This window comes from Corvus cornix, chromosome 4A (genome assembly GCF_000738735.6).
Source record: "Corvus cornix cornix isolate S_Up_H32 chromosome 4A, ASM73873v5, whole genome shotgun sequence".
Lineage (NCBI taxonomy): Eukaryota > Metazoa > Chordata > Aves > Passeriformes > Corvidae > Corvus > Corvus cornix.
In genome coordinates, this window is record NC_047058.1 from 4,292,367 (window position 1) to 4,433,157 (window position 140,791).

Sequence of the window (140,791 nt, forward strand, 5' to 3'; positions counted from 1 at the left end):
CCGTGCCCCTGCCTCCGCAGGCAGATTCCTTCCTGGGGCAGCTGGTGGAGGTGATGCCAGGTGGTTGGGGATGGTTCTGGGAGAGGGTGGCATGAGGAACCTGGAGGTTTCCAAGCAGCTGCCCAGCTGGGAAACCAGCATGGGTTGTGGCAACCTGGGGAATGTGGAGGCTTGTGCAGCCTGCTCATCCCCACAGGCAGCAAAAGCACTGCAGCCATCAGAGGGTGTGGGTCTTCCCTGGTTAAGTAGCACTTATGTAGACAACTCACTCTAATTTGGAGAGACATTCTGTAGGTACAGGCATGTGCTGCGGGAGGTGCCAGGCACACTTGGGACATTGTTGTCCTGGCAAAGGCACTGGGTGCACCTTGGTCACCTCTCTGGACATCCTGAGCAGGGACAGAAGCATTGCTGGCTGGCTTTGGTTTCTTGCAACAGCTGTGGCTGGGTGGGTTTCACACATCCCCCCGCTGTGTTTGAACCTCCCCTCTCAGTGGGGTAAAGGTCTCAGGGGATTTGTCAGAAACACTTGGTGTCCCCAAGGCTGGTTGGTGTCCCTTGGGGGACATGTGGGGAGCTCTGCTGCACCGTGTTCCCGGTGTTTTAACCACATTGTCAGTGCAGCCGTGAACAGGGAGGAAGAGAACTGCCCTTAAAATATGCTCACATCCCCATGGGAGCTGCGGGGTTGTGACAGGGGTCTGGCAGCCCTGGGAACACCACATCTGGCACCTGTCTCTGCTCCCTCCCCTGTCTGTATGTTCTGGCCATGGCAGCGTGCACTCCCTTGGTGACACTGAGAGGGCTTTGCCTGGTGACACCTGCAGGATGTCAGAGCTCCTCAGCAGCAGCTGCCTCCCTGGGATGAAGTCTGGAACCTGGGTTTGGCATGAGCCCCAAGGTCATGGGCAGAAGAAGTCTGCCCAGGGGTGCACGGGGATTTTGGTGTAAGCCGCCAGCCCTGCAGCAGGCAGCGTCGTGCTCAGGGCAGCTGCAGTGTCAAGGAATTCCTTCTTCCCTCCTGCCATTCAGGTATTGCCCATTTGTTGGTGACACGGCTGTGGACAGCTGGTGGCACTTGGGGTCCTCCACAGGAGTGGACTCCCTCTGACTTTGGCTGCTTGGCTCCTCAGGGAGCTCCTTGTGCCAGCTTCTCCCTGTACCTGTGCTGCGCACAAGTCCAGAGGGGCTGGTGGCACCCTGAGCTGTCAGTAACAACTACTGAACACGTCAGAGCATGCTGGAACAGAGGGTCAGGACATGCTGAACAGCCACCAGCACCATCAGGGAACAAATTAGGCACGTCTGCACGTTCCCAGTGAGGCGAGCGCTGGCGGTGCCCGTACCTGAGTTATGGATGCTCCTGACGAGGCAGCCACGCAATTAGATCACTTCTCAGACCCATTAAGCATCAGACTGAGACTAAATGACTTTCCATTTTCTTTGCAATCGCTCATACAAGACGTTTATTGTTTGCCTCTTGCTGCTCAGCACGGCGGTGACGTGCTCGAGCGCGGCCTCCGCCAGCCCCGTGGGAGCACGCAGGGTGCGGGGGTCACCCACGGGCGGTGCCACGGCCGGCAGGTGGACAGGCTCACCGGACATCACACAGGCAGTGCCCGCTGCGGGCCATGGCAGCAGGCACCGGCGTGGTGGCCGTGCAGCAGGCGGGCACGGCGGGGCCTACACCCTGCCCAGCATGCGCGCGATCCACCAGTTGCAGGGCATGATGATGCGGCAGATGACCCTCCCGCCCTGGTAGCAGTAGGGGTAGGGGTAGTAGCCCAGCAGGGGCTCGCAGACCCGCCGGCAGTAGCGGTTGGCGCGGCGGCACTGGGCACAGCAGTAGCCTCGCTCATCCCACAGAGGGTGGAACTCCAGCCCGTTCTCCGACTGCCAGGGAGAGACAGAGCCAGTGCAGTGAGGGGCTCGTGTGGCTGAGGCACCCCGTGAGCATGGACAGGACAGCCTGGGAGGGCAGCCTGGGCAGCTCAGAGGAGGAGCAGAGCTCCCTAGGAACGTGGAGACACCCCAAGGGCATGCACAGGCCATCCCAAGGAGCACAGCGAGGACACCCTGGGACCATGGCCAAGATAGCCCAGGACTGTGGCCAAGGCACTCCAGCCCATGGCCAGGGCACCCCAGGGTGTGATTCCCTCACTCACGTAGTCATTGACGGGCAGGTCCTCCTCAGTGAGCTGCCGTGCCCGACGCTTGGGCCCCGCCTGCATGTCCTTCTCCAGCTCGTGTTCGCTCCCCCCGTCCAACCAGCTCTGGCTGTCCGTGAGCAGCTCAGGGTCTTCTTCCTCTGCCCCTTCAAGGTTGGCCAGCTCAGGAGCTACAGGAAGAGTCCAAATGTTGCTGTCAATAACCACGGAGCAGGGGAACAAACGCAGCAGCAAGAATTAACGTCTCTATGAGAATTTGGTGCCAAGATGCACAAAAAGCCCAGCAGCAAACCAGTGCTCCATTGCCTCCTGCTCTCACCTGGCCTGGGAGCAGGGCTGTAGGAGATAATGGCCCGTCCCATCCCCAGGCCCATGGGTGCTGTTGGTATCCCCTGCATGGGGCTGTGGGTGTGTGGAAGCACATCGTCATGGTGGGCTCTGCTGCTGGGGGGTGGATTTGTAGAGCCTCATCAAAGCAACACGAATTGGCATGAGCCCCAAGGCCATGATTTGGGGCAGATTATGCCCAGCTACAGCTCTCTTAGCTTAGGAAAGACCCAGAGCAGCAATAATTTCCTTTGCTTGGGGAGATGCCAGACAGCCTTGGGACACTGCTGTCCTGGCCAAGGCTTTGGATGCACCTTGTGACCCAGCTGGACCCACCAACCCAGGACGCTGCTGCAGATAGGGTCTAACAGCAGGGACAAGGAAGCAGAAAAGGGACACAGCAGTCAAGGGCACCAGTCTCCCTCTGCATCAGGATCTCGGATGCCCACCTGCCCTCTGGACCACCGGCGAGCGGGCCGGTACCTATGGGCGATGCCATGCGCCTCTGTGGCTGCGGAGCAGAGGGAATTTTCTCAGCAGGGATTTTTAACCCGGCTCATTTGGCTGGAAGTGGGTTAGAGAGAGCAGGTAATTACACCGGCACATCTCAGAGGCCACAACCTCTGCGAGGGCTGTGTAGTGAGCAGCTGGAGGTGGCAACCCCGCTGTGTGATTTAGATGCAGATGTCTGCTCACACTCTGATGTTCATGTGGTGACGAGAATTTAGGCGTCCCAGTTTCCAGCAGTGCTGCTTTCTTTGCAGGTACAAAGGATTATTTTTTTTCCCGCCTTGTTATGAGGAGGGTGGCCACTTTGCAAAGGGCAGGGCGGTGGGGAGACGGCAGAGACGAGTGCTTTGCAGAGAGGAACTTCAGCCCCTGCTATTACATTGGCCATGATCTCCTGTGGTCATGGGCAACACTGTGTTCATGTCTGAGATGTACAACGAGGCTGTGAAAGGGGGTTCCCCCCATGTCACAGAGGGGGACATGGCAGAGCGCCCACAGGTGTGTGACAGGGCTGTTCCCAGTGAGAGGGCTCATGAGCCCCTTGCGGGGGAGATGGCTCCTGGTACCTGCTATTGGTGTGGGGTGGATCCAGAAGATGGTCACATTTTTGCAGATGTCAAAAATTTTGGAGCTCTTCAGGAATTCCTTGTTCTGAATAGGCTTTTCCCCTGGCACCCAGACCACAGATTGCTCAAAGTAGGTGGTGGTGATTTCTTCACCCTGGAAGAAGAGCAAGACTTCACCTTGGTGTGGTGAGACATGCTCTCCCCACCACTGGCTGCTTCTCCTCCCCTTGGCTTACCCCGAGGCACCTCTCCCCTCCCAGAGAGCAGCTGGACTTCACCTGCCTTGGCTCACGGTGCCCACAGGATGCACACAAATTACCCCAACAGTCCTCACATGGGGAGACCCATCATGAGCCTTGGCTTTCCTGTCCACCTTCAGTCTACACCACCCTGCTCTCTCCTCTCTTAGTTCATCATCCAAGACCCTTTTCCTGTGCAGTCCCCACTATCTGGAAGAGCCTTCTGGAGCCCCCCAGTGTCATTTAAAACACAAGATTAAAACATCTCTGCTCTGCTTTGCTCCTAGGACTTAACTCCTCTCTCCTTCTGCTACTGATTTTTTGATCGAACACTTTAATTTACTCCTCACAGAAATTCTTTGCATGGCTGTATTCTGTAATTTATACCACATGTCTCTGCCGTTGCAGTAGTCCATGGTGTGTTTTGGCAGGCACTTAGGGAGGGAGATATATAAAGATTATTGGATGGGCCTGCACTGAGCTCTCTGCCAAGGCAATGTTGTCTATGTTGGTGGTGGTGGCCCATAGAGCAAGCTGGCAGAAAGCATTTTTCTCTCCAGAAGGTGTCTGGAGATATATATCTCTTTTATAGTTTTTTCTTGCGGCTTTGGGAAATCATAGGAAGGAGCCAACACAACCTGACCCAGTCTGGGTCATTTTTGGAGTCTCTGGTGGAAGCTGGGGGGTTGGGGAGGTGCTGCCTTCAGGACCTGGCAGCGTGCAGGCTCTGAGAAGACATGACTAGAGCTTAAATCTACATTTATCTCACTGGGTTTTACATTTCAGCTCTCTACCTGGGGCAATGTTCTGCTAAAGCCTGGGAAGTCATATCCCTTTTACGATGGTAGCTGAAAAGATCTATTAGCTTCTTAGGGCATAATCAAAGGATCGGTGTCTGGGAATTTGGGTCATGATTCAGGGAAATGTTTCTGCCCACGCTTCATTTCAAACACGTGTCCTGCTGGCATTTTATCTGCAGCAGCTTCCCTAGGGGGGATTCAATCTGCTAACACCCGTCGTCCTGGAAATGGGGAGGCAGGAAGGCTGTGCCACCACCAGGGCCTCGGGGATGGGGACAGGGACAAAGGACAACTGCTGTCAAGGGACTGAGCCGTCACTCCAGGTCACGCTGTCAGAGAGGGATTAAATCATGGAGTCCACACTTTTTTCATTGCAGCATGCAAGGTGTGAGGCTCCTTGCAGCAGGATGCAGTGGGCAGTTAAGTGGATGCAGGAAGCAATCAGGCACATCAGTGGGACGAAGGTCCATGCAGGACAGGGAAGTGGCCCCAGCCCTTCCTACCTCTCAGGTCTGCACGCCAAGAGTTTTCTCAAATTGCATTTCTTAAAAGTGGCTGCTCATTTAAATCCCTTATTTCTGCCTCATTCTGTTTGAAAACATGAGGCTCAAATCTTGGAGAAAAGAATTTGATTGACTTTTTAGTGACTGCTAATCCTGAGCTGCCTTACGACCTTTTGACTACAACAGGATTATTGTTCTTGATCTCCGGTATTGTGTTGAGAGGTTTTTGTCGGTCGCTGTCTAATCCTGTCTCTTTTCACTTGTTTTTATAAGCAATCCTCTGAAATAAGATCATTTTATGAAGCGATCACAACTCATTATTTCTTTATTGCAGCGTCTCTGGGAAGGCTGGAGCAGATGGGAGGGCGGCAGGAATGGCAGCTCCTATGCCAGGGAGAGGAGAGGATTTCGCAGGGCAGAGGGGAGCCCTGTTTTATTCACCTACCTCAAGCTCGGGGATCTTGGCCTCTGTTGTCTCAGGTAGGACTTTAGTCTGAGTTTTGATGAAGCATTTTTGAAGTCCCACAAAGAAGATGCCGGTTATTCCCTACAGGATCAAAGCAAACACCCCAAAAGCAGTCAGGGCAAAGAGCTGGATGAATAACCCATTGTAGGGAGGGTACAGCTGGAGGAGGAGGGTTTAGTCATATTTTCCCTGTTGATGTTTTTGTGCCAGTTCCATTCAGCCGTGGTGCTAAGATGTACTAACAGGTTCTCATAAGGGATATTGCATTTTATGGTTTGGGAGAACTGGGCTTTTTACAAATATTTTAAGGCAGGTAGTCATAAAATTCTACTCTGCTCCTCTTCTCCTTATAACTATCATGAGCTCTCATTATCATAAATAAAAATATGCAGAATAGCATCTGACCGTTATGGTTATATGAACATTCAGCCCCCGTTCCTGCTAGGCTATTAGCTCAAAATTTTGCCATATGTCACTGCACAGGGTATTTCCCTACAAATTTTAATTAGGTTTCAGAGAGAGCCTTCTACAGCGTCATGAGGTTTTAATGCTCTCCAGACAGACAAATGCACTGGGCTCAGATAGACAGATGATGATTGCGTTCCTTTGCAAGGGTAAATCCAATAACTAGGTCTCACTTCTAAGATGTATTTCATTGGAACTGAACCACGCCACCATTAAATACAGGTGGAAGCTTATGTAGGTAACGCATCTCCTTTCCTTTGAGAGTATCCCCGGGGAGTCTGGGTCTTGCTCTCCCTCATGCAGGGGCAAATAGTCCTGGTACTTGCTCCAGCAGCTTCACAGTGTCCTAAAGGATCCCATCAGTCCTGCTGCAAGACTGCAGGGTCTCAGGGACAAGCTGCCACACTCACGTTTTTGAAGTCATGGATCTCCAGGATTTCCTCACTGCCGTTCCCGCTGCTGAAGGTCTCTGTCCTGGCCAGCGGGTCAATCTCCATCACAATCTTCTTCTTCTCACCATTGCTGAAGAATGTGTGTTCCATGTCATAAACCTGGGAGGCCAAAGTCACACAGGGGTCAGCTCAGCACCCCTCTGGTGTCACACCCTGTCCAATGGGTGGACAGGCAGGTGCTGGGTGTGTGACCATCACTGCTGGGGACCCTGCCGTGGCTCTGGCTGCTTCCTCACAGCCCAGCTCTGAGCTGGAGCAATCACCTGGATAGCACAAGGAGAGGCAGCTCCCAGGCAGGTGCCAGGGTTGGGTGAAAGAGCAGGCTGCAGCCAGGTTGAGGGGTAGTGTGTGTCAAGCCTGGGATGTGTGTCAAGCCTGGGAGAAGATGCTGCTCCCACGCTTGCATCAGGAGCTTTGCCACAGCTCGGCCTTTGCTGGTGCTTTCTGTGGCATGAGCCTGGTTACATCCCAGGCTGGACTGAGTTCCCGAATCCACAGGTACTTCATTTTCCCTTCTCCCTGGCTTGCTTGCTCCACACCGCATCCATCCCTGGCTTGTTTGCTCCATCACTGTGTCCCCGGCTCACTTGCTCCATCGTGTCCTCCCCAGCTGACTTGCTCCATCTCTGCGCCTTCTGTGTTTCCTGGAAAGGCAGCGGTAAGAACCTCTCTCTGCCTGGAGGAGATCAAGGATTGCCTGCGGATCAAAGACCTCCTCGAGGGCTGCTGAAGAGCTTCGGGGCGTAGCAGCTGGCTTCCCGGCGGCGCTCATCCCCTCGGGAAGCGGCGCCGGGAGGAGCAGCGCTCTCCTGCTCGCAGGTGCTCGCTGCACTCCGCCAGCCCGGCAGCCCTCAGTCTCTGCGGATGCCTGACCCTTACAGGATGAGGAGTGGCAGATGCTATTTGAAGCTCAAAAGCGATCCTGCTGGCGCGGCGAGAGCTGCCGGGCCCCGGGGAGACTCGTTTCCCAAATCAAACGGTGCTGTGTGGAAGCAAAGGGCTTGTGCAAAACCCCTCAAGTCCACGGGCAGGGAGGAGAGATGGAGGCCTGGGGATGCGAGAGCCCTGTTCATCCCGCAGTACGGCCATGGAACCACGGCAGGAGCATGCTGGCCCCACTTGTGTGGGGCAGGAGCTCTGCCTTTAGTGCCAACCCAAACCACCTTTCACAGTCCCCTGGTTCCTGCACATCCCTCCCCTTGGGCGGTTCAAAGCCTCTTAGCAGTGTTCCCAGCATCGGTATTCCCTGTTTTGCATCCACCAGGGTGCAGAACTAGCTGTGCAGATGGGAACTGATGGGGGCCTTCACCCCTGCTTAAAGGTTAGAGGAATGATGTGAGCCTTGGCAGCCACGAGCATCTCCTGCTGGTCTGCAGGAAGATTTTGTAAAGATATATAGCTCTCAATGGATTTTATGATGTGGTAAAAACAGTCTGAAGCCTGAAATGGGTGGATGGCCGCTGGTTTTGACTGACAAAATGCACACAGTGCCATAAACCATTTCAAGGAGGGCAGGATCCCTGGTGGCACCTTACCTTCAAGTGCCTCTCCATTTACAAAGAATTACTTTGGCCAGCACAGCGGCCAGCTAACCCACTTGGGCTTTGCCAGCCCTGTGCTGTTCAGAGAGCTATGAGATGTTTTATAGGGCTAAAAATGACACTTGCTGGTGAATGGTTGAAATATGTCCCTCTGCAAGGCTGTGATGAACCCCTCGTTAGCTGAATCATCAGCTGTGCTGGCTGGCACAGAGGCTGCTGTGCAGAGGGCAGAGCCGTGTCCAAGGCCACCCCTCAGAGGAACAACTCTTCTTTCAAGTTTTTTTCCACTCTCCTGTTACATCAAGGAAGCTTGAAGGGTTTCATATTCTTTAAAGAGATTAATTCCCCTTGGCTGATATTTCTGAGCTTTATGAATTTCCAGCCCCACCCCCCATCCTGCTTTGTCCTGAGGACTCCCAGGCCAGCTGGAGAAGCCCTACAGCCACAGGGACAGGGCAGTGCTGGGCTCTGGGAGTGTCCGTGTGCAGCTCCACTGCAGGAGCAGCTCTGCTTTTTGGGACCTCACGCCCTACTTGCCTGCCCGTCAGGTGTTGGGGAGGGCTGGGTGGACTCCATGCTCCACCAGTGCCACCAGCGAGGACCCCAAGGGCCGGAGTTCTGGATGTCCTTTCCGAGGCTGTGGCATTGTCTCTGCACTGCCTGCTTGGAGAAAACTGCCCCTCCAGGGGTTAACAGCCTCTTCCCCTCATGGCTGGCATGACTCCTGTTTTTCTAGGAACAGTAGAGACTTTATAATCATCTTGGCAGGATTCTGGAGGAACATATGGCTTTTATTGTTTTTTCTTTTATTTTGGGGGGTATTTATTTCTATTTGCTGATAAGAAGATAAAGTTTCCAGCAAGCAGGGTGCTTCCTCTACCCGGCAGGAGGGCATCCTGGCCAGGCTGGAGCAGCTCCAGGGTAGGGCAGGGAGGAGATTGGAGATGCCAGCGTGGGAAAGAGACTGCCTTGGCTGTGCACAGGAATTTTGGAGATGTTCTTAAGAGCCAGCAAAACCCACTGGTGATGGGATGCAAAGCGGGGCCTCCTGGATGAACATGGACGTTCAAAGTAACGGAGGATGACTGGCACCAGGCAGGCTTCAAGGTTAAATTATTTACTTGGGGTGTGGGATAAAAAAGGGTTTTGGCAGAATTGTCAGGATGCTGGGCAGCAGCGGGCAGAGATGGCTGGAGATGCCCAGTCCTGCAAGTCCCTGATGTGCTCGGCACTTACAGCAGCGTCCATCTGCAGCTGGGAATAAACGAGCCCAATCCAGTTAGCAGGAGCTCCTCCAGAAGCTAATCCATCTCACCATGCCTCACATTGCAGACACATTAAAGTAAGAAATATAATCCATGACAATCAATCACCACTGCGTCCTGGCTTTCTCTCCTCTTTATGCGGTGGCATAATGACTTTTCCACCGGTTTCTGGCAAGATAATTGAAATGAAATGGAAAATATTTTCTTACTTGTCATAAAATTTGTTGCCGGTGAAATAAGAGTAACTTTAACTCTTCGTGGCATAGCTCCCATCCCCTGTTAATTGTTAACTGGGGAAAGAATGCGGTGACAGGGAAAAAACCCAGCCTGTATAAAGTAAAAGCTAGTTATGAATAATACAAAGATTTTTAAAAGTCCCATGAATACTTGTGGTCTGAGAAAATGCATTTTGTGAAGTTGCCTGGGTTTTGGGGAGTTGTTATAAGTTTCAGCAAGTCAAGGGGAGAAGGACAGCTCTGTCTGGGGAAGGAATGCTCTGAAATGCTGTATCAAAGAGTTTTTACTTACTTTTCTGGGTGCTGGGTTCCAGAGGTATTTGACACCAAAAAATATCAGAATAAGAGAAAGGAGCAGCGCGCTGAAGAGCAGTCCACAGAGCTGGTACCTGGGGCAGATCTTCTTCCGCGGCTTGGCTGCTTCTGCCTATTTAATGACAAACCAGTGATAGCCGGGATGTGCTGAGGGCTCCAGGAGGGAGGAGGACACGCACGTATCAGACATTTCTGGCGCCGTAGGGACGCAGGGTGGCAAGGCAAGCCATGAACTTACGTCCAGAAAGCGGCAGTCCTGCGGGCTCTGCCGAGCCGTCTCTCCCATGGTCTCCTCCGTGTGCGAGGACGCCAGCCCGCTCCGAGGTGGAGTTAGAGAGGCTCTGGCTGCACACGCGGTGGGGAGGCTGGGCCACGGCCACCCCCGCGGAGGGGCAGCCAGCTCTCCCCGCAGCCCGCGGGGCCCGGCGCTCCCGCAGCGCTGCTGGCCGCAGCGCTCCGGCCATCCCCACGCCGCTGGACACGCGGAGCCCCACGGCGCGGTGGCTGCGAGACGCGTCCGGGGCCCCGCTTCTCGTGTCATCCCCGCTTCTGCCCTGCACTTCTGCCCATGTGCCAATGGCTGGAGGGGCCCAGACTGCCGGTCCCCTTGGAGCTTGGGGACAGGGACACTGCTGCGCTGTTCATGCGTGTGTGGGAACAGCCCAGGAGCTGCCAGTGGGGTCCCTGCACGGCGGGGGGACACGGGCATGGCAGGGGGACAGGGGCATGGCAGGGGGACAGGGGCACGGCAGGGGGATATGGGCATGGCAGGGGGATATGGGCATGGCAGAGGGACAGGGGCATGGCAGGGGGATATGGGCATGGCAGGGGGACAGGGGCACGGCAGGGGGATATGGGCATGGCAGGGGGACACGGGCATGGCAGGGGGATACGGGCATGGCAGGGGGATATGGGCATGGCAGGGGGACAGGGGCACGGCAGAGAGACAGGGGCACGGCAGAGGGACACGGGCACGGCAGGGGGACACGGGCATGGCGGGGGGCGCGTGTGTGTACGTGTGCGTGTACGTGTGTGTGTAACGTGTGTGTAACGTGTGTGTAACGTGTGTGTGTAACGTGTGTGTAACGTGTGTGTAACGTGTGTGTGTAACATGTGTAACGTGTGTGTGTAACGTGTGTGTAACGTGTGTGTGTAACGTGTGTGTAACGTGTGTGCAGACATGTGAGCAGGGTGTGCGTGGGTGTGCACGCACTTGCAGTGTGCCCATGTGTGCAGGGCGTGTGTGAGGCCTGAGCGCTCCCCCTGGAGAGCACAGCCTTACCCCAAAGTTGGCCTAGCCAGGAATTTCCTGACTAATTTTTTTTTTCTTTTTCTATGTTCAAAAATTTCCATTTGTTGAAATCGTAGCATTTCTTTGTGGAAATGAACCCATCTTAAGGAAGGCTTTCAGGAATCAGGCGTGAGGTTTCTAGTCTGAACAGGATGAGGCTCCCTGGTGTAGAAGAGCTGGCATGGACTCTTTTTCCAAGCTGTTTACTCTAATAAAAACCCAAAGTGCATCATGCACTAATTAAAATTGCACTGAAAAACAGAAAATCCGCATCGAGTTTTGCTCAGGATGAGAAATGGAGAAAGAAATTGCTTTTAGCAGGTCTGGCACTGGCTTTGTGAGCATCGGGATGTTGCTGCCTGCAACCTGGGATAAATCCTGGAGGGACAGAAGTGGAGACTTGGGGGGAGCAGCGTGCCCATGTGTGTGCCCTGGTGTGTATCTGCTCCCTGAAAAGGGGTTTGGGCTCCCTGGCCCTGGAGCAGCAGGAGCTGCTCACCCCACAGCCCCTCAGCAGTGCTGGGGGTGTAAAACACACTGAGGGGGTTTAATATTTGAGATAGTAATAACAGAAGGAAATCATACTGATGAGGTTATTTGGAGGAGAAAAAACCCCTTTTTAATGGAAAGCAATCGCAGGCAGCCTTTGAAAACATCTGAGAGGTTTTGGAAATCTAAATGCAGCTGATCTGTGCAGACACCAGGTTTGACTGTCTCCACTTCCCAACAGAAAGTTCCATCTCAGAAGCTTTTGTTATTCACTGGAAACTCAAGTATTTGAAAACATTTTCTTTTCTTGTCAAAATTAGAGTTTCAGAGGAAAACTTTGGAGCAGCTCTACTGAAAGATGGTTCTGATTACAGGAAAGAATTACAGCAGTGCTGCTAAGCAGACATAATTGATCAGCAGATCTTCACCATATCCCCCACTCAAGGCACAGGAAACACTGCAAATACCACTCATAAACCAAATTAGGCATTATTATTTTATTACTGTTGTAAGGTAAATGTCAAGCTTTTTAATGGCAATCACTGTATCCCCATCAGGAGCCGGGTGTCTGAATTAGCTGCAAGAGGTGAGAACCTCCCAGGGCTGGGAGTTAATAAAACTCAATAAATATCACAGGTCCCTTCCAGCACTGGCAGTGCTGCAGATGGAGAGGCTGGGGTGGGTGGTGGGGCTGTGGGGGATCCTGTGGCTGGGCTGGAACCCTTGACCTGCTGGTCCTGCAAAAACTGGGCTGGGGGGCAGCGGGAGTGAGCACCGGCACCACATGCACAGCCGTGGGCACACAGCCTCACGGCCAGCTCAGCCCAGAGTGTCCTGGCCCATGCAGGGCAGGGAGGAGGATGAGAGCCCTCCACACTGCTGCTCTCCACAGAGAGTGTTATGTATGAATACCCAGCCTTGGATGGGGGGTTTGACAGCAGCAAAACCCCTGTGCAACCCCAGGTGTCGTCCCCTCAGCACCTGTGGCTGTGTTACAGCCACTGCTTCCTGACAAGGAGACAGATAGTTGGGATGCAGAGAAGGACAGAATCTGCAGGTTGACACTCATCAAAAGTGTTGGATTTTTTTCCCCCATTCCCCAATGCTCTGGCTCAGATTTCAGGGTTTCAGAGGGGAAAAAAAAAAAAAAGAAAAGGAAAGGTATTTTTTATGAAAAGACAACAAGTCTGGGGGGGAAACCCCTTAGTGTCCTTAAGATGACAACCAGGTTCTCCGTATAAAAAGCGGTGCCAATGGAAATCTCCCATCAGTGCCAATGGAGAGGGAACAATCACTAATTTTCCATGAAGCTAATGAGAGCGAGGGTATATGAGAGGGGAGAATTTAATCTGATATGAACTGAGGAAGAGAAGCAATACTGATGTTAATGTGTGACTAATTGATACCCAGAAGAACATTTGAAATGATTAAAAGGCATTTGATTTTTTATACAGGATAGTAAGAGGCTCATTGCCTATGACTGGTGCATCCTTTCAGTTTTCTACTCCTTTTTCCAATTTGCCCAGAAAAATCTATCATATCTGCAGCGTAGCTTGACTGCTGCATAAAACTTCTGTGCTTGGAAATGTTATACCAAGAAATTCCTCCTGGACAGCACAAAGGATTGTACATGGTGTGAACGGGGGTGAGCAGCCTGAAATAAGATAGGTCCCCAAACCACTAAAAAGCAGCTCCCCAAAGCAGTGGAGCTTGGGCAGCAACCTTCAGCTGAAACCCCCACGTGATTAATATCGTGCTCTTCGTTATAATGAAAAACCCATTAAGGTCAGTGGCAGCATCTCTGAGCAGCACTAAATTGGAACGATGGAGACAGTAAAGTTAAAAATGAGCCATAATATTAATGTGGATAGTGAATTAATTGGGCAATTCCATAGGTAGTAAGTAAATCATACCATTTGCTGTGGGATGTGGTGCCATTCAGCTCTCACGGCTGGCAGTGGTGTCAGTGGTGACACCTGCTCCTGGCGGGAGCCAGAGGAGCAACACGGAGCCTCAGCACCTGGGGGACCCCACTGTGCCCACCTCCACTGTGGCCCTTCTCCTTGCCTGCCACTGGGAGATCTCTTGGTAGGGAAAATGCCTCTTGCTTTGCTCTTTTCGGTGCTTCAGCCCCGAACATGTCCAGAATGCTGACTGACAGCATGGCTGAGGCACTGCCTCCCTGCTATGAGGTGCTTTTCCCTCATCCTCAGCTGTGGTGTCTGTATCCCTTTGCAGTTGCGCCCACAAAATTTTACCAGACTGCTGGTAGGCTTATGGAATGGCTGTTCCCCTCGTTTGGGTGGCTCTCTCAGGAAAGGCTTCCTTACCCCCAGGAGATGTGCAGGAGCACCAGACAGGCCTTGGCTCTCTCCTGCTGCTTTTGTGCTTTGTGCTGGGGCGCACTGTGGGGGACAAGGGCAGGGATTTGTACTATGGAGAAGCATTTGCACCATATGGCTCGGGCTGACGGCTCCCTCTCCACTTCCAGCATCATGGACAGCAAACAGAGAAAGGGAAAAATCACGTATAAAAGAAAGTTGCTCATTAGCCAGTGCCTGATTACCCAGAACTGTCTTTGCTTCAAACCATCCAATTTTCAGTAACATTTGCCAGATGAGAGGACATGTACCTCCTCTTATCAACCAGCCACATACGGCCTCAGCCGAAGGTTTCAGTAAGGGAGGTATCAGTAATTGGCCTATTCATCATTCATTGTTTATCTTAAGTTCACATCGTCGTAGGGAACTCCAGAGACATCCTTGATTCAAGTTAAGGAACTTAATCATTATGATAAAACTGCTCAGGGAGCTGGAGTTCATGCTGGAGAAGCACGTGGCCATGTGGCACTCCAGCAGCTGCTACTCACAGCAAATTACTCAAAACTGACAAAGCTTTGGGAGAGAACAGAAAAAGATAAATTCGTGGTGGCCGTTCTGACGGAGGCGCTCAGAAAGTTATTACAGCAGACACGCGCTTCCCTTGCTCACAGCCCGTGAAAAATCCCGCTCCTCCGAGCTCCGGGGACAGCTGCCTCATCGCTGCTCTTGCAACTCCCTCGTCAACAGAAGTTATTAACAGCGCCGGAGAATTTTATCCAAATGCCAGTTTCATCTTGATAAATAACAATTCCATGTCTCTGTTCTACCAGATGACTACACAGTTTTATTTCAAACACTTAACTTCTTCCGAAATGCTTCCCCATGCACGAGGCTTAGCTCAGCTATGGAATGTGTGCTGAGCAGTTTTTATTTTCACCAGGCTTTGAATACCTGTAACGCAAAGACCAAACCCATAATCCTGCACTATCATAAGTCACTTTTCCCAATAAAGAGCTGCTTCCTACTGGGAGAGCTAAAATGTAATTGAAAGCTATGTGTGTGTTGGTGCCACACCGAAATGCCTTTTATTAAAAATAGTTTGAGGGCTGTTAAGGAACAGTCTGCAGCTCCTCTGGGATGTGCAAGAAGGGAATGCAAGAAGGGGATAACCTGGGGGCCATGGGTTGGTGTCTCCCCCTGCCCTGCAGTGATCTCCCCCCTGTCGCCCATCACCCAAAACCACCACAGGGTTATTGGGTTCCCTGCTCACGGCAGCAGACGGATGCTCGGAGTGATGCCAACGCTCTGCTGGCAGCAGTTAATTGCCAGCCTGCTTCATTAGGAGCAGGCAATTTTGTGATGACTGTGTCTGAGGGAAGGAGGTTGCTCGGAGAGGTGCAGGTGTGGTGCTGCAGGTGTGGGGGTGCAGTGCAGGATGCAGGGATGCTCTGGGTACCAGCAACAAACTCATCAGCACGTGGAGAGGCACCCGGGTCCCCTCTGAGGACCTGCCGGGTCAGTATCTAACCTCAGCTGAGAACTTGGCTGTGGGAAACCTATAGGGAGAAGAAAAAATTTGGTAAAAGGGACTTCATTGCACCGGGATTGTGTGAAGAGAATAACCAGCATTTTATCACTGCTTAGCAAACCTAAAGTATTTAATATTAACATATTGAACACTTCCTACTGAATCAGTGCAGTACCACAGTGTCTCCTCCTTCTTCTACTGTCACCTGATACATGCATTAATGTTGTTTACTTCCACAGCAAGTAAAGAAAGAGTTGAGATTACTCCTACGTGCTATTAATCAAGAAAGGATCCATTAAACTGAAGAATTTCAACACAGTTAATTTTTCCTTGATTGTCATTAACTCTCCCATTGATGGCCTTTACCATTAATTGCCCAGTGACAATGCAAACAACATTTTCCCTCATCCCTTGAGACCACATGCAGCTGCAGCCCAGTGATGGGAGCATGAATTCTCAGGTCTCCTGGGTGCACTGAGGTTCCTGGGGAGATTCTGAGGCTCAGGAGATGAGGGTTTGCCTGGTTCTTTCCCTGTGTTGTCTCCATGCAGCCTCACCTGTTTCCCTGTGCCTCCAGCTCTGCTGCTGCCTCCTTCCCAGCTCTCATATGTACAGTCAAGCTGTTCACAGCCCCGGGGCCCTTTTGGAAAAAAGCAGCTATTTTAAAAATCAATAAAATAAATAAAACGAACCAAAGTCAGCAGAATTGCCCACGTCTGCCTCAAATACAAAAAAGTGGTGGAAAGCTCTGTAACCCCATGAGTTTTGGGGCTCATCAGCTGATGCTGGCTCCCCTCTGGATGTTCCCTGGCAGCTGGGGGTGCCCAGACTGGGGGCACTCCTGCCAGCCACACTTCTTCTTTGGGCATCAGGTGTTCCTCATGAGCAAAGGTGGTTGGGGCCAAGGCTGCTCAGCTGCCTGGGAGGGTATATAGGGGATGGGGTGGCTGCAGGGGTGTTTGGGCTGTGCCCTTGGCTGGCAGAGTGGGGCTGCAGGGCTCCCAGCAGCCAGGTGTGCTGAGAGCTGAGTATCAGCAAGGGGAAATACAGACTGAAAAGGGAGGAAAGAGAGGTGGGAGCTGTGAGGGCAGCGAGGTGTGCACTGACCAGCCCTGCTGCTGTCGGGCAGAGGCACCTGCAGCTGGCTGGGCTGTGTGCCCATGGGGCAGGGATGGGAGGGGATGGCCTGTTCCTCCTCCTCCTGCTGCTCTGCTTTCCCTCTTCCTCAGCCGTGTGTGATGGCAGATGGGCTGCCAAGGGGGTGCAGAGGGGGCATGATGAGCACACTGGTGCCAGGGCACATGCTGCCAGGGCGGGCTGGCTGCTGGGGCCATGGGCACGGTGCTGCTGCTGGGCTCTCCCTGCCCAGCTTTGGGGGTACCCACCTCCAGAGGCTGCTGCAGGGGTGGTGTCAGGCCAGAGGGCTCCCAGTGCTCCTGGCTGTGGGACAGGGAGATGCTGAGGGTTGTTCCAGGAGCTGGTGTCCCGCAGTGACTGGGGGTGTTGTTGGAACCTGGGTGACTCAGCTATTGCCCGCTGAGGGGGTGCCAGAGTCCCAGGGCACTGGCCCTGGGTGAGGGTCTCCTAGCACCCCTGCTGGAGTCTGCAGGAGGGCTGGCTTGCACCCCTGTGGTTCTGGGCCCCATTCTGTGCCCCATGAGCTCCTTCCCCTGCAGCTGGGCTGGCTGCAGCTCTGCCCTTTCCTTGGCACAGTGAGTCTTTGCCTTTGGGGTCACACTCTCGCCCACTTCTGCCGTGTGTGGTGTGTCTGCCCTCGACTTCCACCCCGTGCACCCCCGAGGGGCTGCTCTGGGGGGTCAGCTTGCTGTCACAGCCCGGCTGTGCCTCACAAAGCCCACTGAGACAGCCCCTGTGCCTCTGGAGCAGTCTGGGAAGGCAGAGAGCATCTGCAGTGCCCTCTCTCAGATAACACCTCCCTCTCGCCTCGCTCGTTTTCTCCTGGACATTAAGGCTTGAAGCTCTATCTCACCCTCTTTCTCTCCTACTGCCCTGCTCTCCCCTTGCTATACCTGGCAGGTTCTTTTTTTTCCCTCCTTCCCTGCCAAAGTGCTTCCCTTCTGTTGGATTTTTCCCTCTGCTGTTGCTTTGTTCCCACTCTCCCTCCCGGTTCCTGCTTCCTCCTCCTTGCTCTTTCCCTCTCTGTGCCCCCTGCTGTGATCTTCTCTTCCCATTGCACCTCCAGCATCTTCCCTGCTCCCTGGTTCTGCAACCCCCGGCACTGGGGTCTGCACCCTGGGTCTGTCCCTGGTGATGTCTTGGCTGGGATGTGGAAATTCCCAGGAGAATCTGCTTTACTTTGCTGTCACCTACAGTGATTGGTTTCTACCTTTTTACAATTTTTTTCTGTCCTGTGAGAAACTGCTTGCTAAAGAAAGCACATTTTTCTTGCTTACCGGGAGTTCCTGTTTGTCATTTTTATAAATCAGTGTTTATTGGCCTAATTATTGTAAATGCAGAGCCCAATAAAGGTGACTGTGATTGCAATATCTGATAATGAATTTTATAACAAACCTGCTGAGCCTGAAAGCTGCCAGCAGGAAAGACATTATGTCAGGTTAATGACAGAGAGGAGAAATCCTCCTCGCTAAGCTTTTTTCCAAAGCATGAAGGATCTCTGCTGGAGGGTGCTGAGGGTCCTGCTGGGCTGGAGCTTCTCAGGCTGGTGGGGTCTGATGCTCCAATGCTTCATCCCAAAGCTTTTGGGGCTCCTTAGCTGCTCCCCTGCTGGGGGGATGCTTTAGGCATGCAGGATGGAGGGCTGTGAGGAGGCTCAGACCCTGCTCTGGGTGTGCAGGTTTCAGACACCCAGAGGTGCTTGTGCCTCTGCTCTCACTCCCCCCATCTGATTTAATCCCACCATGCAAATGCTGCACACGAGGCACAGGGAAAGCAGCTTAAATAGCACCTAAAGCTAGCTCAACTCCAACTCTGTAAATAGATTAATTCAAAAAAAATCAATTTTGCCCTGCAGGGGTGGGTCACCCACAGAGATGTTGGTGCCTGCTCTAACCTCATGCCCTTATGGGTGCCCTCGGGGGGTCAGAATCCCCTCCCTGTCAAGTGTGGGAAGCAGCTCCCCTGCCTTTACCCAGCTGTGTGAGGGGCTGCCCCTCTGTCACCCAGCCTCTCCTGCCCGTGGTATCTGCAGGGGCAGTGTAGGTGAGGAGCTGCTTTTCTGGCAAATGTGCTGCTGCTCCTGCAAGGCCCTGGTGTGGGGGATTTGTGGGCTCCCTCTGGGATGTCTAGCCAGGCTGGTGTGATGGCACTGCAAGTGCTCCAGACCCACCTCAGCTCGAGCGAGGGCCTGGGGCTGTGCTGCTGTGTGGTGCCTGCCCTGGCTCCAAACACCGCCTGCCATGGGGGCCCCAGGCTCGTGCTTTGTCTCGTGATGGTCCCAGGCAGAGTCAGTGACAGCTGCCCATGAGTCTGCTCCCAGAGCATGGCTCTTTCCCCCAGTCTGGCCCTGGATCTGCAGTTCCAAGCTGCAGGTGTTGGGCTCTGGGCTTTCAGTCCATGCATGGCAGCCGTTGGCTCTGCCCAGCCCAGGTCTGCACAGCTCTGCCTGATCCCAGAGCTGGCTGTGGCCTGCTGCAGGAACAGGGGTGGCTTTCCAGACCTATATTAAACCCAGAGTGTGATCAGAAAGGCTTCATGAAACCTGGGCTTGGAGCATTTGATTTAGTTCACTTGCCCACAGCAGGAATTGAGTGCAAAAGGGAAAGAATAAAGACTAGAAGAGAACATGTTTTCTCTTAAATAATGCAGAGGAATGTGGTGGAGGAGGATGTACAAATGTGATTTAGTCCTTTACCCCTGTGTTATTTGCTGCCCGTCACCAGTGCACCCCAGCTGTGCCTCGGGGGGCCAAGGGAATTGTTTGCCCTCTGCAATGTGTGATGCCCACACGGAGCCTCCTCTCCCAAACCGTGAGCAAGGGGCTGGAGCTGCTTTTTTTTGTATCTTTAAAATTTGGTTGGCAGCCGCTGTGTTTGATGCAACTCAATACGAGAGCAAATTGGATTAACTGAAACATATTTACTGGGATAAGCAGGAGAAGAAAAACCTGCACAGGGCTTGTTTGCAGAAACTGGTGTCTGCAGATGTGGCTGAACCCTCCAGGGACTCCCAGCGCATGACAGAGCAGGACCCCGGTGTGGAAAAGGAAAATGGGGGCAGAAGGGGGTCAAGAGGGCCACAAGCTAGGTGGCCCATCAGAGTCTGCCTGGCAGCAGTGTGACCCAGTGATTTATTGGTGTCACCTGCCACACTTACAGAAATGCTTGTCTTTAGCAGGTAACCCTTTCAATAGTGCAGTCAGTAAGAGGAGGACAGGGATACCTTAGGAGGTGTTTGCTTGGATAGTTAAAAACCAAGCACTGGACTCATCACACTGAACAAATCAAGCTGGGTTCAGCTCTCCTGGTCAGAGTTACTGTGGTCTCTGCACCTGGAAATGACCCTCCCTTGAGCAGGAGGGTACAAGGCAGAGGAAAGATGCAGACAGAAGTCCTTGCTGCTGGAGGGAAAAGTTTGGGGCAGAAGACTGGTGCCTCTAGTTTCCCTGCTTGGTGCTCAGCTTGCTGCCAGGAGCATTGCCAGGGCAATATCCTGCCCTGCTCCCCGCTCAGCCCACAGAGAATGATTATTTCATTAATCTCATGTCATCTCCTCCTTGGTTGATCCAGCTTCAATATTGCAGAAATAACTTCCCACTGCTCCCTGAGGAGAAGCAGACTTCAGAGGCCAGCAGAGCTCTTCCCTCGCCTCCCTCCTTGCAGTGGGCTGTGGGCCCCAGAGCTGCCAGACGGTTTGAAAGTCTTTGATTCCTTCTAACTCCTACAGTCAGGGATGCATAAAAAGCAGCTGACGCAAAAAAACCCCCAACCAGTTATTGTAATCATCAAACCCTTCAAAATCCCAGGGGAGCTTAGCAAGCTCTAGATGAAGCCACATCCCTATCCCAGGCACCAAAATGTCACCTGTGCCAGCAGATGCCGTCAGGCAGTGGTGCTGTGGGTCATTCCCCACTCTCTTTGTGTACCTGGCTGCCTTCTGCCCAGCCTCCCCTCCCAGGCCTCACGCTGCCCCTCTGTGTGCCATCGCTCTGCTGTGGTCCCTCTGGCTCGGCTGCGAGCACTCCTGGGCTGCTGCTTGGCAGAGCTGCAGATAAATGAGGAGCCAGGTGAATCCTTTCTCCAACTCTTAAAGTACGGTTTTAATGCATAATATATGTCTGGGTGTAAATCTCTGTTCCTATTTAAATGCGGGGAAGAGCGCACTGCTGAATTTGAAGTACTTTATCACAGAAAACAATGACAGTGCTGACTGAGTGACACGTCTAATGAACGTGGCGAGGGGAGCAGGGCTGGCATTGCCACCCCCTCGTGCCAGGGCAGCCTCTGTCATCTGCACGGGGTGAGTTTTTCCCAAGCATAGTAGTGACAAATTATATGATCAATATGGAGGCTGATTGTGGTCTAATCTTGCTTAGCCCCAGTAAGCCTGGGATTGATCCAGATCTAATCTTGCTTATCCTGGACAAACCCAGGAGCAGATCCAGATCCTAAGGTAATGCATCCTATGCAAATCCAGAATGGCTCTATTGATTTGCTGGCGTGGTCGCTCTGTTTTGGCCTCGCTGCAGAGAGGTTTATCGGCATTATCTGCCCCTTGATGTGTAATGCAATCAGAGCAGTTGATGAATCTTGATGAATCTTGATTAACTGTTGGCAGTGAGTGTCAGCAGCTCTGGCTGCAGCACTGTGGTGCCTGCTCCAGCTGAGAGGCCCCAGCACTTCCTATGTAACTGCAGTACAATAGAGGGGGGAGGTTAAGTGCTGGCTGGGAACCAAGGCACCCTCTATTCCTGTTTCACCTGAGCTGACGGAGATTTTCTTTGCCGTGAGAGGTGGCCATGGAGCCATGCATGCCTGCAAGAGATGCAGTCTGTGTCAGTGAGGTTCCTGCTCCCACCTAGAGTGCTCCTTGGCCTCATCTTTGACCCCGGAGGTTTCTACCTGTGCCTTTAGTGGGCAGAAGGGTTGTGACATCTGATTGTCCCCTCACTTTGCTGCATTGCCCTGCAAAGACTGGTACCTGCAGCCCATGCAGTGAGCTCCAGCACATAGAGGGCTGCTGCTCCTGTGATCCAAGGTGCTTCTGTTGCAAGGCCTTCCTGCAACTCTAATAACTTCAGGAAGGAAAAAAAAAAAAGAAAGTGATTACCTTCTGGGGTGGAATTTCTCCAGGCTTTACTCAGCCCACTGGGGAATTTGTCAGGAACATGGACTGCGGTTTTGTTTAGCGATTCTTGAGTTATACCAGCACAGGGAAAATGGCATGTCTTGCAGCTTGATGTTTTTGTGATGTCTTTCTTTGCTCTCAGGTTTGAAAGAAAAATACCAGACCCAAAAAAATCTCTCTTCAAAACGTAAAACTTGCCCTTAGCTTAATTCAGTGGAGACTTGAGCAGCTGTTCCTGCATCTCAGAGAAAAAAGGCCTTGTGCTATTAACATGTCTAAAGAAATTGGATGTAGAAATATGAAGGTCCCTCGTCTTTTAAGAGCTGCACTCCCTGCCTCCGGCTCCTGGCTTCTGCCTGAGCGGAGTGGCACTGTGGGATGCAAATAGGTTCCAGGAGCTGACCCTGCCGGGCTCAAAGGGGCAAAGTTGTACCCCAGCGCTTTGAGGAGAGGTGCCAGGAGGTGATGAGGGGCTCTGTTCCATCCTACAGCTTTTGCAGCCCCATGCCAGGTGTATTGTCAGAGGCTGTGGGACTGAATCCTTGGTGCAAAAGCTGAACTACAGCTGTGTCTGCAGCCTGGACCCATATTTTTCAGAGTGCTTTGATCTGAAAAGTGCTTTAGCAGTGTAAATATAACCTAGAAGGTTCTCAAATGCCCCAGAAATGTTCTCCAAGAAAATATGTTGCCTTTACCCTTCCTTTCCCTTGAACAGGAAATAATTCCAAATTCATCCAAATGTGCTTTTCTAATCAAAGGGGCCACTTTGTACTTCTGAATCCAAGGGGAGGGGATCAGAACACGAATAAAACAAAACTCCTTCTCAGTGCTGTGTTTGTGAGATTGATCTCCCGTGGCTAAATCCATCTGTGTTTCTCCTTTGACGGGAGCAGGAGGATCTTCCCACTGCAGCTGGGCACTTCACTTCAGAGGCTGAGCTGGTGCACAGGGAGGAGGAAGAAGTGCTGGAGTAGCCCAGGTTTCTATGGCACTGTGTGCAGCAGCCGCTCTCCTTATCTTTCTAACTTGATCGGGAGAAATTGCTTTTGTCAATTTTAATTTCAGCTGAGCTGAGCAGGATAAACAGAGGGAGGTGCAGGAGAAGCAGATGGTTTGTCACAGAGCACAGAGCAGTCAGGAAGACTGTGCAGCTTTTTATAGCCTATAATGGCCTTTCCTTACATCTAGCTATCCATCACCATGTAATTCCCAAAATAAACTGGGATTGTGCAACGTACGTGAAGTAACCCGAATATCACAGCAGGTCTGGAATATTCAGCCTGCAGAAGTTTTGGCAATGGCTGGGAGCATTCACACAAAACCCTTTTTCTGGTCGGTGTCGGCTCCTTGTTTGGAAACTCCCTGTGGTGGTTCTCGTCCCCCAGCTGGGGCAGGGTAGCTCTGCTAAGTCTGGTGGGACCTTCTGCAGTTTGGGAGGCGTGGCAGTGGCACCAATAGTTCTTGGTTTAACAGGATTAACAAGGGGTTTGTGTCTTACCCCCCAGTTCTCTCTTCTGATCACACCAGCCAGGGGCACCTCAGACCTCCTGGCCCAGGTCAGGGATGGCTGAAGCAGCAGGGGAAGGAGACATCTCATGGCCCTGCTCTGCCTTTCCTTACCTGTGTGGTAGCCTCACATTCGTGGAGCTTTGTTATCCATGCAGGAATTGTTGTGAGGGTGGAGAATGTGCGCTTGACCTTCTCTCTGGGCTTGGGTGCTCCCACCACAGGGAACATTTTGGTCATGGGGTGTGTCCCCTCTTGCCCTGTGGCACAGGCAAGACTGGCAGGAGGCTGCCTGTGGCCAAGCTGCTCCAAGGGTGCTGCCATGACACCGTGCCCAAATCAGCTGGGGAGCCGTGATCTTTCCCAGAGCTGGTGCTGTTGGATTGTGACGCAGATTGGTGGATATTTGTTTCAATAAGAACCATGCTGGTGTTTGCAAACCCTTTTAAATTGCTCTCAGCAAGCGCTGCTGCGTCTGGAGCAAAGTCTGCTTGCAGCAAAGCCTGCGGAAGAGGAGGTCTGGGGGGCGGTGGTAGGAGCCTGAATCCTTGCCAGGTTTCCATCCCGCAGAGCGTGTCGGGGCTGGAGCAGGGACGTGCTGTGGCTGCTGCCTGCCTTGGAACAACGGGCAGGCTGTCCCCACTCCAGAACATCCCCATTAAAGCATCCCTGTGCAATTTCAAATAATGAGCAAATATGAAGAAAATCAAAGTACGTTTGAACTTCATTAACGAACAGAAAGAGGGCTAAATGTTTCCAATAAACCGTTTGCTGCAAATTTGCTGAATACCTAAACCAGCTCTGTCCGTTCCAGCTCAGGTTCTGCGGTGCCCAAAGCCATGAAAATCTCAGTGCTGGAATGACAGGAGCAGCCAGAGCCTGCTGGGCAGAGCTGCTGGGGGTGGCTGTGATTTCTGGAGATCGGGGTCTTAGTCAAAATCCCAGGGAGACTGTTCCACTTCCAGGTCCGGGCAGGAGCATCCCCTCGGGGAGGGCAGCAGGGGACAGCCGCCTGTGCTGCTGGCCTCGGCAGCAGCCAGGAAAGGGAAGATACCGTCCAGGGCTTGGGAGAAAACAGAGTTTAAAGGAGGCTCCCTGAGGGGTGGGGAACCAGCTCGTGTTAAAGAGGATGGTCCCCACGGCATTTGCATGCACTGCAAAAGACCTAATTAGCATTTATTTGGTTTAATTTGTCGTTTACAGGAGGCCGTGCGGGGCTGTTGCCGGCTGTGTGCGGTCCAGCCGAGCGCCCGGCTGTGCGGGCAGAGCTGGGACACCCAGCCCGGAGCAGCAGCCGGCTTTGTTTGCAAAGGCAGGCGGAATTTCAGCGAGCTCTGTTTTCGTGCTTCTGGAATCATTCTGCTGGAAATCCGATCTTGGTCTCTGGCTGCTCAGGCCTTCAGCGATGGGCAGACGGATGGGGAAGGACAGCTGAGTCCCGCAGCCGCACGCTCCGAGCTTGGCAGCGGCCGAGGGGTGCCCGGCGCGGGCTGCGCGGGTCTGCAGCTGCCGGCTGCCTCCGCTGGGACCCTCAGCTGCCACCCACTGCCATCCCTGGCTCCACAGCGCCGACAGCTGATTAGCTCGCTAATTAAAGTAAATAATGCTGGCAGGGTCGCGGTATGCATTAGATCCCTACCGTGAAGGGCGTGTTTCACGTAGTGTATCACGTAACTGGCGCAGGGTCTCGGCTGTAATTGCTGCTTTTCCTTTTGAACGCGGTGCCTGCCTTAACTTTAATGGGTATTGGCTCCCTGGCTGCAGGAGAGCTCGGTGCCCTGAGCGACAGTCACGGCTCAGCTGCAGGAGGGCCCTGGATGGTGTGTGGAGAACCAGGGAATCACAGAAAGGCTTGGGTTGGAAACCAAAGGCCATAGGCAGGGACACCTTCCACTGGGCGATTTTGCCCACTGCCACTTCCAACCAGGTCTTGGACCTTTCCAGGGATGGGGCAGCCACAGCTTCTCTGGGCAACCTGTGCCAGGGCCTCCCCACCCTCTGAGTAAAGAAATTCTTCCTTACATCTAATCTAAATCTTTCCTCTCCGTTTAAAACCATTTTCTCTTTTCTCAGCACTATCTATGCCCAGGGAAGAGAAGTGTCAGGCGGATGTGCAGGGAGAGCTGTGGGCCATGGCTTTCTCTGGGATCCTGCAGTGTTCCCCACTGGTCCCAAGCCTGGGTCTGTGATCCCAGCTCTGCCCAGAGCATGGGTGTCTGTTCCCAGGCTGCTGCCTGCCTCTGCTCCTTCACCAGAGCTGGGGTGATGGCAGTGATGTCTCCTTGCTCCTCCTGGCTGGCTGGCTCCAAGTGGCACTCCTGGGTGTGTCACATACAGGAGCAGGTCTCGCTTTAAAGGCAGCTCCTCCATCAGGGGGGGTGCTGTCCCTCCCCAAGTGCCACCCTCGCTTTCAGGGGTGACTCATGTCTGCAGAAATACAAAATTTCCCCAAATGCCCTCAAACAGGAGATAAGTCTCTTGGTCTTGCTTACATTACCTGTAAACGAGATGAACCCAGGGAACAGATGCACCTTTTACTGTTAATAGATTAAAATTACAGATGATCACGAAATAACAGTGTACTGAATACTTAGCTGATGTAAATTACTTTTTCCTCTATTTCCTTCCATTAACCACCAACCATTTACCCCAGGCAGAGCTCTGTCCCAGGGAAGCACCCGAGCTAGATGTGGAGCAGCAGGCTGGGTAAGTGCTGGGTAAGATAGCACTGCTGATGGACTGAGATGAGATGAAGGGTGAAAATCAGAGGGATTGGGAGATGGAAGATGCTACCTGTCATATTATCTCTATTTCTTAAAAAGAAGCCCAGAAAGCTGTTTCTGTCTGATTTGTAGTCTTCTGTTCAGGGTATTGCTTGCTCTAGGACAGAATTTGGCCTGCAGAGCAGTGAGGAAAGTTTGCAGCATTGGCAACAACACTGTGTGATCCAGGAGCGAGCCCTTAAACAAGATTATTACTCATTTTACCAGGCACAGCTATCCATTATGGTTAATAAAACACTGCATAAGTGATTCTCAGCCTGATCCATACAATATATCTTGTGGCCCAGCTGGGCTCACTTTTATCCTGAGCCTCATGATCAGGATATGTTGGCATCAGCAGACACTGAGAGATTGGTACCTGATGGCATGGACAGCCAAGATCTGCCTCTTCCTTTCCAAAGGGATGAGTGATATGAGATGCTGAATGAGTACTGCTGCCACTTCTCTGAAGGACAGGGTCCATGTTGGCTGTGGTGGCACGTTTGCCCAGGGTTCTGGGGAGAAGGAAGGTCCTCCCCAGGCTGGGCATGCTGTACTCCTGCTCCAGGGCAGGTGGGTGGCCTCTCAAGGGACCGTGCTTTGTGCTTTTGCCCTGCTGGAGCTGCAGCTGCTGTTTTGGCTGCCCAGATGGGGACGTCTCATCATCCCAGAGCAAATGATTTCTGCAGGCTGGGGAAGGGGAAGAAGACCAGCCTGGGCTGCAGAAGAAAGGCTTGGTCATGGCACTCCTGTTGGGAATGAGGCCCAGGAACTTGTTGTGGAGGAGGACCTGATGCAGGGATGGTGACAAGGCTGCCTCCACCTGTCTGTGCTGCTCAGCAGCCTGTGCTGCAGGAGGACAGAGCCAGCAACCCTGCCTGCACACTCCCCTTTGCATCCAGCATTCCACCTGCTCTGCCAGGTGTTGGGAACAGCTCGAGGAGTGCCGGGGCAGCAGCAGGAGCTGGTCCCTGCCAGGATGCTGTTATCCCACAAATAAGGAGCAAGCCCTTGCTCTGCAGCGTGCTGGTGGCTGGCTGGGGGGCTCTGCTCCAGGCCATCCATCTGGCATCTTTTTGAGACACTGTACTCATTTTTTCCACCATGCCAAAACAAATCCTTGCAGACTATTAATCACTGGCTTGGAACAGCATCCACCCAGGTTCAGTTGTGATAAGATATGCCAGCCCTTGTCTGACATCATGTAGCCATTTCAAGAGGACATAATTACAGCAATTGTTAGGCATTTTTCTAGCTTTTTCTGCCTTCTCTCACAGGTAATGTTATGTGACGAATCACTTTCCCTGACATCCCCAGCTCAGCTCAAACACCACTGCTCGCCCGGCTGTGCTGTGGTGCAGGAACATCAGGCTCACTGCAGACAGTGCAGGTGGGGAGCCATACCGTGTGAATCTCAGTTTGATGGGTGAAAATGACCCACGTGGCAATGCTGGGGGAGAGCTGGGGCTTTGATGGGTGCATTCTGCAGCTTCCCTGCGTCTGCAGTTGCAGAAGTGGCAGGGGATGCTGGGGAGGAGGGAAGTGCCAACTGTTGGGTGTGGGATATGGGCAGGCAGCGTTGAAATGCCAAAGCACGGGATGCTGTGAAGTCACAACCAGCGAGGAACCAGAGCCAGATTCCCTGCTGTGGGCACCTTGGTGGGATGGAGCTGGAGCCTGGTCTCAGCACCGCGGCTGCTTCTCAGCTGGTGTTGGATCTCCATCGCCAGCTCCGGAGCCAGGACAAATTGCACCAGCTGAGGAATGCTGCCACAGTCCCCCAGCTGACGTTCATTGCTGCAGCAGGAGGCTGTATATCCCAGAAATGTATCCTGCCTGTTGGCGCGCTGGGCGGGAAGCTTGTGGCTCAGGGGTAAAGGCAAATGAATGTTTGGGAGCTGTCAACATTCTGCCAGTGCCAGGGATCCAGTTTGTGCTGGAAGATGGAAGAATTGCAGCGTCTCCGACCCCTTGCATGGGGTCAGCAGCAGACTAAGTAGCATGCAGGAAAAAAGGGGGAGAAAAGTAGAAAGAGAAGTGCAGAACATGTGATTTAGCTCTGTTCATGACTGTTTTGAAGGATGGGATGGGTGTTGCTGGAGTGCAGAGCTGGCTGGGATCTCTGTGTTACCTGTGGAGCTGTTCAGACTCAGACACTGCACTGCTCTGTTTCACTAAATCACTGTCTTTCCCCAGGTGTCTTTATTCCCCGACCTTCACAATCTGTTTGTCCATGCGGGGACCTGGAGACTGAATTAAGACGTGCTATCTGTAAGCAGGCTAGAAAGTGCAGAGATCGTCCCATCACCTGGGATAACCTTCCCCAGCAGGCAGGTCTCCTGCAGAGAGAGGTTTGGTTGCCTCTTAATTCATCCGTGGCATCGCTGCCTTGTAAAGCCTGGGGCCGTCTGTTCCTTCCCTGCGAGGGGACAGCACGCAGGGTCTGCACCGCAGGCAGGCGGCCAACGCCGTGTGGAGGGCAGGTCCAGCAGGAACTGCCCCAGAGCTGCTCCCCGCGCTCCCTGCTCGTGTGCCAATGTCACACGTTCCAGTCTCCTTGTGCTCCATTTTCTACCCTCCCTCTTCTCTCCCCCTCGCTTTTAATCTTTGCTTAACTTGTTGTGCAGGCAATTGCAGGGCGTTTAGCGCATGGTGATGTGTGTTTGGGGCCTGAGCTGGAAATACGGCTCATTATCTGGAGTGGGTAATATTAAGCACTTTTCTCTGTTGGCCATTTGATCACAAGGTTATCCTGTTTGATGGTTTTATACCCTGGAATTGATTGCATGGGAAATATTTAGCCAGCATGGCTGGAATGTGTGTCTCCCCACAGGCTGCCAGGTGCAGGTGAGCTACTGCACTGCAGGGAGCCACTCAGGGGGTGATCAGCAGCCCTCTTCAGACCTTCAGGTCATCTTTTCTTACAAGATATGGGATTAAATCAAGCAAGCCGTACAGTGTTTTGGTGTGATCCTGCAGCAGCCAGCGGGACACAGCCCAGTGAGGTGGGGAAAAAGGCTGTATCACTTACTGCAGCCCCCTGAATTGTGCAGCATATTTTGCTTCATGTCTCAGATCCAGGGAGACCTTAGAGTACCTTCCAGTACCTAAAGGGGCTAAAGGAGAGCTGGAGAGGGGTTTGGACAAGGGCATGGAATGACAGAGCGAGGGGAAATGGCTTCACACTGACAGAGGGTAGATTTGGATTAGAAATTAGAAAGAAATTCCTCCCTGTGAGGGAGGTGAGGCCCTGGCACAGGCTGCCCAGAGAAGCCATGGATGCCCCATTCCCATGAGTGTTGAAGGACAGGTTGGTCAGGGCTTGGAGCAACCTGGGAGAGTGGAAGGTGTCCCTGGCCGTGGGCGGGGTTTGGAACTAGATGATCCTAAGGTCCCTTCCAACCCACACCATTCTGGGATACTGGCTGCCCTTGCCTTGCTCTTGCCCCGTGCCAGCTGCTGAGAGGCAGCCGCTTCCCAGCTCCTCGCTGTGCCCTGTGCTGCTTTTGTTCACACAGGATGTGCCTGCCTGGCTCCTCAGGTACCTTCAGAAAGCACCATCTGATTATTCCTCCCCTTTCCCCACGTTGTGCTGCCAGGCAGGCTGTGTAAATTGGGAGTGGGTCCAGCGGGCTTCTTCTGGACCGACACCAGTGTTTGGAGCAGAGAATTAGCCCTGCACCTGTCACTTTTTTGATATAGGCTTTAAATCTGATTATGACTGCCTGTCTGGCTCTGCATTATGTGCTTCATGATTATTCAGCATTATGTAACCTTTGATAAAAGATGCTGCATCGGTAAAAGTGAATTAAACTGTTGAGTGATAGGAGTTTATCGAATTCCTCAGAGTGATGTTGTCCTCTCTTTGGCACTTTAACCTCTTCAGTGGAAGGAGTGTGCCAGACGCTGCCCTTGCTAACAGCCAGGAAACCCTGCTGACTTGGGTGGAATTGCGGGAGTACAAATAAAGTTAGATTTCAGCTTAGAAAGACAGTTTTTTATAGTCTAAAGACTCAATATTTTACAGCAGCGGTCTCTTATCTGCATTATGTGCAAACTGCTAACAGAGTTTCACAGACAGATGTCTGCAAGTCCTGAAGATGCTCAATAAAGTTTGGCTCTCAGAAGGCTGATGGGCAGAGCTGGCCAAGATCTCCTCACTCCAAACCCTCTTGAGAATGGGAACTGAATTCCTGTGAGATGAAAGAAAAAAAAGTGTTTAAATCTAAGCTGAATACTTTATTTTCCAAACACCCCCTGAATATAAAAAATTGTATTTTTCTCCATTTAGGGCTTCCCTTTCTCATCACACAGTAGATGTTTCATGGCTGAATGGTCTAGGGATTTTGCTCTGAGTTTTCCTATTTCTTCATTTCCTTTTTCTATGCTACAGGTTTTTTCTTTTTCTACTTCACTGTGATATTAGAAACATTGCTAGGGGAAGAAAAAGCACAAACTGAAACTGTAACTCCTGACACCAGATGCTTTGAAAAGCTTTCAAGTTGTGCAGAACTGGATAAGCAAAGAAAGGAAAAAATAAACCTACATCATTTGTTTTACCTCACCTAGTAGCTAAAAGGAAAAGGTGCTGGAAAGGGGAAAAACAACACTTCAGAACTGCAAAATTAAAAGAAAGGTTCTGAAAAATTAAAAAGATAAAGTTCCTCTTTGATGTTTAAAACAAATTTCAAATTTTCAAACTGTTTTGTGCATTTTCTCTCCAGTTCTGCAGAGAACTGGGGTGCTGGGCTGTGGTTTGCTCCTCCCTGGCTCTAGCAGATGATGAGTGGTGGCTTGGCTCCCAGCAGCTGGTGCAGGGCCCTGTGGGAGCCTTGGCTCTGGAGGGATGCAGAGCAGGCACTGAACCCCCCAGCCCACCATCCTCTGCAGTCCCACATTCCAGGAGAGGCAGGGACAGGAACAGGAGATGTCTGTGAGCAAGGGCCATTCCCCTGCTTGTCCTTTTCCCTCTTCCCTGCACAAGGAGTGTTTAATAAAACCCCCAGGCTTGCCAGCCCGCTGATACCACAATTTTAAATATACATGTTTCAGATGCTGAGATTTACTTTTTGACAGGGATGAGAGAGACAGCTGTAAATGCTGGGCTGGAGAGGAGTCATCACATTAGTGCTCAAAGAAAGGGCAGCACCACTCGCCTACACTTCAAAGCTTTCCTTATTCTACAGCGTGGGCAGATCGGGATCTCTGCCCCGTGCTGCCCAGACCCAGCAATGAGGTGGGTGTGTGACAGGTCATGGTTCTGCTCCTCAGCCTCCTCCTGTGGCCACCGGACCCCCAGCCTGATGCTGAGGGGCATCAAGCTGGCTCCAAGGGGGATGATGCAGCTCCCCAGCAGCAGCATGAGGTGGTGCTACAAAATGGGCTTGCAGGGAGAGCTCCTGCAGGGGGTTTGGCCAAGGGGACATGGGGACCACCATGTCACCAGCTCCCTCCTAGCCAGGCCACCAGGCAGTGATGCTAAGGGCATCATCAGGTGCATTGCAGCAGGACTGCTGGGCTTTGGATAAGCTGATTGTGTTGCAAGGAGAGGAGTGAAGCTTTTAGATTTCAGAGCCAACGTGTGGCATCTTTATTAATGTGCCTACTTGAGTTCCCTGGGACGCGATGTTTTCTCCTTACCCTGGCCATCCATCTGAACTGATAATAGGACTATTAATCCATTTTGTTGACAGCACGCACAGACCTCCAGTGAGGCAGGAGATGGGGAAGAGGTGGGGCTGCAATCGATGCTTGTTTTGTTCCAAAAGGATCCCGTCACAGCCTCTGACAAACTGAGCATTAGCTGGAGGTGAGAAGATGGAGTGTTAACCAAGGTTACAGGTGATGCGCAGCTGGCCAGCTGTGGCCTGGCTTCTCCTTGGCCAACTGGAGAGCATCCTGCAGAAAAGCATTGAGAGATGAGGTGTTCTACAGAAGCCAAACGTGGAGACCTTGTGCTCCAGGCCACGACACACTGTTCAGGTTCTACACTCAGCAACCTCATACCAGTTACGAACCTGCCTCTAATCCCCCTCCATACCCATACAGAGGTGAAGTTTCTCTGATTTCAGGGCCTTTTCAGCCCTGCCTGGCTATGAGGTGACCGGCACAGCATCCATCATGTCAGTGATTTCATTCACAGCAGCAGAAATACATACAAGCAATAAATAAAAAAATGCAGGTCTTTTATAGGTTGATACATAAAAAATATTTCAGTGGAAAAAGATGTGGGAAATGAGGTGCATCCCTGCCCAGCTCTTGTTCCTCCGCATGGCCCCTGCCAGCGCTGATCCCAGGCGCCTTTATATTCAGGCTGATCCTGTCTGGTTTTAAATATCTCAAGCCACAGAACTTTCTCCCTCCAGGGAACCACGTTGCAACCTCATAATTTTCGCTGTCAGCAGAGGGGATTTTTTCCCCGGTGACATTCAACCTAAATGCTCCATTTCTTCATTTCCTGTCATCCCTTCTGGTGATGCCCCTTGTACTCTATTAAATAATTCCTTCCCTCCCTCTCTATTTACTCCAACCAGATCTGTAAGGCTCTTAGTTTGTCTCCCCATGGACAGCTCTTAACCAAGCAATATATATATTTAAGCCTTTTAATCTTCTTTCAGAAATCAGTCTCTCCGTGCCTTTGATCATTTGTGTGGCTTCCGTCTGAACGGCCGCCAACACGTCTGTGCCGAGGGAGCCCCGAGCTCCGGCTCCAGCCACACCTGAGCCCCCCAGCGCGTCCCTGCGGGACCGCAGGCCAGGGGCTGACCTGTCCCTGCTGCCTCTGTGCACTGCAGTCTCCTGTGTCCCCCTTGCTGACCCCTGGCCCCAGGCTTTTCTCTGGGGCGTTGCTCTGGGTCTTGGCTTGGCTTGGCTCGGCCATCACTGCCTGTCCTGCTGTCGCTCCTACTCGCCTTTGCATCCCAGCTGTGCTCTCTCACATCTGTCCAAGGCAGAGCTCCTTTCACTGCTTCCTGCCCATATTTCTAATCTCACTAGGCCCTTTTTTTTGTGTTAATTTTCTATGCTTGCTGGAGCTCACAGCACCTCCCAGCATAGCATCATCTGCCAAATTCATTAATGTGTAGTTTACTCCCTCTTTCCAGGTCATTAATGAGGGTATTAAATGAGAGCAGCCCTAACCTAGATCCCTGCAGTACCCCATAAACACCTCCCCCTGCTTCTAATTACCCTTTGTTTATGATCCCTCAGCCAGGTTTTCAATCCACATGGCACAGTTCAAGTCATCAGAATTAATTTTTTCATGGAAGACTTCGACAGGGCTTTGCCCCCTCGTGCCATCCCCACCTGCCCCCCGCTCCCATGTCCCACTGCCTCTCCCCCGCGGGTTACAGTGACCTATGCCGCTGCTTTCCAGAGAGGAGAAGGAACACCTGGCAAAGGCTTTTTCCTCTGCCGGCTTTTGTCCCACTGCTCCAGGACACGGCAGCGGAACCAGAGGGGCCCTGCGTCCCTCCGGCGTCCTCCGGGAAGGAGGGGGGACCCCTCGGCTCTCCCTGGGCACAGTGTCCCTCCCCGGACGGGTGGCATCTCACGGGGTGGTGTCCGTGGAGGGATGAAGTCAATGGACGGATGCTGTCCGGGACAGGTGCCGCTGGAGAGGGGGTGTCCCTGGACGGATGCTGTCACGAGGGACGGGATCACGAGGAAGGATGCCGTCCCAGGCACGGTGACCGTGGATGGATGTGGTCCCTGGCGGCAGGCGGTATCCCCGTCACCCTCTGCGGGCCCTCCCAGCCGTGCGGGGCCCGGTGCCGGGCCGTGCCGCCCGAGGAGCCCCGTCCGGGCCGGGCGTGCCGGGGTCCCGGTGCCGCCGTGCGCGGCCGGGCCGCTGCTGAACCCCGCGCGGCCGCGAGATGGCGCCCTTGTGCCTGGGAAGGCGCGGCGGGGCCCGACGGCGCGGCCGGGCCGGGGCCGGGCGGGGCGGGGCAGGGCCGGGCTGTGCCCGCGGGGCGCGGCACCGCCGGGGCGTCGCTTCCCGCTGCCAACCGCCCCAAGGGGGGCCTGTGCCGCGGCAGGTGCGCCGGACCCCCGACCCCTGGCCTCTCCCGACCGGCGGGCTGCCGGGTGGCTTGCCGCGGGCCTCGCCGGCACCGGCCCCACTTTAACCGCGTGTTGGGAGGTTTCCGGGCCGCGACCCGCCGGGGCCGCGCCGTCCCCCCCTCCCGGTGACACCTTCCCTGGGCCCCTGTACAGAGCCCCCGGGACCCTGCGTACGGCGCGCGGAGACAGGAGGTAAGGCACGGCACACAAACCAGGGACGCTTTATTTCACTGTCAGGAGGAGACGGTACCGCGGTGCCTCCTCCAGGGATCCGCAGGGTGCAGCGAGCGCCGCGGGGCTGGAGCCTCCCTGAGGAGCTGGGCGGTCCCGGGCCCCTCGCCGGCTCCCGGGAACGGTGCCCGGCGGGGCGGGGTCCTCCTGCCCCAGAGGGTTCAGTCTCCACTGAACAGACTTGGGGCGCTCCACGGGACCCGGTGGTCCCCGCGCTGCCCGCGAGGATCCGCCGCCGCCGCCCAGTGCGCACCTGCTAAAGAAGCAACCGCCGGTGACCGAGGCCGCGGAGCCAGAACACCGCTCCGTCCGCAGCTCCCGGGCAGCGGCGCGGGGCAGCAGGGGGAGCAGGGACAGCCGGGACACCGAGCTCCCGGCTTGGGCAGCGAGTCCGGTGCCTCCCGTCCCGCTCCGCTCCGCGCGGTTCCGCTCCCGTCCGCGCCGCCCCGCCGGCCCCGCCCCAGCCCCGCCCCCAGCCGGCAGCGCGATCCCATTGGCGGCGGCGCGGCGCGGCGGTCCCGCCCCCGAGCGCCCATTGGCCGCAGCTCGGCGCCGCCCGCCCCCGCGCCGCCCGCCCCCGCGCCGCCCGCCGGCGCTCCGGACTGCGGGCAGTGGCGTGCGGCCGCCGCAGCGAGCGCCGGCGGGAGCGGGCTCGGCTCGGCGCGGCTCGGCGCGGCTCCTCTCGCTTCGGCACCGCTTGGCTCAGCACCCCGCCTCTGCTCCCGCACCCGCTCGCCATGCCCGGCTCTTCCGCGGCGCCGCCGGCACGGAGCGCCTGAGCGGACGGCGTTGGCGTGTACGCGGGGGACCGCGGCTCCGGTGCCCGCACCCGCCCGCCCGCCGCCGGGGCAGCCCGGCGGGCGCTGCCCGCATGAGCGCGGCGGGCCCCTGAGGCGCGCGGCCGGCGGCCGTCGGGGCGCGGCGGGCGGAGGGGGCGGCGCGGCGATGGGGGCTCTCCCGGCGCTGCTGGGGGCCGCCTTGCTGTGGGCCGGCGCCGGGGCCCTCGTCAACCTCAAGTACTCGGTGGAGGAGGAGCAGCGGGCCGGCACGGTGATCGCCAACGTCGCCAAGGACGCCCGGGACGCCGGTTTCGTGCTGGACCCCCGGCAGCCTGCCGCCTTCCGGGTGGTCTCCAACTCGGCCCCCCACTTGGTGGACATCAGCCCCGGGTCCGGGCTGCTGGTGACCAAGCAGAAGATCGACAGGGACCTGCTATGCCGACAGAGCCCCAAGTGTGTCATCTCGCTGGAGGTGATGTCCAGCTCCATGGAGATCTGCGTGATCAAGCTGGAGATCAAGGACCTAAACGACAATGCGCCCAGCTTCCCCACCGACCAAATCGAGTTGGAGATCTCGGAGACGGCCAGCCCTGGCACCCGGGTGCCACTGGAGAGTGCCTATGACCCGGACTCGGGCAGCTTTGGTGTGCAGAGCTATGAGATCACCCCCAATGACCTCTTTGGTCTGGAGACCAAGACACGGGGTGATGGGTCCCGTTTTGCTGAGCTGGTGGTGGAGAAGAGCCTGGACCGTGAGACCCAGTCCCACTACAGCTACGTGATCACAGCGCTGGATGGTGGTGACCCGCCCAACTTTGGCACAGTTGAGCTCAGCATCCGCGTCATCGACTCCAATGACAACAACCCGCTCTTTGAGGAGTCAGCCTACACCGTCAGCGTGCCTGAAAATGCCCCACCGGGGACACCGGTCATCCGCCTCAATGCCTCTGACCCGGACGAGGGCACCAACGGCCAGGTCCTCTACTCTTTCCACAGCTACGTCTCTGAGCGGGCCCGGGAGCTCTTCCAAATCGACCCCCAGAGTGGCCTCATCACGGTGAGCGGTGCCATTGACTATGAGGAGGGTCACGTCTATGAGCTGGACGTGCAGGCCAAGGACTTGGGGCCTAACTCCATCCCTGCCCATTGCAAAGTGACCATTAGTGTCCAGGATGCCAATGACAACCCGCCCATCATCAACCTGCTCTCTGTCAACAGTGAGCTGGTGGAGGTGAGCGAGAACGCCCCGCCGGGGTATGTCATCGCCCTGGTGCGGGTCTCGGATCGCGACTCCGGGGCCAACGGGCGGGTGCAGTGCAAGCTCCTGGGCAATGTGCCTTTTCGACTCCAGGAGTACGAGAGCTTCTCCACCATCCTGGTGGATGGGCGGCTGGACCGGGAGCAGAGGGACCAGTACAACCTCACCATCCAGGCCAGGGACAATGGCATCCCTTCCCTGCAGGCCACCAAGTCCTTCACCGTCAAGATCACCGATGAGAATGACAACCATCCCCACTTCTCCAAACCCTATTACCAAGTCATCGTGCAGGAGAACAACACCCCAGGGGCCTACCTCCTCTCAGTCTCAGCCAGAGACCCTGACCTGGGCCTCAATGGCAGCGTGTCCTACCAGATTGTGCCCTCCCAAGTCAGGGACATGCCTGTTTTCACCTATGTCTCCATCAACCCCAACTCTGGAGATATCTATGCTTTGAGGTCCTTCAATCATGAACAGACCAAGGCCTTTGAGTTCAAGGTCTTGGCAAAAGATGGGGGTAATCCCTCTCTGCAGAGCAATGCCACTGTCAGGGTGATCGTCCTGGATGTCAACGACAACACGCCCGTGATCACGGCCCCGCCGCTGGTCAACGGGACGGCGGAGGTGTACATCCCCAGGAACGCGGGGGTTGGCTACTTGGTGACAGTGGTCAAGGCAGATGACTATGATGAGGGTGAAAATGGCAGACTTTCCTATGAAATGGTGGAAGGAGACAGAGGATTTTTTGAGATCGACCAGGTCAATGGAGAAATAAGGACCACCAGAGCCTTCGGGGAGAACGCCAAAACAGCCTATGAGCTCATCGTGGTGGCTCATGACCATGGGAAAACATCTCTCTCGGCTTCTGCCTTGATTTTGATATACCTGTCTCCAGCCCTGGATGCCCAGGAGTCCATAGGATCTGTTAACCTCTCCTTGATTTTCATTATTGCCCTGGGGTCTATTGCAGCCATTCTTTTTGTCACCATGATCTTTGTGGCAGTCAAGTGCAAAAGGGATAACAAGGAAATCAGGACCTACAACTGCAGGTAAAGAGACCTTTGTTTATGTGCACCTGCGGGTCTGCTTTGATTTTTTGCCATCGCAGTTACTTTTGCATTTGCTGCTGTATACCTGGGGGTGGTGAAGAGGGGTGGGTTTGCCTCAGGAACGACAGTGAGGTTCCTGTCCCTGTAAGGAAATTTCTTGCAAAGCTTTAAGAAATTGTTCTCTGTGAGGAGAGCAGAAATCCCCGCCGAGTAACGAATCGACTTAATAGTGCGGCTTGACAATCTGTTGCAGCATCCCTGATTTTCCGTGCTCCATCACAGGAGAACGGTTTTATGGGGGCATGGCTGGCTCCCGTGGGCAGCCCCCCGTCCCCAGCACAGCTCCCCGGGCTGGCGAGGGGGGAAAGCCCCCCAGCCACCGCAGCATCCCCGCAGCAGACGGTGCGAGCGGCGCGGTGGCATCCCTAAGCCCTCGCTCGCCGTTCAAAGGAGCTATTGTGTGCCCGCTGCGGCTCCTCGCCACGGCCAGCCGTGGGGCCAACTGCATGGAACAGTGGCAAAACCGCCCGGCCGCCCCCGATGCGCAGCTCCAGCAGCAGGCATGGCTGGCTGGGCTGGAGAGATGGGGCGAGGGAGGATTTTTGCAGCGCTGTGTCATTTTACCCTGGCTGGGTGAGTGCTCCAGGGTCCGAAATGCCGGAGGGGAGGTCAGCCCCGCGCCTGGAGCCACTGAAAGGCTGATAGGGGAAATCCAGTCCCCTGAATATGTAACAGCCTGGCGATTATTGTCTCTCTTTTACTATTCTCTGTGTTACACAAGTTAGGAGACAAATGCTAACCACACATGAATATCAATCAGATGCCATAAAAGAGCAGCTGCAATGCCTCATAAATGGTTTAATCCTGTTACTAGTGAAATAGCCATGACTTCTCCATTCCTTCGGCACCGAGTCGTTTCAGAGAGGAGGGATGGAAATTAATTTTGCTCTACCTTGGAAACGCACGCTCGCCCCTGGCAATTCAGCGGCGCGGGGGGATGTGCGGTCTTTAAAGTTTTATTTACGCAGAAATTATGCCGGAGAGTTGGGGCATTGTACCCCGTTTTCACAGCGTAAAGTGCGTATATAAGCCTTTTTGCTCGATGGGGGAAAAATCATCTGCAAATAAAGGTCGGTCTGTGCTGTATTATGGGATGTCTAGCTTCAAGTGAAAGCTCATAGACCAGATTTCTTGCCAGCTCGGCCCATTAAAAGAGGATAGGACCTGAATGGATAAAAATCATGTTGTGGTGGTGCCCCTAACAGCTTCTCACATACGTGTAAGCCCTGGGTTTACTGTGACGGCTTAGGGATTAATGAAGTGCGGTTTAATTAAATAATTGGTCAATAGAGAAAGGACAGCAAAATGAATGCCTGCAGGAAATAATTGGGCTCTCGCATTGCCAAACTTAAACATTTAGGTAAACAAAACAATTAAAGCTTCATCAAGCATTGTTAGACGAGTCAGCAGCATATAGATTGTTGGCACAACAGAAATCCCTGCCTTCCTCTGATTTATTTGCACACTCAGGGGGTGCTCGGGCTGTTACCAGTGTGTGTCTGAGCAGAAGTCAGCTGCAGAGGTGAGGAAGCACCAGGCAGGCTCAGCAGCAGCAGTGACCATGGGGCACCCTCTCCCCATGCCTTTAGGCTTCGCAGTGCCTTGTTTTAGAGATTCTTCACAAGAGCTGCTGGAGAGTCTTCAAAAAATGTGTTAATTTATGAGGCACATATGAGGGCTGTTCGACTTTGTGGCATTTTCATTCTCAGGCAATTAGCTTTCTGGAACAAGAATATTTGTCCAATATTTGCCTTTCCAGATAAACTGTATTATTTATTCATCCCATTATTTCTGTTGCAGCTATTGGATTTTTTTCTTTCTTTTTTTTTTTTTTTTTAAATGCTGTTATCATAACAAGAAGAGGAGCAAAATCCTGACTTCCAAATGTGTTATTTCTGACTGTGCGTAGCATTTGATGTGCTTCCCTAGGAAATACTGAGCTGCCCAGTGCTGTGCATGTACAAATTCATGGCAGGGACTGTTGTGCTCACTGTGGGAAGATGAGCCATAGTCACTCTGAGCTGAGCAGACCCAACTAATGCAAGGTGCAAATAATTTGTCGTTATTTGCTTGGGTGGTGTTTTGCAGTAACTTTTTTCCTCCGGTGTTTTGCAGAAGACAAACAAGGCACTTCATCAGTTGATTCTTTTGGCAGGTGGGAAACGAAGAGGGAAGGAAAGGCAGAGAAAAACAAGCTTGCAGTAAAAAAAAGGTCAAAAAGGATCATTTTTCTTTGCAAAACACACGGTTGTTGTTCTCTGATTTCTAGAAGGTGAAAGCATTTCCCAGTAGAAGGGGATGTGTGTGTCAGGGTGAGGGAGGAATGGAATTCAATTGGAGAAAAGATCAGGTATGATCAAGAGACAGTCAAAACACCAGCAATTTAGATAAAGCATTAATAAACAAACAGCCTTTGGAGTGTGAGAGAATTGAGCTTGCCAGCTAGGACTGCTTCTGGGTCTGCTTTATTTATTGCTTCGGAAAATGAACTGGGAAAAAAATTTGCTATTTGTTTTGAATTTTCATTATGGGGACCAAATTAAATCACTTTAAAAATCCTTATTATGCATGGAAATGAATGCAGGTACCCTTTTCAGTTCATGGATTTTACCATCTCCATTTTTCTCTTCTGCAGGCTGGACTTTACTTCTAGTAACTAAATATCAGCAATTTCATACACTAGATCAAAACAGAAGCATTCTTCTTCCCATTTTTTTTACATATTTGACCTGAAAACATTATACATATGAAAATAAGCTGAAGACCGTGTCGTGCCACCAGACCCAAAACATGATGTAATGTGCATGACTAAGAAGCCTACATGGAGATGGGGGCCAAGCCCTCTGGGTTTCTGCATGGGTATTTAGTGGGGCAGGGTTTAGGATGCTCTCAGCTTCTCATTTTCCCTCTGTCCCCCAGAATCGCAGAGTACTCCTACGGGCATCAAAAGAAATCAAGCAAGAAGAAGAAAATCAGCAAGAATGATATCCGCCTGGTGCCGCGGGACGTGGAGGAGACGGATAAAATGAACGTTGTGAGCTGCTCCTCTCTCACTTCCTCCCTCAACTACTTCGACTACCACCAGCAGACCCTGCCGCTGGGCTGCCGGCGCTCCGAGAGCACCTTCCTCAACGTGGAGAGCCAGAACAACAGGAACGCCGGCTCCAACCACATTTACCACCACACCTTCACGGGGCAGAGCCCCCAGCAGCCCGACCTCATCATCAACGGGATGCCGCTGCCGGAGGTGAGTGCGGGCAGCACTCCGTGCCCCGCAGCGTCGGGGGCGGGTTTGTGCTGGACTGTGTGCCGGTCTGTTGGTGTCGGCACTGCCAAAATGGGGTGCTGAGCAAACAGGCACTGGTGGCTTCTGTGTGCTGGACAGAGCGCACTTCCGTGTGCTGGACGCCCCAGGGGGAGGCAGTGATGGAGGGTGGGCAGGAGGGAGCAGCAGGCACTCACCTGTGGGTTCTGGGGCAGCCCTGACGTGTGGCCATGGGGGAATGTTTCATCCCCAGACACTGCAGAGACCCTCCGAAGTGCCCAGGTGGGGATGGGCCAGGCCAGGCTGCCTCTGCCTGTGTGGGAGGCTGGAGGTGGCGGCTCTGCAGGTGGATTCTGAGTGTGGCGGTGCTCAAGGGAAGAGACACTTGCCTTCATAGAAGTTTTTTTAAAAGGTTGTTGAAAGTGATGTGGGTGGCTGTTTCTCTGGAGGCAGCTGGCTGTGCTGGGGATGCAGACAGCGCAGGATGCTCCATTGTGACCACTTGCACGCCTGGCCCGGTGCTGTGCCTTCACTGGGCAGGACCCTGGCTGGCATGGGAGGGATGTGTGGTACCTGCCAAAGGCAGGGAAAGGGGCCGCTCTCATCCACACCATCCTCATCAGTTTCTTCTAATTCTTCAGCTTTCCTGTACATCACAGGCATCATTTAATGTTGCTTGTTTGTCTCTCTTTGAATTATTGTTTGGTATTAAGCAAAACAATCAAAGGTTTGTCATGTTTCCTGCTTTGAACAGAATAACAAAGCTGAAAAAGCAGCTGAAATATTTATGGCTCACTCTGTTTTGTGTTCGGTGTGCTGGTGTAAATGCAAAATGCTGCTGCTGAAGGCAGTGGAGCTGCTTCAGATTCATCCTGGTGCTGCAGAGAGCCGAGCCTGGCCCTCTGCAGGGCTGCTGGAGAGGGCTGGTGCCGGGGGCCTGGTCCTGCTGTGGTTGTATTGGCAGAATGCTCACTGAACGCTGGTGTTTAACTTCCACTGAGGCAGAACCAGCTCCGAGAGGTCGTGTACCAGTGGTGGCCTCTATGAGTGACCATTGCTCTTGGCATGCTGTGGGCAGTGGTCCCTGAGGAATTCCTGTCTTCCTGGAGCGGTGTCCTTTGGAGAGGATTCTGGAGTGCATCTCTGGCTGGTGCCTTGCTATGGGCACTGGAGCAGTGGAGCATCCTGTCAGCCTGTGATTCACTGCCACCAGTCACAAAATCCATCACATGCTGGCACTATCCAGAAGTGCATGCCGGCAGTGGGAGGTCTCTGGTGCCAGGGAGGATGGAAGGACCATCAGGAACATCATAACTCAGCTGATAAAGTTAACAGGCAGCTGCAGGCAGAAGGCAGTGCTGCCTGTGCTTCTCTTTGATACCACAGCTGGGCTGGGGTCTCACAGAATGTGCCCTCCAGAGATTTCCCTGCCTTGTTCACCCTCTTGTGAGGGAGATGGGATGCTTGTTTATCCCTGTGGCTCCAACTCGCCCCATTTTTCCATCACTTGTGCAGGTGAGATGCACTGTGAAGAGCTGGTGCCTTGCCTGGAGAAAGAAGTTTGTCTCTTGAGTGGGCGGAGTGTCAGTGGAACGTTTTTCCCCAGCAGCCCCGGGAGCTGGCAGGAGGGCAGCAGCAGCTCGCCTGTCCTGCCAGGGGACCGGCTGCTCTTGTGCGAGAGAAACATGTCTGCTCACTCTCTGCAGGTGCTTTTGGACAAAAGGGCAGGGTCAGGGTATGGGGTGAGAAGTCCCAACTGGAAGCTGTTTGGAAGTTTGGTTTAGGGTGGGAATGTCTATGTTTTTTGGCAGAGCCCCAGTGTTACGCTTCCAGGTGTTGCAGGCAAAGCTATCTCACTGGTGGTGTGGGTTCTACTGGCTTCTAAAAATCCCAGTGACCCCTGAGAGTGAGGAGGTTCATTGTTGCTGGAGTGACAGCCCTGTCCTGGCACACAGGGTGACGCAGAACTCCACAGAAGTTGTTTCTGTGGAGGGGCATGGCAGCCCTGTACCCCCTGTAGCCCGTCGCTGCCCGAGCAGGCGCTGTGGTGTGGTGCTGTGGCTGTGCAGGGTGCTATTGGTACACCTCCAGGTGGTGAGGATTTAATAAACACAGTCCCTGCCCAGAGTTTACAGAGCCAAACCATTCCCTGCAGTGCTTCCAGTGGCACTTTGTCTGGGCTGGTTTGAATTGCCTCCAGTGATGAAGCTGCCGTTGTTTCCCCTGGGAGGCTTTATGAGGTGTCAGCATCAGGGAGATATCACTGCTGCTCCACCTAGGAGTGACTTTTCCTGATGGGAAGGCAAAGCATCGGTTGATAACAGATAAAATACGAGGTAAATGTGTCTCTGGCAATGTCACTTGGCATATGATGGTTGTGGCTGGAGGTAAGCGATTGCCTCTGCAGACACACGCTGCCCCAGCAGCGGTGGGTTTGTGATGTAGCTGGTCTTTAACGTGAGCCTCATTTACTTTAACAGTCAGGAGCCTTGAAATAAAAGTCCCCAAGGATGGCTTGTTTGTGGAGCTTCAGGAAATGTTTCTTCTAGTGCGGTGGCAGGTCTCGGGGCTGGGAATAATTGGGTTTGTTGGTGCTTCCCATCTTTCCCTGGTGATCTGGAAGGGATTAAAGAGTGGTGTCTGTGGGGGCTGCAACCCTGCTCTGAGGGTGCAAAAGAAGTTTGAGACCACCCTTAAAAAGCTTTTCCCTTTGGGTGGGGCCGGGCTTGGCTGCCAGCTCTGCTTGTCTCAGGGCATGACTGCCAAGAGAGCATCGGGGAGGCAGTGGGGGATATCCTGGGGTGTTGTGGCCCTGCTGGGATTCAGTGGTCTCATGGATGCCTGGGTACCACTTGGGGATGCCTGCCCACAGCCTCTCAGCATCCTTGTGGCTGTAGGCAGCGATGGCAAAACGCGTTTGTGAGCAGCTCTGGTGATCGTGGCTGACAGCGGGAGGCTTGGCCCCCGTTTGGACTTGTTTTGCAGCAGGGAGAGTGGGACATGTTGGAGCTGTGAGGGCATTGCTGCTCAGAGGCTTTGCTGCTGCCAAGGGCTCCTTTTTATCTTCCTTCTGAGCTGGAGGAGAAGTCAGCTTTGAAACCGAAAGGGCTTGTTGTCAGGTTTTGCATGTATATTGCTGGAAGTTGTACCAGGAGATTAAAAATCAAAATTAATAGGAGCCATTAGGCAGCTTCCTTGATAAAAATGCGTGTTGCATTGGGGTGGTGTGGAAAGTGGTCTGAATGCTGAGCCTTTTAGGATCCAAGGGACATGACTTGCATGTAGAGTAGCCACCCTTGGGTAACACTTACATGCCTGGATTTTGACTTGACAGTTTAAAAAGTAAGCAGTATGCGTGTGATGGCTGTATCTGTGTTTCAGAGGCAGTTTTACATCCCAGATTTGCACTACTTTGGGAAGTGATGTTCGCTTGCTGCTCCAGGATGGGAAACATACCCTGAGGACAGCAGCTCACTCTGCCCCCGGGTCTCCCCTGGGGCCACCCAGTGCTGGCCAGTCCCAGGCAGGACCTGGCATGTGAGAGGCGAGGGGGTGTGACATGGGAGCAGGAGAGCCCTCTTTGAGAGGCTGGATGTCCCGAGGTGGAATTAGCACGGACGTTTTTCAGCGACTCTGTCTGGGGGTCGGGGATGGCTCTGCTGTGGCAGCGTTGGGAAGTGGCAGCAGTGACATTACGCTGTAAGCAGCGTGTGGATCAGGCGTGGTCTTGCTCTGGTGCTGCTTTGGTAGGGCCCACTGGAGAAGCAGTTCAAGGTGGAGCAGCCTCTGATCCAACAGGACCCGAGTCCTCTGCGGACCCACACACCCAACAGCTCCCAGAGCCGTGTCTGGCACCGGGGGGGCCGTGGCGATCCGCCGCCTCCCGAGCTGATGGTCACCATCAGTAAGATGGGGAATTACTGGTTTTAGTGATAATCCTGGTCTAATCCCCCAACCTTGATACACTCCCACATAATCCTCACTCACACTGATTTAGTTTGGGCTCCTCGTGGCTGCAGGGATTATTTGAGGGAGCAACAGTTGCAGGATAAGGCCCTGTTGGTTTCAGATCTGCTTTGTGCTACCTGGAAAGCGTTCTCCTCACTGTGGGAAATGGTTTTCTAAGCACAATAGAGCAATTTTCGTTTCAGGCAGCACCAGCAGCTTTTGCTCTGGCTATCTGGCGGTGTTAACTAAAGCACATTTCTACAACACACAAAGATTTTTGTTTTGTAAGAAATGAAATCAGCGTGGCTGTTTCTCTTTCTCTGTCATTTCTCTACTTGTCAATTCTTTCTTCCCCTCCAGCTTATCCTCCTCTTCTCCGCTAGCCTTAAAAAGCCCCCAAAGTGTCTGTTATAATCACATTTTGTGTGTTACAACCAGAATGAATGTACTCACTTTAATATGCTGGGTTTGAGGAAATCAGTTTCTGTCTGGTATAACAGACAATTTGTTATAAACCACGCCATTTAGAAGTGAAGGGCCTTGCTTTAGTGCAGCGCTGGGGAAACGTCATGATATATAATTGGAAGGGATTTGGCTTGCTTCTGAGTAATGCTGTGTACAGAGCAGGGGAAAAAGGAAAAAAAGGAGATGATTTCCAACCCAGAGAAAGTTTGCAGTGTTGAGACAGGTCAGGCTGATGAAATAAGGCTTATTTTCAGGAGGGATAGTAATTAAAGCATTATCAGAGATGATGTTTGACTAGCGGGAAGGCTGACTTCGCAGCCAGCGTTGCCAGTCTTGTTTTCTCCTTGGGAGGTCACTGTAACTCAGCACTTTTTTGTGCCTGCAACGTGATGCGCACCACGACGGGTAAGCGCAGGTCAGGGCTCAGCTCGCGCCTTGCCGTGCCTGAGCAGCCCTGTCTGGGAGCCAGCCCCAGCCTCCATCCGGCAGGAACCCCCCGAACAGGAGCCATGCTCTCAGCTTTAGACATCCACTGGTTATCCCCTCCCTGGGGCAGCTCCTGGTCCCTGCCTGGGCAGCCAGCATCGCTCTGCATTGCCAGGGACCAGAGTTTATGGGGTGGGGCCCCCAAACCTCCCCGTCTGCTGTCCCTACTCACTCCAAATCCCAGCAGATCGCTCAGCTTAACTACTCCCAAAGTGTTTCGTGTATCGCTGTAGGTTGCCTGACCTCTCTGAGCGTTGGAGGCTGACATTATGGAAATCAGCAGCTCTTTATTCCATTCTAAGGTCAGCCTAACCAAATTATACATCTCTTAATGTAATCGCTCCAAGCTGTTGTATGGAGAAATTCACTTGAATACCTTGCAACAGAGATAAATATGCCAGCTCCCATTCATGTTTAACCATGCCACGCTCCCTGGGTCTTAGGCAAGCCCTCAGTTCAACACTCTTTGGCTTTTCCTAAAATCATCAAATCATTTAGGTTGGAAAAAGCATTTAAGATTGAGTGCAACTAAGAGCTGAACATTGCCAAGTTCCCCAGTGAACAGCATATGTTTTGTATTGGTGATTTGGGGCTGCCTCCCCATCCTGGCGGCTCTTTGGGCTTTCCAACGGGTAGGGTCCTGGTCGGGAGGGACCAAAGGGGTTTGCTCCAAGGGTCCATGGAGGATTAGGGCTGGTGTGGCAGTAGCTGCTTGTGTTTAACAGCAAGGCCTGAGTGCTCCCGTGGATGTGATCTCATGGTCACAGGTTACATACTGTATATTATATCTTGTATTTGTGATCCACTACAGAATCATGAATCATTTAGGTTGGGAAAGACCTCTAAGATCATAAAGATGAAACATTAACCTAATACTGCCAGGCTCACGCTTGTGTCCCTATGCACACAAAAAGTGTGTGTACAATTATTACATACTGCACCTAATTATGTAAGTGAGTATACAGTATGTCATATAATCAGATACATCTCATTCGTTTTTATGCTACTGCTTTGGGTTTTATGGTTTGCTTTTACTGGAAGTGGAGAGGCTCCTCTTGTTTTCATAGAATCATAGAATGGTTTGGGTTGGTAGGTTCCTTAAATATTTCCTCTTGGAAAATTTGAATTTCTGATGCGTATTTCTAATGCATAACTCGTGAAGTCTATAAAAAAAGCTTTTGCAACTATATTTACATGGCAGATAAGAATTTTCTTTTAAATTGGGAAAGATTTCTAGTAAGTTTTTTTAAAAATTTCATCAAAAGGGTACTCTTGTATGGTACTTTGTGGGCTTTCTTACAGCAGTTTCCAAGTGATTTGTGTTGTATTGAGTAGTTTGAACTCTGTGGTTTCTCCCTCTCGTGTCCTTTACATATAGCACATGCTCATGCAGAGGCATCATTGAGGCCAAGTGCAGTAGCCTTTGAATAACCTCGTGTGCATCTGCTTGGCTGGGTGGAAGAGCTGTATTTTCCAGCTGCCATTTCCTGAAGTCCCTCCTGAGGGCTTTGAGCCAGAGAAGCTCCTCAGCCAGGTGCCCTTCCAGGTCCTTGGGCTCCTGCCCTCACTGAGGGTGCCCTGCTCCGGTCTTTCCTAAATTCCCATCAGCCAGCAAAGGCAGAGCCCGGCCCACCCATTGTGCCCTGCCTGCTTCCATCCCCAGGCTCTGCCTGCAGGCTCTCCAGGGACGAGCCCTCCATCTCTCCTGGCAGCCCTCTCTCCCGGCCTCTTGCCTGCTCTGGCAGCGGCTCCTGCTCTTGTGTGCGAGCTTGGATGGGTGGGACCCCCAGCCCTGCCCACTCCCTGTCTCCTGCCAGGCCATTTGTGGGGCTGGGCATGGCCTTCCTTCAATAAAGTATTAGATATTGTTCCCAGTAGAGGCTATAGTTGAGTTCCGATCATTTTCCGTTAATTAAAAGTACAGAATGGTCTTATTTGTAGCATAAATAGTTGTAATCTGTGTACTTATAAGTGTAATTATAATTTAAATTAGAGTGTGCTCAGAATTGGCAATGGTGGGGTGCTCTGCAGGCAGTGCTGCCCTGGCAGGACTGTGCTGGGACTTGTCCCCTGGAGCACCCCACAGTTCCAGTCCTGCTGTCCCCAGGAGAGCATCACCCAGGGCTTGGCAAAGGGATGCTGAGGCTGTTGGCAGCTCCCAATTTCACTGTTCCTGCTGGGGCAGAGCTTGTCTGTGGCACTGTTGGAGGGCTTGCTGGAGTCTAGATAGCACAACATCACTGGTTCAGTGTTTCCTCTAGTTCCCTGTCTAAATTTGGAGGGAAGTAATGGCTTATGTCAGCTGGACAAGCGATTAGTGCTGAGCCTTGAAGTGTCTCCCTGTTTAACATGGAGTTACAGTGAGTTCTCCTAGGTCTGCTGAAGGCTGGAGTGTAGCTGATGCTGCAGCAGGCAGGTGTGTGACAGGTGTTGCACTTCCTACACCCTCTGATGGAACCCTGAGCACCCACAGGTAACTGCAGCACTGCTGCTGCTGACACCAGGACAGGCAGGTCGGTGATGAACGGTGTAGGTCAGTGTGTTGGAGCCCTGTAGATAAGGTCCTCATCTCAACACCCTGTTGGAATTTGGGCGTGAATCCTTCACGTTTCTCACAGGGATCTGGAGCTTGTCGAATTATACCATCTTTTGTAATGGCAGGTGTTTGCCACAGGGCAGGTTTTAAAATTCCCGTGTTGGTGGATTGCATTAACCCATCCTAAGTCAGGTATGTAAAATTCCATTAAGCGAAACCCTCTGGCATTTTCTCACCCATGCTTGAGCTCTGCAGGTTATGCTAATGCAGTGTGTTTGCTCATCTATTAGAAGGATGATGGCTTTAAAATAATAACATTTATCTTTGGCAGCAGACCTACAATAGTGCACACCGAGTACAATTTTGTGAAAGGCTCTGCAGATGTTGCCTCATTCAATCTGGGTCAAAAAGAGTGCTTAGAATCATAAAGGTTAGAAAGAGATCAAATAATTCGGTGGTTTTATTGCTGAATAATGTACTTGGAAAATATCATTCACCATTATTAGACTAAGTGAGTACAGAAAACACAGGACTCAATAGTCATTTCTCAGTATTGGCTGATTTTACTGTTTTTATAATGTAGCTAAATTCCCTGTTATTGATTCTAGCATTGATTATCGATCTGGAAATGTAAATGTAAGTGATGGTGGGAGCACATGGAAGCTGGACAGTTAGGGAATTAGGCTGCCTCTTCCCTGCAGTGCCTGGTGGAGGGCCACACATGCTGGGGCAGACTGATGCTGTTTTTGGGGAGCTGTCAGGGTTTTGGGAGCTATTTTCAAAAGCAAAGATGAAAAAACAGGAAAACACCCATTATGTGTGTTCTTTTCCATGCCTGAGAGCTTGTGTAAACTTGCTGAGACAAACCCAGATGGGTTGGGACGCCGGCACCAGGATGGGGCTCGGAGCCCGCGCCTGCGCCTCTGTCACCTGCTGCCTCCTGGACTTTTCATATTCAGATTCACATCTGGATGCTCTGGCAGGGACCCAGCTCAGGCGACATTCAGTAAGCAGATCCGCCCGGCTGTTGGCGTAGGTACAGCACCCGAACCTGTCTGCCCGGTGAAACTTCTGCAGGCGCTGGCGAGCGGTTCCTCTGCTTCCTTGTTCAGCCCTCAGCGAGGCTGTGTCTGGGGGGAATACCATGCTTGGGCTGAGAGCTCTCCCTGTACAACAACTCATAACAACTCATTGTGGGGATTGGGTTAGTGAGAGACCAGAGCTGTGTCCCATCTGGGCTCTGCATCCCATGGTGAGCCGGCAACGTCGCTGTGGGAGCCACAGGCTCCTGCTGGGCTGGGGCTTGCTCAGCCGCGCGATGGGTTCCTTTGTTTGGAAAAAAAAAAGATGAATTTTGGAATATGTTCATCTCTTGTTCTCTGCACTTAGTTGTTGTCAGCATTAATATGCCATTAACACATGCTCATTAGGAGGAGAATGATTGTACCCTGCAGAGTACGGGGAAAACCTTCATTAGGCACTAACATATTGAACTGAGCTGCAAACTTCACTTGGGAGAACTGGGGAATGTTCTGCTCGGCGTCAGGTTTCCCTAATTTCTCCTTTTGGTCTGATAAAAGCACCTCATCTTCTGGCATGTACTTTCATCTACAACTGGGGAGGATGTGCAGGCGAGCCTGGGCTCAGCCTGGGCTCGGCCTGGGCTCAGCCTGGGCTCAGGGCCCAGCACTGAAATCCTTGCGGGACCTCAAATCCATCTTCCCCCAGATCTAAGACTTCCTCATCAGCGCTTATTTTGCCATGCAGAGAGGACACGAGCCCACGTCCCCCCTCCAAGGGCTCTGTTGGCTCTTCGGGCTTAACGAGATGAATTCTTCACAGAGCTGGGAGATGCTTGGGGAACAGATTTGTTGAGAAAGGAGGTGTCATTTCTACATCCTCGCTTTTCACACTGTAATGACGTTTTAAGCGTTCATCTGGCCTTGCTGCCTCCAGTCTGAAGCCATAACCTGCCATGTGTGACAGGGCAATTGCTCGCCCTGGTAATGATTACAGCGGAGCCCGGCGTTGTTCCCTTGTTTGCTCGGCGCGTGGCAGCTCGAGGCATGTGCATGGTGCTCTCTTAAAGTCAATCAATAAGAATAATTGCAAGTTCAGGTGGGGTGAGGGAGGAGGGGGCCGTAGCAGACAAATATTTGCCGGTTAAGACCCTGTTTACATGCAGATGCCTCTGTGATAGGTAACAAGGGAGGGACAATAAGGACCATATGTGGTATTTAATCAGAATTTATTGTAAATGGAGTGATTTCATAGATTTCCACAGAGCTGGCAGCTGTCCTCTGTATTAGAAGTGAACATCCTGCCTCTGTCCCTGCCCCACTGCCCTCTCTGCCCTGGGGTTTTGCAGGATTTTTCAGCGTGGGCACAGTGCGGTCCCATCCCCTCTTGCCTCTGTGTAGGTATAGCCAGAGGGAATCCCATGGATCAGTTTTCATCAATAAACCTCAGCAGAGCTAAAATGACATTTGACTGGCCTGGGTTTGTTGCTATGAAGGTAGGTAAGAGCATTGCCCTGTCAGGAGCACGGGAAGGTCCTGGAGGAAGTGGCTCCTCCTGAAGCCAGCAGCAGCCTCAGGAGGAGCGGTGCTGGGCTGAGCAGTGCCTGCTGCCCACAGGACACTCACTGATTGCAGGGATGTGCTGGGGCTGCAGCTCCTCCTGGAGAGACCCAAACTGCAAGTTGAAGGGCTTCTCCCTGCAAAGATGAAGGCAGAGAGGGCTGGGACTGTCCACCCCAAGCTCACGTTGCCTCTGGTGATCTAACCCCCCTTTTGTCAGTGGTCCTAAACCTAATGGACGTATGCCAAAACCAGAGAGGTGATCCATGATCGTGTGTTCTTGACAGAGAGGGAAATGAGGTGGTGAGGTGAGATACCAACATGTGACAGGTCAGGCTTGGAAGCTTTTTGGTGCCTCCGTTAGAGAACCATCTCCTGTGGTGGCCAGCCGGCCACTCCAGTGGTTGAGGAGGCAGGTTGGTGACTGTCCAAGCTCAACCCAGCTCATGGTTATTTCTCCTCCAAGCTTCCTGACGTCTCCTCATCCTGCCATGCTGTCTGCAGGCAGAGCAGCCACAGGCTCCCATCTAGTCGCATCTCTCCATGTTGGAGATGTGGCTGTGTCTGTTTGCTGGATGCTGTGTGACTCATGTAATCACCATGCAAAATGCATCATTCATAAACTGTTTAGCGCGACCTTTTGTACAGTAGCACTAATTATTATTATCACAGAAGCCCAGTAAACTAGACTAGTAATTATCAGGGATTTATTTGAATGGACAGCTAAGCTATTCTTGGCAAGTTAGTCAAAGCAGTTGTCATGACAGCCACACAAATGTGTCTTATGAATTGGGTTAATTAGGGTAATTAATAACTGTTGTTTTGCCCTTTTTAACAAGGTATTGCTGAGACACTATCAAAAAATAGCAATTGTACCTAACAGAAATAGTCTTTTTTTAGCAGCAACCCTCACATCACAAAATAAAAGTAGTAAATACCTCTTGGGTTGTTGTTTCACAAAGAAATGTGTCATCCGACCTTCTCTTCGAGGAAAAGCAGGGGGTTAGAGGCTCTGTTGTAATTTTTCTGCTGTGCTTCCCCTCCTGGGCCGTATTACCAAGAGATTGATCATCATCCTTATTGATATCATCATTATTTATTGTGATGCTGTGCTGCGCCGAGCCATTGTCATGGAGAGGTCTCTGCCATGCCCGGCTCTGTGCGAGTGGGGAGGGCAGCCCCAAGGTGCTCCTGTCAGTTGGAGCGGGCTCCACAAGGACTTAAAGCCAATTTTAAAGTTGTGACCATAAATTATAGCTGTTTTGCTGATGCATCGTCACCATCGTCATCAGGACAGCAGGTGCCAAACCGCCGCATCCTCGCTCAGCAGAGCATCTGCTTCTTTTGAAAGGAGGGTTTTGCTGAATAAATGGATTTGGTTTTCATAGAATCGTAGAAGATCCTGAGTTGAAAGAGACCCACAAGGATCATGGAGTCCAACTCCTGGCTCTCTCCTAAAAACCGTGACTGTCGTGGTTGTTGCTGACACTGAGTAATGGTGGTAACTGAAGCTCTCAATAACCAAATAGCACCAAAAAGCCTCAAAAGGAAAAAACCCATAGTCCCCATCTCAGGGAGCACCCTGGGCACCCTTGGCAGCCTCGTAGTGGGTTGCAGACTGTGGTGGTGATGGTCCTGTCCCACACCAGTGGGCTGGGTGCTTTCCAGCGCAGAGCACTGTCTCCTCAAGGACTGCAAGATTTGGTGCTGATTATTAAAAATGACCCAAGATTATGGATGCAACTGAGCAATATTATGTAAGTTGTAGAAAAATGACCTGAATAGATGAGTGAAGGCTCTGGCTGGTTCTCCAGCTGCACTGAGCTCTGTCTATTTATATCACCTCTGGGCTTTCAGAGCCCTCTTTTAACTAAAGCTCATTTGATAACGCATGTCTTTTAAAAAGAAAATAATAATAATTTTAAAAAGGGGGAATAAAAAAAAGAAAGAAGGAAAGGGGAAAAAAAAACCCCTAAAGAAAAACACGTCTATGGAGAAGGTAGGGTTTTAATGAAGAAATATTTTATACTATTCTCCTACAACCTTAGGGCTAATAGCCTGGAACTGGTACTTTGGCTCCTTAAAAAGCCCAACAAGACAAGCCAATTACGGCCTCTGAAACATTTTTATTTTTAGTTCCTTGTAATAGCAATTTATCCTCGGCTATGGTACATTAACTGGAAGGAACAAGAAGTAGTAAGGTTTTGGCATCTTTGTAATAACCAACGGGCTGTGTTTACCAGGCTGTTAATAATGTGGGGTGGCTGTGGGCAGGGGAGAGGGCAGCATGGGGATGGAGAGGGGCATCCAGCTAGTGCCAGAGAGAGATCCCTTAACGTGGTGAGCACTTTATTGTCATTCATTTCCCTACAGTTTGTTCTGGGAGAACACAGGCTCCTGTTAGCTTGAATTCCTCAGTTTCCCGCCGCCCCAGAGCTGGTAGGAGCTGGTAGCACGGCTCAGCGGGGAGGAAGGGCTATTCAGAGGGTGCTGCTGTGTCCCCAAGGATGCTGGAGCCAGCATGGCACCTTTGGGAGGCAGTGGGTTCTGAGTGGGGCTGGGCTGAGCAGAGCCAGGCTTCACATCCGCTCCCCACCCAGGGTGAGACAGCGATGGCAGTGGGAGGAAGGCCAGTCCCGCTCAGATTTGCTGCCAGTCTCATGGCTGCAGGGTGATTTTGTGGGCTGGAGAGCTGTGTTTTTCTGCCCAAGTAGGGAAAAAAAATTAAAATAAGGGAAAACTGGTTTTGATAAAGAGTTTTGTTGTGAGCGAAATCCCCTCGAGGCTTCGAGTGGGAGCTGCCTGAGGCTATCCTGATTGCAAGCCTTCCCATGCAATTCCAGATAAACAATGTGAATGATAAAACCATGAGCATGCAGGACGGTGTTTGTCTCAGTTTGATTATCTGCCAGTGCAGGGGGATTTTAGCTGAAGCCAGGCAGGAGCTGCTGGTGCAGAGATTCCACTCCAGAGCTGGGTCTGGATGCCCGTGACCCTGTGCCAGGGCACGCGTGGGACCAGGTCTGGCCTCTAGTGAAGCTGTGGGAGGAAAATGTCTGGGGGGTGTGTAGGCTAGGAAACTCTGTCTGCTTGCCCAAAAATTAGAAGAAATGGGGTTTTCCCTGGAAAACGGGACGGGGCCAAGGTCCCTCCTGTGCCCCCTGACACCCCGGGGCTTGTGCACGCTCGGGGATGCAGCCCGGGCATCCCATGGCTCCGATGTGCCGAGCTGGCAGCAGCATCTCACGCCTTCCCTATTTTTAACTCAGCTGCAATGATTTTTGCTTTTTCGTTTGTTTTTTTTTTTTCCTTTTTTTTCCCTTTTTCTTTTTGCAGTGACAAATCTGTGATTTCTCCTGTTCCCTACAAAACGCATTGGTCTGACCTGCCAGTCCAGAAGGTGAATGACAGGCAGTTTTATTTATCCCTAGAGATGGGAACATTTTAAAAAAAGTTCTTCTGTTATATTTGTTTTCATTCCTAATGGCAGGAGGCAGGGAAGGGACAGTTCTGAAAGGTTTTTTAACAAATTTCTAAGTCGTGCCCATCACCCTGGGGCTGCTGATTAGATCCAGATTGTTTCTCACACTGCTTAGGGAGGGGTGTAGTCTGTGCTAGGAGCTGCACACATGGGTCCATCACACATCTGAAAACCCCAGGTACAGGTGATGGGAAAGCCCCTTTTACTGGGTTTATTGGCTATTATATGCCTGCAGGGAGTTTTCCTTGGCATATCGAGGCAGGACCCCTGTGCAGAAGGCTGTGCCCCAGGGGCCTGGCAAGCTCAGCCCCCTGCCCATCAGTGGGCACATGGGAGGGAGGCATTGCCCCTGCTGCCCCCAAATCCCTCCTGTCCCAGCCAGGGGGGAAGCAGTGGGTAGCTGCCAGAGCATCACCAGCCTCCTGGCTGCTCTTGGTCCGTGTGAGAACGTGTCTGTATGCTCCTCCCTAGAAAGCCTGCCCCACTTTTGGGTCAGTATTTTGCTTTTCAATAGATTTTGAGGGGTGGTGCCAAGCAGGTATCTGCTGTGATGGTTCCAATGGAGGGACCCCTGTGCCATGTCCCCCAAAAAGCTTCGGGGTTATAGATACCATGTGAAGGTAATGCAGGTTTTTTAGGATTGCATTTTTGCTCTTCATAACCACACTGTAGATTTCTGTTCTGTTGACAAATCCAACTGGGTGACACAATTTGTGGCTTTGTGGGGTGCAGTTTTGGCTTAGTTGTGTGTTGCTGCTCCTGGATTCAATCTGGGTTTTTAATCCTATACCTTTTTTCAAAATCACATCTCAGCAGCAACTTTTCTCTTGCCTCGGATCCATTTTCAAACAAAAAATGACAAAGCCTGCATTTATTTGGGGAGGGGACAGGAGTTCAGCGTGGATTAGTGGGATGCTTGCACTGTAATATGGTCTGGCTTGATACTTCTGCTTAGTCTGATGAGAGGAGTGATGCTAAAGGATGAACTCTCCCAGTGATTTCTCTGCAATGCTTTTTATTTCATCAAGAGAAAATGGAGGCTGGACTCAGTTCTTTCAGTGTTAATAATGTCCATCAGAATGAAATGCCCTTTATTTAAGCTGCAGTAGTAATTAGAGCCTTGGTGGTGTTAAGTAGCCATAGTGTCTGGCTCTGAGGAATGTTCCTTGTACCTCATTAAATTTGGAATTACTGCTTAAAAGGCCAGAAATAAATATTCTGTTTATATTTCGGGGATAGTAAATCTAAATGGATGCTGTGTTTGCACATCCTCATCTCTGCTCGTTCCTGCTGAAGCGAGCAAGGCACTGCTCCAGTAGGCTTAGGCAGCAATCAGTGTCTGCAAAACAGCCTAACCCCAAACCCAACCCTGGTTTCATTGATCAAGTGCAGGAAAATGATCTGCTGTATTACATCTAATTATAAAACATCAATATCAGATGCTAAATGCACTTACTTTTCCAGAGACGCTATGTTGGTAGTTCACAGCTTGCAGTCTCCTCTATGAGAAGCTTTGTCAGTGAGCTGGGTGTGGGGAGATGGCTGCAGAGGGAGATGCCAGAGGTCAGGTCCTTTCAGCTCTTCCAGGTGACTGGCTCCTAAATGCTCCTTAGGAGCTGAATCGCTTCCTGTTTTCCTTCTGTCTTGCCTGGGGCTGTTGACAAAGGCGCGTCCTCTGCCCCCTCCCTTGGCTTGTGCTTCAGTGCCCGTGGAGTGGCTGGAGCTACTGATGGACACCAGTGGCCAGATGGGTCCTTTCCAAGGGCGCTGGCCCTGCGGGGGATCTCAGAGCCACAGCACAGCTTGGCTGCCAGGGGAGAGGGCGGTGGGTTCCTTGGTGTGACGCGGGCATTGCTCTTCCCGCTGTGTCTGTCAGCGTTTGCTGATTCTCCCCCATGGTGGCAACCCCAGTAGCTATTTGGGTGGAGTTTGCACTGCTGCTTAACCCAAAGCCTCGGGCTGCGGCTGCTCTCAAACCTCTGACACCCCCCATGCCAGGAGGTGCGGATATGGGATAGTTGGATCTGGGGAATAGGGGTCTGTTTGGCGTCTCCGCAGCGGTGCTGCTCAGACCCTCGTGCGCGGCTGCGGATGCCGCACGTGCCATCAGTGCCAGAGTGGAGCTGGTGGGGAGCAGGGAGAGGAGGAGCAGAGCTCCTCAAGTGGGTCAGGCTCTGCACCTGGTCACAGGTCCTGGCAGCAGCATCCTCGTCAGTGGCCATAGCATGGGGCTAATTATGTGCCATCGCACACAACGGGGGAAAATCTCTCCTGATGTCCTTTGTGATGTGCTCCCAGCCCGGAGCTGGATCTGATGAGTCTCCTGCCGGTGTGCAGAGGGGGACCAGCCGTGTTGCTGGGTGTGAGAGCATCAGCACGAGCCTGGCTGTTCCTCTCGGGCCGTGGGGCTCGATTCCGGTGTTCCGTGGGGTTTCCTACTGCGCCTGCTCCTGGTGGGAAGGAGTCTCAGACTGCTTCCCTATTTCCCATGGGCTAAATGAGCAGCTTGCTAAATGATAATGGCTTTTCCTCATTGCTGATGCGTACTTCATTTGACCTGGTCCCTACTTGGAAATTTTCACTGTTGCCCAAGTGCAGCTGGAGCGTTCTTATTTAATTTGCATGAATTCTGTGTCACCCACAATATAATTCAAACCATAAGAATTAAATGCTGGTGAGATCTCCTAATAGGCAGCATCAGTTCTATTGCAGATGCTGGAGCCTGTGATTGAGTGGCCCATGGAGAACAGGACTGAGGATACAGAAGGACCAGGAGAAGCGGTCTTACAAGCTCTACCCTTCCCACCAGGGAGGCACAGTGGATTTTTGGGAACAATTTGCCATTTCTGTGGTCCCCAGTGGCGCCTGCAGCACAGAGGGAAAGTCAGGAGGCTGGTGCTCCAGGTGGAGATGTGCAGCTTGATGCAGAGGATGAGGAGCCGTCGCATGTTTCTGGAGGATTTTGTGACACCCAAAAGGAGAGATGCACATTGCAGCCTTGGAGAAAGGTCCGCTTTGTTTTTTAATAATAAAGGGTGACATGCAAGCTTTATTAACGAGGCATGTAGGGGAAAAAAAAGGCTCAAGGGATAACCCTGAAAAAGTGGCGCTAAATGTGTCATTTTTATGAAGCTGAGTTTGTGAAGGGTCCCTACATGCTTTGGCAGGAGGTTGCAGCAGGTTTACAATAATTTGTGGAAAGATAGAAATGTTTTCACCCTGAAGTGAGAAGAAGGGCAAAAAACCCTGTGTTGAGATGCTTCAGAGCCGTCTTCCGAGGCAGAGGCTGGCGGATGGATGGATACCTGTCACTTTGGGTTGGGAGAGATGGGCCCAGCTCTGAACAACCATGGACTTTGCTGGGGGCTGGCTGATGTGTGGACTGAGGAATCAAACCCTTTATCAAGAGCCTGGATCCACATGCAGTGCAGAAAGCTGGATTTTCACCTCTGTGGAGTTTGCTTTGAAAAAAATCCCACATCTGAAATAGCTGGAAAGAGGGAAGAGTGATGAAGAACCAGATGCCAGGCATCTGCCCTGAGGCGAGCAGGCTACGGGGGCATGGCTGTGCTGATCCCAGCCTGCTGGCATGGCCCAGGACACATCCCTCCCACCCTGGGGACTGACCCCAGCCAGCATCCTCTATTTCTCCAGCAGTCTGCGGTGCTGGTTGTGCCCGGAGTTGCTGCAGCCCGCTGACCTTTCTGCTGGCACTTGCATTAGTTCCTCTTAAACTGCCTTTAGATCCACCAGAGTTTATTTCTGTTTCTAAGGCAGAGAGTGAGCAGTCGTTAGAGCAGTGCCCTGTTGCTAACAGACCTTTTGCTGTCGGGGAAGTCACCCCGTCGATATCCAGGTCAAGAAGAGTTGTACTGACGTTTGTACATCCTTTTTTTTTTTAATTTAATGGAATTGGCAGTCCTCAACCAAAAGTAACCGCAAGGGGGGAAAAAAAAATGTTTAATATTTCCCTCCTGATTGCTTGATTTGGAATGTGTCTGTTGTTATATTTATATTTGTGTTGCTAAGGCAGCGGTTGAAAGCATTTTTCAAATTAGGCACTGGTAAGTTGTATGCCGAGCCAGGGCTCCTTTTGATGGCATTGACACCAACACGTCTGCATCTGGAAAGCAAATCCTGAGCCCAGAGGACAGCAGGGTTTCTCTCCTCCAAGAGAAAAGCAGGCTGAGGCTACAGACTTTATGCAAGGTGTTATTCAGCGTTTGCCGATGTCTGGAATGCACTGTTTATTCATGGCACAGAGGCTGTGGGGCTGAGCGTGACAAGTGTGAACATCCTTTCTTCGCATTACACCGAGCAGGAGCTGGCAGCATGTTTGGGAGGTCCTTGCTGCGCCTGGCTCTGAACACGGAAAGGAGAGGCTGGACTTGGGGCTGGGCTCCCCTTTGATTTCTACAGGAGCGATGCTGATTAGTGAGAAAGTGACAGTTCATTTGCTTTTGCCAAAATAATGAAGAAGATGTGGGCCAGCCTCTCAGTGATGCACTTGATGAAGAGCACACTTTCAACGGTGCCAGCCAGCCTTACCTTTTACCTCTTTTTTGTTCTTTGACTTTGTTCTTTGGGTCTCATTAAGAGAGGGAGCGGATCCTTTCCCAATTAAAATGTTGACATGTCGAAGACACTCTCCTTTCCCGTCATTTTGCCTCTGTTTGTAAATGATTGCACCTTGCAGGATGAACTAGAATTAAATCAAGTGAACTTTGATTGAATAATGCAAGCTGTAAAGCAGCCCTTCTCCATGAAAAATCTGATTTCTTTTTTATTTTTCTGTTTTGATCCCCTAGTCTGCATGGAGATAACCTTGACAGATAATCCCATGGCAAAGTAAAGAAACCCGTCTGGAGGGAGTGCGCCAGTGCGGGAAGGATGGGCAGCCCACCCTTGTGCCAGTGTGGGCAGCACAGGCAGCTCTCACCTCCAAGGATACAGACCCAGGGAAGAGGATTTCCCATCCCTGTGGCCGTGTCATTCCTTGTTTTGTCTGAAGTCTGGAAGTAATTATCATTACTTGTGCTGTGTCCAGCAGTGGGGGAATTGGAAGCCTGGGAACGGATGCTGTGTCCAGCCCCTCAGGAACCCTCTTCTCCGTGCGGATGTGGGGTTTCATCAGTGGCGTGGTGCAGAGCGTCCTGAGGAGGGGGGACACATGGAGCAGGGAGTACACAGGAAGGACGTTACTTCAGTCCATCAAACATAAATCCCGGGAATTTGCTCATCGGTGAATGAGTTGAGCCAGGATATGGTCTTTGTTTTTGGTTTGAAATCAACAGCAAAGCTCCCAATGCTGTTGGTCCGAGGAGGATTTGGTGCCAGGTCTGTATCTGGGCTGTGGTGCGGTGCACGTGTGGCATCTCCTCAGCCTGTGGGATTTTGGTGGCACTGGTCAGTCTTTCCCTGTGGATGGCCTTGGGTATTCCTTGGCCCCTGAAGCCTGGGCGATGCAGTGTCCATGCTCTGAGTGTTCTAAAGCTCTTCAGTGTACCTGTATGTATTGAAATTGGCTGTCTGCATCCCCTCACCCAGCTGGTCCTCTCCTGGTTTTCCTGGGGCTGAACTGTGCACATGCAGGGATGGAGATGATGGAGGTGGTGGTGGGTGCAGGGGGTCTCCCTGCTGCTGGGGATGCAGGGATGGATCCAGCTGAGGCTCTGGGCTTCTGGGAGCCCCTTCCCCTGTCTGCCAGTGCTGGGTGATAGAGGAGGCTCCCCCCTGTGCAAGGATTGTGCCAAAACTGGCTGCAATCCCTTCTGCCCCCCATTGCTTGGCTTCTCTCAGCTCATTTGGGGTCTGCTGTGAGGCTGCTTGGGGGGGATGCTGTGGGGTGGCATCCACCCCCTTGGGATTCCAGCCCCAGGAGTGATGGATAAACACAGGATCAGGTATTTTCTGTGGTATTTAGGTTCTTGGGTATCATGTGCTTTGAAAATACGTGTGTGTGTTTGCTCCTGAGCTCTGAGCATCAAAGTCGTCCGGCAGGACCGCGAATGCAGGAACTGCAGGGACCAGTAGTTTGTGCAGTAAATCTCCTGCGTGACTCTCCAGCAGTAATTACTGTGTGAAAGTAATAACCGAGCTGTGCTGAGTGCTAGGCCAACTCCCCCGGCTCGCTGCTCCTCGCATGTTCCTCTCTGGGAGGTTCCTGTTTGGTAAATTAGATATTGTGCTGTATTTCAGAAAAGGTTACACTTAACCAATGCTGCCTCTGCTTTATTATCTTGGCAGAGCCGTGTAACCTCGGCTGGGGTACGATTGGATTTCACATTCGGCTCTGCTGCAGTGGCCCCACTCCCTGCATCCTGCCATTGTGATTACGTTAGCAGCAGACTCTGCTTTCCTTTATTTATTGAGACATTAAAGATGCATGCATTTATTTTTACCATGTTCATAATTGCCATAAAAACAGGCCATAGTATCCCAGAGCGGTGCTTTGGGAAGGAGAACAACCACGGGGCTGGGGCGAGGAGGAGCGTGGCAGAGAGGAGGCAGGACAGGGCTGTGGGGCAGGTGGATGTCCCCGGTTCTGTTGTGGGAGGATGCTGCTGTTTTGAGGAAGGGGAGCAGAGCAAAGACTGCTCCTTCTGCTGTTCAGGATTTAAGGAGCATCCCCAGGGCCAGGGATGGTGCTGGTGGGAGCCCAGGTGGGATCCCTGCAGATCTGGGGGGACTTTGGGTGGACGGACAGGTGGACTGGGGTGCCTGACTTGTACAAGGTCTGGCATCCTCAGGGCTCCCTGAAGTGCAGGAAGGATCCCGGCCAGGCTGTGCAGATCCCACCATGTTCCACCACTGTGGTTATCCATGCACCTCCCATCACATCCTACCATGCACCTGCCACTGCATCCCACTGCACAGCTCCTGCCATGTGCCCCCTGATGGCTCCCTCCATGGTCTCGTGGCTTTCTCCCTGCTCTCTCCCCTACCTTCTGGTTGCTTTTTTTGTGGTTCCTTACCTGCTGGCAGCACCAGAACCCTGGGGCTGTGTAATCTGAGGCTAAAAGACGGCGTTTCAATTGCAGAGAGAGTTAGTGGGTTTTGCTTGCAAGTAACAACTCCTTTGACTTTTCTCCCCTTCTTTTACTCCCCTCTAACTTTTAAGCATGTCACCCATTGTTTGCTTTTTTATTAATAACAGAGCCCACTGTCTCTGCAAATGAAATGATGTAAAACAAAGAAAAGTGCCCGCATTCAATTCTCCGGCAGGGGATTACCTTGCTGGCATTTACATATCCATGCAATAAATATTTTAACATGTTAATTATACACTAATAAGAAAAATACCTTTTGAACTTTCAGTCAAATTGACACACACAGAACTGAGTCCATCAGGGAATTAGAAGCAATTAGTTTTGTAAGAGAGCATAGTCACATTGTTTCTTGTCTGCAAATTGTTCTGTGGTCACCAGCCAGCCTCTTTTTTGGTGAAAGTTGGGGGAAAGACTGACAGGTACGGGAGTTTTCCATTCCTGGCTCTGTCCTGCTCACAGGGGCCTGTCCCATCATGGGGTGCTCCTTCCCTCTTGTGGGGTTTCGTCCTGGCCCTGCAAACCTGACTCTTCCCAGTCATGGAGAAATCAGACTTGTAACCATCTCCGTTTTCTTCTCCTCCTTCCAGACTGAAAACTACTCCTTTGATTCCAACTACGTGAACAGCAGAGCTCATTTAATAAAAAGGTACGTAGGCTTGCTTGAAGGGCTTGGCTTGGCCCTGCCAACTCCCAAGGGTTTAATGTTCTTCCATGCTGCATTATATACTACTTGCTTATTTTATTATGCAAAACTTTTCAAGAGTAATAATTTGATTTTAAAACAGTACTTACTTCCCATTAAGTCCCATTGCTCATGGTTTGCAATAAAGGAAAGTCTTTTTTTCCTTCTCTTTGGCTTTTTCATGCTGGGAAGGTGCAGTAAGTGAGGTAGAGTGCTGTTACCCTGACAACTTTCAAATTCTGAGAGTTTATTCCATTTGAATGCACAGGAATAAAAGGATAGATTTGGGTGGTGAGATCTCCCTGCCATGTGAGGCGGGCAGAATTAAAAAAAAACCAACAAGTTGTTTGGGGGCAGGTAATTGGGTTGGATGCAGCTCACTGTTCTAGCTCACTGTTTCAGTTTGAATACCAAGGCAAACAGCACATTGCTAGGCTGATTTCTTCCGTGGGTAAAAAGGAATCATCAGTTCAACTGCAACCTGGCAGTTACCCTTGGGGGAATTGAACCCTTTGGGTGAAATACCGCAATCCTCAGAGCCTAGCAGTGGTGAGGGAATGTCTCTGGCACTTTCATGCCAGGGCTACCCAGCTGAACCCCACTGGGCTGTGTTAGCCCAGAGGCGAGCATCGCCCCGGGGGCAGGAGGCCGGGCTTGCCGCTGCCTCCCGGGAAAGGCACTGACACAGCACGATCAATACCGCTCACCAGGAGCTGCAGGGCTGCAGGGCCAGCTCCCTGTGCAGGATGAGGGTGCAGGACACGGCCAGCAGCTCCTTGCCCACGTCCCTCCTCTCCCCAGGGCCCAGCCGAGGTGTGTGGGGAGCAAACCATGCCCGTGCCTGCGCCCATGCCAGTGCCCAGCGGGGCTGTGCGTGGTGGCTCTGCAGAAGCCATCGCTGAACCAAGGGTTTTACAGAGAGCAGAAGCTGGCCCTGAACTGTTGAGATCTGATCTGAGCAGTAAAAATATCCAATTATCTGCCTGGCTGAGATCCCATTTGTTTACATCTTAAAAACCTGAGCAGTAAGGGAGCTGCGAGCGCATTGTTTAAGCAGTGAGGGTTCAGGCAGCGAAGGGCAGGTGTATTTGCCTGCGTGGCTCGTGGTGTTTAACGATGCTAATGTGACTGTGAGAGTTGGCTGGCCTGTGCCACGCTGCTCCTCGCCAGAGGTCTTCAGGCACACTGAAAAAACCCCAAATCTATTAAATCTTTCCTCATTCACATCTAAGATAAAGGCAAACAGCGCTCCCGCCTGCCGCGGCGGGGCTTACTCCGAGGCTGTTTTGTTTGGGAAATGCTGCTGCTGCCGGTTCCCCCAGACCTGCCCATCCTTTAGAGAAGTGTCAGCCGTGGAAACATGTCGTGTGGCTGCTGCATTATGGTCTGGCTCACTGTGGGGAAGATAAATGCCTGGTAACATGGGTTGTCTGCACATTATGAACAGCAGCTCCGTGTAGGACAGCGGTTCCCCTTGCTTTCTACCTTTGTCTTGTATCTTAAGTACAATGAGTGCCAGGAATGCTGTGCAGACATCTGAGAACAAAAAATATTTGCTGTAACATACCGTGGCATCATTTTCATCCTTTGCCTTTATGAAGATGTTGTAGCTCTACTATCTTTGGTGAGTGAATCTTCTCAAATCCAGCACTTAATTAATCTATTTGTACTTCTCCTGTGTTGTCTGCCTGCCTCTCTCGCTCATCCACACACGCACAAATGAATTGTAGATTTGTAGTGCTTTCTTAACTTAGAAAACTTTGATGTCACCTGGAATCAAAGTCAGTGGCTTCAACAGGGACATCTTTATTTAAACGGTGATGTTTGAAGGTTTACCAATTTATATGTATTTCAGAGCTCCCCCCTCATGTGCTTTTGCAGAGCATCAGATGGTAGGTGGTCTGCTTGGTTTCCCTGGAGACACAAAAGGGCTTTTCAAAGTAGTGAAAATCTCCAGCTCTTTGGGGCTTTGAGGGCTGTGTCGTTCACTGACGTTTCACACCAGATCAACCAGTGAGAAAGTTTGGAGAAGTGGATGCAGGTGGATCCTCCCAATGAGCACAGCTTTCCCATGCCAAGGCTGGGCATGGAAGGAGCACAGGCTGTGCCACATGGGGCAGGTGCATCTCAAGGTGTCCCTGCCACTTGCAGCAGCCCAGTGTCCTGGGGCATGGCCCCTCTCAGGGTGTTGGGGAGTAGCAGAAGAGTCCCAAATGCAGCCAGAAATGCAGCTCTTCATAGAATCACAGAATGATTTGGGTTGGAAGGGACCTTACAGATCATCCAGTTCCAACCCCCTGCCATGGGCAGGGACACCTTCCACTATCCCAGGTTGCTCCAAGCCCTGTCCATCCTGGCCTGGAACACTTCCAGGGATCCAGGGGCAGCCTGTGCCAGGGCCTCTCCACCCTCACAGGGAAGAATTTCTTTCTAATATCTAAGTCTCATCTCTCATCTTTCAGTTTAAAACCATCCCCCCTTGTCCTATCACTGTCTGTGTAAAAAGCCACTCTCCTCTTTTTTGTATGTCCTATCACTATTTGCCCATGTAAAAAGTTACTCCTTTTTATAAGTCCCCTTTAGGAACTGAAAGGCGCTCTAAGGTCTTCCCAGAGCTTTGTCCAGGATGAACAGTCCCAGCTCTCTCAGCTTGTCTTCATAGGAGCTGTCCTTCTTCCATCCCTCTGGCCTGGGGGCTGCGTTCTGTGGGGTGTTGGGGCTGCTCAGCCCTTTGGGGGAAATCTGGCAGCAGCTCAGTCCTTGGGTCCTCCCAGCAGTGGCTGTGCTTGCAGGGGCTCTCAAGGATGTTTGACTGCATATCAGATTTCCTTACAGCTGCATGAACTTGGACCCAGAATCACTGGTTTATTTTTAAAAATAAGAATGCATCATCATGATTAAAAGAAATTCCTGTTTCTGGGAAGACTTTTATTTTTAAGGTTTAAGTGATTAGGATTTGGCTTATAACCTAAGAAAATGGGGTTTAGATCTTGTGTAACTTCATTATGAGGTAATACAACTTGGGAGAGCCAAGTTGTAGAAGCAGCTCATTTAAAGTATATTTTTAAAAATTTTAATTCAAATCGTGCTTCGCTCTGAGCTTCCACAAGACCCACGGCAGCCTGACTGTACCCACAGGCTGACACCACACCCATGGGCCGGAGCAGCCTGTGGGGTGGTGCAGGCTGGACGCTGTGTTTCGGGGTGCAGAGGTGCCAGTCGGGGAGCATTCCCCCCACGCTCCCTGCCCCAGCTCTCCGTGGCTGGGCAGTATCACTGGGTGCTGTGGAGGGCAGGGACCTCCCATCTCGTGGGGTGTCGGGGGCCACCTTGTCCCACCCAGTAAGTGACAGCTGTGTTTCCCCAGCAGCTCCACGTTCAAGGACTTGGAGGGGAACAGTCTGAAGGACAGTGGCCATGAGGAGAGTGACCAGACAGACAGCGAGCATGATGTGCAGCGGGGCCTCTACTGCGACACGGCCGTCAACGATGTGCTGAACACCAGCGTCCCCTCCATGGGCTCCCAGGGCCCTGAGCAAGGTGAGCCACTGCTGCACCCTGAGTGGTGCCCACTGCCCCCCGCATGCCCCATCTGCTGGCTCTGGTGCTGCCCAGGTGGGTGTGCAGTGAGGATGCTCAGTGCTCGCTGGGGATAATGCTGTACATCGTCAGAGCGCTGCGTTGATATAAATTAATCTTCACGCCACTCCTGTCAGGTAAGTGAGCAGTTGGGGTTATCCTCTACTCACAGGCAGAAAACCCAAGGCCCTGAGCGTCTGCCTGACAGCGAGTGGGTGTTGGGATTAGGGCTGGTCCCTGCCCACGCTCCCCTCTGGAGCACCGATGGTGTGTGTGTGCCCTTCCTGGCGCTCCTGGCCCAGCTCCGGAGCTCCTATGCAGGCCCTGTCCAGGCAACTTGTCTCAAAGGTCAGCAGAGCATGTAGGCAATTAGTCAGGCATCCCACGAGGGATTAGCTCAGGCCACTGGGCGAGGGTTTGAGTCTTCTCTCCTGCATAGGTGGCAGGTTTCAGCTCTTACCGTCCCCACGTGCAGGGATGAAGCCCTGCTCTGGAATCAGACCGGTATTAGCTAGAGGAAGGAAGTCAGAGGAGTTCAGCTGAGCCCAAGTGTCATTTGTACTTGGGCATGAATGTCGCTTTTAATGTCTGAGGGATGCAAACATCCTATGCAAACATCCTGTCTTTTTCAATTAAGGAGCCTGAGTGCGGCTTGGTGCTCTGGCGCAGGGGAGCCTCGGGGCACTTGGCTATATCTTGAGATAAGCTGTAGCTGAGGCTCAACTGGAAGCCCCACTGCTAAAAGACTTAAGGATATGAAAACAAAATGTTGTGATTATGAACTGGTCTTCAGCTGTTTAATTCAATTCATGGTAAACATCATTAAAAGCCTTTGTTTTGCTGTCATAAAAGAGTCAAACGGGGGAGAGAGAGTTCTTGCCATCTGCGCCTCCGAGTGTGGGATTTTTCTGGAGAGAATCTGATCGCTGTATTAATTCTCGATAGAGTCTGTTAAATGGCCGTAGTTAACCCTGTAAGACTCCACGAGGAGGGGAACACAGAGGTCACCTACACATTCCACGCTGCCAGCCACACTAATTGGAGAGGGATGGCATCCGCAGAGATAATGTATTTCCAGACAACCCTACTGTGGCCAAAGATGAAAAAAATTAAACATTTATATAACTGTACAGTGGCAGTTTAATTCTCTGCGGACCAGCACCGTGTCAGAGAATGCAGGCTGATAGCTATCATTTATTATTCTTCCATTACAAAGAAATGCTTTTTCATTTCGATCAGGAGAGGGTTTCCTAAGATGCATTTGTAGTAAGGGATGACTGCAGGAGCAAAAATGTTCATAATTGATTCCCATCCTGGTGAATGGTCTGAGCAACATCTGTTAATTTTTTGTCACATTTCTTCAGCAAAAAACCCAATCTCAATGGACTGAAGATAGGGTTTTACAGGGATTACATTCCTGATAAGTCTGCGTGCTGGCTCTGATAACAATGCAAATAAGTTAAAGAGGCTGAGCTGGAGGCAGAGCTCATCGGAGGAGTCAGATGGAAGTAAATATGGCTCAGTCCACTGTAGCATGAACTTCTCACTGCGTGTACAATACACCCCAAAAATCAAGTGTATTTCCAGAAGGTGACTTCTGAAAGCAACCTGTCTGTCTCCTGTTCCTGCTGTGGCCAAGGGGGTTGGTGCTCCTGGGTCTGGTTTATTTCTGGGAGGAAAGCAGCATGCCAGTGCTGCAGTGCCATCCAGCTGCACCTGCAGGCAGGTGTGCCACAATCAGCTCTCTTGTCCTGTGGGGCCCCCACTGTCTCGTGTGGAAGAGCTTGGGGTAACCCTGTGAGGTTATCGGGGTGTTGGTAGAGCAAGGAGAGGAGCAGCACAGGTGGGGAAGTTAGTGGTTACTGTCACAGAAGCTGGATAAAAGGTTAAAGAGAGTGTTGCCTGAGCTGGTTTGTGAAACAGGTACTGCAGAAAGTAATCAGGAAAATCAAAATGCTGAGGTGATAGTGATAACAGCAGTTCCCACATGATTAAAGTGATCGTTTTGGCTTGGTAATTTTTAGTGGATTTTGGGGCAGAGTGGCAGGGTGGGGGGGAAACACAAGAAATTCAGTGACAGGGTATGCAGGACTGTTGGCTGACTACTGCTCCAAACACACAGTCCTTGTCTGAAGAGCAGCCTGGCAGCTCATGTACCTATGCTTTGCTTTTGCTTGTTGTCCCTGCCCAAACTGCCTCTCATGTAATCCAGAGAAATGGGGTGGGGGACTTGTCGTCAGAGTTTGCTTGTTGATGGTAATGATCTCCTGTCTGGGAGCCTGGCGTGGTTCTCCCGTGGCCAGTCTCTGCTGGTCTTGGACCTCAACTGGTGACACCACGAGTCCTTCACGAGTGGCCAGCTCTCAGACTTTATCCCAATAATTTGTTAGTCTTTACCTGCTCAGTGGGTAACCCAGGATCTGCCAAAGGCAGACTCTGGTTGGCAGAAATCCTGGTAGCTGGGTAGCAGAGAATGATCCCTCTGTGGTGGCTCAGGGTGGTCAGTGTGGACCTGTCTGGCCAGTCTTTGCCTACTGAGATGCTAGATTTCCTGCAGGGGGAGGTAGGCTTGGATGGGTCCAAGCTCCTTTGGCTTCTTAAACCAGTGTGTGAGCTGGCACCAGTGCTGAGTACTTGGGTGTGGAAGCCCCAGGGAGCTGCTGGTGTTTCAATTTCCTGGTGCCACTCTTGGGTGGGAGTGACACCAGCTGCCAGTCCTGCTGGCAGGAGCCCTTTCTCCTCCTTTGGAAATGACCTAGATTTCTAGAAAAATGGCAAACCATAGCATGGGGAGTGTTGAGCGTTAGTGGGTAGCAGCAGGTCATCAGAAATACTGCCTGGAGCTCAGCCACATTGCGTATTTTGGGAGCAGGACTTCTGCCCAGTCCCTCTTTACCTCAGGATCTTAATTATTGATTATAAATTCATCTGATGAAAAGATGGCTTTAATTGCTCTAATATGTACCCAATTTGGAGTTCATTATCGCCCAGGATTGTTTTCCTTCCCTTGCTAATTGACACCAAATGGGATGCAGCGGAAGGCGGGCACTGGTGCCGTTCCACTTTCCACGATTGCCTGGCTGCCGTTTAATTGTTTGTTTATCTGTGGAGGTGTAAAGCGCTGCTGGAAGTTTATCTGTACTCTCTTCCTAACGACGTCCTCAGCTGAACTTCCAAACGGATTTGTTTGAGAGAGGGGTGTTTTCAGCGGCTCTTGGATCTCAGCGATGTTTTGGGATGGCTGGAGCAGTCTGCTGGAGGACGGGGGTAAATCCTGGGGTCCTCTTCGTGTCTTGGCCTATTTCGCTGCAAGATGTGGTGGATTTTCTCCATATCCTGTGACTCGAAGTCCAGCACTGGAGGAAACCCTGCTTTCCAGGAGGAGCTGGAGCGTGTGGTGCTGCCGGGCAGGGACCCACCGGCGCATCGCCCCTGTGGACGGTGTGGGGGATGGAGACATTGCGGGTTTGAAGCTCCTGACACCTGTTCCTCCCAGCAACACGGGGAGATCTCAGCGTGAAATGTTTCCCAACACTGCAGACTGTGGTGGTGGTTTTCCCGGGAAATGGCAGCACGGACCAGATGTTTCACAGGGTAATTGAAAATTCCATTTTATCAGAAAGCGTTTGCTGTCAAAAAGTTTTATCTTTACTTCAACAAAGAGGTTGATTAGATCCCTCAGGACCTGAATTAGCATCTTTGAGGCTAGGTACTCTGTTTTGTGATTCAGGTAGTTATTCCTCCCTTGGTTTTGCTCATACTGGTGCTTTTTTCTTTAAATCCCTTTGCCCTCTTCCAAACATAGTGTTTGTGCAGGTTTGGCTTGTTTTCTTTGTGTGGATGTGCACCAGCACCTAGATTTGCTTAAATGTATTCTACTGCCTTTTTCACCTTGCCTTGAGCGAGAGCCATTCTCGTACTCTGTAAGTCATAGGAGCTCTTTCCAGCATAGAAATCAGAAAGGCAGTATTTCAAATATAAGTTTTTAATGTTAGAAGCGACAGATTTCACACTTATCTTAATTCCCAGTGCTGGCCAGTATTTTAACCATCAATTGTAGAAAGAAAATCATTGGTCCAATGAAGCAGTGATTCGCTGTTTAAGATAAAAATAAAAATAGAAAATACGAAAATAATAAGCACACACTAATCATAAAAATGGCAGTGTTAGAAATAGTCACCACAGCCATAAAATAGTGAAAAAGCTTTAAAATCAAAATGAGATTTAAGCAATGTCAGTAATGGATCTCTACAGAGAATTGCTTCTAAAAGCATCACTTCCACTTTTCTGGTGCCAGATCAGCAGTAAAGGTTCACGTGAAATGTCATCTGGAAAGACCTGATCCCGCATACATTTCCACATCTGTGTAACTTTGCTCACAGGGGAGATTTAGCTGTGTCTGAGTCCCATAAACTCCAGCAAGATGAAGGGTTCTTTGAATAGAAATGGGTTATATTTAAATAGTTATGTTAAGTCTTCTTTATACTGTCACACAGTATAGAAGTAAGATTTGGATGTAAAGGAGAAATGGGCCCATGATGTTCACTGGAACTTCTCTCGCTGGTTGCATTCCAAATTATTCAGATGTATCATCATTTAGGGGATCAGGTTTTACCTAGAGTATTCCAATTGGTTCTTATGCTCATCTCCATAGTATCTGGGTGTATTTCAGTTGTGAATTGAGAACATGACTAATGGTATTAACTGGAGGCAAACACAGGTATTAGAAACTGTTGATGTTTTTGAGCTGATTTCCAGCAGTCGTTCTACCTACAACCCCCTTTTACTCTGCAGAAAAGCCTTTCTGTAGAGCTGCAGGTACCTGAAGACCTAAGTGACAAGTTCTAGGGCTTTGGAGGCTGCATTTCTCTGGAAGTTTCTACAAATTAATAAAAGTGCCTACTTTCTTGTATTCATATATGCAGCACAAGACATAAAGTATAGCATTCATACGTGAGTGACAGCACATCCCTTAAGATGGATAAATGCTGTAAGCTTTCTTTATAGGGCAGTGTCAATTACTACAGCTCCTCTGATTTCTGTATTATTGCACAGCTCTCTGGTAAAGCAGCCACAGTGAGCTCAGTGTGCTCCTGCAGTGGCCAGCGTGGAGGGAGCAATCAGCTTCTCACGGTACTTTGAAAGCCCAGAGAAGGATTTTTCTGATGAGTGGGTAAGCTGGTCTTTGGGAAGAGGAGTTGATTGTCTTGTGATTCCCACACTTCTAAATGATTGCGTGTTGAGCTCTGTCTGGAGGTTACTGATGCTTTTGTCCATGTTCTCTCCATCCTCCCCAAGCTCCTGCTGACGTTGCCGAACTGGGATTGTGGAGGGGAGTAATATCTTTTGTTAGACCATCGAATGTAACTGGGAAAAAGTCTGTCCTGCTCAGTCTAATGAGCCTCTCTTCAGATGACCCTTATCATTGCCAGGAGCGTGATGATCCCTTATCATCCTTATAAGGATGACCCTTATCATTGCCAGGAGCGTGATGATCAGCTCCTTCTTCAGAGGGTGATGTGGACAGGCAGAGCCGGGCAGAGGGACAGGCGGCCCTGCCTTTGGGCTCAGCTCCCTTCAGCTCCACGCCACATCAGTGCAGAGCAGGGCAGTGGTCACTCCAGAAGGTGTCATAACCCATGCGTGGACGTGCTGGTTGGCACGGACAGATCCCTCGTGCTGCTCTCCCTCAGTTTCTCAGTAACACTGAGCACAGCTTGGAGAAGTCCTTGCGGGGAGGTGATGGGGGGCAGGGGTGACACTGAAGTCATCTCTGTAGCAGTAAGTGAGGCCAATGCCTCTTTGTAACAGCAGAACGAAATAACAAACAGATGTGCAACCTCCTTTGTTTGCATAAGAAGCATTATCCTATATCCCACATTCCTGGCACCCTTCCTTCCGTTTTCAAGTTCCTTCAAAGATAGCTCTCTCAGAGACTTCATCACTGAAGTTACTCCATTCAGGGTCACGGGAGTTATAACCTTTAGATCCTCAAGTTTTTTCCCCCTAAGCACAGAGAAAACTCACCAGATGTGAACATTTTGGCAACTTGGAGAGGAAAATTAAAACTTGAATCCATGCCTCGTTGTGTAGGTTTGTAATGGATGAATGATCAGCCCAGAAATTTGGAGAGTTTCTACTGTTTTATTGTACTTTTTAATGAGATTTTGTCAAATTCAGTCACTGCTTAGCCATATTTTTGCTGGGTGACTGGAGAGCAATTTATAGGAGATATGAAGAAGAGGTATTTCTGATTAGAGAATTTTAGCTTCTATTTGTGCTTGGTTTAGTTAACTGTTCCTAAACTCCAGCCCAAGCAGAACCTTTGCAGAGAAGATCTTTGTCTCAGGCTTCAGCTGAGGGATGGGGCGGTTCTAACCCTGGCTCTTCCAAAGCAACCTTTTCCAAAACCACTACCCAATACTTGGATTTCAAGATATTTTAAGATAAATAAACAGTTCAGTCAAGCTTGCAGCTTCCTTTTGCCTTATAAACAAGTCAAAAAAAGGCTCACATGGCCTCTTTTTCCCCTTTGCCAGTAACTTCTAAGGAAACCTTTAACACTTTCCTTCTCACAGCAGTTAAGACTGGCAAAGTGGTCAAGGTAATGGCCATCAGATTTTACAGTAGGGAAGGTATATGAATAAAACCAAACCTTCTGCTAACACAGCAGGCCAGCACTTCCCAATCTCCTCCTGTAATCAATCTACATCGTTAATGACTCTGAAAACAGACTGAACTGCTGGGGCTGGCACCGGGAAACTTGCATTACAAACTAACCATCTCTTATTAACCTTTCGGTGTTCCCTTCACAACACTGATTAGAGCCAAATAAAACTAGTGTTTGTGAAACTCTTAAGTTAAAATATAATTTTCAGAGAAAATATGGGAAACTCCAGAGCTCCTGTTTGCTTGGCCTTTCTTTTTAATTATGATGGAGGATGGCTGTTACTTGTTTAACAGAGGCTTGCATGATTAATGCTGCAATGTTACTGTAATTAAAACAGCAAAAAAAGGTGTGATTGGGGCCCATATAATTTACAGACATCTCGGCATTCTGGTGGCAGAGCTGCTCTAAGTGTTGCAAAGAGGAATCATAAAAATTTATTCTAATTAAAATTGCCAGATTGACTAAACAACAGGTGACTTACGTAACTTGAGCGACTTGCGCTTGGGGTGCGAAATCATCTGAAATCAGTGAATTATACAAAGCTGCCTATTATTCTGCTAAATGGGAAAGTGTGTGCTTACCATGGCAACCCGCATCAATTTTGCAGCCGCTGGAAAATACAGGGCCCTTTATTAAAGGAATAATCACCACAAGCAGCGCGGTGACCCCCGGCTCTGCGGGCGCGGGCGCACGGCAGGCTCGGGGCGGCCTCCTGGGCAGGGTGGGTGCCACAGGTGGGAGCCTGCTGTGGCACCAGGACACGTGCCCAGCAGCCTGTGGCGTTCTGGTGTGGACCAGCATCTCCAGAGGGCCTCCACAAGTCAGGTGCCTGTTGTTTTTCCCTCCAAAACGTGGTGCAGTTAATGCTGATATGCGCAATAATGACAAATCGTTTGGACCTCTGTTAATTAGGCTGCATGCTGCGGAGAGCTGTAGGGCAGGGACTGTGTCTCCCCTGGGTGCAGGGGAAGGAGCCCACCCGTCTCTGAAATATGGTGATATGGGTGAGTGTCTGAACTGCTCCAGTTCCTGCAGGAAGCTGCTGAAGGGAGACACACCACTGGGTTTGTATGTAGGTTGTTTTACTAAATGATCTATGTAATAATATATAAGTCAAAACTCTGTAATAATTGGCACCAAGCAGCAAAGAGAACTCGCAGCTTTTATCTGTCTTGAGGGAAGTGCTGCCACTCAAAACTCGTGAGTGCTATATTTTATTTCTCATACAGCATATATGAATGTAAGAGTAGATATTTTTAAATGGGTCACAGAATTATTAAGAAGTTTGGCAGCCTTTCCTCCTGGTGCTCACAGGTACGCAGGGAGCAGGTGGGCTGGGGAGCAGGAGCGTGGGCCGGGCCAGGCTCTGGCTGGGTGTGTGTTGCCTTTGCGCAGTCATTTCCCCTTCCATCCTGCATTTAACCCCTGTGTCTGTTTGGAAAATAAGTTCTTTATAGCAAGTGTATTATAGATCTGTGTTAGTCACGATGTGTATAATCAGAGTACACATAATGTGGCCCCTATTTTTGCTGAGTGTCTGTAATGGTAGTGATCAGCCTCCCCACTCTCAGCATTAGCTCTCCTAGTGTTTTTATTTTTCAGCAGAAACCCCTTTTTGTTCCATTTTCTTTATTGCATTTTCACCCTTTTTCAAGTGTGAAGAACGACTTGGTTTGTAACCAGCTTCATTAGCTACCAGCACGTTGTGTTTCATTACCAACATCCACAGCTGGCTGGGGGTGCTGGCACATGGCAGCTGGTGGCAGGAGGTCACTGCTGTGTCACCTCACCTTCGGGCAGTGACAGTCACACCTGGGGCAGGGCAGTGGAGGCGGGTCGAGATGGGTCGGGCTCAAGGTCTGGGTGTCATAAACAGGGGGACATCTGGGTATGTGGAATGTCTGGCTGTAGTGAAACCAGAGCTGTATCCCAAAGAAATCCTGGGTTAGCATTAGTCCCTGCAGGAAAAGGAGTAAATTGAACCACAGAAAAAAAAAAAAAAAAGAAAAAAAAAGATGAAAAACCCCCTCTCTGAATTGAAGCAATAGGAAATGAAAATTGCTGAGATACACTGTCATGTGGGTAGTGGTGCTACCAACCTTGTGCTGCAGTAATTACCTCTATGCATGCAATTTGTGCTCTGCTACGACTGATTTCCCACATCATCCGGTGCCCAGGCTATATTCAATCAGTCCCAGCTGGAGAAAACTATCTTGGATCATTTGGTGAGATTTCACCACAGATGCTACCTTGCATCCGGGGGAAGCGCCGCGGAGCCGCCCTGGCACACAGCTGGAGTGTGGGGACGGTCACGGGAGGGTCCCTCCAGCCAGGGGCACGGGCTGCCACGTCCTGTGGGGTGCTGGGGACCTGCAGCTGGTGGGGGTGAAAGGCGAGGAGCTTCTGGCACTTCCTAGGGAGAAGACTTGGCTCTGCTGGGTGCGTGCTGGAGAGAGAGCAGGTTTTGTGGCTGTTCCTGCTCTGTTTTATGTGAAAAATGAAAGAGTGAAGAGCGTTGGTTGGAAATTCTTGTGAGAAGCCAAGGGAGGTGGGTGTCCTCATCTCTTGCAAACCAATATAGGTCAAGCTCTTGATTTCCTCTGACTGCTTTGGAAGTGTCGGCTTCACTAAAGACATGAGGCAGAGGAGGAGCTGGTGCGAGTTCAGCACACGGCGCTGCCTCGTCTGCTCGGGCACGATCCCAGTCAGCTGCTTCAGTAGGCGAAGGGCTCCCGAGCCAGGCGAGGAGCCCCCGGGTTTGCCCTGGGAGAGGAGCTTTCTCAACTCAACTACCTGCGATCCTGAATTAGGCACAGCTTGCTGAGAAGTTATAAAGGGGCAGCTCTTGTGTGGGAAGAGGAATTTGGCTAGAAACCTGAAGTTATAACTGTGCGTAGTAGTAATTCAGGAACAGTCAGAGAGAGAGTGTTTTTTGGGAGCAGCAGCTGCATTATTGGAGGGTATAAATACATTTGATGAGGGTCTGGCATACTCAGGTGTGTCCTGGAAGGTTACTGTGTATATACTGGACTTTGATTTGTTTTTTGCTCTCTGTGTTTACCAGTCCATCACCTTCATAATCACAGAAGGGTTTGTGTTGGAAGGGACATTAAGGATCATCTACTTCCAACACCCCTACAATGGGCAGGGACACCTTCCACTATCCCAGATTTCTCAGAGCCCCATCCAGCCTGGCCTTGAACACTTCCAGGAGTGAGGCACCCTCAGCTTCTCTGGGCAACCTGTGCCAGTGTCTCACCCCCCTCACAGTACAGAATTAATTCCTAATGTCTTATCTCAACCTGTGAGTCTAAAGCTATTCCCCCCTGCCCTATGACTCCATGCCCTTGTCAAAAGTCCCTTCTGGCTCTCGTGCAGCCCCTTTATTTGTTATTTGTGCCACTGACACTGCTGCTCACCAGCACATTTCAGTGGGAGCCGTGTGTTCTGGATGTCCCGCCGTGTGTCCTGTGGCAGGCTCCCACGGGGCCACCCCTGGAGCCCAGGAATGCCAAGTGCTGCCTCGCAGCGCTCCCCGGGTGACTTGCACCTCCCACATCTGTTCTGACAGGCAGTGCTTTTTTGGTCCCTCAGATGCATTGATTTACAGACCTTTCCTGTGCAGTACAGCTTTTCTCGATGACAGGCCATGAAGCACATGATAACTCAGCAGCCTAAATTATTCAGGCAAATTGAACGTGTTTGGCTTGTTCCAAACTTTTGTTTCCTTTCAGTGCTGTCAGGAGCACAGGTAGCCCTGATGCTTGTATTGCAACTCCTTCAAGTGCCAAGGAGACACAAACAGCTCAGGTATAACCCATGTTTTACCTCGTTTGTCACTTACTTCCACCTTGTTGTGCTTTTTCTGGGCACTTCTGTGCCTGCTAAAAATGTTTATCTTGCACCTACGGATTGCTCCCCTCCGGTATGCTGCTGGGTTCTGGGAATTCTCTTCATCATGTGGTGGAAAAGCCCCTGTAAAATCCAAAGAAAATTCTGTGTCTGTTCCACCGTTTAGTGGAAGTATATTCACTCATGCAAATATTTTGAACCATTAGTCATCAGTGTAGGATCCAGAAACCTCACCTTAATGAAGACAAGTAATTAAAATTAACAATTCTACCTGCAATTCCCTCATTGCCTGACCTCTCCTTTGTCAGTCTTCCTCCATTGTTTCGAGGTGGATATGTGAAATTAATTCACTGTAAAAATCCACACAATCCCTTCTTTGGGCAGCCTTGCCTTGCAGGGACCACCAAGCTATGGCAAGCAGATGGAGAGGAGAGGCCTTGTCAGTGCAAACATGTCCCCTGGCTTTCTGGAGACTGTTCAGGAGCTTCTGGGTATAGCTGAACAGATTGGCTTTCACCCTCCAAACATGTGTCTGGAGATTTAGGACCTCACTCAAAGCCTTTTGAATCCAGCAGGATTCTTTCAGCTGCGACCATTGGGCTTGAAATAGGACCTGAGAGAGATGGCATCCCTGGGGGACGTGCTCTGAACCTTACTTGAGGCATCGGTCATCTAAGCCTGTGTTCAGAAGTGACTGAGGGAAGAGGAGATCTCTGCTGCTGAGCATCTCCCTAATTCAGTGAACAAGACAGAGCCTTGGGAGATGGAGGTTTGCCTTGGAAAATTCCAGCTGCAAATGAGATGCATGATTTTAGGAATTAGAATAATTACCCCCTGGAACAGGTTCCCAAGGGATGTGATATATTCTGTATCACTTAGAGTCTTTAAATCACATTTGCATGTTTTTCGGAAAAGCATGCCTAGTCACTCAAAGTGAAGGGCTGTGCTTGAGAAGTGCAGCGTGACAGGGCTGAGCTTCCCCTGCTTTGCAAGGGAGCAGGGCAGCGAGTCACCGTGGTCCTGCATGGATTAAGCTCTGCAGATCCCTGGAGCAGTGGGTTCTGGCACATCCTCAGGAAGAGCTCATGACTGTCCCCTTAGCTGTGGAGGAATGTGCAGAACTGAGCAAGTAACTCTGGGGATGATTCAGGAGTGAACTCCCCCAGCCAAAATCTGCCTTCTCCTTCCAAACACACGCAGTCCCTTCCTCTGAATCAGATGTCCCCAGGCGCTGAGCAATCCTGGCTGTATCAGTGTTTCCAGGACCTTCCCTCCCACCACTCTCTGAGTGATGAGAATATTTTTGAGGATCTCATTTCCTGCTCTTTCCCTTTCATCTCTCAAAACAGCAAGTAAATGAACAGCCTTTTAGTTTTTAGTTACTGCTCTGCACCCAGTGAGCTATCAGAAGCTGTTGACAATGACTTTTCTCTTTTCTGTGCTCCTGCCTGCAGGATTTGGGGAGATAATTCATTTGGTCCTGGTGCTTTGTCAACTTTCAGCAGTTGTAATTGCCTAATGATCAGTGCTGATGCTGTTGTTAAGCCTGTTAAAACTTTGTCCTGCTGAACAGCCAGACTGTGCATGTCTCATCATGTTGTGCCTGCTGTGCTGACTGGGGCTGCCTTTGATGCTCCCACCCTGGCCCCGTCTTTGGTTGATGCTTCCCACCCACCTCAGGCGCTGCTGAGGCGATGGATGGATGCAGCAGGGTGCTACCCACGCTGGGGAACTGCACCTGGAGTTACAAATAGCTGAAGAATAATCCCACAGAGAGCCAGATGCTTTCCAGGATGAATCCCCTCTTGCCTGTGCCCGCCCCAAGGAGCCTGGAGCTGGTCGGTGAAGGTGGTCTGGTGTCTGTGCCCTGGTGGGGTGGGTGGGAGCAGCTCTCTGGAGGAGGCTGTCACTGGTAGAGCACTGCTGTTTAGCAACCTGCTGCCATTTCTGCTTTTCCATCTCTCAGGTGCCTTTTCCACCCTCATTATAATTTTTTAGGGCTCTAATTGGCCACATTTTGTGCTATCACCTTTTTTGCTGTTCATCCGAGGTGCCCAACTGGCTGGTGCCTCTCTCGAAGCCCCCGTCTCTCATCCTTGCCTCTTCCAAGCCTGGCTCTTAATGGCACACACTGAACATTAGTGCATTACCATCCCTTTTCCAAGAACAGTCTCCATCCTCTCTTCTCTCGTCCCCCAGTGCCTCATCCAATTTAATTAATTATACTTAGTATATTACGCATCCTGTCAAAGTTTTTCCTTTCCGAGGTTTAATGGTTTTTTAATTCTAATGCATGCTGCATGTGTAAGTGTTTTAGCAATGAGGCGAGCGTGCAGTGGCAGAGAGGCAGCATTACATCCGTGCGCCGCAGACAGCCAGGGTGGATCCCTGTAGAGAGGCTCCAGTGGAATTGCTGCAGGACCGTGCTGCCTGCCTTCCCTCTGCATCCCCTGTCTCGTGCTCAGGGAAAATCAGGCTGATTCCATTGCAGAGGGGCACGTTTGGGTTGAACCCACTCGCTTGTGGTGCATCTCTGTGGAACAGGAGCCCGGCCGGCGGCTCAGCCCCAGCACCGGCTGCGTCCTCTCTGCGGCTGCAGCCCCGTGCTGAACTCCAGTGTAATGAACTTGACTCTTCTCGTGCTAACTCTATGTGAAAGCACCAATTACATCAGTCATTTCAGCCTTGCTTTATCCCTTTGAAGAAGGGTGGTGTTGAGGATGCGGTGGGGACTAGAGTAATCAGGTAATGCCGGCTGGGGCTGGTACCTATCGCTCTTTATTTCCCAGTGACACTTAAAAGGTTTGGTCAGGAAGGTGGTTCAGGAGGAATGACTTTGTGGGGTCTTGTACTGACTAGCTTTGGGTATTTCCAGATAAAACCTGCTCAGACTAAGAGGGTTGTGGGTTGGTGGTTGTTTTTTTCTTGCCTGTCAGTGTCGCAAAGTGCCTAGGTTTTGAAAATCCAGCTGGGCTCTGTCTGTCTCTCACACCATCACTGGGAGCAACAATGCTGTGGTGCAATTTAGCTGACAGCGCCATGTACCAGGGCCAGGAGCCAACACAATCTGGCCTGACCTCGGGGCAGTGCTGCAGGAATGTGCCTCGGGAAACCAGAAATCCTTGGAGTCAGCGCCGGCAGAGGCTGGGGCAGAGCCTGCTGTGCTCCAGCAGCGCTGGAGCAGCCCGTCCTGGGGAGCAGGGGCCTTCCACCTCTGCACTGGAGCCGCAGTAAGGGATGTGTGGGAGGATCCCAGCGTGCTGTGCAGCCCCTCGTGCAGGACTCAGAACCACTGCCCAGGTGCCCATGGGTTGGCAGCAACTTGGCCGGGAGGGCTGGAGCTGTGGAGCCGACTGCTTTCCTTGCAGTGCCTGTGCATGAAAATACTTTCATTTTCCATTCTTCTTGTTCAGCCATCTCCCTGTGGGGTTGTTAACAACCCCAGACATACTGCAGGACTCGTTGACCCCATGGTTGTGGGGCAACAGAATGGGATGGGGTGGGACAAGATGGGACCCCAACTGGATTGCTGGAATTGTGCTTGTTTGTGACTCACAGGTAATGTGGTTTCCCCAAGCTTATAATGAGGTTTTAGATTTAACTATTGACCTTATAGTAATTTTATGTGCATGTTTATCTGCCCTCTGGATTAACGAAGGTTAATCTAATTGTCAGAACAAAGTTTCATCTAATTAAATGGACCAGATTCCCAGACTTTGGCAATTCTGTCATCTCTTCTGTTGGCCCGGGGGCCAGTGTAACCTACAGCTGGCATTTCCCTGGCATTGCCATTATCCCTCGTTGGTGTGGAGCTGGAGCCTGCTTTGAGCCCTCACTGTAGCTCCGTGGCCATGCAGAGAGAGCAGGAGTGTCCCTGTGAGTCATGGTGCTGTGTCAGGCACTCCTGGGTGCCGGACAATGTAGAGCAGCTTTTGAAGACCTGTCCCTGTGGCTGTCCCAGATCCCTGTAGGATTTTCTGATGCGCCCACTGCCCTAGGCAAACATCTCATTGTGGTACATCCCTGTACTTCAGAGTAAAGATCCACCAGCATGGAAAAACCCCCATGTTCATCTGAAAAAGACTTAAAGTAGCGCACCAGGGAGGGGATAATGCTGAGCTCCAGGGTGGAGGCATGAGAGGTCAATGTCATGATGAGAGATGGCCAGCAACCAACATTACGGTTTCTTAAGAAAAGGCGAAAAATTCCCTAGCTCTCTCTTGACAATGGGGAACGCCCCATTGTGCTGGGAAGCCTTCCAGCTCCCTCCACTCTTCAGAGCTGCACACTTTTAGAAAGTACAAAGAGCTTCTCATAATGTTTTGCCTTGTGGGTACGTCTATGATTAATTCCGTGCAAGCATTACTGGTGCAATAACAATACTGGAGGTCCTAAAACTGAAAGAGGAAACACATTTGGCTCGTACTTCATACACAATCACTTACACTTAAGCTATTGATAGTTGATTGGGATCTGTAGACTGCTGGGCTGGTGCCACTGGGTTTCTGAGCGCGTTCAATGGCTGGAACAGACAGCAAGGCTGTAGGTTTTGGCAAGCTGTAGGTCTCATTAGTCAGGCTGACTGTATCTGACACGAGAGATTCCCATCCACCAAGATGAAGCTCACTTCCCTAGGCTTTGGCTGACGTCCCAACAATATTTACATGAAGGACAACAGAGGATCAGTGTTAGATTAAGGCTGTGAGTTTCCAGTAGGCAGACAGTTAAATATTCTATTGAAATACTCTTTTGATTATTTAGATAATAATGAAGTTTGTGCATGTCCTTGAGAAATCTGGGGAAAGGCAGTTGTTTTATGCTAAGCATGCAAAGATGTGTTTAATCTTGATAATAGGAGTAAATTATGTATCAGCGTTTATAACCTCAGCTCTTTTATTTCTCACTTGTTGTGTGGAGCCACCAGAAACCTCGCAGGGAAGGGGCAGCTGTGCTGGGCGGGTGGCAGGAGGAGGGGGCAGGCAGCATCCCTGCAGCACCCTGGCCTTTGCATCCCTGTGGGAAGAGGGTCAGGATGGGTTGTTCTGTTTTGTCCTGGCTGAGGGAGGTGCTGGTTAAGTAAGACATTAACCATGAGCCCCCCCGAGGAGAGGGCAGGGATGCTGCTCCAACAGGCGCTGGGCCAGGAGCTGGCCCAGTACAGACATCCAGGCATTGCTTCTTATCTCCCCCAACTGTAATTTCTGTTCGGTTGGATTTTTATCAGAATCACTGAGTTGCCATTTTCTGACCGATGCCTAATTTTGAATAGGACAGAGTAGTAATTCGATTTATTGCTGCCATTGGAATGCGGCTGCCTGGCTGGTCCCGCGTTACCCTGACAGCATATGTGAATTTGCTTCGTCTGTGACAATAGCAGAGAACAGCAACCTTTGGATTAATTTGTTTTAGCGACTAAAGTCCCATTAAACGGAAGGCAGCTGGTGTCAGAAGCATAAACGGAGACAAAGTTTTGCTCCCAATTGTGGGAAATGTGTTTAAACAGACTAGAAATGTTTCCATCTCTGCAGGGTATAATATACTCAAATGGTTGCATTAACATGAAAAAAGTATAAGAAAGAGTGTATTTAGGACAATCCCTCTGTATCCAGTGCTAATGAAATTGAATTCCAGTAATGAAGTCGAGGGTTGTATTCTGCACCGTGCAGGCGGTGCAGGAGCTGCCATCAGCATTAACAGGAGCGGTGCTGAGCAGTTGTGGAGCCGTGGTGGCTCGAGATGGAGGAGGTCCATCAGAGCCCAGAGTGCTCTCCTCTCGCAGGGCTGGATCCTGCATCCCAGATCAGTTAGGATGCTAATGAGCCCTGGGTGGAGGGAGGCATGAGTAGTGGAGTTTCGGAGGTGAAATCCCCGCCGTTCAGGGGCCAGCACGAGCTCCACGGACCACTTAAGAAAAGGATTAATTGGAGTTTAAATGGTGTGTTCTGCTGGCCTTCTGTAATGGAATTAATTTTTCCTTGTGAATGAAGTGGGGATTGGCCTGCGGTCCTGGATAAAGGGGAGCAGCCAGCATTAAATTGCATTCCAGCCCATAATACCTTCTGGGTCTGACTCTGCTGTAGTGCATGGCATACCCACACACCAGCTCCTCCTCCTTCTGGTGATCACCTTCCTTCCCATAGCCTGCTTCTCATCCCAAAGGCATCAGCATCCCCAGAGGAAATCCTTCGCATCAAGTCTGTCCTTCCCCTCTGGCGTGCAGCACCCAGGCACCCAGCTCTGTCTGTCCTCAGTCCTCTTTGATAAAACAGGGACAGTTCTGCAGAAGAGAGGGAGTTATTAATGGCAATACAGAGCAGGGGAAGAGGTGAATGGGCCAGCTCTTGGCTGGTGTAAATCCATGGGAGTCCTCAGCATTTCCTGGGAGCTGTCTGTGTCTGCAGCAGCTGGGAACGAGCCCCCTTGCACACCTCCATTGACCATTCCAGAAGCACTGCCCATGAGCTGCATGCAGCCATGGGTCCTTATCAGCAATTGCCCAATAAATTAATCTAAATCACAGCCCTCATTCCATTAAAATAATTCCAGTGCTTTGTCCAAGCACTGTTGACCTTCTGTGTTGGGACAGACAATCCAGGATTAAAAATACAGCATTTTTAGCTTGCATAAATCCCGAGTAATGGTGAAAGAGAGGAAAAGAAAGGCTTCTTGTTGCGGTAAAGAGCATTTGTCACTGTCCCTGGTTATTAGTATCCTCTGAGCATTGTGGAAGGGAAGCCACGCCAGGATTACATTGCTGCCTTGACTGGAGATTTCTTATTAGGAAAGGCGAGGAAGGCTCTGTAAAGCCCATAGGTCAAAAATATAATACACTATTCCCCACCTCTTGTTTCCTGATATTATGCTATTAGAGGAGATAAGGGAGAGGTGCAGAGTCTTAATTTACAAGCAAATGATGAACCATGGTTGGGGACTATTTGTATTTTGCTGGAGCTTATTATTTTATCCTGAGTGTAATGCGGTGGATCGCTGGCCCCGAGCCGGGAACAGCCACTCCTGTTGGGGTGGAGGGGGAGTGGGCTCCACTGGTGTGCTGAGGGTGCTGGGTGCTGCACAGGGGCTGGGGGACCAGCCTTGCACCTTGTGCATGCACCCCTGAAAAAATGAAGGTGCTGGAGTTGAAAAGGAGCCCTGAAGTAGCTGGAAGAGAAGTGTTAAATAATGCAGTTGCGCATTGTCCATGAAAGATGGCTAACCATGAGTAAACATCCACAACAGTGTTTGATCCCTTCGTGTTTACTATTTATTCATATTTATTATTCATAAATTCTGTCACAAATGTTGGGCCCGCACCCCAGTGAGACATTTGCATTTTATTTTAAGTTTGACTCCCCCCCAACCCCTCAGTTTCATGAACTGAGATTTAATGATTTGCTTTTGCACATTGCTCCTGTGCTGGCTCTCCCTGGTTCTCTTCTTGTTTCAGGAAGAGATTTCTAACATGGCAAAGTGATATTTGAATAGATTCCCCTAAGGCAATCAATTTACTTCTAATTTGTCTGGAACTAAGCTTTTCTTTGTTGCAATGAGAAAGGATTGAAACTGCTGTAAAATTTATTAGCTTCCAGGAAGATTTTGAAATGAATTTTTTAATGATCGTGCTGTTTGCTGTACCCAGGAGCAGTGTCATCGCGATTACAGTATAATCATACGGTTGCTGAAGAAACACCGAAATGTGGAGCTAGAGCCAGGCTCCTGCACGAGGGCACCTGTGGCACTGCCCAGGTGTGGGCACCGCGGCCGGCGCTGCCGCAGGGCTGGGGGCTTTGGGCTGGGGCCGCTCGGCACGGCGCTCGCCCGCCTGCGCATGTCCCAGCAGGCTGGGATTCTTCCAGTCACTCTTTTTCTCCCCTTATTTTTCATTTTCAAGCATCTCCTCCGCTCCTCTTCTTTGCTCCCCATGTAATAGCACAAATGAGCTCTACTCACCTCGGCAAAGCTGCTCTGACATGGATTGGATTGAGCTGAGCGGCTGTTTGGAAATGGAAACTCCAGGGACTATTGTCATCGCCCAAATTGCACCTTAGATTGTGTAACAGCACATGTCATCTGGCCATTTATCAGGAATATTACATTCCCAGGCACTTGCACCTTGCTACGATTTAACTTTGTCTCTTTGGCCAGCGCTGCAATTCCACTGGAGATAATTCAATTGCTCTCAGAGCTGAATGGGCACCTCACGCACCCGCTCCGTGGTGCTCTGCCGCAGGTGCGCACGTGTTGGGCAGGAGGCTGGAGGATTTGTGCAGCATGGACATGCCTTGATCCCTCCTTGTAATGAGGGAAGAGCCTGTGCTGTGTGGAGCTGGAGGCTCTTCAGCTCCAGTGCCCACCACCTGTCCTCTGCCAGCTCCTCCTGGGCTCTGGCTTTTGGGCATCCATCCTGTCTCCCTGCTCCTCTGACCAAGAGCTTGCACGGTGGGATTGGGAAGTGCTGAGGGTCTTGGCTAAGTGGAGGATTTTTCTCTCTCCCACCAGGTCCTCCTGCAGCTGCTGGTCCTTGGCTGCTGCTGCGTGGCTGGGACCCACAGCAGTTGCCTTCGTGCTGGTGTTCTGAGTTGCAAGTAGAGCTGTGATTTGAAATGTGGAGCTTAACATGGATTTTGCTTTACTTGTTGAGGAACATACTTATTCCAGAGGTGGCTGTGGATTTTATGTTACTTCGTATTTGCTATGCGAGAGCTTATGTTTAGTAATGACATACTTTTTCCTGCCAAGTCTGACTTCAGGTTAACTGCTCACCTCTTGATGAAAAGACTTCTGCCAGGATGTTTTGTACCTGGGGAACATTTTAAAAAGTGACCCTGCCCTAAGGTGCTCTGAAACAAGGTTCTGGATTTGTGTTGGGTGAGGGCAGTCTGGCTGAAATACGGGTATTACTGCAGTGGGACCTGCACGTCGCTGGCACAGCCGCTCCCATGTAGGGCTCCTGCCCTCGGGCGAGATGCTCAGCATCTCTCTGGGCCACCTGGGTGCTACAGGGGTGTCCCCACAGCCTGACTGGCAACAGGACTATCCCCTCAGTGTGTGCAGTCCTCAGCTCCTTAGGACGCCCAGCCCAGGTCACGCCCTGGGCCATGGTGGTCTCCATCCCAGGGCTGTGGTGTTCTCGGTTCCCAGGCCGTGGTGTTCCCTAGCCCCAGCCCATGCCAGCTGGCAGGTCCTTGCCAGGCTGGTGTGTTGGGGCCCCTGGGGACTGCGTGTCAGGATAAGCTGCTCACTCCACGCTCACCCAGAGCAGTGCCAGAGCTCGGTGGCTCTCACCCCACTCTGCCCCTCCGTTGTTTCCCCCTTCCTTTGCCTCTCTCCTGGCCCGGTCAGGCAGCAGTTTCACTCCAGCCTGCTCAGCCCCCTGCCATGAGCACAGGGGTGGGGAGCTGCCTGTTTTGGCTGCCAGGCACTCACCATGTCATGTGTGTGTGGTAGTTATTAACTGGGCTTTGCTCCTTGCATCAAGAACATTTTATTAGTGCAGACAGTAATGGTTGTATTGACTAGGGCAGGTCTGGGGCTGTAAAAGAATTTCCTGTTGTCCTATTTCTGATAGTTAAAGACAGAGCAGTACAGTAATGTGAATGTGTATGTGTATGACTGTCCTGGGTGCTGTCAAGGCTGGCTGAGTCAGACTGAGCTGCAAAGGGCAGCACCAGGAGCGTGCCTGGTGGCTCCCTGCCTGCCTCGGCTTGGGGCAGGAGGAGGATGCAGAGATCAGCCCTGGGATCAACCAGTGGAGGAGCCCAGACCCTCTGTGCATGCCTTCTTTGCATCTGGGGTAGCAGGGGAATGGTGTTTCTGTGTATCCTTGTTTTTACGCCTTGCTTGTGGCGTAAAAATAGTATTTTGTATCAGCTACAGGGCTAAGACAGTGATGGATGGGTGGGTAGCTGAAGGTCCCCATTCTGCCGTGGAGAAGAGGCTGCTGCGTGGGGCTCTGTGCTGAGCCTTGTGTCTGCTGCCGGGTCAGGGCTGTTCTGGGCAGCCCAGACACATGTTGTCCCCGAGAGCAGGGCGGTTTCTGGCTGCAGGACATGGTCTCAAAGCTGAGATGTGTGCTGAGGACAGAGGCAGAGTGACGGAATGTGCCGTGGAACTACCTGTTGTCTCAGGTCTATGGATGATGGTGACTTTTGCCCCTCTGCCTGTCAGCCTGGCCTCTTTGAGACTTGTTAACATTCCCTTCCTAATATAAAAGATTGAAACAGTATAATTTAATGTAATGCTTTTCAGCTCCTCTCCTCCCTGCATTTCAGCTGCTGCTGGTGCGAATTCTAGACAAGCATCGTCGTGTCCAAAGCTGATCATCTCCCTGGCAGAGAGGCACCAGGCCAGTGCTCCTTAATGAACTGCTCTTAAAGCACAGGTCCCTTTCTAGGCTTTGAGGAGTATCCACTTGCGGTAACCAGCGAAGTCCTCCAATTGTTTTTAACTGTGACATGTGCCAGTTTGGAATAAATGGGTCAAGGCAAGACAAACCCGCCTGTGCTCCCCCTTGACTGAGGTTTGCCTTGGCTGTGGTGGTCGGTCCCATGGATTTGGGGCTGAGCCGTGGTGCTGGGCAGGGCAAGTGAGGAGCAGCAGCTGCCCTGTGCCTGTGCTGGACCAGCCAGCCCAGCACGCTCCCAGATCCAGCCTTTCATGTTTGTGGAGATGCTGAAGTGATGTGTGCTCCAACAATGCGCCCAAGGTCACACAGCACAATAAATCAGTGTCTCATCGGGGATGAGAATCCAAGATATTTCTGTAGCCCCTCTGGCCATTACCAAGTCCTCTGCTATCACAGCCAGACTACACAACTCTGTATGCCTGTAGCACCCTTTTGAAGTTAAGCTGTGGATAAATAGGGAGACAGCAACATTTTCTGGGCAATTCTCCTTTTTTTTTCCTTTCTGTTTTGCTCAAGTACTTGAAATTAACAGAATCAAAGTATAAGATCATGGGCTTTTAGAGCTCGTTGCAGGTTGTTCTGTGTGTAGGGCTCAGGGCATCCTTCTCTCAAGCTGCTATAAAGGCAGCTGCCAAAACCCAGACTTCCTCCCCTCCACCCAGCCCTGTGCTCCACATCACTGGGTTGCTGCTCTGATGTAGAGAAAAAGCTGATATTTTACCCATATATTTTTCAATTAATTGGCTTTTTCTCTTAAAAAAAAAATCCTTTCTTGGTATGTTTTTTGTTTTTTTGATTTTTTTTGGGTTTTTTTTGAGGTCTGCCTTTTACTCGTTTATTCTGTGTAAGTGTTAAGCTGCTCATATTTTGGTGCATTGTGTTATGTGCTGAGAATTTTTATCAGCTGCCCTAGTGCTCGCATGTGGTGGAAATACCAATGTGTCTGAAGAGCGGAGGTTATGCACACAGATGTACAGAGCATCAAAATGAACGGTTTGCAGACGGACGGGAAGGAAACCCAGGCTGAGTCTGCACCTTTGCCGCCTTCGATCCATCAAACCGGCCCCGACCGAGCGTGGTCTCGTATGGGTAATGGCATTAGAGCTTTAATGCTGCTCCGAGTGTGTGCAGGTTATGGGAGGAAGGAGCCACGTCTTTGCGTGGGGAGAGGTTGTGCTTTATGAGGGGCAGCTGCAATTACAAGCTCTTATCAAATGAAGGAAAAGCTGAGACTGAAAAGCAGCCAGTATCCTGTGGTTTTCAGTGGGAGCCACGGTCGGATGCTCAGCAAAGGCTGGGGATGGTGAAACTGCTGAATTTGATTTCCAGCTTTGCACTTGGCTGAGCCTGGCTGCTTCCCTGAGCCCCAGTGTGTCCATCTGTGATGTGGGGGTGAAGCTGTTCAGTCCCCTGGGACTGACTGACAGTGCAGGAATCATGCAGGCCCCGGGCACAAGGGTTTGCACTTGCCTGGGAGCCCTTGGACCCAGTCATGGAGGGTCCTTGGAAAGGGTTAAACCACCCGTCCATATTTCAGCACTGTAAAGTGGTGTTGGGACAGCCCCAAGTCAAGTGAAGGGAACTTTATTGCTCCTGTATGAATAAAGCCCCAGCACTGGGAATGACACGTTTAATCTTCAGTGGAGTGGACAATCTTGGAGATTTATAAAGCCTCTGTTGTGTGAGAGGTCAGTGGGGATTAAGCAACAAGTTAAAACACACATACAGCAGAACCAAAAAGAACCTTCCCTCCTCCGCCTTTTCTTTCCTCCCTCTGTTCCTTTCCCCTCTCTGCAAAAAGTCAAGCTTAAATGTCACGTCAAACCAAGCTTAAAACATGGTGGCTTTTAACACTGGTCACTAAACCCAGGAACCACTGGCTCTGAGGGCTTGACACACGGACAGCCCTGTTGTGATGGATTTGCTGCCGTCTCTCCTTCCCCAGGCTTCTGTTGTGGTGGTGACAGGTGACACAGAACCTGTTGGAAATTAAAGTCCAGTCTGTAGAGCCTTAAAACCGATGGCTGTTTGAGGTACAGTCGCTGCTGTTTGGGGTAGGATCACCTCTGCTCGGGATGGGGGCGAAGTGCAGCACCCGGCTCAGGGTGGTCTCCTCCAGCCCGGGCAGGCTGGCGGGTGTGGGCGCTCCCAGCCGGGCTCCCCCGTTCACCATCCTTGTGTTCTACCCCCACAGAGCAGAGCGAGGGGTTCCACTGCCGGGAGGAGTGCCGCATCCTGGGCCACTCGGACAGGTGCTGGATGCCCCGCGGCGCCGTGCCCAGCCGCGCCAAGTCCCCCGAGCACGGCAGGAACGTCATCGCCCTGTCCATCGAGGCCACGGCGGTGGACGCAGAGCCTTACGCAGACTGCAGCACAAAAAGGACCTTCGCCACCTTCGGCAAGGAGGGCAGCGAGCCCCCGGCCGAGGAGCGGCTCGCCAACCCCAAAGGCAAAAGAACGGTGGACTCGGCCGCCTGCAGCCCCAAGGTGAGCGGCGCCGTCCGCGAGGCCGGCAACGGCTGCGAGGCCGTCAGCCCCGTCACCTCGCCCCTGCACCTGAAGAGCCCCTTGTCCGGCAAGCCGGCGGTGCCGTACGGAGCCGGGCACTGCGCCGGCAGCCGGGAACGGGAGCCCTTTGGGAACAGTGGCCCTTCCCGGCCCACGGAGGCAGAGCCCCGCGGGGCGGACAGCGAGAGCAGCGGGCAGGAGGGCAACCCGCTCCTGCAGGAACGCCGGGACAAGGACTCGCCCGGCGCCCGGAGACTAAAGGACATCGTCCTCTGAGCAGCACTCGGCGAGAGGAGGATGAGGATGAGGGACCGCACGACTCCCAGCGCAGATTGTTTTTATTGCTTACCAATGGTTCACAGATTGCTGTATTTAAAAGCTTTCCCTAAATGTATTGTTTATAAATGAAGCTATCGTTAGTGTGACAATCCCACGTGTCTCGACAGGCGGCAGGGGTGTGCAGCCGGAGCGGAGGAGCCGGTGTTCGCTTTTGCCGGGAGGCGGCGGGTGGCGGGGGCAGAGGCGAGACACCCCCCAGGCCTCAGGAGCGCTCGGTATTCCCTCCTCGGAATTTATATATTTTTATATCTCAAAACAAAGATAAATTTCCATTCCTGGAAAGGATTGAGTGGCAAATTCCTTATTCGGACATCTTTAGTAACCACCCCGGCGGTTTTGTAGTGTGGACAAAGTAGCGGCTGTTTCTTGTGTGGGACTGTTCAAAGCAACAGTCGGGTGAGTTTCAGTTCCGATTCACCCAGCACGAGGTTGTTTGTATTTTAAGGTGTTGGTGTTTTGCTATGGACACCCCTGCATTTATGAATCCTTTTGCTGTCACATACTTATCTGTACTATTATTGTATTTGATATTGCAAATTACTGTATGTCTAGTGATGGCAAAAGGCTTTCAGGCTTGAGAAAAAAAGAATAAAAAAAAAATAAATCACAATCATCTTACTTAAACTTTGGGGAACCTGCAGTTTGCAGCCCCGGTGGAGCAAGCGCTTCTTCCGGCCCCCACCATTGCCTGCAGCCTCCCCTGGCTCCTGCAGGAAAATGACAGGGCATTATGGGAAGACGTTTTTGGGGAAAATCCTGCCTGGATTGCAATTGTCGGATGCACTGTGCTGAACTTTTCCCCTCATCCGTTTCTTTTGCATAATTTCAAGGCAATGCATGGAAAGGTTTTTTTCCAGAAGTTGGTTATTTTGGTTTTTTTCCAGTTCCCAGATTTAGCTATCCCTCGCCTCCAGTCATTTCCAAGTCAAAGAGATGGAATTATTTTAAGAGATCTAAATTACCTTCTCAATTAGACACACACACACTTCCAAGTCAGCGTTTCCTGGTCGTGATTACGCCAAGAGTGTGTATGTATGTATGACATCATGGCATGGATTTTAGGCTGTTCTGATTTCTTTCTATCCCTGCATCATAAATAAGTATGGGATGAGCAATAGTGATGTTAATTTAGGGGCAGACAGGTGATATGTAACAACGCTACTAATTCAATTAATGTGCCTTCTTAATGGAGAAAAAATTAAAGCAATTCATTATTTTTTCTCATAATTAAGGACTTTTTTGTGTGGGTACAAATCTACTCATATAAAATTGATTTGAAAATTGAGCTACTTTAATAGCCATTTTGTAGAAGGGAGAGAGGGAAGGGATTCCACAGCTCTCTGCTCTCTTGCAGTGATGATTCCTCAGTGAGGTATGAGTAAGGTAGGAGGATTTCAGTTAGTGCATTATTACTATTATTATTATTGCTGTTATTATTAACCCTTCACTGAACAGATTTTTCCTACCCTCAATAATGTTTCCTAGAATTTAAAATTGATTATGGAAGGAAAAATATATAGCTCTTGCCAATGTTTGCTGTACCAGCAAGTTGAAATTAGTGGTTTCTAGAGAAAGAGTCTTTCTAGGCCTACATATCATGATAAAGTATTTGTTACTTGATTTATTTAAATGAAAAACAACAAGAAAACAAGTTCCAGTCATTATTATCCTCAAAATAAAATTAAACTCCAGCCATTTATTTCTTCAGGACAGACTGATCTTGCCTGAAGCCACAGACGGTCTGAGACAGGTCTGCAGTCATCCTGTTCCCCCTGCCACTTCCTAGGGCCAGGAATTGGGAAAGAATCAACAAAAAAACAGTGGTCTAATGAAATTTGTGATGCTTCCCTCACTGGTGTGATGACTACCTCATTCAGCTCCCATCCCACGCGTTAACATGATGTCCTGCATCCCTCCAGAAAGCAAACTGGGGACTTTCTCCCCTCTTCTGGATTCTGAGCCCATTTTTCAGGGATGTGTTGTTTCTGTTCCCGCCGTGTTTCCTGCCTGTGTACTGTTACTGCTGTCATTTATTTCTGGTTTTTTTTCCCCAAATGTTTGTTTTATTGTAACACAAGCAAAGAGGAGAGGGGCTGACTCAGGGCTGTTGGAGTTACTGGGTGTTCTGTAACTATTAAGCTGAGTTTGTTCTGATGTTACCTGGTTTTGTCATCTCTGGGAGGTTTTTTGTGGGGGAGAAACTTCTCCCCTGTGTTTCAACGACTCCATGTGGCCCCATCACCACCCCACACCTCTGCTGGGAGGGGACCCAGCTTCCCCATAGCCCATCGTGGGGTGGGGAGCATGGGTCCCCCCCAGGTGCCCCCTCACCCTCCCCAGCTGCCCGGAAAAGTGCCGGCCGATAATTCCTGCTGAGCGTTGCCCTCTGCCTGCGGAGCTGCCACCACCAGCCTGGTGTTTCGGATGAAAAATAGATGCTAACTGAAAAGGAAGAGAGAAAAAAAAAAAAAAAAAAGAAAAAATAGAAACACTTCTCTAATTTACCCAGAGGAAACGTTCCTTGCCACTCTGAATAAAAGCACAGCTGAGAAAGAATGTGAAATAATTCTGTATTAAAAGGGGGCATTAAAGAGGTCAGTAAACCCTTATGCCTCCAAGAAAATCATTTAAACACCAGTTTTCTGGGCTGACCCAGGCTGCAGCGGGGGATGTGAGCGAGGGGCCCTTCCCTGGTACGGCCTTGCTGCGCAGGGCCAAGGCGAGACCCAGAGAGCAGCCCCGGCTTCGCTGCCTTGGCCCTCTCCAGAATATTTTGGTACTCCTGTCACTGTCCCTCTGTGTCACTCGAGATGAGTTCAGGCTCCTGGGCAAATCGCAGTCTCTTGTTTTTTTCCTACTTGCATCGAAACTGGCCATGCAAAAAATGTTCCGAGCTGCAGGGCGGGCAGGAAGGCTTTTTGGAAGGGTTCCAGATGTAATTATTGTGCTTTTTAATAACTTAAACCTGTCCTCAGATTTGGTTTAGGAAAAATCGCTGGGATCTGTTGGTTTCCTTCAGGCAAACTTGCTCTGCTCCCCTGTTTATCCAGGAGAGCAGCAAGCAGCGACGATTCTCCCCCGAGCATGACGAGGACCCCATCTGGAGCAGCTTTGGGGCTGGGGGCCGGGGGCTGAGCTCTTCCCTGCTCCCTTGGGAGCCCCGGCCTTTCCCACCCTTGAGGCTGCAGGGCTGTGCCGGGAGGGATGGTGGAGGGCTGGGGGGCACAACTGATGGCTGGAAAAATCCTCCCCCCCACCAAGCACTGTCTGCTGAGGTTGTTGCCGTTCCCTGTTTGTTGTGAGCTGGAGGTGGCCTGTGGATCACACTTCGTGCAAAAGTGAATTCCTTTCTTTTTTTGTTTTTATTTTTCCAAATAGGAAACAAGTTGCTTTTGTGAAGAACACACTGTCTGATGAATATGTTGAAATTATTCTTGGGGGGGGGGGAGAAAAAAAAATCTAATTATCAGTGGAAACACATTTGTCTGTCATTGGGGAAAATGGATGGTCTTGTTGCTACAGCTGCTTTTGCAGCTATGGGTAATCTCTGATCCAACCTGTGAGCTGCGGTACCCGCCGGGGAGAAGCCTGGCCGCCCCCGCTGCGAGCTCTGCTGAGACTGAGACGGAGCCTTCGCCGGCGTCAGCTGATGTTCAGCTGATCTAAGCTGGGGTAGAGTCTCCAGACACCCCTCACAAACTGGCTCTCAGCGGCACCCGGCCCCGGCAGCCCGGCGGGCAGCGGTGGCCGGGCGGCCGCGGGACTGAGCGCGGTACGTCTCGTCATGGTGTCTCCGTTGCCGAGTATATGAAGAATAAATTGTTGTATATGCTGATATGTATGTTATGTACATTTTCACAGTGATTGAATCATTGTAAACGACAAAATGGAAAAAGGAAAAAAAAAAAGAATCACCATTCTGTCTATTTTATGAAGATGATAAAGCAGCTTTATTAAATTATTATGATTCTGTTTCCAAATGGTGTACCTGCCACATTGGGATTTTTTCATCTGATGAGAACTTTGTTTTCCACCTAAATGTGATTTTATTTTCTCTGCTTTGAGCATCTAATGCATTTTAGTATTAAAGCAATTATTGAATAAAATGGAAAGTAAGTGTTTGGTTAAATATGCCTCAGTGGGTTTGCTTTGATAGGCTCCAGGTGCTGGTCCTGCAGAAGCCAGCACACAGCTGGGTGCCACCCCAGCCCTGTTCCTGTCCCATGGCTGATCAGCTTGGGCACCCAAGAGGCTGCAAACCTCAGGGAGAACTTTCCTGGTCCTGAGGAGGGGACATCACCATCCCCACGGGTGATCAACCGGGACAGGCAGGCTCTGAGCTCCCGTGAAACTGGGCACGGTGCTGGGCCTTTGCACTGCCACCTTCGCCTTTGAGGGAAACACGGCCGTGAGAGGGATGAGCACGGGTAGGAAACACCTCCAACTTGCGCTTCTCCACTGAGGCATGGCAGAGAAGACTTATTTTTTGTAGTTTCTCAGGAGGGTGCTTTGGAGGAGATGGTGAGGAGCATCCACTGCCTCTGAACTAGCAGTGGTTCATGGACCGCATTTACACACGGAGCATCTGAGCACTTTGTGGCTACAAGGCCGAATGCCCCCCACAAGGTCTCTGGCTCAGGGTGACACCAAGGTGGAACTGGAACAAGAGCAGCGACATGGGAAGCCCTTTCCGTGGGGTGGGAAGATGCTTGAGCCGCACACCGAGTGTCATCCTGCATGACAGGGACACACAGGAACAGAGGCCAGCTGCAGTTAACCACACCTGGATGAGCCCCCGTCGCTTTAAACCAGCAGGGTCTGACCGTGTGGCCTGGGGTCAGCTTTGTCACAGGTGTGTGTTGGCACGGAGAGCACAGGTGATGGTTCACAGCCAGCCCGGTGCCAGCACCTGCAGCCTGTTTGCACTTTCATTAGTGAGTCATTTGGCAGGTGGGTAAAAGGAGAGCAATCCGGGCTGTGGGAGGGAGGTTGGTGCTTGTTTGGGGGGGGGGGGGGGGTGGTTTGCAGCCGGTCTGGGGAGCAGCGGTGCCGCAGCAGAGCAGCTCCCGTGCCCGAGGAGGCACTGGGCTGTGCAGCATTGCCAGGCTGTGACCCTGCCTGCACCGAGGACCTGGAGCCAGGGCTGTGCCAGCACCACGGACTCGTCTGCCAGGTAGGAACTGGCCCTGTCTGGGGAGGAGGTGCCCCGGTGAGCCGCTCTGGAGCAGAGGCGATGGATGGATGAGGGCAGCAGCTGAGGGGCTGTCCCGGCGGAGTGGGGTTCACTGGGGGGCAATGCAGAGCCCCACCCCAGGGCTAGGCGTGGGCTGACTGCCGGCTGAGCGGTGAAACGGGGCTGAAACCCCCGGAGGGAAGACTCCTCTCGTGGCGTCCCAGACCAGCCCCATGCAGAACCTGCCGGAGCCGCGCGGGTGCTGGGCTTGCTCCCGATTTAATCCGCTCCCTCCGCTCCGAGGCCAGTCAGCTGCGCTGGCTGGGGCATGGGAGGTGCCGGGCTGGAGACGTGTCCGTGCGGGGCTCCCGGGCAGCTGTCGCTGTCCCCGGCGCGCCCCAAGGAGCCGCCGCATCTCCCGTGCCGAGACAGCGGCGTTGGGCTCCGCATCCAGAGCAGCGCCGGGAAGGGCCGAGGTGGGCGGCCCGAGGGAGGGATTGAGCGTCTGCTGCAGATAAAACCGGGATCGCTTCTGTCTGGAAACGCCGCTGGCCCCAGGGGTGTGCTGGATCTCGCTGCTTGGCGGCTGCTGGGTGCCGAGGGAAGGATCCTGGCATGCAGCGATCCCAGGGAAGTCCCTGGGACTGGGGGCTTTGGCCCGGCCGGTCTGTGCGTGGCACTGCGGGGCTGCAGGCGCTGCTCTGTGCCCCTGCTGGTAACAGCAGCCGTCGGTGTGGGGAGCTGGGTGCTGCAGGTGGGCTGCACTCCCTAGGGACCTGCGGGAATCCAACACTGGTCCCCTGAGCTCCCCACCCTCCCTGGGAGGGGGTTCCTGGGGTTGGACAGGTGGCTGGATGTCCCTCTCCCATGGGAGAGGGTTTCTAGGGGTGCTGTCCTGCACCCGAGGTACAGAGCCCCCACCCTGCTGTGCCTCCGGCTGCAGTGAGGGGCTCAGCCGTGAAGACCAGTTCAGTGAAGCTAGTGAGAGAATAAATCAGCAAAGAAAGCAGGCAGCCCTCACAGGCAAGGTTCAGAGATGGTTCAGAGACACAAATCTTGTTTCTGTTTCTTCTGGACATTATTCTATATTACATTTGATGATAAACTGGAATATCTAAATAGATCAAAATTGGATTAAGAAGAAATGACTTATTGTACACTCTGATTGTTAAGCCCACAAAGACATGAATAAATAAATTGGAGGAATCAAAGGCGTGAAACCACAGAGCAAAAATATATATATATAATATATCTCTGTTTGAAGCAGGGCCCTTCTCAGGGAGTGCTGTGGCACCAGAGGGGTGAGTGATGCTCCCTCTCCTGCCTTTCTGTTGTCTGGGTCCAGGTTCTGCTCCCATGTCTGGTGCTGGTGGGGAAGGTGCTGGACCAGCTGCCTGCTTGCCTTGGGCAGGAACCAGGGTCCGATTTCCCCAGCAGCCCCAGCGGGCTTCCACTTGTTTAACTTGCAGCTGCTTTTTGTTTTGTGTTGCTGTCCTTTCCTTCTGAATGTGATGTAAGTGAGCGTCCCCAAAGAGCTGTGGCAGAACAAACACAGGCAGGTGCACAATTATAGAGCTCACCTCTGCTGCTGCACACAGCCCTGCTCAGCTCCTCCTTCCCGGCCCTCGCCGACAGAATGGGATCTGCAGGAGGGATGGCTCTTTGGGGACAATCTCTGGGCTTTAGGGTAGACATCACGCCACTGGCAGGGGTGTCTGGGCAGCTTCTGTGGGGACATGGCTGCAATCTGCTGTGCTGCAGAGTGATCAGTCACTGCAGCCCAGCCTGGAAAATAAAACAACCCAAGAAAGCAGCACTGTGGTGCTGCTGTGGAAAACCCTGCTGTGGCAGTTTCCATTAATACAGATAAAAAATTGAGACACAGGGCAAACAATATTAACCCCATCACTGATCAAGCTTAAAAGCTTTTCCCAAGAAAAATTGTCTCTGGATTGCAGTTAAATAATGGGCAAGGGGATGGCTGCCTGCAGAAGCCTCTGCCATGGTGCTGGCAGGTTCTCCTGGCCAGGGCAAGGGAAGGTGGCTGGGATGGCAGCAGAGGGTCAAACACCAGGCTGCTCCCTTGCAAAGCTTCAGGATGTAAGAAGCTCCAAGTTGGTCCTGTGCTTCAGGGGGAAATGGCACGGAAGCAGATCATCAGCCTTGACAGAGGCCAATCTCTGCTGCCTGAGGGTGATGGATTGTCTTCCAAGGAGAAAATAAAAAGGAATTATGATAATAAAACCTCCAAGAGAGAAGCTTAGTGTAAGGGTCTCCAGCTTCCCAGATGGGAGGAATGGAGGTTGTTTGGTGGGAGCTCATGTCCCCCAGACGTGGTGGTCACTGGAGCTGGGACTCCCTGTACCCTTAGGGCTGCCCATCGCCTGTGCCAGCCTTGGAGGGTACGAGACCCCAGCATGTCAGACCTGCTTGGCCACTGCAGTGCTGATGCAGCTTCATGGGGCAGGGACCACCTTGGATATGAGGTTGGGATCTGGGTAGGAGGCTCCAAGGATAGGGACTGCAGCAGCTTCATCCTGGCACTGCTGTCAGAAACCCTCTGCTGCTCCACTCCCTCAGTGCCCATGTGGAGAGCAGGCACAGACAGGGTTGTTTTGACTGAGAAAGGGAAAATGAGCAAACAACCTTCTCCAGGTTCCTTCCTTTTTTCTTTTCTTTCCTAACTCTCCTGATAAGGAAAGAGACTTTTTTTAAACTCCCTTCTCTGCATCTGCTGCACACCAGCTCAAAGGCTGTTCTTTATGTATTTGATTCTCTGTAAAATTGATCTTATTCTCTTTGGAGGAGTTAGGTTTAAATCGCAGGATGAAATTCTGGCCACAGTGAATCAATAACAAATCTCCTATCAATCTGAGCCTGGGGTAGAGACTTTGGCCATGGAGCTGAGGTTCCCTGCTTCCCAGTGGGAAATGTCATCTGTTGATGGAGGACATTCTTTCCTTGCTCAGTGAGCGGGTCCCAAGGTGTCCCTTAGAGCACATTGTTTCTTCTGTCTTTCTGCTCCAGCCCTGCCTGCCTGTGCTTGGGTCTGAGAAAAGGGATAAGTCCCCAGTTCTAAATTCCAATGGAAAGCCTCCAACACACTGCCAGTTGCCTCCCCAGCCCTCCTCCGGCTCACTCTCCTCCTCTGTCAGGAAGATGCTCATGGGTGTGAAGGCACAGCGCAGCAGTGGCTGGGTGAGGCAGGAGTGTTGCTCAGCCAGCAGTGAGCTCTGTCTGTGCCATCCCTCCTCCATCGTTTGCCCCAGTCTCCAAAGCCTAGCATGGCTCTGCATGCTGCAGTGCCTCCTCACTGGCTCATGGCACAGGGAAGTCATCCAGCATTGACACCCAGAGCCTTTCTGAGAGGGTGTCCCAAGAGGAAAAAAAAAAAATTTTTTTTTTTTTTTTACTCTTTTTAGGTTCTTTTTTAGCTGTTTAATTCTTTCTTCTTGTTGCCATAGTAAATTCATCCCACCTCTTGGAAGGTGATGGGGGCTGGCTGGACAGCCTGGGGCAGGATGCAGCCCCTCTCACGGGAAGGGTCATCCTGAGCCCGGCAGCCCCGGTGCTGCGCTGGCTGGCGGCAGGGTCCCACCTCGGCAGAGGTGTCCCCGCGGCAGCCCCGTCTCCCCTCCCCACTGCCGGCGGAGGGAACATCTCCCGAGGCAGATGGTACAGCAAAGCTGTGTCTTTATCGGAGGATACTGGTGGTGTTCAGCTGCTTTTGAAGTCTCCAAAGAGAGCTGGGATATTTCTTGATCTGCTCTTAAATAAGTCATTGGCAGTGCTGTTAACTCGCATTAAGCGCTGGCGATGCCGGCAGAGGCGGGCGCGGCTGGGACGGGAGCCTGCCTGCACGGGGCACGCAGCCGCGGGCCACAGCCTCGGGAACAGACCTGCGGGTATTAAATATTTGATGGGAAAAGTTTATTTTAGCCTGAGCCAGGCCGGAATCGCTGTGCCTCCAGAATGCAGCTAGTCGGAGGAGCAGCCTCTCACGGTTTAGCGTTGGGTTTGCACCTCAGTTCCTCGTTTCTACCTCACCCCCTGTCCCTGCGCGTCCCGGGCCGCGGGGGCTGTGCCCGAGCCCTGCCTGCTGCCCACAGAGCTGCTCCTGGCAGCACCCTGGCCTCCCCACACGTGCCCGCATGTGCTGGGGCACTGCACCCCTTCCGAGAGCCCTGACTGAGGCAGGAGTTGCTTTTTTGCTTGAACGCGCAGTGGCGGACACCCGGATACCCTTTTTTTTCCTGGTCCTTTGCTTGTGCTTAGCTGTGGAAGGAGGAGGGCTTGCAGGAGGCTGAAACAGTGCCTGGTGTCCAGGAGGTGTTCAGTGTTAACAGAAACATTGACAGGTCAGACTGTGTTTTTTAAATGCTACTTTTTCATTTTTGCTCGTTCCCCTCGGACTCTCTTCCCACCAGCAGCACCTTTAGCATTTATCTCATTCGAGTCCTCTAAGCAAATCTTATCTCTACGTTTATTGCATCTTTGGGAATAGTAATTTTCAAGTCAGCTTTCACATTACTCCGTATTTGTTACTCATCCTCTGTCAAGGGAAATCCTGGCTCTTTATTAGTTCTCTGCCTGATACAAAACATTTAATTTGAACAGAAACCACCAGGAGAGAGAGACATATTGCTTTTCATAACCAAAGTGTCAACATCTTGACCAGACTGTAGCTGAAGCAATCTTTACCATATGGTGGATTTTTATACTTTAACGTCACATCTGCATCCCCGCTGCCTCTCCTTTCATTCCAGAGATGCTGTGCTGGTGATAAAAGGCGCTGTCTCCTTGTCCTTCCACAACACAATCACAAAAGGACCCCTCAGCAGATAAGGGACTAAACCAGAGATACAATAGCTGTGGCTTCCCACTGGCTTTCTGCTCAACAGCTTTCTGCTATGCAGTTAACAAAAAAAAAAAAAAAAAAAAAAAAAAAAAAAAAAAAGAGGAAAAAAAGAAAGGAAAAGAAGAAAAAGAATAGCAATGAAGGAGCATGTGTTGGGAAAATAAACCCCAATAAATCCCAGGGAGGGCATGGCTGCAGAACATGCTGGGAATAGTGACTAGAACTGGGCTGAAACAAGATGAAACAGTTTTTTCTTTCCCAGATTCCTGGTAAATGGGATGCTCCCCACAGCTTCACTGAAGCTCAGGGGCCTTCTGAGTATTCAGACTTGGTTTTCAGGAAAATGGGGCTGCGCTAGTGCTGAGTTTTGTTGCAAGGTAATGCAAAAATCTGTATTAACCTCTGTTGGATCCTGATAGGAATAGGATGTAAAAAGTTTCTTGCTTGAAAACCTGTTCAGAGCCCAGTGCAGTGGGGAAGGACCTGTCCGTGGCTGTCACTGAGCAGCAGGCAAAGGCTGTGCACAGACTCTGCTGAGGGGGGTCAGGGCCGTGCCCACGGCGCTGAGAGAGCTCCAAGCATCGCCTCTGATTTCTGCCTGCTCGGGCACTGCCTGGCTCAGCTCCCCACCAGGCACTGCCTCTGGGCTGCTCCCCAACCCTCCTGAAGGATGCCAGGAGCTTTGTTCCTTGGAGAGTGCTGTGAGCATCCGTCCCCTTCCTGGCAACTGAATTTCTTGGCATGTTGTCTAAATTGGCTACAGCTGCCCAGTTTTATTGTATTGAGGATGCACAGGCTCTGTCACCAGCTCTTCCCTTCTCTCGCCTGGGCTGGTCCAGAGCCCTGACCTGGGAGCCACCACACCGTGCTTCCACAATGGATATTTTCACTCTGGCATTTTCTCAGGCTCTTGTCTGTCCTCTTTCCTACCCCTGGGGCCTCGTGTTTTGCCCGCCTGCCTTCCCACACCACTTTCCACATCCCCAGTTTGCAGAGCCTGTGGGCTTTGCCTGGGTGCAAGGAATACCAGGGTTGGGCTCCGTGCTTGGCACGTGCTCCAAACGCTTGCCTCAGCATTTTGCATGCCGCAGAGGATTTTATTGTATTGCTTTAATGGGAAGTCATGCAGGTCTGAACCCCAAATACACAGCTCTGCAAGAGTAGTGGCTGGAGGAATCCGCAGATAATTCAGTCCTGCCTCCCTTAAGTGAAATAGGATGTTAATACAATACAGTGGAGAATCGCTAATACAATCCTATTTTTATACTAGCACTTTCATGTCATATTAGAAGAAGATTCGACTTTTAGATCTTTTTTAGCAATTTAGCACAGTGAGGATTTCATTATACTGACAGAACTATTGACAAAAAGAAACACATTAGAATTGGGAGGATAATGGTCCTGGGGAAGAGGAAGTTTTGCAAGGCTTTTCATTTAAAACTGGACTGGGCAAAGTAACAGGCACTGTGCTGAGGGGAATAATCCTGCATTAGCAAAGGGGTGGACTGGCTGACCTTTTAAGTCTTGTCACAGACTAATAGAAGTCGGAGATGGAAGAGACTTTTAGGTCACATCAAACGCTTCTTCCAACCCAGCGCAAGATTATTTCTTGATATATTTGGTGGTGTTTTTTTCCACTTCTAAAAGTTCCAAGTCACGAAGCTTTCTCTCCTGAGGAGCCTTTTTCACACTGTTTTACCCAGTAAGCGTGCGCTTAACTTTGCGCACTATCATTAATTCCCCTGAATTAAAGTTGTTAAATCCTGCCGAGACTTAAATTGGATTACTCGCAGCCTGCAAAGTTAAGCACCTGCATAAGACTTTGCAAGAGGGAGGTTTAACAGATCTTAGCATTAAGTTCTTCTCACTTTTCCACCTTAATCTTTATTTTACTTCACAGTCCTCTCACCTTTCCCTTGCCTGGTTCAGCTCAGCCTCTCCTTCTCCCTCCTCCTGATGCGCGGACAGTTCTCACCTTCCCCGAGGTCGGAGACGCCGATCTCTCCTCCCCAGACTGGCTGTGGCTATGCAGGCATGCGAGAGATCGGGAAATGCCTTGCCAGCAGCGGCGTGGCTTCTGGCACGGGATTTAAGCTGGGATAGCCTTGCTGCAGCGAACAATTAAAGTGCTTTTGCCACCCCCTGCTCCACGGCTGCTTCGGAGCCGGAGGAGAGGGAAGCACGGGGATGGGTGGTGAACCTCGCTTGCTGCGGGTCTGTGACAAGAGGAGGAGAAACTTTCCTGTTCCATCTGCTCCCAGCCTCCTTGACTAGGTACCCACTTTCCATGCCGAGAGCAGATGTTCCTGCTGGAAATAGGCTTCCCTTCTGAAGCTGGAGCCATCACTTTGCATTAGAGCCTGCAAGCCTGCTTTCTGCCTTATAGTGCTTTCCCTGCTGACAGGGTGTGAGGCACAAAACATTTTAAATGAAGATCTTTACAATTGTGAACATGCTGTAATAAATATTAATGCTAACTTGTTAAATGGCGAATCAGCAATTTGTGTAATGGCTGGGGATGCCTCTCCTTAAGTGACACACAGCCCTTGGGTGTTGCTGCTCCCCAGCCTTGGCTCCTGCTGCCTTCCAAAGATGGGTGCTGCCCGTTCTCCTGCTGCCCTGGGGATGTGGTCGCTGCTGCTGTGCCACGCTTGCCACCTTTAGGAACTGCAGCATCAGGGGTTTGTAGGGAGGGCTTGAAGCTGCTCTGGCTGGCTCCAGGCATTTTTCTGTGTGAACCATCCAGGAGGGTTTGGGGGCTTCCCTGCAAAGCCCACTTCAGCCCAGATTCCCTCTTCCTCTGTTCAGTCATCTCAAAGGGACAGACAAGACACTTGTGTACCTTGGTTCTGGGGGGTGAGGATGAGCATTGGTGGAATGATTATTATCATTGAATAAAAGGCTCCTCAGAGGGTGACCTGTTGCTGTTAATTAACATATTACATTAATATGATGGAGATTTGAATATGCCAACCAAAGCAAATGCTCGGGTTCTGTTGTTCCCCTGGTGAGCTCTGGGGTTGTAAGCAGAGCTTGTCCAGGCTCCAGCCCAGCTCTCTGTCTGCCTCTTGCCTCCTGAATAGCCATGTATTGTCCAGGCAGGAGGTGGATTTTCAGCAGAGAAAAAAGCAAGACAAGTTCCTTTTTTAGATTTTAAGCTTGAGTTCATCCAGAAGAGACAATTTACTTCTCTTTGTTGTTTCCAGCATCATTCATCCCTTCTGTTTGTGCTCGGTAGACGCTGAGCCTGGGATATTATCTGAAAGAAGTTTTCCTTTCAGGATCTTTGATGTTAGGTTTGTTATATGTATATTTGAAAAGTACTTCTGCAGTGACAAAGCTCGGTACTACTCCTGCTGGGCTGATGTGTATGTGAACCTCGCCAGTGAGTGGCAGTGATTAATCCAACAGCACCGTGTGCTTTTGTTGCTGGGCTGCTCTCAGTGCGGACAGAGCAGCAGCACGCTGGATATAAATTGGTGACAAAGGGGAGGGAGTAGCTTTCCTTCTCCTCAGGTGTGGAGGAGTTTGGGGTGGGGCGTTGGTGTGACCCCCACGACCTGCCTGGGCTGTTGGGGATGGATGAGCTCCTGCTCTGTTCTTCCAGGGGGGCTTCCAGCGCTTTGTGCCCAGCGGGGCAGGTCCAGCCACGGCGTGAGAAATGCTGCAGTGCCCCTGATGAGCCTGGGAAGATGGGCTCACTTGTGGCACAGTATTCTGATTTTAAACAAAAAAAAAAAAAAGCTGCACATCCTCTGCAGGTGGCTACCCCCAACCAGGAGGGCTCTGCTGAGGCCTGAAACAAAACCATCCCTCAAACGCCTGCAGAGCACAGCTGGAGCATTTCCCAGCTCCTGCCAGGGTGCCACTGACTCCAGGTTTGCTCTTTAGCACCTTGCTACCCGTGAGCAGAGCAGAGAGTGGCTGTGCCAGCCCAGCCCAGGACTCAGCTCTGCGCTCAGCCAGCAGCACATTCTGGGAGAAGGTCTTGGAAACAGGGTCTGAGCTTTCCTACAGCAGAGCCTGCTGGCTTCCAGCAGGGAGAGACATGGGATGCCCCAAGCCAGGGATGGCAGCCAGGCTGCCAGGCCTGCTAGCCAGCTGATCCACTCCCCTGTTTATGCGTGCTGTCTCTTTTGAAGCAGCTTGTGCCCTTGGCTACCGCAACATCTGGTGGTAATAAGCTGTACCATGTACTTGTGCTCTGTGTGGAAATGGGTTTCCTCTTTTTTCAGTTTAAATTTACTCATTGTGGCACTGGTGGTAATTTGTGGGGTGTTCTTCTTGCCACAGCCTGTGGTGCTGTGGAAGACCTGACACCCATGGGGACACACTGAGTGCACCGAGCAAGCCAAGGTGACCCAGCACGTGGCCCTGCCAGGCTCTGTGTCCCTGTTAGATGGGGCTGAAATGTGCTTTTGTTTGCTAGATGCTACATAAATAAAATCCAGATATGTCACATTTGCTGCTAATTGGCTTGCAAGGGCTGCTTGTTTGAATTGTGGAGCTCTCACAGAAATGGGTGACCTTTGGCAGTACTAATGTTTCCAGAGAAATCCCCAAAGCTCAGTGCCTTCCGTCACTCCTGCTGTGAAAATCTGCTGAGAGGAGCTGCTGCCCTGCTCTCCCATGCCTTCCCCCACTCCCCTGCTCTCTCATGCCTTCCCCCTCTCTCATTCTCCCAGGCCTTCCCCACCACTGCACTCAACTCCTCCTCAATAACACATGCCAGGAATGCTGCTTGTTAATTAACAACGAGTTAATTAATGAGCAGCAAAAGTCCAGTGCTCAGAGTTGTTAGGAAAGGGCACTGAAGAAAACATTGTAATTTTTTTGGCTTCTGGGCTGTTTCTGAGGCAGCATTCAGGGCACTGACAGATCTGTAGGTGTTTCCCAGGCTGGGCTGAGTCCTGGAGAGGAGCAAAAACTTCCCTGCAGGAGAAAATCCTGGTGTGGTTTGGACTGTGATCTGCAGAGGACCCTGATGTGGATGGCTGTGGGGACAGAGCTCTGCTCCGTCCCCTTCCCAGCCCTGTGCCGAGCCAGCGGCACTGCTTCGTGCAGGGATGGGGCTATCTGCCTCTGGAGCAGCCTGGCTCTGTCATCCCATCAGGCTCCACTTCGCAGGGTTTTGGGTTTTTTGCTGGTTCAGCTGCTTGACTCAGCTCAGCAGCCCACCAGCTAGTCACCAGTGCTGGGCCAGGGCAGGGTGAGTAGCAGGGTGGGACAGCGCCCTAAACGTGCCCCACAACACCCTGAACCTACTCCATGGAACTGCCTGGAGCTCAGCAGGATTTGTGCTCTTTTTCTAGCAGAGCAGTTGGCTATTTCTTTCCCATCCATCCTTGCAATGTCTCTTCTTGTTATTCCTTTATTTGTATTGATTTTAGTTCACTGGAACCTGAATTGCTGGGTGTGTAAATTGCTGGAGTCTGACTCTCTCTTCCATGTGGCTCTGATTTGGGGTGTAATCCCCAAAACAAAATCCCCCCTGAGAGGTCAAGGCCCCCATGCCAGCCCATCCGTCATGTCCCTTCATGCCTGCACATTCTCCCGAAATGCCCCTGGGTTCTGCTGCTGGCAGGGAGTTTTGGGTGATGCATGCTCAGCCTCTGCTATTTGTGCTCTCAGTTACCAGCTTAACCATGGTGATTTACATGGCAACCCGATGAGGCCTGGCATTTCAGTGCCTTTATGCATTTAGCAGCATCAGCTCCCATGTAATTTAATTGTCTGTGTTTTAAACATAAATCAGCAAACTGTGGGCTGGAGCAGAGCAAACTCCTCGCCGGGCATGGAGGCTGCTCCTGCTGACTGCCCCTCCGGCGAGACACGGCCCATCCTGGTGTCCCTTCTCCTCAGGGATGTGCCAGGGAGGAAAATCAGGCTGTGGGTGTTTCAGCTGGCTGAGCCTCCCTTCGGGGCTCCTGATGTAGGTCAGCGTGGAGCTGTGTCCTGGGAGTGCTCAGACTGGGAGGTGGTTCCTGCATCCCCCTTCGGACGGGCTCTGCAGCCCCCCAAAGCCCCTCAGAATGTGACACCTCCAGGACTCCCCTTCCAGCCAGTTTTTGTTTGAACTTGGCCAAGGGGCTCAGAATTCATTAGGCACTGTGACTAATAAGTGTGACTCAACCAGCCTCATTTCCTGAGGAAATTGGGCTAACTGCTTCCCCACAAGTTCATGGAGAGCCGCGCCTCTCAGCAAGGCTTTGATCACCCAGTGTCAAGCATCTGGGCAAAATGGTGTTTGGGTTTCACTCCCCTTTCTTTGTGCGGTGGCTCCCTGCTTGAACAGGGTGAGAGTACCACCCTGCTGCCTGCTGCTTCCCCAGCGCCCGGGGAGAATGTGCCAGCAGTGTGGGAATGAGAACAAGGATGTGCTAATTGGGCAGTGTTTGGGCTGGGGGACAGGCTCCCCCTGGACTCCCCTTCCTGCATCCTGGCTGACACCGGGGATTTCTGCCGGCAGATTCCCACTGCCACAGCTGTGTCCCTGCTAGTGATGCTGGGAAGCAGCGCCAAAATCCTCGAGGGCAGTTGGCCCTGGTGTCCTTCCATCCCCAGGAAGCCGCTGTGCTGGCCAAGGCCACTGCTTCCCGTCACAGCCAAGGCCAGGGATGAGCTGCATCTCCCTGCCAGGTCCCTGGGCTGCAGGGAGCAAACCAGGGGGATGATCCCATGCTGGGCAAGTCACAGCTGCAGGCTTGCCCAGCCACGGTGATGCTTTTCCCAGACATCCCCCAGTCTGTCCTGCCCTCAGTGCAGTACAGGCACTGCAAGGTCGGAGGGGAACTGGGATGGAGCTGCTTGTGTGGCCACCCCAGCAGCCCCTTGCACTTCTCTCGCACTTGCTTCCTGCACCCTTGGCTGGCCATCTCCAGCCCACAGCAACAGCAAATATCAGTGCTGTTTTACCCTTCTTTTGCCCTCTTCCACAAAGCATTTTGCACGCTCTTTGGAATGTATAAATCCTCCCATGCAGGGTAAATCAAGGACCAGAGGGAGGTAAAAAATAACTTAGGGAAAAAATAAACCTTACACTGCCAGGTCTTAGCAGATGTATGTCAGGGTACACGTTATACTCCTGCTAGGTTGGAGCTGCGGCAATAAGGAGCTTCTTGACACCAGCTTTTTGTAAGCCTTTTTGTATGCGAGTGCTCCCTGTAGGGTAAAGCAGCTTCCCGGAGCAGTTACCTCCTGCAGCAGCACGGCATCTCCACACACGGAGCGGGGCAGCAGAGCCGGTCCCAGCTGGGCAGGGCGTCCTTGCAGACAGGGCTATCTCGGCGAGGAGCCCGGCTCTGCAGGCGACAGGAGCTGAGCTGCCTGCGCGTGGTAGGAGCAGTGTGTGGAGCTGATTACCATAGTTAATTCAGCTCCGCGATTTTCGCTGGAGGAGGTTGGTATTTTGGGATGCATCAGGTGAGGCAGGGTGAGCCAGGCGGTGACCCGCAAGCATTCCCACAAACACCCTGGGCCAGGAGGGCACAGGGTAGCTGGGGGCAATTTGTTCCCTTAACTGCATTCACAGTCTGCAGGCTTCAACAGAGAATTATCTATTTTTGTGTGCTGGGTTTATGCCCATGGAAAGACTTGTCTTCTGTCCTTAACACAGGGCAGTGCAGGAGCATGTGGCTGGCGCAGAGCAGAGTCACTGTCTCCCAGGATGGGCTGGAGGTGGCTCTGCTGTGTGAGAACACACCTGTGCTACAAACCCTCCTCTTGCTGGGGCTCTGCCCCTCACCGATGGTGCCAGCTAAGTCCCTCCTCGGTGGTACCCAAGGTGCTGCTCCCCTCCTTTGCAGCAGGGCTTGGGAGGGTGATGCAGGCTGGGGCTCAGGGAGCTCCAGCCAGGGAGCAGGGTGGATGCTGGAGTCAGCCTGGCAGGGTCCTGCTGCTATGTGGGCATGAGGAACTGGCCTCCAGCAGAGGGATTATCCTTGCCAGCAGTGGGGCTGCAGTCCTTGCAGCCTTGTGGAGCCAGCATTAGGGCAGAAAGAGGTGGCACTGGTTTTGTACAGACACTCACGGCTCCGGACAGTGTGAGAGCAATGCAGAACCTGCATGCCCTGGCAGACAGTGTTGCCAGTCACACAGCAGCTCTAGATCTGGATTGGCTGAGGCTTAGGGATGCTCTGAGCCCCCAAGTACAACCTCTGTCTCACCACCCAAGTCAGAGCCATCTCCCAGATGGAGCCTTTGCTGCTTAGCTTGGGCCCTTGCATCCCGGGAGCGCAGGGAGGGCGGTGGGCACGGCCACTCACACAGTCCAGCTGCTCCTGGAGCCTGGGCACGCAGCAGAAAACACTTGCCAGGTTCAGTGCCCTTCTCATCCAGCAGCTCCTGGATAATTTACGAGGAGCCTCCACTGTATGAGTATTTCCCATAACGAACGTTGGGCTCATTTTCACACTTCTGCTCTGTTTGTTTTATTTAATTTGATTTCATCTTGGGAGATCCACTCTTTGCCTCCTGCCTAGCTCTGCTCTGTGCCATGGTGCTCCGTGTCCTGGCCAGATTGTGTCCCTGTCCTGTGCAGGCTGTGTCCCTGTCCTGTGCATGCTGTGTCCCTGTCCTCTGCAGGCTGTGTGTCCCTGTCCTGTACACGCTGTGTCCCAGTCCTGTGCAGGCTGTGTCCCTGTCCTGTACAATCTGTGTCCCTGTCCTCTGCAGGCTGTGTCCCTGTCCTCTGCAGGCTGTGTCCCTGTCCTGTACAATCTGTGTCCCTGTCCTGTACACGCTGTGTCCCTGTCCTGTGCATGCTGTGTCCCTGTCCTCTGCAGGCTGTGTCCCTGTCCTGTACAATCTGTGTCCCTGTCCTCTGCATGCTGTGTCCCTGTCCTGTACACGCTGTGTCCCTGTCCTCTGCAGGCTGTGTCCCTGTCCTCTGCAGGCTGTGTCCCTGTCCTGTACACGCTGTGTCCCTGTCGCTTTGTTGGCTCCTTTCAGAGGTCAGCACGGGCTCGCCGTGGCTCGGGCAGCGTGGGGCAGGGACAGAAACAAAGAGAAGCAAAGAATCCTCTTCAAAAGGCCGGGGAGGAAGGCAGGTGGCCAGTGGGCATCGGGCAGGAGGACAAAGAGCCGGGAACAATGGAGCTCGGCGGAGCACAAACACTCGCCGCTCTCATTATCCCTCCTGAGCCCAGGCGACTCCCAGGCAGCGGCCGAGCTCCGCATCCCCGGAGTCGGGGCAGGGGAGGGATGGCTGGGTGGAAAGGGGTGCTGGGTGCTCAGAACACAGCACCGTGGGGGATTATCGGCCGCTGCCAAGGCACAGCGCTGCTCCCCGGTGCAGGCACTTGGACAAGGACAGCCTCGGTCACAGGAGCGCCGGGGCCACCTCCAGGCTGTAAGGATGGGGCTGATCCCGGAGGGCAGATGCTTATCAGCAAAGCCAGGAAGCAGGGGCTCCTCAGGGTCACCCCATGGTTGGGTAAAAAGGGAGATTTTATCTCCCAATGGCTCTTAAATGGTGTGGGAGGCTGCATATGCGAGAGGAGCTGAGGTGCAATTCAGGCGTTTCACTGGGGAATCTTCCTGAGCGGCTCCTGTCCTCAGCGGGACCGTGCTAAGCTGCTTCGAGGGTGGAGAAACGCGTGCCTGTTGAAAGATGACGCTGTCAGGAGTGAAGTAGAGGAAAATAAACCTCTTAGCCAGAAGAATTCCGCAGGCCAGGCATTGGCTGCCGGCAAATACAGAGCTAATGACTTGGTTTTTGTCATGTATCAGGCATAACCATTCCAGGGGCCTGACAGTACTAAGGTGGAGGGCAGGGGCAAGTTTCATCTTAGCACACTCATATTTAAAGGTGCTACTTTGTGATTATGTCAATTTCTTCTGCTTTTTCCATTCATCTGTCACTCTGTGATGAGCATCTGTTTGTGTCAGAACAAGGAGTTGTTGACGGCACTCGAGCTGAGCTGCTTTGACCTGCACTTCACGGTGCACAGAGGCTTTTCTCTTACGGTGATTAGCTCTGTGGTGCAACATTACGGCTCCGTCTCCCTCCCTACGTGCTTTTTGCAGAGTCTGTTAGGTGAGGAGCTTCAAAGAGCCTTGCTGGAGGGTCCTGCGGCTGTCTGACTCAGATCTGCTGCTGCCCTCATTCCTCCTGGAGCAGGAAACCATCTGACTCAGTACGACTCCATCACAAATGTGCAGGGGGAGAAGAGATGCAGGGAGAGATTACCATGTGAAACTAGGAGCCTCGGACGGTGCAGTGCTGTTCTGGGTGAGATTGGATGTTTACAAGTGCAGCAGCAACACCGTGAGTTAGAGGAACATGGAAAGAGGACTCAGGAGGAGACATGGAGATGCCTGTAGGCAGCTTGGAGTCACCAGCACTCCCCTCCCTGCCTGTCCTTTTGCTGGCTGCTGCTCTCTTCCATCCTGCAAAACAGCAGCTCTGGGCCCTTCTCAGTGCTGAATTAGCTGGGAAAGAAATCCAGAGGCTCCCAGGCTGTGAAGGGGAGCTGTTCAGTGCTTGAAGGTCCTTCTGAGCTGTTTCATGGACTCTCCCATAGATGGGGATAGTATTTTTCCTAGATGGAGATCCTTTCCTACATTCAAAAACCTTGATTTCACATTGTTTGGGACTCCAGCTTTCTGGAAACATTTGTGAAGTGCCTTGTATAACCCCAAATATCTTTGGGCTTTGCCACTGTCATCTGAGCTCCTGCTGCCACATGGACCAGAGCACAGGGTGTCCATGGGCTGAGGTCCCACTGGGCAGAAGCACTGACTGACCCTAGAACTTGAGCTTCAGCACACATTTTGGACTTGGGTATCACACAGAGAAGATATGTGGGCACACTGACCTCACAGGGACCACTCTCACCCCACTTACATGTGACCAGAGAATTAGTCTCATTTCTTCCCAACTCTTTGGTAGAGATCTGAGAAGGAAAGCCTTTCCCTCCATCCCTTTTCCTTGATAATTAATTAAATAAATAGAACCCTTGAGCAAATGAAATGTCATTTCCCATTCAGGCAAATACATTTGGGTTAGAAATCTAGGTCAGAATGTAAATTATCTTGCTGCCTTCTTGAAGGTGAAGTCCCTGAAATGCACTCAATTTAACTGAAATTGGGGATTTCCCAGTTTTTGCAAGCACTTTATTTTCCTTCTAATGAATACAAGGAAAAAACTTTTCTGAAACTGCCAGGGGATACAATCTATCTCGAATGGCGGTAATATTGTATAATAAAATAAACCTTAACAATACATGCCTTATTCTCTTAGAAGCTCTATTTTGAGCACGACATGTAGGGTGTTAAATTTGGTGGAAAATCTGACCAGAAGTCAGAAAATCAATTGTATTTTTTTCTAGACTGCTGCTTGACAAAGAGACTTTCATTTTGGTGCCCTAGAGAAGAGGGACCTGTGGGTGCTCCTCATGCGGGGCCAGGGATGCAGGGGGGCACAGAGCATCTCCCAGTGCTCGTGGCACCTCCCCACTCCAAGGTGTGAGGATGTCAGGGACAACTGCATGGAAAACTGGAGGGAGAGGGACTTTTTTCCCAGTGCTCCCATCCCCTGGACACTGCTCTCCCTTTGCCCAGCTGAAGTGGTCCCAGCCTGCCCAGTTTAGCTGCACATGAACCACCAGTGGAAGCTGCTGCAGAAGGGAATGCAGGAGGGAACACACAAATTCAGTCTTGTGTTTGATAGGAAAAGAAAAACTTCCAGCATTACACTGGGGCTGAGACCATTTGGGCAGCAAAAACTGCGTTAGCACTGTAAATTATTAGTAAGAAGGTGCAACCAGGAACACGAGCTGCAATCAGTTCTGAGGAATTCTATGGCAGGAGCTCTCTGCTCTCACTGCCCCCTCCCACCTCTTATCCAGGGAATTAAATCCTTGAGTGTTTCTATTTACCACACAGTCAGTGTTTGTTTGTCTCAGTGGTAACATTTCCTTTCTTTTTTGTCTTTAATCAGCTGCAATTATTCACTTATATTCATGGGTAGCACTAAAATTAAAATAGGTGCATTATGAATATTAAACTCCTGCAAACAAAGCCCTGAATTAGATGATTTGTGTGCCCTGTGTACGTAGGTTTTTCTGCTTGGAGTATGCAGTGAGCCATTTGTTTTTCCTCTTCTTTTCTCTTTCATGCGACGCAAACCCTGAAGGGTTCACAGGGGAAAGGAGATGGGGAAATTCTAGTGCCCTCAGAACATCGTTGTGAGGTGCTGCTCACAGTGGAGTCTGTAGAGGGGAGGCTGCAAAGACGAGCTGTAACTTGCACATCTGGATTGCAACTGGGGGAGCGAGGGCGGCGGGGAAACACCTTCTGCTGCCCTGCCCAGAGAGAGGATGTCTTGGTTAGTTCCCATGCCTGAGCCCTGCCCAGGGGAAAGCCAGGCTCCCTCACGTCCCCAAAGACATGGCAGAAGGATCAGTCCCTTGGCATCCTGCCTGCATTTTCAGCAAGTCTGATTTTGAGGGTCCTCTCACAATCAGGTCCTTCAGTGCGGTCTCTTGTGAGGAACTCGCATCATCCGTGGTTTGGCGCAGTTGTAGAGTGTGGGGCTGCATAGGGGGGAAGTTCTTTTGCTGTAGATCACTAGAAGACAGGGTGGGATACCTGGGACCAGGCTTTAGGAAATTCGGGATCTCTCCCTGTTGCCGTGAGGCACAGCATCATGTGCTGCCTTTCTCGGCTGCACTGGGGAGGAGCTGGACCTGCTGCTGTTACATCTGCCCCGGGCTGCTGCCCTTACTCCCTGGAACGCTTTTGTGGGCAAAGTCAGGATTAGACACCAGCTTTGTCTTGCTCTTCTTCTGCCTCAGATTCCCTTGGGTTTGTTGAAGGGGAGCTGGGAGCCAGTGCCACAGCCTGCCAATGCTGCCATTCCTCATATGCCGTGTCTTTGTCTGGGTGGCTGGCTCTTTACATTTTTAATGGTATTTTGTATTGCTTTTCTTGTACTGCTCCTGGATATTTTGCAGTCGGCATCTTTGTGGATGGATGCAATGAATCAATAGCGAATAATAATCTGAGTCTAGAGGGAACAGAGTTTGCAAAGCAACTCGCCATTCACACTTGCTGGAAGCATGGTGAGAAATCACCAGCATAAGGCCTAGTAGAGAGAAAATTACCTGGGAGAAGGACAAGAAGGAAATCCAATCTCTGAAAATGAAAATAGATTTTTTTTAAGTGCTGTGTAAAATTATACATTTAATTCTTTCTCTTTTAGAATCAAACCTTACTGCAGATTGTGCCACAGCAGCTTCCTTGCTGTTCCCTTTTGCTGACTCTCAGGAGCTGGGGTGTTAGCCACTTATTTTTCCTGGTACTGCTACAGTTTTCTATCTTGTTCCTTAAAGGATTGGATTTGGGAGGCTTTTAAATCACTGCAGTCATCTGGGGTGATCGGTGCCTTTGCCATTTCAGACCTGCTGGCTGCCCCAAGGGGAAGGCTGCCATCCTTAGCCTGGCTCTCTACAGCCCTTGACACAGGCTCCTTCCCAGGGCTGTGCCTTCCACCACTGCTCCCCCTTGAGCTGAAGATGGACTGGCCTCTCAGGCTGCTGTGCCCTGATGAATGTCCCTGGTGTAAATAAAATCTGTTACAGGGGCTGGAGCCGCTGTCCGTGTTTATCCCCTCTCCCTGCTGCTGCCCACTGCACAGCCGGGACGATTGTCTCAATCGATCACAATTACGGAGAGGCTTCAGCTAAATAACTTCGTAAAGATCCACTGGGGAAATTCATTGGTTTGAGATCTTAGAAACAGGTTTTATTTACAGAGAATCCTAGAAAAGAGCTGGGCCCATGGGCTGGGCTGTGGCTGTGCTCGTGGGCAGCCCAGCCCCATTGGACAGGTCCCCAAGTCCTCACCACCCGCCAGCACTGGGAGACTTGAAAGTCTTCTTGGAAGAGGATTCAATAACAGAGAATCGTAGAATGGTTTGAGCTGGAAGGGACCTTAAAGATCATCTAGTCCCAGCTCCTCCACACCAGTCCATATAGGATCACAGAGGGATGTTTAACCCCACCTTTGCTGAGGATAAAGCGACAGGAGGGATTTTATGTCCTGGAGGATTTGATGGCAGTGCCTCTGTCCTGGGAGACGTTTTTCAAAGCCTTTCCTGTCTGGACTGCCCATACTCCATTTTCAAAACTAATGTTAGCATCGGAGGGCTGGCCGGAGATAGGATCGTGTTACGGCAACATAACAAATTACCTGCTGTCAGCCGAGCCCGATAGCCGGCTGTGGATGTGCTCTTCCCAGGGATTTAAACTGACATTTAAACTAAGCTGTTTTAAGGGTTTAAGAGCAGTCATAACAGGTCATAGCAAAGGGCCAGCCAGCCTGGGAGGGGCTCTGGCCACAGCCCTGGGAAGCGCGTAGGAAGAGGCAAAACTGCCCCGCTGCCTCCCTGAGGGCTCTCACCACCCCCAGCGCTGCGGTGGGCTGGAGGAGCTGGAAAGGGATGGGTTGGAATGGGATGGGTTGGGTTGGGATGCTTCAGCCCACGAGGGAATTTTCTCCTACTCATTTCCTTTCTTTTCTTGAACTCGAGTAAATTTTAATCATCTGTAAAATCCTGTGGTGAGATATTTCAAAGCTTAACCCCATGCTGGGCAGAGGGAAATTTCCTGGTTCAGTGTTTGATGTTCCATGGATCATTCCTGCTGTGGTTTGGGGTGTACGTACGTAGCAGAGGATGTGCTCCCATATCCCAGCCCACATCCCTGGGCTCAGCAGGGCTGAGGCTCCCCACACATTTTGGTGCCTAAGCCCTGTCACTCCAGGAGATTTTATGCACTGGGTGAGGACCAGCAAGCACCCAGCAGGTGCAGTGAGATGCCCGTTCCCTTCCCCACCACGTGTTTGGCTGGATCACTGCGTGCTGCTGTGGGTGTGCTGGTCAGAACCAGGCTGACTCCGCTCCGGCCGTGTCCTTGCTGCCAAGTGTCCAGGCAGAGTGGCACATGCTGGGGATAATCATCTGCAAAAAAATTATGTGAGTGGTAGTAGCTGGATAAATCGTGCTCATTTAGTGCTGTCTGAGGGAATGCGCCTGGCCGCTCTCTGGGAGGGAGCTGTGCACGCTCTGTCAGGGATAGCGCTGGTTCCAAGAACTAAACACCGACTTGGCTTCCTTCACCCGTTCCCTTTTTACTCCAATTAACTGTCTCTGTGCCGAGTGTGGCCGGGGCAGTGAGCCTGGACACTGTCTGGGGCCTGGCTCTGCTGGGAAGAGGCTGATCTGGGCAGGGGTGGTCAGAGTGGGGCTCCCGCTGTGTTGTCCCTGCTGGATGGACCTTCCTTCCCCTGCTAATTTAAATACGATAATCTTCGTTTAGCTACTGATGCAAATCCCTAAATATCGTAATTTTGATTGCCTCTCTGGCAGTTTAAAGGGTTATATCTAGGTTATATTTAGCACAGATCATTTCCTTGATCTGATTTCCAGGCTCTGCCCAGAAGGAGCGTGAGGCAGGTGGGATGCAGAGGGAAGCCGTGGGGGCTGAGCATCCCAGGCGGGGCTGCAGCCGCAGCGGGGGTGAAGGTGAGGCCTCCGGGGTGTAGGCGCAGAATTTCCACCGCGTGGAGAGTGATGAGTTGCATCATTGCAGCACAGCTGGGCCTGAGGAGGTGGACTTGGTGTGCGAAGTGGTCCCTCGTCTCTTCATGGGTTTGGCAAAAAACTCTGTGATTTTCTTCGCCTCCCTCTCAGAGCATGCTTAGGACAGAGGAGGTGCAGGGCACCCTTTGGCAGCTCTAGCTGCCTCTTGAGCACCTGTCCTCTCTCCTCCACCTCCATCCAGCTGGTGCAAGGTCCCCAGGCAGTCTCTTCCCTCCCAGTCTGAGGAGGAGCGTTACCTCCTGTGCTTCAAAGGCAGCATCAGCTGCACAGCAAGCCCCCTTGCTCCTTTCACTGAGGGATTTAGCTAATGCTCTCTCCAATCCATTTTGCTTCCCTGCAGCTTAGTGTGGATTTCCATCCCCATCTCGGCAGCCCACTTAGGGTGTGCAGCCCTCTGCCAGCCCGGAGGCGGCTCAACCCCTCCTGTGCTGAGGGCTCCTCGGGGCCCAGGCAGGGCCGAGGGTGCTGAGCACCAGACGAGCACATTGTTGAGCAACTCCAGAGCCAAGAGAAGGAGTTAAAAAGAGAGAAAAGCCTGTTATGGCATGTTTAGGCTCCAAAAACCCTGCTTATCCCTCCCGTGTGTCTGCACATCCTGGGGGGCTCTGGACAGGGAGCCCACGCAGGAGCAGCAGCGTGGCAGCACCAGCTGCGCCATTGGCCCAAGTGATGGCTCTCAGGCTGGTGAGCCTTCCCTGGTGATGGAGCAGGAGGTCTGGATTCATCAGTCATGTCACATTACATTATGGGATGCAATGCAACATGGCATGACTGATGCAACCCAACGTTAAATGTCATAGAGCAATGGATCAGCTCAAGGCTACGGTAATTTTATGTGCCCATTTAATCTGGTATTTAAAAACAAACACTCATAGCAATCTGCATCACACGCTACATTTTGCAAAATTGAGCAGCAAATCTGTACCAAGCAAATTATATAATTCTGTCATCTCTCAGCCCTATGTACATGTGTGTAAATACTGCAGTCAGGTTGAAATTGGTGTCTGACTTCCCTCTCACACCACAAGTGTCACCAGAGATGTTGCACAGTGCCCAAGGATGGGGTGTCCACTCCTCAGCCAGTGCTGTAGGTACTGGGACAAGGCCCACTCTGCTATTCACCACAACCAGCTGGGCTGCCGCTCCCATCGCCTGCAGATGGAGCAGCCCCTGCCACCACCCAACCCAGGTAAGTCAGCCAGGCTGGTTTAGATCTGCCATTTACTCTCTCAAGATGAAGATGGTGAAGGATTTTGCCTGGAGGTCATTTCGGGCATGCTTGCCTGAGCTGAGGTGAGTGCAGGTGTGGGGGATGAGGTTGTGCCCCTGCAGCACAGCTGCACCCACATCTGTGTGCAGCTGCACAGAATTTCGGTGCTTCCCTCTCCCTCGTGGCCTGCAGATGCATCTGCCGTGTGTCCTCTCCTGTCCATGGCACGGGCTCCCCTGCAGACCCAGTCTTTCTGTCTTTCAAAGCATCTTGGTGCTCTGAAAGGGAAAAGCCTCCCCTATTGCTTTTCCTCCCAGCTCTGTGTCTGTGTGGCCTTGGTTTGTCTCCGCTCGGAGAAAAAAAATCCCTTAAGTGCTTGCTTACTCCAGCCCAAATGAGGGAGACACTTTGACATGAGCTGAATTTTAAGCAAGTGCTTAAGGGCTGTCCTGGGATGCTTTCCCAGATCAGACCAGGGCAGACCTCTCCAGAGCAGAGACCATTCCTCTTTTTAATGGCCAGAGCAACAATAATGGTAATTGATGTTTCCCCAGCCTGTCATAGCACCATCAGATTTTATGACCAAAAGAAGTACTTCAGTCCTTTCGGGCTCCTTTGTCGGGCTCCTTTCCTGTGTCCCTGGGCTGGGATGGGTGGGCAGCGACTCTGGATGCAGGCTCCACTGCCTGTCCTGCCCAGCCTGCTGGGCAGTGATCCATGACAGGGAATGCTGCTTTCCCTAAAGACAAAGGAAGGAAAAAATAGTCAAACCAAGCCAAAGGAGCAGACCCACATGGTCTGCCAGGTGTCCCTGCACGTGTGGGTGTTTTCTGGTGGCATGTGCTGAAGACCTGCCATTGGCATCAATCCATGTGGATTCCTGCTCATTCCATCCCCAGTCTCTCACCATTTCAGTGCTTGGTGTGTTTTGCAGGGCTCGTGTCTGAGTTTGCGAAACACACTCACGTCAGAGCATCCCCTTTTCCAGCCAAAGATGGCCTGCTGAGGTCTGGAGGCCAGCAGACTTGGGAGAGCATGGGCTTTCCCATCAAAAACTCTCCCTTCCAAGGCTGGATGTTCCCTAGACAGCGTGGCTGAGGCAGGAGAGCTCAGCACAACGCAACTCAGAGCCAGGCTGGGCTCAGATGGTGCCAGGCACGCTGGCTGCTGAGCCGGGATCTGTGCTTGTGCACAGACCTTTCCACGGGGGGCTGTGTTTTCAGCATTTGCCAGGCTTTTTTCCCTTTAATTTCTGAAGCTGCCTGACAGCGTGCAGCCAGGTAGGGATCCGGAGCAGCTCCAGAGAGGCTCTGCAGCAGCCGACAGCACAGCCAGACAGCGTGGCTGTCTGCAGGGTGTGTGCTCAGCAAACACATCTCCAGGGCTCTGGAGGTGGGGGAAACAGGTAGAGGCTCGCAGCCTCGGAAGTCTGTTTTTACATCTTGAATCAGAAACATGCAATGAAAAATTCATACTTCGGTTCAGATCTTATTTTTGGCTCAAGATCAGAAAAAAAAGTTAAGTGGGGAATCTAATGTGCATTTATATTTGCGTAACTCGCTAGCAGTGGAACTGCTTTGTGTCTCACACAGCTCATGCCAAAGTGAAGGATTTGCTCTTTCATTTTCAGCCTGGGGTGAAATTTTACAGTTGAGATTATAGGATCCTGAAAATAATTGTTGCCCCAGCCTTAACTCTTACATTATAAATGAGGATGCATCATACTCAGCATGACTGGGAATTACAGAAATTAAGGATGAAAAAGACCTCATCTTCCAGCCAGTGTAGGATTATTTTGTACGGTGCATTTGATTTTTTAAAGCATTCTCTCCTGTCGTGATGGCCATTTTCCTTGCAGAGCAGTGCTGTTAATGAACACCTCCATTTCACAAAAGACACAACGGTGATGTCCTCATGCTGTTCTCCAAAAAAAGGCAAGAGCAGTTTCTTTACCTCGCTTTGATATTCTTCTGGCCCAGGGAGCTCAAACACACTCAGGGCTGAGGTGAAGCTGAGCTTTGCTGGATGCCAGGGCTGCCAGCACAGGGCTGGCACCGTGTGCCACTGTCAGTGTGTGAGCTCGGGAACAAGGGGACTCCAGCTCCATCCCCACCAGTGACCCCTCAAACTTCCTCCTCACCCTGCCTCTGACTGCCCTGACACCCTCCCACCACCATCCCCACACCCTGGGCTCAGGACAGCAGCACTGGTGCTGTCCTCACCAGGTGCCCACTGTCCATCCTGCAGGACAGCACCAGGGAGGAGGACAGTCAGAGCACCACAACTCTAACACCACTGGTTTTCTTCCTCAGCTTATCAGGACGGATTTCTGCCATGGAATGAACAACCAAAAGCTGTAAAAAGGAAGTTTTTCTTCTGTGCTTTCTTTTTCTCCCTCTTTGCCCATCCAGGCTGGCTCCTTTCCACCCTCCTTCCACTTCTCTTTGTTGTTGCTAAAAAGATTAAACTTGTTTGACCAGGTTCTGAGTCAGCACAGTTGTAAGGGGAAGATGAATGAGGCTCTTTAACCCTGCTTATCCCTCCAAATGCCCTCCTCCTGGAAGGAAACACACACGTGTGCTCCAGGAAACATCAGTTTTAATGTTTCTTTTATTTTTAAGTCATTCTTTCCCCCAGTCTTATTTCTACTTCTGTCAGATAATGGGGATGCTCTCACTCCTGCTGCTCTCTGTGCTGAACCTTTCTCTGCTTTTCCACACTGAAAGGGCTCTCCCTTTCTTCTGGATCTTCTGCAGTAAGGCAGAGCAGGACGCATGATCCTGAAAGGCCAAAGTGCCTTTGTTCTTTTGTCCCCAAAACCTTTCCCCTCTCCCCTTGAGTCTCACATCTTGATCCTTTTTTTTCCCTTAGTCCTCAGAGGAGTCTGCTTTCAAAACCCTTTCATCCTGGCAGTAAAAATTGGAAGCGTGAAGAGAAAGATGGAAGATGGTACAGAGAGATGGGGCTTAAACCCAGGGAGGGTAGGTTTGGGAAGGGCTGGGATGCTGCTGAGCAGTGAGGGGAACACACTGGGGTACACACTGACTTGGCTCTTACATCTCCTCATGTGTGGTCAGACTGGACGTGTCCCATCCGTGTGCACTCACATGGCGAGGCCCTGGCACCTGCAGCATCCCAGTTTACCAGCACCTGGACCCAACCACAGAGCATCTTCATCCCCTTGGGTGGAGCCAAGGTGGAATGAAACTTCAGGGCAGGATCTCAATCCCACTGTGTTTATTGCTCCCTGCATTCCTGTTTATTTGACAGCCTGACACCAAAGTCGACAGAGCTCCAGGAAATTTCTCAAGCTTAAGGCTTGGGACAGGCAAATATTTTCCTTTCCTGTTTGGGGGGTAAACAGAAGTAAATGGTGCATCCATAATCCTGAAGTCTGCTTTACAAATGCCTTGTGGTGGTACTGTGTGTCATTCATGTAGGTGACTTTTACAATGAAAAATCCCATTTAAGCCTGACCTTTCACGTTCTGGAGCATAATAGACTGTGCAACCAAATCGTATCCTGCTGGCGGGGACACCAGTGAACTGGAATATTAGTTTTGTAAGGGAAGGGGACATTGGAGTCCTGGAAATCCATTTGTCAGAAGTTGTGTTTCAGGGAACACTCAGGGGGAGATCTGTGGGCAGTGCAGGGTGCAGAGGCTGCCCCAGCCTGCGAACACCATGGTCTGGAGGAGGTGAAAATCTCCCTGATGAAAGGTGATCTGAATTTGGAAACCATCTCCTAAGAGCCCTCTCTGCAGGATGTCTGCTTGTCCCCCAGGGACCAGGAGAATGAAAATGCAGAGAAGGTAAATGAGGTAGAAACAAGATCTGCTCTCCTGCAAGCGCAGGGTGATGTGTGTTCTGCCAGGATGAGATGGGATGGGAAGAGGTGTAGTTCTCACTCCCAGCACCACTCCCTGTCCTGCCTCTCCCTGGGTGCAGGACAGGAGGGGCAGCTCACACAGGTGGGCCTATTTTGGCTTATTTTGGCCAATTTCTGGCCAAACAATTAATTACTGCTGCCGTGCTCCTGATGGGGCTCTTTGTGCAGCAGCTCCCCATGTTGGCTGACGAGGCTGCGAATTCCCCCCATTCCCCCGGCTCACGGGGCCGCAGTGGCTGCTACTTGAGCATTTATGTTAATACCCTGTCAGGCACCCTCGTCCCATGGCTTATCATTTTCATCAAGTCTTGGTTTTATGGTTGAAAGGAATTACTTTCAAAAGACCATTACCACCTCCCTGTTTCTCATGGCCTTATGCCTACCTGCTGTTAAGCTTTTATAAAGGCATATTTTTTTGTGCAAAGCTCATAAAAGCTACTACTCAAGTCCCATGCTTAAGTCCACTTCCCTCACTCGCTGCCTGGGACTCTGACTTGGTTGATCCTGGCTGGTGCTGCTGGGAAGCTGGGCAGTGCAGGAGAGAGCTGCTGCTTCCCTGGGGCTGCAGGGCTGAGTGGTGGTGCCAGCACAGCGAGACCAGGAACTCTTCTGATGAGGATGCCCTGGGTCCTTCTCAGCGAGGACAAGGGGACACAGGTGTGCTTGGCCATCTTCAGGAGGGAGAGGGCAGGATGCAGCTGGCCCTGAGCCTTCGTGGTCCTGCTCATCCCAAGCACAAATTTCAACACCTCCTTTACCTCTAGGTCCCACCTTCCTTTTGGAACTGGGCTCCTCATGGCTGTGGTGGGCAGATGTTCCTGCCCTCGGGCTGTGCCACAGGTTCTGGGGCTGGGGCAGGCACCACTCTCGGAGCCTGCTGGCAGGGCAGCATCTCCTTTAGCATTCCTGTCACATCCACTGCTGCTTTACTTTTTATTTTTTCACTGGTGAGTTGAAAAGGGGCAGGCAGCTAGTCACACTGCCTGATAGTCACTTGCCAGTAACATAAAAACTCTTATGCGCCAATATATCAATCAGTGTTACGTGTCAGCCTTGACTACTGCATTCAGCTTCCATCACCCAAACAAAATCATGCTGTAGCAGCCAAAGGAGGAGGCTAATACCGATGGCTGCAGGCATGGCTGGGCATACAAAACATGGGCGAGGAGCTGGGTGGCCGAGCTGACTGCTGAAGCCAGGGACAAAAGCTGGGGAGATGCAGGATGCAGACAGGGATAGGGTTTGCCCAGCAAAACCTGTGGTGCTCCCTGCCCCATGGGGACAGATGTGATGGTCAGTGAAAGGTGAGGGTGCCCTGCATGCTCACTGCCCACTGAAAGGTTCACATCACTTGGCAGCCAAGAGATGCCCGTGGCTCTAGGCAGGAATAGCTGGGGGGCAGTACTTGCAGCCCACCCAGCCTCCTTCTGCTGAGCTCCACACCTGCTCCTCCTCTTTCCATCCAGTTAGAATATTTGCAGCTAATTAAAGGAGGTAATGGTTTCCAGAGGGGCACTGTGTGCTGTCACCATCTCCCTTTCCATGGAGGCTGCTGTGAGGCATTTGCTCCTCCTTAGAACCCTCTGGCCGGTGGTTGCTCCTGGGCAGGGAGAGTGGCCATGTCCTGGTCCTGAGAGGGGAAGCACTGCCCTTTGTGGGGCTAAGGGACTGGGGAGCCCCTGCAGCCTGTGCTGGCTCAGGCAGGCGTGGCTGATAGTGAACACTAAGGTCCAAGTTATGTTTTGGATTGAGAGAACACAAAAACGTAAATGTGACAGGCGGCAGCACCCAGGTCCTTGGCAACCTGCTGATGAGGCACTCGGTGTTTGCCTCCCTTTGGCTTTAGGGAGGAGAGGTGCAGCGGGGGCTTCCTGAGGACCCCCTTGCAGACCACCCCTGGCCCCAGGCTGCTGCAGGACACAGCTGTCCTGTGGAGGGACTGGAGATGCTCCTTGGCTCCCGCAGCACTGGGGCTCCTGCTCTGGCTGTGCCTCTGTGGGTTTGGTGGGTGCAGCCCTTGGCACAGGGCTGGGATCATCCTCACGGCTCTGCTCCCGGCTGGAGCAGTGCCAGCCTTGGCTCTCCCTGGGGTGGTAACCATGGGATGGAGAGGCTGCAGTGTGGGTGTTCTCACAGCAGCAGAAACCTCCAGGCTTTGTGTTTCTTCATATTCAATATGCAAGTGGCCACTGTAGCTCCTGATTATTTAATTTGACTGGAATAAGAGGTATTTGTATTCATTTCCAGAGATGATGTACAGGCCTGATCTTAAACTGATTTAGACAGTATTGTACATCATGAAAAATGAGAATGGGGAAATCTAATGTATGGCTTTTTTTTTAAAAAAAGGGCACTTCACAAACCTGCACGGAATTACAAGAGATAGGCAAATGCTGTCACAAAAGTCTCTCTTAAATGACAAAAGGACATGAAGAATAGCACTGCTCAGCAGCACAATACAAGCTCCAATAATACCATCACATGCTTCCTCTCCAGTAGTTTGTAGTACGAGGGCTTTGACAGATGTCCTGTGTCAAATCTTGCCCTGGTCACTGGAGTTGTTACCAGTGTCTCCTGTGCCCTCTGCCAGCAACCCCCAACCTCTCGGGCAGGGAGCCAGCTTTTCCAGGTGCCTGCACATCCCCTGGGCACGTTCACCCCTCCATGTCCAGGTCTGGACTCATCACCAGGACTCATCTTGTGTCTGCATTTTGGCTGGGTCAGGTACAGTGCCATAGAACACAGAATGATTTGGGTTGGAAAGGACCTTAAATATCACCTAGTTCCAACTCTCCCACCATCCCTGTTGTCTGTGGGGGAGCGGATTGTGAGCCTGGAAGGTTCGGCCGTCTGGAGCTCTCTTGGGGATGTGCTTGTCCCGGACAGCCCAGGTTTGGGAGGCTGAGAGGGAGAAGCAAGCCAGCAGCAGGCAGAGGTGAGGGCTGCTGCTCTGCGTGCTTTCAGCAGCATGGCTCTCCTTGCACACACGGATATTGGAGAGAGAGGTGCTGCTCAGTGCTGGGGGGGCTGCAAGCCGGGAGAGGTGACATCAGCAGCTTAATGACAGCACTCCAGGTTGGAATTAAAGCACTGGCTGTGGCTTAGGGGTGCTGTGACCTCTGCAAGGTCTGATTCTAAGCAGTCATTAAAGCTGATGTGATGAGGGGGGAGAGGCTCGAGCAGGTGCCCCGGCGGGGTCGAAGCACACACCCCCACACACACACATTGGGCTGTGTGATTTCTGTAGCATCCGCTCTTATCTTCCTTCCAAAATCATCGCAGAGCAGTTCTGGGAGCTGCTAGGAAACAGCCGTGTGATTGGAGGTGGCTGTGTGCCTGTCAGAGGTACAGCAAATGGACCCCTTCTGGGAATCTCCTAGGATCAGTTCAAACCTCTCCATGGCAGTACATATGCTTGGATGAGGGCCACATTTTGACCTTGACTGGATGGGAGGTTTTAATTATCAGAGCTGGCTGAATAACACACAACATTTTGCCACCGGCAATTTCTAGGGATTCATTTCAGCATTGCTTACACCTTTTGGGCTCTGCGTGTATGAACACACAAATAAACCCACTCCAAAGCAGGTGTTTTCACCTAAGTCACGTGCTGAGGGCACTGTGATATTATTTACGCCTCTTTGTGCTGCTTCTGTACTCTCAATATGTATGTAACTTACACATTACTGTGTTGCTGAAAAGAAAGTGTGAGATCCCAGTTCCAAGGAGTCACAAACCTTCAGTCAGTGTCACAGGGTGGTTTGGGGGTCAAACCTGGATTCACAGCTCTCCAACGCCTGCTCCTGCCTGGTAGGAGCCGAGGAGCCGCTCACAGCAGGCAGTGTGTCTGTACTGGGGCACGGCCTCTCCCACCCCACCTCATCCCAGGACATTGCCTTCAGAGGTGTCCTGCCTCCTTCCCAAAGTATCCCAAAGTATTTCCTGGGCTGCCCCTCCAGAAAACCAGGGAACCACTGGGAGGCTTGGAACTTTGAGCTTTCAGAGGTGCTTGTTGCTGCTTAAATAGATAATCAAATGAAAACAGTCTTTTGCCGACTCATGGGAGTGTTCCATCTTTGCGGTGGCATGAAGTGATTTAGCCATTAAGGTTAATGCTCGTCTTCCTGCTGTCTGTTGGAACTCTGGGCCAGGCAATGCAAATAGCTTAGCCAGTACTTTTAAAGGTCATTGTGCATGAAAAAATAAAGATCATACACCGCTCATGGAAATGTCCTTAGTAATCACTGCTTCTCGGGGGAGGAGGGACGAGGTGCTCCTGGAGCGTTTATCTCATCCCACTGAGTGTTCGGTGACAGCCCTTGAATTTTTGGCAGCTTTAGCTGCAGGTTGGCATCACCTCCAGTGCTCATGTCCTCCCACGTGGTTTGACCATGGTGATGGTGGTTCTGGCAGGCACTGAACACGGAGGATGCCGACTCCAGGCACGACACCACCAAGGCACATGTGCCAGTGGTGGGCACACAGGGCAGGTCTCACCTCTGGGCTCATCTTTGGGTTTCCTGCAGGAATCCTTCGGGTTCAGATCTTCCTTTCATTGCCTTTCCCACAGGATGTCTTGCTCCTGATTTATCTAGGAGGTAATTTTAATCCTTCTCTCCTCAGACAACTGGCTACCTCCATGCATAATTAATTTATTAACACACTAACCTACTTTAAGGTGATAATCTCTTTAGGGTCACAGCAGATCTCAGCCTGGCCTTGTGACAGGCGTTTTCAGAGAACCTGAATTCCTTGGCATCAGGCGGCATCCATCTGGACAGTGCCTGTGGCATTCCCTGCAGACAGCCCATTCCAGCTCCTGGGGCTGACCCCCAGCCCCACAGCCAAACCTCTGCGTGCAGAGGAGCTGCTCGTGCGTGGGACCGGGAGCAGTCAGTCCTTTCGGCAGCGTCCTTTAGTAGTGCCTTCCTCTTTGTCTTTCCTGAGTGGAGCTGCTGGATTGTGACTTCCCGGAGGAGGAGAGGAGGGAGCCGCTGCTTTGCAGCCGCTCTGATGTGGGTGTTTAGCACCAGCTCTAATAGCCTCCCCTCTCAGAGAAGTGAACTACATCCTCTGCTCATTACTGCAGCCCTTCAGAGGAGAACGAGAGGAAGAGAAAAGATCCCATTCAGTCTCGCTGTTTCCAAACAATGCAAAGAGGACGAGGACTCCTGTGTTTGTAGTGAGCTTATATAAGAAATAAGCAATAAATGAGGAAATCCTGGTGACCTGCAAGCCCTAACGTTTCTCGAGTCCGACTGTTCATGGACAGAGCTGCAAAGTGAAATGAAAGCAGCTTTTAAAGTCTCTATTATTCTCTTCTGCTGTGAAATTCCTGCCTCTCTTTGTTGAGTATGATCTTTGTTGGTGTTTTCTTTGTGCCTGGAGTAATTTCTGTGTTGAGAGTCTGTTGTGCTGCTTCCCAGCGCTGCCACGCAGTCATTGTTCATCCTGACACCGACCCTTCCCGGGCAGCGGCTGCTCCGCGGCTGCCGAGCGGCTGCGCAGGAGGCACCGCCGCTGCCTCCACCGCCGGGGACACCTCACAGGCCCCCAGAGCCCCCGGAGAAAGCAGCTACCAACTCCCGGGAGGCTTTGTACAGCCCAAGGGAGCCACAAACCTCACAGCGATGTCCGTGCCCGGGTAGGTTTGGAGAGGGTCGCGCTTCAGGTGGAGGTGGGAGAGTGAGCAGGGCGTCACCCAGCCCATGGCTCTCCTGGTGCCAGGGCTGGAGAGACACAGTCCTGCAAAATTCGCTGGAAGAAGCAGTCGTGCCTTCTGAGAGAGTCAGGAGAGCACTCTGCAGGATTTCGAGACTGTGTTCCACGCTGTATAGAATGGATATTAATGAACATGAATAAATATTGATATTAATTATCTCAACCTGCTTGAAGCTTCTGAAAAGTACGTGTTTGGGGCTCTGCAAGGTGTGAGTTGACCTTAATTCTGCTGTCACTGAGCAGGGCGTGCTGACAGCCTTGCACGGGTGCTGATGTTCCTGCAGCGTTGGTTGTCTGGGGGGACAGGTGAGATTATGCACAGAGTGAGAAGTGAAACGTGTCCTGCATGGCTGCAGAAGAGCAGGGATTGAGCCTTGTACTTTATAACTTTTCTGGCTTCTCATCTGTAAACTTCCCAGTCACAGTAACAGATGGGGACAGCTTGGATGCTGCAGATACAGTTTGATGTTCATGGACTTGAGCCAGCGTCCTGTTGGAGCTGAGGGTTGCTTTCCAGCCTGTGGATCGCTGCAAATGAATTAATGCAGGCTCTGGGGTCATCACCAATACTCACCCTGTCCAAGGAGCGGTGGTGCCTTGTGTGTGTCTGGAATACCACACCTTGTGAAGGCAGGCTCGAATCCAAAGCTGCCCCGAGCTGCTTCAGCCCTGACACAACACTTGTTCTTGCTGGGAGTGTCTCAGGCTGGCGTGGGAAAGCAGGGTAACACACACAGGGAGATAATGAAGGATGATGGGGAATATTCCCAAAGAAGTCTGCGTGGCTGCTGTGAGACCAAAGCCAGGGTGCTTGGCTGGGCCAGATCCTCTGCAGAGGGTGGAGGGAGCAGGGCAGGGGGTGCCTGTGGGGGCTGCTCACACCTGCCACGTGTCACCACCAGCTCCTGAGCTGGCAGTGAAGGGAGGTGAGGAGGCACCCAGCCTCTACCTACCCTCCTCTCCCTGCTTTAGCCCATCTGGGTGATGAGTTCACCCTCCTGGACATCCACAAGCCATTCTGTGCCATCACAGATGTGGATGTTCCCTTCCTTCTGTCACTCGCCCCTGTGCTTCAGTGTCTTGCTGTCACTCCAAGGCATTACAGCCTGGGCAGGCGACATCATTTATTCCTTTTGCCCCTCTGCTAGACGATGTCTCCTGGGTGTTTGGAGAGGCAAACCAGAGCTTGCACACAACTTGGCTGTGTGACTGTGAGCTGGTAAATCAAGCAGAGAGACATGTCACCCTGGCTTGGGCTGTTGCAGTTGTCCCTGGCTCAGCTGACAGTGCCCTCGCTGTCCCCAGTGGCTCTGGGGCCATGGCGCTGTGCTGGCAGTAAAACGTGGCTGTAAAACTTCAAGTCTCTCTGGAAGCAGAAATGGGGGATTCAGTCCTCCCCTTCTCTCCTCCCTCTCCATCACATTTCCTTGGAATAAAGCTGCTTTAAACTACTTCCCTGGCTTGTCCTGCTGCGGTGAGTTGCATCTGCCTGTCATGTCACGTTAGTGTTTGCTGGGAGCCACGCCATGACATCCCAAGCAGACTGGCGTACCATGGAAATAAAGTTGCTCTATGTGAAAATGGAAAAGTCGTCGCTTTCCAGAAAACAGGCTGGAGAACATCAACTGCAAATGGGGAGGAAAAAAAAAAAGACTTGTCTGAGTGGATGAAGGGATAGCTTTTAAAAGCCAGACCCAGCTTCCACGGATGTCAATGGAAAGCCTTACACAAACGTTAATGGCTGTGGAGTCATGCCCTAAAGCATTATATTTTTTGGGATGATGTCAAATTGTAGCATCTTAAACAAAGCTTTTGTGCTACTATAATAAGGGATTTTTTTGATTCGACTACTTGGGTTAGGTCTTTAGTGAAGTCACTTCACCTCTCCCTGCCCCTGGAAAACAGCTCTCATGTAGACCTGTGAAACTTTATCGAGTGCTTTGAGATCTACAGGTGGAGTGAGGTTATTGGGGATGTATTGTTATCACTCTCACTAGAGAATGGTTTGAGGGAGGAAAAATATTTGTGATTCTTTGGGCAGATCTGCAGAGGGTGGAAAAAATGAGTAATTTGTCCCCTATTAAAACGTTGTGAAATACTCCGACTCTGGAATAATTTCCCTCGTGCTTTTAGAAACCCCCTGAGTTCAAAGCATCCACCCCCTGATGCTCCAGCCTAAGCTGTATCTTGTAATCTCTGCTGTACCCTTTGGGAAATCTCCCCACGGCTTTGTGTACACAAGAGAGTCTCTTCTAAGGAAATTTTATTAAGAAAGACGTTTTTTTAAAGTGGGATTTAAACAGTGAGCTATATTCTCTCTGTCAGCAGTTCTCTCCCTTCATGCCTAGTGGATCCTGTTCTGGAATAGATATCCATCTCCTGTCTGGCATGTGGGCATCTCTGATAATGAGGGCTGGTGCTGGCTGCAGAGATTGAGGGGGATGGAGAACCTGCTGCGCCTCAGCTGGTCTGGGAGGGGTTGGAGCTGGCAGCCCCCAGCAGTCACACCCTCTCCACGGGTGCTGGGACAGGTGACTTCGCAGCAAAGGGGAGCGGTCACTGCCAGAACAGCTCCTCCAGGATGTGACAGGTCACCCCCAGCCGGCCCCAGGGATGAGGACTGGGCCTTTGTCAGGTCTGTGAGTTACATCTCTGTCCAAGGACACATGGTGGAACAGGCTGATAGTTAATTTTTATTGTCCGTGGTGGTCGTCGTGTGTGGTCCTTGTGGGGAGGGCTCTCAAACTCATCCTGCTGAATTCCCATCGCAATCACATCACGGAGGCAGCAACAGCCAGCTGAATATTATGGATTCTTTTTGCATTGCTCTGATAAATACTGTCTACAGGGTATGTTGCAACACATGTTACAAGTCCCAAATACAGCATTTCAGAGGCAGTACACAACTTGATAATCTCATTATTTGCTACTCCTACACAATATAAGAGCATCATCAGATCAGCCTTATGTTTTGTTGCGATAGAAATAATTAATAAAAATCAAACTGCCACCTATAATGTCTTTAAAAAGCAATGGAGAACTTGCAGAAGCTGCTCTGAAAACAGCTCCAGGACTAGAGCTTCTGAAACTTCTCACCTGAAAAAGGGAAGGATTGTTTTGCATTCAGATTCACTTTGAAAGTTGTAAATACTTCATGGTAGTTTACTTGCAGAAAATGGTGAATTTTTAAGGGCTTGTTTGTACCATGAATTTTGAGCTTTTAGGAGGAACTGTTTTCACCAGGAGCTCGTTCTCAGGGTTACGGGTGGCTGAGCAAGGCGCAGTTCTCACTGCAGACCCTCACTCCCAGGTGTCCACAGCCACCTCCCCACGGCAGCCTGCAAGGCTCACATTTGAGCACAGGTTAGCAGTTACCTCAGAACACAAATCTACCTGCCCACGTGCCACCTCCGAACTGCTCCCTGAGTTGTGCTAAACGTGGGGGATGCACTCCATGGAGCAGGAAGGCAGAGAGGGAGAACATTCCGAGAACACTTTGTGGGGAAGTGTTTCTCAAGGTGCCCTCACACAGACTCAGCTCCAGCAGGGAGGAGAAATGACAGCGCCCTGTGGCATGCAGAGCTGCGTGGTGCTCGCCCCCGCAGTGTGATTGCCAGCTGGCCCTGGAGGACATCGAGCCAGAGAATATCCTGAGGTGGAAGGCACCCTCAGCCCAACTCCTGGCCCTGCACAGGACAGCTACAAGAGTCACACCACGTGCCTGAGAGTGTTGTCAGACACTTTTTGAGCTCTGTTAGGCTGGTGCTGTGCCCACTGCCCTGGGGAGCCCCTTCCAGAGCCCAGCCACCCTCTGGGGGAAGAACCTTTTTCTAATATCCAACCTGAACCTCCCCTGACACGGCTTCAGGCCATTCCCTTGTGTCCTGTCACTGGTCACCACAGAGCAGAGATCAGTGCCTGTCCCTCCTCTTCCCCTCCTGAGGAAGTTGTAACTGCTCTGAGGTCTCCCCTCAGTCTCCTCTTGTCGAGGCTGAACAAGCCAAGTGACCTCAGCTGCTCCTCATGTGGCTTCCCCTCCAGACCCTTCACCTTCTTCATAACCATCCTTTGGGAGCTCATCATGATGTTCTAGACCTCACCAGTGTGTTTGGGCCGTGGTTTGAGCTTGGGCCAGCCTAACTCAGGTAGGAGTGCATCCATCAAGCATTCCCCTTATGGTGGCTATGGGGTTATTTTCCATTCAGACCAAATTACTTTGACCTCTCCGGCACTGACCAGCCCAGGCTGGGGCTGGAGGTGCCTGAGCAGTGAGCAGGCGGCTCACTCACGCTGTGTCTAAGGAGTACCCCAAGGGCTTGGCATTGCTAAGCACCGTTTAAAAGCAGTAGCAGCAGCAGGAGCTCTGTATTCATAATGAAAAATTCTTCAGCAAGCAAAGCAGTCTGAAGCAATAGAAGGGAGCCTGCCCAGTTGGGAGTCATTTGCAGATGGTTCTGGTTCATTTGTCGACTGCTTTTTCTCTGTCTTCATCAGCCACCACTTCCCTTGGCTTAGCAGCGTGCTCGGAGCACATTCTTTGCTTTAAGCACCTGAGAAGTCCCATTGACTTCAATGGGGCGACTAATGCTCCTGATTAAAGGTAAGTAACTGCTTCAGTGTTTTGCTACATCTGACACTTGGGAATAGAAATAAATGGAAGGATCCTGCCTGCACAGGATCCCATCTGGGGAACCTGTTTACTCTGGAGGTAGAAGAATATTTACTCTGGAGGTATGGCAAATTTCCTATCCCCAGTGTCTTCGGCTATCTCCTTTTGGAAGCCATCCACACTGAGTGTGTGCCTCCAGACTGAACTTGGACCTTTTACTGTCATGGTTGCAGGAGGAGAAAATTTATTTCCCTGCTGTGGCCTGGTATGTAAATGTAAGAAAACTATGAAAGTGAGTAGCTCCCCTCGTGACGGGAGGTGAGGAAGGCACTCTTCACCTTTTTAATCTAAAAAGTCTTATATCAGTATTAATTTAAGGCCATGAAATAGGAGCACTGCAGAAAATTTGGGTTGCACTCCAAGCTTGCTGCCTGACCTGGGCCAAGCCCTGCACGCCTCGTTTATCCACCTGTGAGGCGGGGATGATGACCCAGGTGTCACTAGTGAACTGTTGACAGCAAGTCTCGCCTTTTGGAGGGGAGAGGGAGGAGGCCAAGCTGTTTTCAGGTGCAGAGTGATTCAGCTGCGGTGCTCTGAGCTCCTGGTCAGTGAAGCCATGGCTGGAGAGCTCTCACTGCTTCTGACCCCACACACAGCAGATTCTGAGCTTCAGGAACTAACAGCCTGATGAGATTTGTGGTCTTTTAGCTCTAATAGTTATGCCTGCTAGTTATTAGTTTTAATTATGTACACAGTGGTGTTTTATAGGCAAATAGAAGATAAATTTCGTGTTCCATAGGATCCATAATGTAAAGTCAGCAATGAGTGAGTAAGGGCAGACACAAAATGTTTTGGAGGAGGAAGGTGAAGAAGCCACCTCACCTTTCAGAGCACAAAGAGCAAGGCAGGGTGACCCCGCTTGCCACCAAACCGCGGTGGGAGAAGTAAAACCAGCACTCCCTGAGCATTTTGTTTGAGGCTGGTTTTGTCATGCCGCAGGCTGGTCCCCTGCAAAGGCTCCCAGGTGGGAACAGGTCTGCTGTGAATACTCTGCCTGGCGGTGAGAGCGAATCTCTTTGAGAGCGTTAAGTGCTGGCGAGGACCAGGACAGGACTAATGGGCTACTGGCCTCGGGGGACTAATGGGCTGGCTAATAAGGACATGGATTTTGACATGGCAGAGCAAATGAGAATTGGCAGGCATTAACCTCAGACATGTCTGCTACCTAGAGAAATCCAAGCCCCTCTCTCGCTCCTCGTTCTGTTTAGCATATTAATGTTTAATTCCATTAGCATCAGCAGCGGTGGCTGCTGCTCGGCCTCGGAGCTGCTTGGGCGAGCCTCGGCAGGAGCCGCTCTCGGGAAGGGCACCCGGGGGCTGGCGGGGAGCCAGGCTCAGCCCCTGCCCCGGCTGGGCACCAGTTCCTGGCGCTGCTGTGGTCCCAGCATCTGCCTCTCGTTTGTGCTCCCCGCTAACGCAGCATCAGCCGCTGCTGCCCGCTCCGCGGGCCGGCTCCTCCCTGACGCACGGCTCGCACATTCCGTTTCTGTTCACCGGAGGATTTTCCGCCTTTCTTTCTCTCTGTCCCCTCCACTTTCACCCCTTTCCCTTTCATGTTCAGGCTGCAATGCCTATGTGCCTTCCAGGAGAAGCAGGGTTGCAGGGGCTGCCTCCAGGATGGAAATAGGACAGGGCAAGAGCTCCTCACAAAGAAATGAACCATGTTGATTCATCTCCTCGAGTCTCCCCGCTCTGCTCTCCTCACTAAGTGGCAGTGGCAGCAGCAGCATGGTGTTCAGTGGTGCATTTCCCTGTGTTCGACCCGGCAGCCCTGCACCTCTGGAGAGAGGATTGATCACAGGACAGGAAAGGAGCAGACCTGGTGTCTGGTGAGATTCCTTGCAGAGCTTATAAATCTAATCAGTGAGGTGGTGTTCTATTTTTCTCTCCTTTCCCCCCTTAATGTTTCCCTTTAAACGAGATATTAAAAATAGGAATATTAATTTGGCAGATGGTGCAATTGGGCTTTTGGCAGGAGACTGCACACTGTGCTGCAGAGTTGCAGACCTCCGTCTCCATGCTGGAGCACTGAGTGATGCTCTGGCTCCTCTCCAGGCTCCTGCTCCCTCCTCTGGCTCTCAGTGCTGGGGCAGAGGGAGCTCTGATGGGTCCTTGCTCCAACTGCAGCCAAGCAGATTTGATTTCTGACAGTTTGAGCCATCACCAAAGGGTGGAGAGCTCGTTTCTGTTTTAATTGCAGCCAGGTTTGATGGCAGTGGGAGCGCTGGGTGTGTGGTGCTTTACCTCTGTGGGAGTCAGTTGAGTCTCGCTTCTGAGTTTGTGGGGCTCCTGGGTGCCCTGGGCTTTCCGCAGCATCCAAGAATCCGTTATCAGGAGGGTCTGTGGGGGCTGAGTGTGATGGGTAGATGCAAGCAGAGCATTTCCAACCAGAGATTTCTCTGGGACTTTTTTTTTTTTTTTGGTGTTTGTGCTGGTTGGTCTCGGCTCCATCCGAGGGTAGGGTTCTGGTATTTCATTGCCTGAATTTTCAGAAACACTACAGAGCTAAGTTTCCCCTAAATTTTCTCTGCTGGAACTTTGGCCCAGTGCTGCAATTTCACCAGGGGCAAAATGATCCCTAATTAATCCCAGCATCGATGCTGTGTCCCTTTAGTCCGCCTGTAGCATCCTGTTGTTTAACATGTCTCTCCTCACGCTGTGTCTGAGCCCAGCCTCAGTTTCTTGGGGCTGTACCTCAGCAGGGTCCTGGGAATGGCAGGGAACAAAGGCAGAGCCAGGCCTCTCACTCGCTGCTCATTTTTCACACTCACACAAAGATTTTTTTGTTTTCTGAATTCTTTTGGCATTTTTTTGTTGTCCTTTGAACTTCTTCTGGCTTGTCTGTCTTTGTTAGAACGTGATGCCCAGATCTGGGTGTGTTGCTTCAAACAGCAGCCTGATGAGCACTGGGAAGAGCAGAATAATTACCTTGCAGGGATGCAGCAGCCTGGTGGTATTGACTTCTGTTCAATCGATCATCCCCCCAGCCCACTCTCTGTTGGATAGCTGTTTGGCCAGATATCTCCATACAGCCTCTCTCCTTTTGTTTATTCCTTCCTATGTGTTAATCTTTTGCATTTGTCCTGCTGAATCTCTTTGTATTGATTGCAGGCCACTTCTTTAATTCATCAAGCTCGTATTGTATTTTATCCCTGTCTTGCAAATTATTTGCTACCCTCCCATCCTGGTAAAATGCTCAGATTTCATTAGCATACCCCTGGTCTGGCTTCCAAGTTGTTAATAAAACTATTGAATCGTATTGACCTTGCAGGGCACTCAGTGGGACCCCACTTAACATTTCTGCCCACTGGACTCTGACCTGTTGAGGTACATGCACATGTATTTTTAATCAGCAGTACATCTTTGCTCTTGTAGTTCATCTCATTTACACTATGTAAGGAACCATATGATGTTTTGATAATAAAAATTATGATCTGTGCAGCTCCAACCACCCGCCTGAGGATCTTCCTGGTGATAGATATAGTATCTGACACGATGCTCTCTGAGCCGTTGTCTGCTGAGGAGCTGCCGATAACCATGGGCAGGATTTGTGTAAAATCTGAAATGATTTTACAGAAAATGTTACAGTCAGAAAAACTCTCAGAGGTCTTGATCATGTAACAAGACTCCCCCATTCTCCAGAGCTTTCCTGCCCCACACCCTGGCCAGGCTGGGGCTTGGATTTGTGAAGTCGTGGCTGTGCTCAGCAGCTCTCTGGCCCTGCAGCAGCCAGGGCTCGCTCAGAGCCCGTGGAGCCTGCCTAATCCAGAGCACACAGGTGGGCAGTCTGCAGAGGCAGGGGCTGTGCTGAGCTGCTGCAGGAGGTGAGGCGCTTCCCTGTAGCCAGGGGTAACCCAAAGGGTCAAGTCCCTGACTGCGGGTGGGTGGTGGCATCTCACACCTTCTCTGGCTGTTCCAGCCCCCGGGTGGTCTCACCTCCCTGCCAGATGCTCTGTTCTGCAAAAGAGCTTATCTTTAGCATGTTTTCCTCGCTCTGTTGGGGATAGAAGTTGCCTTTAAGTAAAGGGAGAGGTGACAGAGGAAAAAAAATTCTCACTAATTCAGCAATGTGCTTTTGACTGCCAGAACCAGCTTGCAATTCACACTCCGGCTTTAGGTGGTTGCTGCTGCCAGGGCTGGATACTGCTCCATTTGCCATTGCCAGAGAAGGCTTGAGGGCCAGTGCCTCTTGGGAGCATCCCCTCAGTTTTGGTCCTGACTGCTCTGAGCCATCACCAAAGCGTGGAGAGCTCGTTTCTGTTTTAATTGCAGGCAGATTTGATGGCAGTGGGATGTGTGGAAATGCTGTGGATTCTTGGCCAGCAAATAGCAGCCTGTCCCTTGACCACTGATGGACAGTATGTTCCCAACACACGAGAAAATGATGTCCTGATAAAAATGGATCCTACTGATCTTGAGACCATTTTAGAAAATTTGGGGATAGATTGCTCTGGCAGCCTTTGCCTGGATGGGGCTTGCCTGACTTTGATCTCTTTAGTTTATTGGTGTTACCCCCCCCTAGCTTCATTTAATGCCCTTTCATTTTATCTGGTGTTAGAGGGAAGCTGAGCTGTGCTTATCCTGATCTCCCTTGCCCTCCTGGGATATAGCATGCTTGCCCCCTACCTTCCCTCATCCTCCCCGAGGTGCTGGGGACAGTGGGGGTCTTGCATGGTCCCTGGGGCTGTGCCAGGCCAGGTCTCACTGCTCCTTTCCTCTGCAGGGCATCTGTGCTCTGGCACTGCTGCTTGTGCCTGTGACAGCTCCTTTTCCTGCTAACTGTTATTGAATTACAGAGCCTCTTAATTGTCTCCTTTTCCTTGAAGACTAAATCAAAGCAACTCTTTAGTTCATTAGTCTCCTAGCTGTCTGTCAGAACTGACTTTTTTGACTGAGCCTGTCAGGCTGTACTCCTCCTCCCTTCTCTCCCAGTGACTCTGAAGGAATTCACCTTCTGTGGTATTTTTTATGCCTCAAAGTTGCATTTTGGGGACTCCCCTATGATCACCAGTGAGAACCACTCACGGTTGCATGGGGGGATCAATGGAAGTGAGGGGAAGGGTGGCCTGTCCTGTCCCACCTGTCCAGTCCTCCATCCCTGGGGGACAACTGAGCTTCCAAAGAGTCAGTTTGAAGCTGAAAAGCTGGCTGAGAGTGACATGGCCAAAGTCCCTGGTCTACTGGGCAGAAACATCTCTTCCCACCACCTCTGGGGCAGTCAGACCTCAGGAAATCATCAGCTTCTGCCAACAAAATTATGAAGGGCCTTAAAGCCAAGGGAGTTGAGGTCCAGTTAGTGGGGGCTGAATACAACATGAGACAAACACTGCTATTTTTACATCATGTGAGAACTGTCTCTCCAAGCAGTCTGGTTTTCTTCTTTGGGACTCCCTACAGAATACAGCAGTGGTCTGACTGCTTTGGAGTGAGGCTGCAGAGATGCCCTGCATGCATCTACCTCAGCCCTCAGCTGCCAGGATCAACCCTGGCATCATTCTCCCTCATAGCCAGAGCCCACCCTGGTGATGCTGTGCAGGTGTGACCTCAGCTTCTCTCTCCCACAGCAACAGATCACACAGAACCAAACCCACAGGCCTCCCCAGCCCACCTGCTTTGGTCAGCCCTACATAAAATGAGTCCATGCTATTTGGGTGTCCCCAGGGAGATCTGCAAGGTCAGTCATGTGGGAGTACAGCTGCACTTGGGGAAGGCTGGCAGGATCTGGCCCTTGGTGCCTGACATATGGTAAGGCAAGATATCTTTCCTAGCATGTGGATCCAAAAATTATTCCTACAAGGTGCAGAGTTACATTGATTGTATTACTGGATTATCAAATGATTAAAGCCATTAACAATCCACTCTTGAGCAATCAACATAACAATGTTTAGTTGCCTTGCAGTAACAATTAAAAGACGAAGCAATTTGCAATAATTAGGTAGTATCTGGAAAAAGTAGTCCTCATTAAGAGAAGTTAAAAAGACTTTTTCACATGGTTGAGATGAACCTAGCAGGCCAATTTTGCTCCTTCTCACCCTCTTTCCTTCTCCCCCCTGCATTTTAAGAAAACAATCTGTTCTTCCTTAGCCTTTTATTCCAGCAAAGATCAAAGGGGGTATAATGACTGGCTGGCTCTCTCTGCACTCAGGGGATGGTGGGAATTGCAGGACCACGGTGCCGGGGTTGGGAGCTCCTTTTCCCGGGGAAGCTGTCCTGGGTTTGAGCTGAGCTGTCGGGCTGTTCTGCTGCCCAGTGGGACTTCAGACCACAGAGTCTCAGCAGTTTCTGTAGCAGGGGAGGGTTTGGGAGCGAGCACTTGTTCAGGCACGTGCCTGGCTCTTCTCCTCCCTCAGCCCCCACGGAGGACCAGGCAGCACTTCCAGGCTCATGTTGTCCTGGCAGCTCACTGGGTGCCAACGAGCGAAGCGCAGGCAGATCAGGTTGGCACAGGGTCAACAGCAGACCTGGCTGATGCAAGAGGGGATGTTGTGTTCTCCTCGTGCCACGGGGCACTGACCCCCTTGCAGAGGGCTCAGAGCTGCTGCCCCAGCTGTGGGGTGCTGCTGCATGCCCAGATCCTGCGTGACCACACAGACACGTGCAGATGGGCTCACTCAAGACCTCTCGGACGTGAGAAGGTTGTGCATCCTCAGTGCTGAGGAATGGGAGAGCGAGTAGGAGCCCAGCACTGGTTTTCTCTATACCTATTTAGCTGAACTCAAGGGTTTGAGGTAGCGAGTCAGGATTTTGGAATACTTGGTGCTGGTCATTCCACTGTTCTGATGACTACTGGACTTGCCTCTAAAGGAGAACTCATCTATGTGCATATATTATTAACAGGCTTTGCTGGGGCTGGTGGCTCAGAAGATGCTCTGTTTCCTCATGCAGGGAAAAAGTAGATGTGCTCCTCTTCTGTGCCCAGTCTCCAGGCACATACTTGGGTGATATTCCTTTGTGTTTAGTGCCATCAGCCACAGGGAAGTGGAGGAAGAGGGATGTGCTTTGCGGACAGAAACTTGCTTTGTTGTAAGAAACTTGGGTGGAAGTAAAAACTAATCCAGTGCTTGTGTGTGGAAGTGAATATCCACCATGGAGGTGCACTGGGGAGCTTCCAGTAACAGGTTTGTCAGATCCATAGCTCATGCAGGGGTGGGTAAGTTACTTCACTGAAAAATAATCTCCTTGGTGACAGTCCAATCATCCTGTCTGGAAGGTTCTGCTCCAGAATTTCAAACAGATTTTCCACCTGAAGGTACAAGCAAAGATGTTCAGGTCAATAAGTAATTACAGACATTGGGATCTGGCTACTACCCTGGCATTCCCTCTTCTGCTCTGGCAGAATGAGCTGTGGCCAGGATCTCCTCTAGCTGGCAGCAGGCAGGGCTTTGATTATCTGCTCCACCCAAGTGGCAGCTGGTCTGTGGCCTCCGAACCATAGTGGGACATGTGTCCCTGGAGAAATGCCATCTATCTCCACGTGGAGTTTACAGCTACACTGATGGTGCTCAGGAGCTTGTGGGTGATGTAGAGAAATGCAAGTTCAGAGCACCAGCTTGGGGTGGAGTGCACACAAATAGGGTGGCCACACCTGCCTGCAACTCTCTGAAGCAGAAAAGTGAAGTGGCCTCCACCATGTTTTGGGTCTATGTGGCAGAACTTGGGATACAGGATTCCCAACACCATGTGCAGCCTATAGAGAGAGTGTGTGGGGGGGAAGGGCCTGGATTGCCACTGGTGATGCAGCACCAGTATGTCCTCCTCTGCTGTGTCCATATGGAGAACCATCTGGTGGGGGATGCAGACTGTGCCTTCGCGCTTCCCTGGAACACGCAGCTGCTGGGGTGCGCGTTGCCATTTGAGGCACAAAAATTAGAAATTATATCAGATACTGTAAAGTTGTCACGAACGATATGAACTGATAGGAGCCGATGTTCTTTAGCAAACGACTGCTGTCACAAATAGAAAATGAGAATGGATTGAGCTACATTAGGACTGTGAGAGTAAATCATCTGCACTTTCTGGGATATTTAGAAATACGAGGATACCCTGAAGGTATCTTTGGCTGATGAGAAGACTGGAGTGAAAAAAGCATTTGAATAGTGGATAGACAGGAAAGATGCGGTCACTATGATAATTTATACAGTCCTCAGAGGCAAAGCAGCATTTGCAATAAATGGTCACAAATACCTCAGGAAATACTCTTGCACGTATTGGCTGTAGCTTTTTTTGGCCTTTAGTGTCATGGCTGGAGCAGGGCTGACACCAAACAGAGATCATCCCGTGTTCACTGCTGGGCACGGTAGATGTAGATCAGACACGTTTGTTCTCGTGTCTGGTGGAAGATGAACATGGATTACAGCTCGGGTGTAGCCACAAGGACCTGACTCCATACATCACTGTCGCTGACTGACGTTGTTGGATGCCACCTGAATGCATCATCCGTTGTGAGCCCAAGGCTCATGCAAGCCAAGCCCTCCCAACAGGATCAAAGGAGGGGTCCCCAGCACATGTGTGGCTGGAAGGAGCTGTCAGGACAGCTGCAGCCATTCTGGGTACACCGAACCTCAGGGGAGGGAGCTGGAGGCAGCTCAGGTGCGTGGCCAGAGCTGGGGTCTGAACAGGGCTGCTGTGGGGTGTGTGGTACTCTTGGGCCAGCCAGGGTGGCACAGCAGGGGCAGTGGGACAGCACAGCCACCCGCTTCTTCTGCCTGGTGCAGGCTGGTGGCAGCCCTGACTTGAGGAAGAGGGGATATAATGCAAAAGAAGAGTGACTGAAGGATGTTTTGATGTTTCTCTTGACTGTCATTCAGCATTTCTTAAAAACCCCTGCCGGTTGCGCATTTAGTTGAAAACCCACTATTTTTCTACTGCTGTCCTCCTCAACTCCTCCCAATTTTTTCTCCAAAAATATATTCTCTTGCCCCCAGAGATGTCTGTGATTAATTCTGCCTCCTAAGGAACCCCATCTCTCCACAGTGCTTCTCGTTTGGGGTGCCCATGGGCTGTGCGTGTCCAGGCTGGCGCTGGCTCTGTTGGGTGGTGGCACAGCTCAGCGTGCAGCAGCTGCTCTCTCGTGACGATGGGCAGTGGGTGGACACCCAGCTGTGATGCTGTTGCTTCTCATGTGGCAGCAGAGTGAGCCCCTTGCTGATGGACCAGGGGCCTGTGGGCAGCACTGGGAGGACTCTGTGGATGTTTGGGCTCAGCAGAGGTACCATGGGAGTCTGGGACAAGCATTGCAAGTGCTGGTGACAGACTAGTGTTAGTCTTGGTCTATATTTATGGTGCCAGGTATTCACACTACTTCCCAGAGTAATGGACTCTGCCAAAATAATTTATTCTTGATTTCAACAGTGTGTGTGCATCTTTCTGCTTTTATTCACAAATAAAAGTTATGTGGAATGCTGTCTTACAAGAACTGAAATATATTTAGTGATTCAGGTGGTGCTATAAAGCATGGGAATGAAGCTCATGTTGTCAGTCAGTGGTAGGCTAAGGTGTATTTATACCTTTGGTCATAATTTCTTTGCTTTAAAATAGGTGGTTCAGGGTTTGAAGTTGCACAGGAAGAGCAATCACACTTACAGGGGAAATGTAACAGATGCTGGAAAGAAAAATTCCATGTGTGAGTATATATATGTATATACAACACATACTTTGTAATATCTATTTATCTGTCTATAGTAAGTTTTAAACCAAATATACTGTCAGTGCAAAACAGAGCCTTGTACTTTGCTGAATTTCTTTGGAATATTCAAAGTCTGAGCATGTCATACAAGTCCTGAATTGGCCACAATTATTAAGGCTGGGGTTTTTGTTTTAATGGGGCTAGACACCCTGCTGTACTGGGCAACACACAGCTGCCTCCAGCAGCTCACGGTGCTGCTGCAAATTAATGGAAATAGGTTATTTCCATTCTGGAAATGGAGATAAATGATATATTTGGTCCCATCCAGGAAATCTGCAGCAGAGTAGAAAATTAAGCCTCTGTCACTGAGGCCCCTCCAAGCACTGCAGCCATGAGCCTGTCCCACCACTTGTCTCTATCAAAGGTTTCCAAGTGATATTAAGTCCTGAGCTCAGTTTGGCAGAGTTCTATGGTGCTTTTATGCCAATCTTGAAAGCAGTAATTATATAATTGCTTGCAAAATCACCTATAGCGAAAGATTACACAGTTCCTGCTGCTGATTGCTACTCCAGTGAGGTCTCCTGGAATGCCTTCCAGAGTGCTGCCTGCTCCCCTGGCCGTACCCAGGCAGGCGTGAGGTGCTCCCCTGCCGCCTTCCCGGTTTCATCTCTGCCTGGGTTCCCTTGCACAGCGAGCTGGGCAGGACAGCTGAGCCCAGGGACTCACAGGATGCTGACCCCTGGCAAAGGG

At 51.4% G+C, this 140,791-nt stretch overlaps 2 protein-coding genes across 4 annotated transcripts; one reads left to right on the forward strand and one right to left on the reverse strand.

Moving 5' to 3' along the window:
• Positions 1-1,437: 1,437 nt before the first annotated feature.
• Positions 1,438-10,202, reverse strand: TNMD (tenomodulin). Its single transcript, XM_039571731.1, has 7 exons — positions 10,092-10,202; positions 9,831-9,965; positions 6,455-6,595; positions 5,559-5,660; positions 3,572-3,725; positions 2,166-2,338; positions 1,438-1,893 (listed from the first exon to the last, which is right to left on the reverse strand). Exons 1-7 carry the CDS (start codon positions 10,137-10,139, stop codon positions 1,684-1,686), a joined length of 963 nt encoding a protein of 320 aa, XP_039427665.1. The 5' UTR covers positions 10,140-10,202; the 3' UTR covers positions 1,438-1,683.
• Positions 10,203-34,943: 24,741 nt separating this feature from the next.
• Positions 34,944-93,422, forward strand: PCDH19 (protocadherin 19). Of its 3 annotated transcripts, none has more exons than XM_039571987.1 (5): positions 34,944-37,392; positions 40,372-40,699; positions 61,849-61,907; positions 65,311-65,483; positions 88,641-93,422. In XM_039571987.1, exons 1-5 carry the CDS (start codon positions 35,252-35,254, stop codon positions 89,228-89,230), a joined length of 3,291 nt encoding a protein of 1,096 aa, XP_039427921.1. In that variant the 5' UTR covers positions 34,944-35,251; the 3' UTR covers positions 89,231-93,422. The 3 variants fall into 3 exon arrangements, with proteins under 3 accessions (XP_039427921.1, XP_020440358.2, XP_039427923.1); XM_020584769.2 differs by having other exon boundaries at positions 65,314-65,483; XM_039571989.1 differs by lacking the exons at positions 61,849-61,907; positions 65,311-65,483; positions 88,641-93,422 and adding an exon at positions 56,925-59,608.
• Positions 93,423-140,791: the final 47,369 nt, after the last annotated feature.

Excerpts from the sequence above, each read along its gene's own strand:
- TNMD (XM_039571731.1), bottom strand. The coding sequence starts at position 10,139 with ATGGGAGAGACGGCTCGGCAGAGCCCGCAGGACTGCCGCTTTCTGGAC. Across the intron at positions 3,726-5,558 it reads CCAAGATCCCCGAGCTTGAG|GGTGAAGAAATCACCACCAC; the intron begins GTAGGTGAATAA and ends CTCTTCTTCCAG. Across the intron at positions 2,339-3,571 it reads CCACCCCACACCAATAGCAG|CTCCTGAGCTGGCCAACCTT; the intron begins GTACCAGGAGCC and ends CTCTTCCTGTAG.
- PCDH19 (XM_039571987.1), top strand. The coding sequence starts at position 35,252 with ATGGGGGCTCTCCCGGCGCTGCTGGGGGCCGCCTTGCTGTGGGCCGGC. Across the intron at positions 37,393-40,371 it reads ATCAGGACCTACAACTGCAG|AATCGCAGAGTACTCCTACG; the intron begins GTAAAGAGACCT and ends TCTGTCCCCCAG. Across the intron at positions 65,484-88,640 it reads CTCCCAGGGCCCTGAGCAAG|AGCAGAGCGAGGGGTTCCAC; the intron begins GTGAGCCACTGC and ends CTACCCCCACAG.